The sequence below is a fragment of the Dipodomys merriami genome, unplaced genomic scaffold (assembly GCF_024711535.1).
Source record: "Dipodomys merriami isolate MVZ:Mamm:240054 unplaced genomic scaffold, mDipMer1.0.p SCAF_18, whole genome shotgun sequence".
Taxonomy (NCBI): domain Eukaryota; kingdom Metazoa; phylum Chordata; class Mammalia; order Rodentia; family Heteromyidae; genus Dipodomys; species Dipodomys merriami.
In genome coordinates this window covers 12,902,251-13,046,429 of record NW_027203159.1, presented here as the reverse complement: position 1 = coordinate 13,046,429, position 144,179 = coordinate 12,902,251, and the positions used below count along the sequence as shown (strand labels likewise).

The window sequence follows — 144,179 nt, the reverse complement described above, 5'->3', positions numbered from 1 at the left end:
GATTGCAACAAATAGTATCTGTCTGTAACAAGCAGAACTGAATCCCAAGATAAGGACTCCCACTCATCATGAGGGGGAGTAGAGATACCTGGACATGCAATTTTTCTTGTGTTTCTCCACAGTATTTTGCCAATTTTTGTATGAGAGCAAAACCAATACTGTGCTAAAACAATCACCAACCTTAGCTCTGTAGTTGCACAGATTGTTTGACACAGTCAAAAAAGTACATATACAATCTAGTCCATTAGATACGATTCAGTTCAACAACAAGCAACTAGGGATCAATAGACTAAGAAAATGAAAGAAGTCAGCAGACCAGAAATTAGTAAGTTTAGGGAGAATTTTGAGGAGAAAATAAGATTAGAGAAATGTGGGGATGGAAAGGGAGAGAGAAAACTTAAACAATACCTAAATGGTGACAGAGGAAGTGGATACACGGAAAGGAGAAAGGAGATACAGAAAAAGGAAAAAGGAAAAAGGAAAAAAAAATAAATGAAACACTGAAAAAGTATGAAGAAATAATACTACAACTAAGGGAGTTAATAATGAGCATTTGTGAATTAAGCAGTCAATAGATGAATTGTATGCCCACAATGAAGAATAAGGTAAAATAATTGAATTTAAATATGTATCTGAGGATGAATTGAACATCTATGAAATAAACCAAAAGAAGACAAAAATTTCCAAAAGATAAAAGAGTAAAAATAATTGAAAAAACTAAAATAAAAATGATGAAAAAATAGAAAACATTTTTTGTAAAAACAATTTTAAAAACAGGTAGACAAAAGTTTTCTTCCATTTTCTATTTCTTTTTTTTTCTTGTTTCTTTCTCTCTCTTTTTTTTTCAGGTGACATTTTTTTTCTCCCCTGAGTCCTTAACCACTCTATTGCTAGAGTCTCTGGTTTGCTTACATTGTTTGGTTTTCCTGTGGCATCATTAGTTTCTTATCAGTTTGTTTCAGCAGGCAGAACAAAACTCTCCCTTACCAGAGATTTTATAACACCCTCGCAGGCTAATTAAATGGGAGTGTGATTTCCTTTGAGTTTCTCAAAAGAGAGAGATGGCTGTTTCTTCTGGCTTGGAGTTGCTTTGATGGGGCTAGGCTCAGAGTTGTGTTGAGGCCTGTTAGAATGTATAGCTTTTCCCTGAGACACTCACATAGCCTAGCGTGGAGCCATTCTTGGGATTTATGTTTACTGAGTTTCCAATTGTTTTTGTTTTACTCTCAGACAGCTAGGACTACTGACTGTGCTACAGTGTGGTGGGGTAGCCTCTTACCCAATGATGAAAGTCAGTCCTCTGCCTGGGAAGTGAAACTTTCTCCTTGCCTGGATGTCAGGTTCCTTTGATCTGTTAAATGGCTCATACTGGTTTCTTCAAAGGCCTTAGTTATGGGGTGTTCTGGCCATGTCTTTGTCAGGTTCAAGGATAGAGTTCTAGTCTTGTGGTTGTGGAGTAGCTACTTTCCCACTGTTGCACTGTGGAAAGGATTGAGGAAGTCTTGGTTGTGTAGTATCACGCCTTTCCCTTGATTTCCAGGCCATCTATGATCAGCAACTGTCTGTGGTGAGCAGGATGAAGATGTTTGCTCCTTTTTAGTTTTTGCTGGTGTTGACTATAATCTGCACACACCACTTCTGGTGAATTTGTTCTGGTCTATATTTGTTGATGAGTTGGCCAAGATAGCAGCTGCTGCAGCTGCTGCTAAGGACAATTTTGAGAGCTCAAGTCGGTCCCCATAACCAAGCTCACTTTACTATTACGACCCATGTCATGTGAGTCTCTAGCCTTGGACTTTTCACTGGAAAAATGTAACTGGTTTCTCTGAGAGAAGTTGATTAAAACAATTATGACCTCTAAGCACTTTTTAAAACCACATGGCCTTTAGACAAAAGTCTCTAGTATACCCAACTATTTTTTGAATTACTGACAATTGAGATTCAACCTATCATTGTAACAAAACCCTTTGTGACATCAACTGTGTGACTTCGCATTGTCCTTATGACAGCATCAGATCATTGTGATATCACAAAACTACAATCACAGTATACCGTATGACATCACATTGAATTGTGACATCATAGACATATTGTGAATGCCTCTTCTGTGATGTCATCCTATTTCAAATGTGGCATGTATGTTATCATTATTAACTAATAACAATTGTGACATCACATTGTCATAATGATATCAGTAACCCACTGTGCCATCACAAACCTGTCTTCACAAATTTTCTGACATGATACCATGTGATACTTTAGGCCCTTTGTGAGGTAATAATTTGTTTTCAAACTGATAATATTTCAGATATGACGTTATACAAGACATCTGTGATATCAAGGCCACTCTGACATCACACTGATGGATGTCATGACTATTCTGTCACATAGTGAAATCAGAAACCTGTTAGGACGTCACGTTTTTCACAATACATACTTTGGAGACATCAAAGTCCTTCAGTGAACTCATATAATTATTTTGAGTTAATGAAAATTGTGATCTTGCATACCATTTTGCTATCCATACTCCTTTGTGACATCTCAAACCTACTGTGATCTCATCACAGTAGGCCTCAACAGCAACTTTGCTTGATCTTCATCTCCTTCTCTCAGTTCTCAGTGGTGCTATTCAGAGGATTTTTTTCATACCTCCACCTATTTCATTGACACATGCTGCTTCTGCATTACATTTATGGTGAAGATCTTTTCATTGTCTTTGGCCTTTTCCTCTATTAGCTCCTCTTTCTTGTTTTAAACTTCCTTGTATTTTTATGACAATTTTTTCAACTGTTTAACTGTTCTGTTTTTGTGCCTAATGATCTTTTTTCCCAGGCAATACCCAATCAAAAAAAAAAACGGTGTCCTTAACTCTTTCTGAAGAGTAACTATGTTTCTTGACCCTTTTATTATTCTGCTCTCTTTTCTTGGCCTTTTCTTCAAGATACAGGAATTTTGTGTCTGTTCTTGTAACTGGCCTTTCAGTCCTTTCTCTGTTGACCTAAATTTTTGCTCACCCTTCAAAGGTAACAGCTTAATGCAGTCACATATCATGACCAGCTCCTTTTTATTGGGCCTTGATTTCACATGCTGTGTCAGGATCTTCTCCTTGCCTCGCTTTTAGTCAGCAAGGATGGAAGTATTGGTGTCCTTGTCCTCCTTCAGCCTCTAGCCAAGACTCACCAATGCTGATATACTTGGATTTCATTTGATTCTGAGATTTTCTCAGCTTCATTTTGCAGATTTTTGTTCTTATTTTTGAATGTCAATATTTATGTCTTCAAATCTTTTCTTCACATTTGATAATTCTTTCTTACTTTTCACCACTGTGCTGTTTAATGCACTTTTAACCTACTTGTGAGTTTTGATTGGCATGTATTTGAGATTTAGGATATTTTTAAGTCTGTGTTTTCAAACATAAGTGTGTGAAATTTTTCATCACTACATCTTTTCTTAAGTTCAGAGGGCTGATATTTAAGTTGAACACAGCTGGATTTCAGAGCCCCAAGCTCATTTGCATTTTTCCCAGGAGATATAATCACAGTTTCCCAGTGGCAACCAGCTTACTTAACATGTCATTTTTAATCCTTCTGTTCCTTGGAAATTCCTTTTTCCAAGTCTGTTTCCAATAAACATACAGATCTAGCCCTAGAGGTTCCCTATTGATATTTACAAATGAATTATACTATCTTCACCTTGAGTGTCTTGAGCTCTGTCCTGCTGCTGCAACTAAATCTCGAAGCCCCTTCTTAGCCTGTTTTTCTTCCAATGTATACCTGTTATCAGACACCTGCTAGGCAACTACTACCAACTCAGATGACACCTTTTCTTAAATCCTTCTAAATTTCCCACTGGAATCAGTCCCAGATGTCCTACCAAGAAAACCCCAGATGACTGGAGGAAGACCTAGATGAGGACCTCGAGGAGGGCTAAGATGACCTCTAGATTAGGTCACAGATGGCTTCTAAAGAAGCCCCAGATCAACTCTCAAGGAGGTCACAGATGGCCTGTCAAGGATGGCCTCTTGAGATTACATAAGATGTCCTCTAGAAGAGGTTCAAATGTCCCCTTGAGGATGCCACAGATGAGCTCCAGATGAGGTTTCAAAATCAGTCTGACAAGCTTGCCGAGTCTCACCCCTACATGGTTCTGAAATGACTCTTTTTTTTTTTCATTTTGGCTGGTCGTGGGGCCTGAACTCTTGACCCAGACCCTGTCCCTCAGCTCTCAGCTCAAGGCTGATGCTCTACCACTTGTGCCACAGCGCCACTTCCAGCTTTTTCTACTTATGTGGTTTTTGAGGAATGAAACCCGGGCCTCATGCATGCAAGGCAAGCACTCTACCACTGAGCTACCTTCACAGCGCTGAAATGATTCTTATTTCTGTTGGTCCACAGGAAACAACAAATCTAGAGAGGCTCTCACCCCTGAGGGATGAGACACATACAAGGAGGTTTTCCCAGGGGCCAAGGCCCAGTTTATCCATACAGATTATCTCAATGTGGCCTCCAAAATTTAAGTCAACAATGAAATAATCCATCAAGGCACGATTAAGATGATAAACAAAATTTTTTATACTAGAAAGTGGCTTGTGTTTATCTTGTCTTGGGCTGGATAATCAGTCCAAGAGTAGCATCGAACACCAAACCTCAGTCATCCAATGGGCAGCAATGCCCTTTGTTAATTTGTCTGCAAACCACCAATACCAGATGAACATTGATGCAAAATTTCTCAACAAAATTTTGGCCAATTGACTTCAACAATTCATCCAAAACGTCATACACCACGATCAAACAGGATTCATTTCAGGGATGCAAAGCTGGTTCAATATACGCAAATCAATTAATATTCTTCATCACATCAACAGCAGTAAGAATAAGAACCACACGATTGGGCTGGGATGTAGCTCAGTGGCAAAGCGCTTGGCTAGCAAGCGCAACATCCTGGGTTCAATCCCCAGTACCAAAAAAAAAAGATAAAAAAAAGAACCACATGTTATCTCAATAGATGCAGAAAAAGCATTCGACAAGATCCAACACCCCTTTATGATGAATGTTTTGGAAAAATTAGGAATCCATGGAACACTCCTCAGTACAATAAAGGCTGCATATGACAAACCTACAGCCAGCATTATACTTAATGGTGAAAAACTAAAGCCGTTGCCTCTTAACTCAGGAACAAGACAAGGATGTCCACTATCTCCACTTCTCTTCAATCTAGTATTAGAATGCCTAGCTACAGCAATAAGACAAGTTGCAGACATAAAGGGGATCCAAATAGGGAAAGGAGAAATAAAACTCTCCCTCTTTGCAGAAGACATGATCTTGTATTTAAAGAATCCCATAGGCTCCATTTCCAAATTACTCAAGCTGATTCAAAACTTTGGCAAAGTAGCAGGGTATAAAATTAACCCCCCAAATCAATGGCTTTTCTGTATGCCAACAATGAGAAAAGTGTGGCTGAAATTAGGAAAGCAACTCCATTTTTAATAGCCCCACAAAAAAAATAGCTAGGAATTAACTTAACCAAAGAAGTGAAGGACCTCTATGATGAAAACTTTAAAATCTTGAAAGAGGAAATAAAAACATAACTTAGAAAATGACAGGACCTCCCATGCTCCTCGATTGGATAGATTAACATCGTGAAAATGGCAATACTTCCCAAGGCTATCTACAAATTCAATGCGATACCTATCAAAATTCCAAACTCATTCTTCAAGAAAATAGAAGAGGTACTCCAAAAATTCATATGGAACAATAAAAGACCCCAATAGCAAAAACGCTCAATGGAAAGAACATTGTTGGAGGAATATCAATACCAAATTATGATCTCTAAAGCTCCAAACTTCAAAAGACAATGCTTTTTTCTTTTCCATTACTCACTCCTCTACAGACCTGTCCTTCCTTACAGGTCTTTCATTCTTCCCCTTCCACCAGTTCCTTCCTCTTTCCAGGCCTCCCTACTTTCCACAGGACTGTGCTACTCTGCCCTATTGGTGAGATGCCATCCTTACCCTCCTGCTCTCATTCAACTTCCTCTCTTCTCAGGTCTCCCTTCCTGCTGTCTCACCACTTGCTTTCCTCCAGGTCTTTCCCTCTTTCTCTCCCCTTCCTTTGATATGAACAAAACCTATAAAAGGGCTGTACACCTCCAACACTCCAACAGATCTCTTGCCTAACAGTTTTCAATTGTCACTTCTTAAACTGCAGAATTCCCAATCACTTCTTGACATATCTCCATGTGGACCATGACAGCTCAACTCCTATAAAAACATGAACCACCCTCTAACATAGATCAGGCCATAGAGGCACGGTTATGCTTAGGTCCCACAAATGATTGGGACCCAGGTGCTTATTACAGTATCCTCTTTGATAACAAGTACCAATTGAAATTGAACATGCTGTGATATTACAAACTCATTATCACATCACCAACAAATTGTGATCTCATCACTATATGATATCACTCACACATTGTATCATCACATTGCTAATGTGAGCCATGATCACATTGTGAAATCACAAAACTTCATGACATCTTACAACCATTGAAATAACATGGAATTTGTGAAATCACAGTCCCTTTGTGTACCCATATCCTCATTGTGTACTGTGGCAATTTAGATCAGACCTGCTATTGTATCATCATAAAGCCTTTCTGAGATCATCACCATAGCACCATAACATTGTCTACATAATGACACTATCAGCTCATTGTGACATCACCAACCTACAAGGTCACCATAACATTATAACTTCACATTGTCATTGTGATGTCATAGGCAGATTGTGAATGCCTACTCTCTGATTTCATTCTATTTCAAATGTGCATTGTGGGTTGATAGCAGAAACCCTTATGATGTAGTAACCATTTGACAGCATATCGTGTTTAATATATAACTGTCCCATTGTGTTTTCAATAAAACTATGACTTTATTACATTTTTCAAAAGCATGGCCTTTGTGACTTCAAGCTCCTTCTGTGAACCTATATCCTCATTTCTAATTAGGAACAATTGAAATAGGATATATAATAGTGATATTACTAACTCACTGTGAAATCACCTCTGTGAAATCATTACATCTGTGACAGCACAATCCTATTGTGTCATCACATTGCTGTTGTGACATCACAATCACATTGTGATATCCCAAACCTATTATGGCCTCTTAGCACCTTTGAAAAAACACATCATCACAGTCCCATTTTTATCCATATTTTCATTGTGAACTAATGACTACTGTGACAGATATGCCATTGTAATACCACAAACCATTTATGACACCATAAATGTGAAATCACATTACATTATGACACCATCAGCTTATTGTTATATCACCAAACAACAATGACATCAAGTATTACAACATCATATCACAGCCAATGTGACTTAGACACATAGTGAATGCCAATGTTGTGATTTTATTTTATTTCAAATGTGGCATGTGTTTGATATAAGAATCCAATTTGACTCCATAACCATTGTGAAATGACAATCCCTTTGTGACATCACATTGCCATTATGATATCATTAACCAATAATGACATCACAAATTGGTCCTATCCTCATAACTATTGTGACATGTTGCCATTTTGACATCTTAAGCTCTATGTAAGTTCATAATCTGTTTTTCACATGATAATATTTCAGGGATGTATGGTATCATATCCACTCTGACATCATGACCACTGTGACATCACACAGCAAGATATCATTGAAGATTGTGTTATATTGTGACATCACTAGCCTGTCACCTATTGTAACACTACACCTTTGGAGATATCACACTACCTTTGAGAACTCATAATCATTGTAAGTTAATGACAATTGAGATCCTCCATGCCATTGTGACATCAACAACCCATACTGATATTACAAATCTATCGTGAGCTCATCAACAGTATGGCATAACCAACTAATTTTGACCTCAAACATTATTATGGAAGGGGGGAACAAGATGGTGATGCAACAGTAGGGAAACACCACAGCTCTCTCCAAATAAAAAGGGAGAGTTCCAAAGCTCAGTTTCCCCATGACAGTGAAAAGATGACCAATCAGATAAAAAGAGGTGCAATAAAAACTAAAGGAAAAATTTAGAATGGGAAAAGCATGAAGACCCTTCCCCAACCATGGATGTCCTTGTAACTCTGTCAAACCAGAGAGCCCAGAGCCCCCAGAAGCACAGTAGGTCATCTGCAGAATGCCTGCAAAGAATATACCCAAAGTGCATGTGTCAGACACAGTGACTCTTTAAAAAGAAACCTCGGAGCTTGGAACCTCCACAAAGACCCTTCACCAATCCCTCATTGGTGGAGCAAATTTTCAGAATCCCACCAAATTCTTCAGGCCTCAGCACTGTGGGGGTAACCCCAGAACTACAGGGGTCCGTCCACAGAAGGCCAGGGCAGGAGACTTCCAGGGGCCTGTGCTGACAAATAGAGACAGAAACTAATAGAGACAGAAACATTGGAGCTCAGAACATGCAGAAAGATCCTATTGGACCGCTCATTGGCAAAGTGGTTTGATGCCATCCCGCCAAAGACCTTTTGCCCCCCCCCCAGAAAAACAGTGGCCCATAGGAAGCCAGTGCAAAAACGCCCATGGTGCTTACCAGGACAGCATAAACAGAGTAAGCATGGGTGTAAAACTCAGGCCCGGAGCCACCACTATCACCCAGCCCAGCCCACAGTCATCTCAATAGAATGCTAACGCTGGTAGCAACCAGCAATCTACAGTGCAGAGACAATGATCTGTGGAAGCACCACTGGACAGCTCTCAACCAGTTCTAGGTAAGTACCCCACCAGGGACAGCCTCACCCACTCCAAGAGAGACCAGTGCTGGCAGTAACCTCCAGAGCTTGACCAGATCCTTCCCCCTACCACCTGGACTACAAGTTCCACTAAAACTGTGCAAGCACCCCAACAGCCTGTGGCGCACACCCAACCCACAAGGCTTGAGAAAAAGCATACTAGTAAGGGAGCTTAAATGCTCAAGCTGGGAAAAACACCAGTGTGCCCCAGGAGCCAGGGGAAGAAGAAATCCAAACTGCATACCCTGGATGGGAAACCCAGCAGCACAGGTCCCATATGAGCCAAACAGTGTGTCCCAGTATGGGGACAGAAAGACAGGACCAGGCATGGTGACAGGGTGACTGAGCTGCATAAACCACCTCTCCTGATTGAAGTCAGAGGCTAAGTGCAGGCTTCAGAAGAGGCTGAAAACAAGGCAGAGCAGCCCTTAGGAACCAAACCCATGACAGCAAAAGATCTGTGTGTGTGAAGGGAGCCCAATACCAGAACCTAACCTGTGTATTCCAGACTGGGTATTGAACGGCTCAGGCTAACTGCACCTAATTATAGTTAGGAATGGGCAGGGAAGATGGTTCAGTGGTAAAGTGATTGCCTTGCAAGCATGAGGACCTGGCTCAATTCTTCAGCACCAATTAAGCAGAAAAAGCCAGATGAGGAAATGTGGCTAAAGTGGTAGAATGTTATCCTTGAGCTGAAGATCTGAGGGACACCACCCAGGCCCACAGTTCAGGCCCTACAACAGACAAAAAAAGTACCACAGAAAAGTGGAATTGATGCTGTGGCTCAAGTGGTAGAGCACTCTCTTTGATGTGGAAAAGGCTTGTGATAAAATACAAATTCATTCATGTTAAAGGCTCTGAATAAGATAGGAGTAGAGGAACATTCCTTAAAACTATGTAAGCCATGTATGAGAGAGCAATATCCAATATTTTACATAATGGGGAGAAACTACAACAAATTCTCCTAAGATTAAGAACAAGGCAAATATGCCCACTGTAACTATGCCTCTTCAATATAGTCCTGGAATCCTTGGCCAGAACAATAAGGCAAGAAAAAAAAAAACATTAAAGGGATCTTCATAGAGAGAGAAGAAGTTAAACTATCCTTTTTTGCAGATGACATGATATTATATCCCAATTTTCCTAAAAACTCCAACCCCAAACTGAGTTTTTAAACCACTTTGGCAAAGTAGCTGGATACAAAATTAACCCACAAAAATCAGTTGTCTGTATGTACACCAACAACAAACAAGGAGAAAAGAAAATCAAGGAAACAAATCCATTCACAATCACAAGTCCATTCACAATGGCCAATGGAAGTAATAACTTCCCAGAAGAGATAAAAATTGCAAAGAAGTACATGAGGAAATGTTCGTCAGCCATAGGTGCAAATGAAATGCAAATAAAAACAACCCTGAGATATCACCTTATCTCATTCAGAATGGTCTGCATCCTAAAATCAGACAAAGGAAAAGGCTGGAGGGAGCCAATGACAAATGCAGAGAAAGAGGAACTCTTGCATTGCTGCTGGGAATGGACAATAAGACAACCACATTGGAAAGCAGTCTGGAAGTACCTCAAAAAATTAAATATAGACCTAGACATACCACTCCAAGGCATCTATGCTGAACAACAGGAACCAAGATATAAAGACACATGCCCCTCCCTGTTTATTGCAGCACTGCTCAAAATAGTCAAGATATGCAGATGCCCTACTGGATGATCCTACTGGGTGAATGGATCCAAAAATCATGATACCAATAAACAATGGAATATTATGCAGCCATTAGAAAGGACAAAATAATGGCATTTGCAGGGATATGGATGGAAATTGAAAAATAATTTTGAATGAGGTAAGCCAAAAGAGACAAAGGGCAAATAATCTCCCCGATATGTGGATGTTGAATACAACCTGTAAGGAGATACAACAAAATAAACAGGACTTGAGAAACAAAGTACTTCCACTCATCTTGCTGTATCTCTACAAAATGAGCCCATGCTACTGACCACATTTATAGTATATATGCACACATCTGAGGGAAACTAAGAGGAGGAACACAGAATCAGAGGTAGACAGAGCAAAACACACCTAAATTTGTGAAATTTAGGTCATTTAATCACAATAAAATTTTAAAGAAAATTGTATGACATGATATGGTGATATCACATGGCCATTGTGATATCACTGTCCCATTGTGTTTTCACAAATGTGGCATTACCTCATAATATTTTAGAAAATTCATGGTCTTTGGGATTTCAAGCTCTTTCTATGAACTTGTATCCTCATGGTAAACTAGTAGCAATAGAACTTGGACATGTTATTATGATATAGTAAACTTGTACTGACATTACAACCTATTGTGGCCTCATCACCATTGTGACATCACAAATCCATTTTGCTATCATAATCATATTGTGTCATCCCAAACCTGCTGTGACCTATTAGATAGCACCTTTGAAAATACACGTGGCCTTTCTGACATCACAGAAATTTTGTTTACTCATATTTTTTTGGTCATGAGGTTTGAACCCTGGGCCTGGGCACTGTCCCTGAGCTCTTCAACTCAAGGCAAGTTCTCTACCACTTGATCCACAGCATCCATTCCACTTTTCTGGTGGCTTATTCGAGATAAGTGTCTCACAGATTTGCTGACCAGGCTGGCTTTGAGCCACTACCTCCAGATCTCAGCCTACTGAGTAGCTAGTATTACAGGTGTAAATCAATAGCACAGAGCTCCTACCCATATCCTTATTGTGACCAAATGACACTGCAGATAAGATATACAATTGTAACATCACATACCCATTTTGACACCATCCAAAGTGTGATATCCCATTGTCTTTATGGCACCATCAGCTCATTGTGATATCACAAATCTACAATGGCATCATAGCATTATGACATCACATTGTCATTGTGAAGTCATAGACACTTTCTGAATACCTATTCTGTGATTTCATTCTATTTCAAATATGGCATGTAGGTTGATATTAGAAACCCATTGCAACCTCATAACAATTGTGATATTACATTGCCATTTTGAGATCATAAACTAACTGTGCTAACACAAACCTGTCCTGTCCTAACTTTTGTGATATGCTGCCATTATGATATATTAGGACCTTTGTGAGCTCCAACCTGTATTTGATCTCATCATATTTCACATATAATATCTGACATAAGAAATACTCTGCGACCTCATTACCACTGTGACATCACCTTGTAAAATACCATGACCATATTTTCACATTGTTACATCAGAAACCTGTTTGGAATCTTCATGCTTGTTATAACTCATGCCTTCGGAGACAACCCAGTCTCTTTGTGAACTCTACTCATTATGGATTAATGAAAATTGAAATCTAAAATGCCATTGTGATATTTTCAATCCATTGCGATATTGCAAACTTATTATGACCCCCTTCAGCAGAATGGCATCAACAACTAAATGTGACATCAAAATATTATTATGATATGATATTGTGACATCACATTGCCATTATGATATCATTGACTCATTGTGTTTTCACAAACCTAATATGACCAGAAATCATTTGAGAGAATTCATGGACTTTGGGACTTCAAACTACTGTGAACTCGTATACTCATTGTGAACTAGTAGGACTTCACATTGGATATGTCATTGTGATATTACAAACTCGTGACATCACTAATTAGTTTTGACCTCATCACAACTGTGACATCACAAAACCATTGTGACATCACTATCACATTTTGACCTCTCAAACTGATTATGATCTCTTTAGCACCTTTAAAAAATATGACCTCTGTGACATCACAGTTACTGTGTACCAATATCCTTATTATGAACTAAGGATAGGATGTTTGTGATGTCAGAGTGTGTTAGTGATATTACAATGGCAATATTGGGTCACAAATGCATTGTGGTGTCACAATGGTTTTGTGATGTCACAGTTGTGATGAGGACAGAGGCCACATTTGAAATAGGATGAAATGACAGAATTCACATTCACAATGTCTCTATGATGTCACAATGGCATGACATTGTGATGTCACACTGGTGTTGATGTCACAGAGACTTTGTGATACTGAATGGCAATTCTCATCTTAATTGTCATTAGTTCACAATGAGGATAAGGGTACACAAAGGGACTGACAGTCAAAAGGGCCATGTGTTTTTTTCAAGTGTTATGATATCATAATAGCTTTGGAATGTCATGATGTGATCATGATGTCTCAATGGCAATGTGATAACACAATGTATATTTTATGTCACAGTGGTGATGAGATCACAATGAGTTTCTGATGTCACATTGATTATGTAATATCACAATCACATGTCCAATTTCAATTAATATTCATTCATAGTGATTTACAATTTCACAGAAGGACCTTCAAGTCCCATAGGCCATGAATTATTCAAGGTTTGTGAAAACACAGTGGTACAGTGAAACCATGTTAAAGTATCATGTCATAATAATGTTTTGATGTCACAATTTGTTGGTGATCCATAATGGTGTTGTAGTCACAAAAGGATTGTAATATGTCACAATGGCATGCTGGAACTCAATTATCATTAACTCAGAATGTTTTCTGTTCACAATGGGATTATGATGTCTTCAAAGCCATGTGTTGTCATAAGTTTCTGTATTCCTAACAGGTTTGTGATGTTAATATGTGACACAATAGTCATAATATCTGCCAGTATGATGTTACCATGGTCCTGATATTCGACTGAATATCTTATACAGTAAGTTGTATTTGAAAAGTTATGAGGTTGAAAGGAGAATCTGAGCTCACACAGGACCTTATATATCACAAAAACAGCATGTCACAAACGTTATGAGTACAGGATAGGTTTGTAATGTTACAGTGTGGTAGCAATGTGAAATATTGTGATTGTAATGTAATAATGATTATGAAGTCGTAATGTGTTTCTGATATCAAATTTGAAATAGAATGCCATCCCATAAAAGAATTCACAATATGTCTATGATGTCACAATGACAATGTGATATCATAATGCTATGATGTTAATGACATTTTCTGATATCACAGTGAACTGTGGTATTATAAAAACAAATGTGATGTCACACACTGCTGCTGATGTCCCAAAGGGTTCAATGTTACAATGGTTATGAACACACATGGTTTTCTTATATCAAAACACATGGCACTGGGCTGGGAATGTGGCTCAGCGCTTGCCTTGCATGCATGAGGCCCTGGGTTTGATTCCTCAGCACCACATAAGCAAAATAAAAAGCTAGAAGTGGTGCTGTGGCTCAACTGGTGGAACACTAGCCTTGAGCTGAGCTGAAGGACAGCCCTCAGGCCCAGAGTTCAAGCCCCACAACCGGACCACTCCCCCCCCCAAAAAAAAAACAAAAGACCTGCCACATTTTAAATAGAATAAAATCACAGAATATGCACTCACAATGAATCTATAATGCCACAATTACAATGTTATGCCATAAGAGTAAGTTGTCATTGTAGTTTTGTGATGTCACAATGAGCTGATGTCATAAAAAAATGTAATATCACACTGGTGAAATTGGCACAAAAATGTTGTGATATTCAATGACAAGTCTAATCTCAATTATCAGTTCAAAATTATATGGGCACACAAAGTGATTGTGATGTCACAAAGGCCATGTGATGTTTCAACGGTGCTAAGAGTATTTAGTACGTTTTATATATCACAATGTGGTCATGATGCGTCCATGGAAATATGATATCACAATGGGCTTGGGATGTCATAGTGGTACTGAAGTCATAATGGGTGTGTGATGTTACAAGGAGCTTGCAATAGCACAGCCATATGTTCAATTTCAATTGCTCATATTTCACATTGAGGATATAAGTTCACAAAAGGAACTTGATTCCCCAGTCCATGAATTATCTAAAATGTTATGAGGTTGTAATAGGTTTATGAAAACATAAAATAACACTGATATTACTAAGGCAACATAATGTCACAATATCATATCCAAATAATGTTTTGATGTCAAAGTTAGTTGGTGATACCATACTGGTGATGAGATCACAATAAGGTTGTGATGTGATTATAGATTAGTGATGTCACAGTTGCATGCCATATTTCAAATATCATTTATTCACAATGAGTAGATAAGTTCACAAAGGGGGTGTGATGGTTCCAAATGCATGTATTGTCACAGATGTGAAGTTCAACAAGATTGTGATGCCACATGAGTGCAAATTTTCATATTCATAATATCTGGAAGTGTGATGTCACAGTGGTCTTGATGTCACATGGTATTTTTGAAACCATATGTTTCATTGGAAATATATGGTTGAAAACAGATTATGAGCTCAGAAGGGACCTAAGATATCAGAATGCATCACATCATAAAATTTATGACAGGACAGATTTGGGATATCTCAGTGGGTTACAAATAGCACAATAACAATGTGATATCTGATATGAATCCACATGGCATATTTGAAATATATTGAACTCACAGAATACGCATTTCACAATGTGTCAATGATGTCACAATAATAATTTGATGTCATAATATTTTCATGTGATTGCAGATTTGTGATATCACAATGATCTGATGGTGTCATCATGACAATGTGTTGTCATACTGGTGACAAAGTCACAATGTCATGTCTGATGTCAATTGTCATTAGTTACAGTGAGGATATGGTCTACAAAGGGACTGTGATGTCACAAAGGCCATAATTTTTACAAATAGGTCTGGGATGTTACAATGTGATCATGATGTCAAAACAGCAATGTGATGTCACATCATGTTTGTGATATCACAGGGTGATGAGGATACAATAGGTTAGCGATGTGACAATGAGTTTTTCTTGTCATGGTAACATGTCCAATTTCAATTGCTATTAATTCACAATGAGGATAGGAGTTCACAGACAGAGCTTTAAACCCGAAAGGCAAGGAATTTTCTTAAACTTTATGAGGTCATACTAGGTTCATGAAAACACAATGGAACAGTGCTATCACAATGTCAAAGTGATCACAATATCTTGTCATAGTAATGTAAAGGTGTCACAAATATTTGATTATGCCATCATGGTGAGGAAGTTACAATAGGTTTATTATGTCCAAATGGGTTGTTGATGTAACAAGGTGACACAATGGTCATATCTGGCAGTGTGATATCACCATCTTGCTATCCCAATGATTTTTCTCGTATCACAAGAAATATCTGAAATACTATGAGGTTGAAAATAAATTTTGAGCTCACAAAGGGCCTAAAGTATTACAATGGATGCATTTCACACAATTTATGAGGACAGGAGAGGTTTGTGATGTCACTGAGTTATTGTTATCTCAATGGCAATGTGATGTCACAAAGAAATTGTAATGTCAGAGTGAGCTGATGGTATCATAAAAGAAATGTGATGTCACACTTGAGATTAGATAACAAATAGTCTGTGATATTCCAGTGGCATGTCTGACCTCAATTGTGATTAGGATGAGGATTGTGTACACAAAGGGACTGTGATACCACATTTGTTTGAGGTCAGAATGGGTTTCTTAAATCAACCCACATGCAACATGTGAAACAATAAAATCACAGAATAGGCATTCTGTGAAGAAGCTTGGAATTACAAAAGTGAGCATGAGAATAGAGGAGGATAATAAATAGAAAAAGTCTCCAAGCTCCAGACTGAGGTTCAGAGTACTAAACAGGAGTTAAAGGAAGTAGGTACACTGATGTTCCAAAAAAAAAAAAAACTGATCAACTAGCATGGGAAAGTACTTTAAAGCAGTGGGGTCTCTAAAGCTGCTAGTCGTTAAGGTTAAAGGAAGAAGCCAAAACAGTGCTAACAAGTGTGCAAATGTGGAGACTAAACTTGTGGAAAATGGATACAGGCTTAAGCCTTCTGTCTGTTTATACCTTGTTATTTGGAACTCTTGTAAATGTACCCTGGACCTGCCTAAACTGGTGTTTAAAACCAGTGGGGCCTCAGCCTGACAAGCCTATGTAATGTATGTAAAAAGTTGCCAATAGGTAAATACTGGAAAGCTGGAACAGGTGGAGAAGGCTCTTATGCAAGGGTCCTCTATTGATGAATTTTGGGAAGTGGACGTCAGAGTTAAAGAGTGGAGAGTATAGGTATGTTTCTGTTAGTATTAGTATTAGTATTAGTGGACACTTTTTCAGGCGGGGCTGAGGCATTCCACACAAAAACCGAAACAACTCAGGGAACAGCTATAAAATTACTCCATGAAATAAATCCTTGATTTGGTTTAGGCTAAACAATGGCCCACATTTCATGGCCCAATTATTCAATTATTAGCTAAGGTACTAGGAATCAATTGGAAGTTCCATTGTATGTATAGTCCTCAGAGTTCATGGCAAATAGAAAGATTGAATAGGACCTTAAGGAAACTTTAACTAAACTAATTACGGAGACTGGCCATGACTGGCTAAGCCTCCACCATATTGCTCTCTTTCAAGCAAGATACACACCTTATGTTAAAGGATTCACTCCTTTCAAAGAAATTTATTATAGAATACCCTCTTTGGTTTATAAACTTAATAAACTATATTAACCAAAATGTTTAACCTCAAACGTATACAGTCCCTGAAGTCTTTACAACATGTTCTTATAGGTGTCTATCCTTTCGTAGCCAAGGCCCACTGGCCTCCTGAGAGAAAATCCAACTCATTCTTGTCTGGACAGCTGGTTGAGTGCCAACTACACCGTTGGCTATCAATGTTGCAGGGAAACAACTTTGAGTCCATCAGTCTCAGGTGGAAGCAACAATGGAACAATATCTAGGGAAGGCTGCAAGATGGAATGTTGAGACACACTCAGAGGATCTGTTAAATATAAGAATTGCAAGTGTTCATTGGTGTTAACAAGTGTTTTTCTATGGTTTCCTCCTTGTGATATGTAAAATTTACATTTCAGGCCTGTCCAATATAGGGAGAGAAGGGAACATTTAAGGTTTGGTCAAGAAGGGATTTGATTGGTTATGAAAATCAGTGGTGAATGTAAAACAAGCAGGGCCCCAATAATTAGCATGACCCCATGGCCCTGGAGAGCAGGGGGAATGCCACTGAAGGGAGGTGGACATGCCACTGGAGGGGTTGAGGTGTCGTGCCCCAGATGTGAGCTTTCAAGAAGTAATTGAACAGTGGGATATTTGGGACATGATGGTTGAAAAGTGTAAGACAGGTGAGTCTATAGGCTGCATATTCAGAGTAGGGGAAAAAAAGAGGAAAAACACCTAGAAGGAAGGAGGTACAGAGGCAGCATAAGGGGAAAAACTTAGGAAGAGAGGAATTTAAGGGAGAGCAGGAGGGCAAGGATGGCAACTGGCCATCGGGTAAAACAGGAAAGGCCTGTGAATAGTGGAGAGGCCTGAAGAGAAGAACGAAATGGTGGAAGGGAAAAAGGGAAAGACGTGGAAAGAAGGACAGGTCTGTAGAGAAGGAAGAAGGAAGGGAAAAGGACAAAGCCTTGCCCTTGGAAGTTCATAAATTTTGGGTTGGTGGTTTGCAGACAAATTAACAAAGGTTGAGGCCACCCATGGAAGTTCTGAATTTTGGTGATCAGTACTTCTCTTGGCTCTGAGTATCCAGCCCAGGACAAGTTATTTACAGTACCCTTTCTAGTGTAAATAAATTTGTTTATTGTCTTAAATATGCCTCAATGATTGCCTTCTGCTTCAAAAGTCATAAGTATTCATGTCCACAGAAGAAACTAGAAGTCCTAAAGGCCAGGGATTATCTAAAATGTTATGAGCTCATGATGGGTTTGTGAAAAACCAATGGGACAGTGATATCACAATATGACACCACAATATCATGTAATAATCATGCTTGGAGGTCATAATTATTTGGTGATGTCATAATGGTGCTGAGGTCTCAATCTTATGTGATGTCACAATGGGTTGGTGATGTCAGAGTGGTATGCCAGACTTCAATTTTTAACTCCTCATGACTATGAGTTCAGAAAAGGATTTTGAGGTCTCCAAAATCATGTGTTTTCACATATGTGATGAAGTCGTAAAAGTTTTGTGATGTCAGAATGTGACACAATGGTCATGATGTCTTGAGTGTTATTATAAGGTTACAGTGTATTTCCATACCACATGCCATACCTAAGTTATGAGGTCTAAAATAGATATGCTCCTAAAAGTCCTATGATATGACAATGGAAGTATGTCACAATTTTTTTGAGACAGGAAAGGTTTTCAATGTCAAAGCGGGTTAATGATATCACAATGGCAATGTGATGTCACAATATCATGTCATAATGATAAGGCCATACTGGTGATGAGGTCACACTAGGTTTGTGATGTCACAATACATTGGAGATGTCACAATGGCATGCCAGATCTCAATTTTCATTGACTCACAATGTCACAATTGTGACATTTCAATACCTTTTTGACATAACATTGCTATTGAGATAGCATCTACATACTGTGACATCACAATCCTGTCTTTTCTTCATAACATTTTTAACATGCTGCCATAGTGGTAACTTAGGGTTTTTTTAAACTCATAATCTGTTTTTGACCCTATAAGATTCCAGATATGTGATATCAGAAATCACTGTGACATCATGACCACTGTAACATCACACTGCCAGACATCATGACCATTGTGTTTCATTGTGACATCACAAATATTTTAAAACTTCATCACATTTGTGAGAACACATGCCTTTGGATATATTAGAGTCCATATTGGAACATATACTCACAGTGAATTAATGACATTTGAGGGCTGGCATGCCTTGTGCCATCACCAAACCATCTCAAACCTATTACCTCCCCAGAAGGCATCTCCAATTGTGACACCAAAACACTATTATGATCTATTATTTTGACATCACATTGCCATTGTGCTATCACTATTCCATTGTACTAATTTTCACAAACCTATTATGATCTCATAACTTTTAGAAAATTCGTGGCCTTTGGGATTTCAATTTCCATCTAAGAATTGCTATCCTCAATATGAACTAGAATTAAGTGAAATTTTACATGTAATTGTGATATTGCAAACTCATTGTAAAGTCACAAATCATTTGGGACCTCAGCACCATTGTGAAATCACTAACCCATTTTGACATCACATTGCCTTTGTGACATCACAACCATATTGTGACATCTGAAACATTAGATAACCACTTAACACCTATGAAAAAACACGTCCCTTGTGATGTCACACTCCCATTGTCTAACCATAACCATGTCATCATTGTGAACTAAGGACATGAGATCAGACATGCCATTTGACAATCACATACCCTTTGTGACATCATCACTATGTGACATCACATTGTCATTATGACAAACAGCTAATTATTACACCACCAAATTATAATAACTTCATAGAATTATGACATCACATTGTCTGTGGTGTCATAGACACTAATATCACAACAGAAATCTGATGTGAAAGCCTTTGTGATTGCATTCTATTCCAAATGTAGCATGTGTGGCTATCAGAACCCATTTTCACCTCATAGTCTTCACAACATCATATACACTTCATGACATCCTCACCAGTGTGACATCATATAATGATAATGACACCATAATCTCATTGTGACATCACTGAATTACATCATAACATGACATCAAATTTTCAGGGTGACATCATAGTCACATTGTAACTGTCTATTCCATGATTTAATTCTATTTAAAAACTGGCATGTGTGAATATCAGAAACCTAAAGATACTTCAGAACCATTGAGATATCACATTGCCATTTTGCTATCACTAAAACATTGTGATATCACAAACTTGTCCTTCCACATAACCTTAGTTACATGCTGCCATTGTGATAGCTTAGGGCATTTAGAGCTCATACTCTGGATATGTGATTGTGATATTACAATCGTGTGGCAAAACACAATGTGACCTCATCACATGACAACACAAATCCATTTTGACATCACATTGTCATTGCAACTTCACCATCACATTGTCTCATCCCAAACCTCTGATTACCTCTCCGCACATTTGATAAAACATGTTGTCTTTGTAACATCACAATTTGTATATCTATGACCTTTTTGTGAAGTAATGACAATTGGGATCAGAAATGTCATTGTAACATCAAAAGCCCTTTGTGATATCATCACCAATGTGACATCTCATTGTCATTTTGACATTATCAGTTTATTGTTACATTATAAAACTCCACTGACACAAGAGCATTATGGCATCGCATTTTTAATTTGACATCAAAGTCCCATTTAGAATGTGTATGCTGTGATTTAATTCTATTTTAATGTGGCCTGTGTGTTGATATCAGAAACACATTGTGATATATAACCATTCTTACATCACAATTCATATGGGACATCATATTTCTGTTGTGATATAAGTAATCCAGTGTGACATCACAAACCATTCCTGTCCTCATAAACTTTTGTGACATACTGCCATTGAGATATCTTACTCTCTTTGTTTTTGAACTCATAATATTCTAGGTATGATTGTGACATCAGAAATCTGATGTGGCATCATGATCACACTGCCAGATATTGTGACAATTGTATTACATTTGACATCACAAACCTGATAGGACTTAATCACATTTGGTACAACACATACTGTTGGAAAAAAAATCCTTTTGAGACCTCAAATACTCATTATGAGTTATTGACAATTGAGATCTGGCATGCTATTGTGACCTCATTAACTAATCATGACATCAAAATATTATTAATGACACGAGGTTGTGACATCACAATGCCATAGTAATACCACTGTCTCTGTGTTTTCAAAAACCTGTTATGACCTCATAACATTTTAGAAAATTCATGGCATTTAGGAATTCAAGTTCCTTTTGTGAACTGGTATCTTCGTTGTGAAGTACCAGCAATTGATATTGGACTTGTTCTTGTGATATTACAACACATTGTGACAACACAAACTCATTGTGACCTCCTCAACGCTATTACATAAAAAACCCATTGTGACATCACATTGCCATTATGACATCATGAAACCATAAGATATACCAAATCTATTATAACCTCTTAGAAACTTTGAAAAAATGCATGGCCTTTGTGACATCACAGTCCTTTTTTGCACCCATATCATTGTGAACTGACAACTGAGATCAGACCTACTATTGTAACATCATATGCCATTTGTGACATCATTTCCAGTGTTGCATCAGATTGTTGTCATGACACAATCAGAGCATTGTGATATCACAAAACTAAAATAACACAATTGCATTATGACATCACATTGTCATTGTGACATTGTAGAAAAAATGTGAAAGCCTATTTGCTGTTTCATTCTATTTCACATGTGGTATGTGAGTTCATATGAGGAACCCATTGGGATCTAATTACCATAATGACATCACAATACCTTTGTGACATCATATTGCCATTGCAATATAACTAAACCCACTCTGCTATCACAAACCTGTCCTATCCTCATATCTTTTGTGATATCCTGCCATTGTGATATGTTAGTCCCTTTGTGAGTTCATAATCTTTTTCTGACTCCATATTTCAGGTATGACATATAATATAAAAAATCCACTGTAACATCATGACCATTGTAACATCACATTGGCCTAGTGACACCACGTCACAAAATGACATCCAAAACCTATTATGGCCTCTTAACCCTTTTGAAACAAACATGGCCTTTGTGACATGACAATCCCTTTGTGTATACATACTCTCTTGTGAGCTAATGACAACTGAGATTGGATATTTCCATTTTAACCTCACAAACCTTTGTGACATCATCACCAGTGTTACATCCCATTGGTGTTAAGCTCATTATGACATCAGAAAACTACAATGACATCATAGCATTATGAAATCACATTGCCATAGACACATCATAGACAGCTTGTGAGTGCCTATTCTGTGATTTCATTCTATTTACATTGTATCATTTGGGTTGATATCAGAAATCCATTGTGAGCCTGTAACTATTGTGACATTATAAAGCCTTTGTGACATCACACTGACATAGTGATATCACTAACCCACTGTGTCATCATAAACCTCTCCTGTCTTGATAATTTTGTTACATAATACTACTGTGATATCTTGGACCCCTTGTGGGCTCATAATCTGTTTTTGACTTCATAATATTCCAGGTATGACATGTAATAAGAGAAATCCATTTTCAATTTGTAAACATTGTAGTATCACACTGCCTGTGGAGACATCACAGTCCCTTTGTGAATGCATATATTCAGAAAGCGTTAATGACAATTGATATCAACCATGCCATTGTTATATCCCTAAGCCATTGTGACATCACAAACCTATTGTCACCTCATCACCAGTATAATATCACTAAGTAAACGTCACATCATTAATATTATTCTGACATGATATTGTGACATCACATTGCAATTGTGATACCACTGTTCCATTTGTTTTACACAAACCTAATATGACCTCATAACAATTTGGAAAATATATAGCCTTTGGGACATCAAGCTCTTTGTTGGACTTGTAAACTTATGACCCATAAAATACAAGATATTCCATTGAGGTATATTTGTGGTAATAAACAAATTTATTTACACTAGGTGCCGACACCTTCCTTGTCCAAGGCTGGATACCAAGAGCAAACAGCAGTTTTGATCACCAAACCTCAGACCATCAATGGGCAGCCCAGCAATTTGTTAATTGGACTACAAATCACCAACCCCAGAATTATGTTCTCCAGAATCCCAAAGTTTAAAGAGCAAGGCTTTGTCCTTTTCCCTTCCTCTCTACTTCTCTACAACCTGCTGTTTCTTCCAAGTCTTTCTCTTTTTCCCTTCCACCACATCCTCTTTCTCTTAGGCCTCTTCATTCTCCACAGTCCTGCTCTGGTCTACCCCAGTGGCCAGTTGCTCACCTTCCCCTCTTGCTCTCCCTGTAGTTCCTCTCGTCCCAGGTTTACCCTCCTGCTATCTCACCACTTCTTTCCTCTAGGAATTTCTCCTTTCTCTCCTCTTCCTTGGCTCTGAATAGACAGCATATATATCCTCTGTACCCCTCCCCAACTCCAAAGGGTCTACTGCCTCATAGTTTGCAACCATCACTTCCAAACTGTCCATTGTCCAGTCCCTTCTTGATAGCCCTTCCAACAGCATGACACACCCCATTCAGTTCCATCCATCCTATCCTCCTATCCACTCCAGCAGGAAGGGCCATGGGAACACATTGATTAGCAGGCCTGCTGATTATTGGAAGCCCCCCTGGTTATTATATTCCTCACTGGTTTACCTGTGTAATAAAATCCTTGATTTTTTTTCTGGAATAAATTCTAAACATTGCTTCTCTCCTCCCACTATACAGAATTAATACAAACATTTATTAGAAAATGAGAAAACTATAGAAGTATATTACTTAACACAAATTAACACTTGGTAAGTCATATCCTCCACAGATCTGTGTCTCTGAACAGTCCATCTTGCAGCGATCTCTGGAGATTGGTCCATTGCTTGTGTCACTTGAGAGTGATGGATCTAATGCTGCTTTCTTGAAAACATAATCGTTGATTGTTTGGTTACAATTCAGGAGTGTGATGGTTTATATGCACACAAGCTGTCCAGGCAAGAAAGAGTTTGTGGAGTTTTACTCATGACGCTATTTGGCATTAGCTCCTAAAGTAGAGGTACATAAAAGAACATGTTGCAAAGCATGCAGTCTGTGGTTAGACATTTGGGTTAAAATAGCCTCTCCAAGTGTAGGAACCGAAAGGAATTGCTACCATAACTTATTTTGAATGAATTGAATCCTTTCATATAAGGGATGCATCTTGCTTGAAGAAGAGCAATGTGGAGAAGACTTACCCAGTTATGGCCAGTCTGAATTTAATTTAGTAAAAATTTCCTTTAAGATCCTATTCATTCATTTTACTTGCTCTGAACTCTGAGTTCTATAAATACATTGTAACTTCCCATTAAATTCTAGGGCCTTAGCTAATAATTGAGTAAGTTGGAGCATGATATGTAGGCCACTGTTGGACTCCAATGTGAAGGGTAAGCCAAATCGAGGAATTATATCATGGAGTAATTTTTTAGCTGATGCCTAAGTGATTTTGGTTCTTGTTCAGAATGCCTCAACCCCACATGAAAAAGTGTCCACTATTACTAAAAGTAATATTAACAGTATACTAACAGTTATACCCATAATTTCACTCATTGAAGTCCATTTCCAAAATTTCAGAGTGAGGTTTCTCAAATAAGTGCCCTCTCCATATGTTTCAGCATTCCAGCATTTACTTATTGGACACTTTCTACATACCTTATATAGGCTAGTAAGACCAAGGACCTAAGGGTTTTCAAGACAGATTTAGAGAGTGGCCCAGGAAAATTTATAAAGACCCCAAATAACCAGATATATATACAGACAGAAGGCTTGAGCCTGTAAACAATTTTCTAAAGGTCAGTGTCCACATTTACACACTTGTTACCACCATTTTTGCTTCTTCCTTCAATCTTAATGACTAGTAGCTCTAGACACCCCACTGGATTTAGAGTACTCTCCTGAACTACCTGATGAGCTTGATTGTTCTCATGAACCTCAGGGCCTCAAGTTTCTTTAACTCCTGTTTAGTAAACTAAAGCTAAGTCTGCAGCTTGGAGAGTTCTTCCATTTTTATCCTCCTCTTTTTCCCTCAAGCTCACTTTCAAGATCCAAATCACTTTCTCAAAGTCGTCCTCAAACTGCAAGTGTTCTGCCAGGGTCATAGGAGAGCTCCTTTGACTATCCAACTGACCAGATGATTCCCCCACTGATGACCTAGTCCATTTGGAATAAATTCCACTTGGAATAAGTCTTTCCCTTGACTAACCCAAGCTGGGAATACAACAGCAATCGAGGTAAGGAAGTTTTTACCAATGAGCACCAGATTCTGTTAGGATATAGGCTGTGACTAGGAAGCCAATTCATTAATCTAAGTTGAGAGAGACTGTACAGCTCCCCAGTCAGTCCCCTAATTCTTTTCTCGAACAGCTGGTAGAGGCCTGTAGGAGTTATATGTCTATAGATCCTGAGGCCCAGGAAATTAGAAGAATCCTAATTATCGCCTTTGTTACCCAGTTAGCCCCAGAATTAGAAGAAAGATTCAAAAGTTAAAAGATTTTCAGGGAATGTTAGTAGAGGTTACCCAGTGGGTGTTTGATAAAAGAGATAACCTAGAAGCAGAACGAACTATGAAGGGAGTTTGAGTTTCAGAAGGGGCAGCAAGAAACCCTTGGTGATGAGAGGAGAATTCATTTGCAAATGGCAGGAGGGAACCTCTAGGACTAGATCAGTGTATCCCTGATAACAAAGTGTGTTGTTAATTCGTACATGCCTTTTATGTCCATTGCATTTGGGCAAGATTGAGAAAATACTTGCTCCAAATGTACTGGGTCATCATTGGAGCAACCGGCTGGTTCAAGGACTGCCTACAAGGCATTAAGCCAGATTTGCTCCCCTTCCTCCTAGGTGAAAAGCAGCTGTAAAAGTTACTAATAAGTTGCTAGTTGATGATGGCTCACTCTTGTAATCCTAGCTACTCAGAAGGCTGAGATCTGCGGATCATGATTCAAAGCCATCAGGAAAGTCCAAGAGACTCTTATCTCCAATAAACCACTAGAAAAACATAAAGTGGCATTGTAGCTCATGCAGTAGAGCACTAGCCAATTGCTGTAGTGTGCTGGGACAGCATCCAAGTCCAGAGTTCAAGCCCCATGACCAAAAAAAAAAATTGCTGACAAATCATTACAGATGGGCTGATTTGTGAAAAATACTATCTCTAATAAGGAGATGAGTCCCTTGGGTTTTTCAGAAAAGGACACATTTTGCTGTTTCTAGTTATACAGGTCACTAGTTATATAGAGAACACACATTAGAAAGGGGGCCTGCCCACCATCTCCCCCATGTGCCTGTCTCAAGGTTAATAATGGGACTGTACCACCATGTAGCACCTAAGGCTGATGCAAGGAAGGATTTCTGCTATGGGGATGACTTAACATCAGAGGTGCTCATGGCACAGAATAGGTAAGATAATACAGCAGTGGGTCTTCCTCTGGGGGAACACAAGGAAAAAATGCATTTTTAGTTACTAGAACTTGAGGACATTTTTCTCCCATCCTGGAACAAAGGAGTAAACAGACATTTTGATAAGACCTAAATAGAAAACTCATCGTTAGTAAACACACAGAGATAAATAGCCACAGACACTTAACCCACATTTCCCAAATCTCTTCAGTGCCCATTCGAGGAGATTGCAGATGACCTACTGAGGAGGCCCAACATGACCTGTGATGGCCCTGATGGCCGCTTGAGGAGACCTGAGATGACCCCTTGAAGAAGTCCCAGATGACCTATGGAGGAAGACCCACATGATCTCTGGAAGAAGTCCCAGATGGCCTCATGAGGAGGCCCCTTATGACCTGCAGAAAATGTCCTAAATGACCTCCAGAGGCAGTATCAAATGACCTTTCAAATCGGTCCCAGAGGCCTTCACAAAGAATCTAGATCACCTCCGGAGGAGGTGGCTTCTCAAGGAAGCACCAGATAACCTCAGAAATATGTCCCAGATGGCTTCCCAAGGAAACCCCAGAAGACCTCCAGGGAGGTTCCCCAAAACGATCTGGCAAGCTTGGCCTAGACACATGCGAAGAATCCTACATGATTCATGTCCACATTCATCCTCAAAAAACAAAGATATGAAGGAGGCTGTGAACCCTGAGAGTGAAGACACTCACCTACGTGAGATATTTCCCAGGGCCAAGTCCCGTTGACATTCAGATGGATTATCTTGCTGGGGCATCCCAAAATTATTCCCTCTAAAGCACGAGATAATCCATGGTGGCATACTTAGGATAAGAAAATTATTTACACTAGAAAGGAGCCTGCAAATACCTTGTCCAGGGCTGGATACCCAGAGCCAAGAGCAGCCTGGACCACCAAACCTCAGACCTCCAATGGGAAGCCTCTCTCTTTGTTAATTGGTCGGCAAACCACTCACCCCCAAAATTATGGTATCTAAAGCTGCAAGCATTCTTGCTTCTTCCTTTGTTTTCCCTTCCCATCCCTTCCCTCCCATCCTCCCACCGCTCCCAAACCCACACCTTCCACTCCCTGCCAAAGTTGTAAAGGGCGTTTTTTGACATAAGGACTTGTAAATCTCATTGTTGCAAGGATCTCCCTGTATCCCTATTTAAACCATGTGGTTTTTACCTTCCGCTCAACAAATTTTAACAACAACAAATCGTTTCTAACATATTTATAAGATGATTTCTATGTTGCTTTGTATGTCCCTCCCCCACGGTATAACTCCTACTTTCATTGTATTTGATGTTGGTATAACTTGTGGAGGGGAAGAGCAAAAAAAAAAAAACCCGTTTAAATAGGGATACAGATGGACCCATTGTTACAATGAGCTGTATAAGTCGTTATGTCGAAAAACAAACTTTACAACTTTGGCTGGGGGTGAAAGGTGGGGGTGAGGGAGTGGGAGGGTGGGAGATGGGAAGGGATGGGAAGGGACAACAAAGGAGGAGGCAACAATGCTTGATCAGAAACGTACTCATTACCTTGCCATGTAATTGTAACCCCTCTCCATGGCATTTTCACAATAAAAAAATTAAAAATACAGTGAAAGCAGGGGTTATACCGTGGGGGAGTGACATAAAAGGAACAAGAAAATCATCTTATAATTATATTAGAAACTATCACAAGGAAGAAAAACCATTTGAATCCTTATGTTGGGGTTCATTTCACCTAACATCAACTTATCTGAAATTTTCTGCTTGTCTCAGAGATATATTAGTTAGTGAAAATAAGAGAAACCATGGGATCTATGTTTTTGGGGCCTGGCTTACTTCAATTCATATAATGTTTTCCAAATCTTTCCATTTCCTAACAAATAGGGCAATGCTATTCTTTCTGATGGAGGCATAGAATTCCATTGTGTATATATATACCACATTTTCTTGACCCATTCATGTACTGAGGGGCATCTGTGTTGAGATATCATGGTCCCTTTGTGTACCTATATGGCCATTGTGAAATAAGGACAATTTAGATCAGACATGGCATGATAATGCTTGATAAGGAATGTATTCATTACCTTGCTCATTTAATTGTACCAGTTATGTGCAGCATTTTCACAATCAAAAAATCTAAATAGAAAAAATATCAACACTTAGTGATATCATCTTCACGGTGTCATCACATTTTCAATATTACACCATCAGTTCATTGTGACATAACCAAATTTCAATGACATCATAACTTTAAGTCATCACCTTGTCTTTAGGATGTCATAGAAACAGTATACACGACTTTTCTATGATTTTATTATATTTGAAATGTGGCTTGTAGGTTTGTAGCCAAAACCATGGTGATTGCATAGCCATTGTGACATAACAATCCCTTTGTGACATCACATTGACATTGTGATATCACTTACCCACTGTGACATCACTAGCCTGTCCTCTCCTCATAAATTGTGACATGCTGCTATTGTGATATCTTATGGACCTTGTGAGATGATTATGTTTTAGACCTCAATATATAACAGGTATGGAATGTGATATCTGAAATCGATGACTTCAAGATCCCTGTGGCATCGCCTTGCTAGACTTCATGATTATTGTGTCACATTGTGACGTCAAAAACCTGTTAGGGGGGCTGAGAAGGTGGCTCAGTGGTAGAGCACTTGCCTTGCATGCCTGAGGCCCTAGGTTCGATTCATCAGCACCACAAAAGAAAAAAGAAAAAAATGGAAGTGGTGCTGTGGCTAAAGTAGTAGAGCTCTAGCCTTGAGCTGAAGAGCTGACAGCGCCCAAGCCCAGAGTTCATGCCTCAAGACCGGACCGCCCCAAAAAACAAAAACCTATTAGAACTTCATCACATTTGTGACCACACATACCTTTTGAGACATCACAGACTCTTGTGAGTTCATATACTCTTTGTGTGTCAATGAGAATTGAGATCTGGAATGCTATTGTGACATCATCAACCCATGGTTATATCACAAAACTATAATGTTCTCATCACCAGTATGGCATAACCAACTGTGGCTTCAAAATTGTATCATGAGGTGATATTGTGACATCAAATTGACATTGTGATATCACTGTCCCGTTGGTTTTTCATAAACTTATAATACATAACATTTTATTTTTTTACATTTCTTTTTTTATTTTTTATTTTATTTGTGAACATATTGTACAGAGGGGTTACAATTACATGGGCAGGATAATGCAGCAAGGATTGCAGCCTCGTCCTTTGTTTACCCTTCACATCCCTTCCCAGCCTCCCCAATCTCCCCCAATCTGCGCCCCCCCCCTGCACACCGACGTTGTAAAGCTCGTTTTCGACATGACAATTGTACTTCCCATTGTGGCAACAGGTCCATCTGTATCCTTAAACGACTTGTTTTTCCCCATCTCCTCCACAAGTTATACTGACATCAAATATAGTGAAAGCAGGGGTTATACTGTGGGGGGAGGGACATACAAAGCAACAAAGAAATAATCTTATAAATGTGTTAGAAACTCATGCATGAAAGAAAAAAACGTTAAAATACATATCTAAGGGTTCATTTTTCTAACATCACAATATCTCCTTTTCCGCTTGACTCATACATATATTAGATATTGCAAATAAGGGAAACCATGGGACCTATGTCTCTTTGGTCCTGACTTACTTCACTTATTATAATTTTTTCCAAGTTTTTCCATTTCCTAACAAATGGGCAATGTCATTCTTTCTGATGGAGGCATAGAATTCCATTCTGTATATATACCACATTTTCTGGATCCATTCATCTACTGAGGGGAATCTGGGTTGGTTCCATATCTTAGCTATGGTAAATAGTGCTGTTTGGAAAGAACACTGCTGGAGGAATATCAATACCAAATTTCAAACTCTACTATAAAGCCATAATAATCAAAACAGCTTGGTATTTGCATAAGAGCAGACCTCAGGACCAATGGAATAGAATTGACAACCCAGAAATGAACCTACAGACCTATAGCCATCTAATCTTCGATAAGGGAGCTAAAACAATAGAATGGAAGAAAGACAGCCTCTTCAGTAAATGGTGCTGGCAAAATTGGTCAACTACTTGTAGAAAACTAAAGCTAGATCCTTATATATCACCCTGCACCAGAATCAACTCCAAATGGATCAAAGACCTTGGAGTCAAAGAAGACACTCTGAAAACATTACAGGATGGAATAGGAGAAACCCTAGGTCTCTTTGGCTCAGGCCGAAATTTTCTGAATAGAGACCCAGAAACACAACAAATCAAAGAAAGGTTGGACAAATGGGATTGCATGAAGTTGCAGAGCTTCTGCATGGCAAAGGACATAGCTAGCAAGATCAATAGAAAGCCCACGGATCGGGAGAAGATCTTCACTAGCCATACAATGGACAAGGGTCTCATATCTAAAATATACTTGGAATTCAAAGAATTAAATCCCCCAACAACAAATCCTCAAAGAAACAACTGTCCAATAAATAAGTGTGCTAAAGACTTAAAGAGAAACTTCTCTGAAGAAGAGAGAAGGATGGCCAATAAACACATGAAGAAATGCTCAACATCCCTAGCCATAAAAGAAATGCAAATGAAAACAACATTGAGATATCACCTCACTCCACTTAGAATGGCTATAATCAAGAACTCGAACAACAACAGGTGCTGGAGGGGATGTGGACAGAAGGGAACCTTACTTCATTGTTGGTGGGAATGTAAACTTGTTCAACCACTTTGGAAAGCAGTATGGAGGTTCCTGAAAAGACGTCACATAGAGCTCCCCTATGACCCAGCAATCCCACTTTTGGGCATTTACTCAAATATTTACAAACAAGACCACACATAACAACATTTTAGAAAAGTCATGACTTTGGGATTTACACTACTTCTCTGAACTCCTGTCCTCATTTTGAACTAGAAGCCATTGCAATTGTACCCGTGATTGTTATATTACAAAATTTTTGTGACATCACAAACCCAAAGAGACAACATTACTATTGTGTTATCACAAACCCATTGTTTTCACATTGCTGTTGTGATATCATGATCACATTGAGATATCACCAAACTATTATGAACTTTTAGCTTCTTTCAAAAAAACAAATGGCCTTTCTAACATCACAGTCTCTTTGTTTCCCATATCCTCATTGTGACCTCATGAAAATTGAGATCAGATATGTCATTGTAACATCACAAATTCTTTTTGACATCATCACCCATATGACACCACATTGTGGCTAAGACACTATCAACTCATTTGTGACATCACAAAACTACCTTTGCATCTTAGGAGTGTGACATCTCATTGACACTGTGACTACATAGACACAGTGTGGGTGCCTATTCTGTGATTTTATTCTATCAAATGTCATGGGAGTTGATATCAAATTCCATTGTGGCATTTGGTTTGATGTCAGAAGCCCATTTTGATCTCATTATCATTCTGAAATCACAATCGCTTTGTGACATCACATTGCCATGGTGATATCACTAACCTGAGACATCACAAACCTGTCTCAACTTTTGTAACATGGAACCATTGGGATATCTTAGGCCCTTTGTGACCTCATCATGTTTTTGATCTCATAATATTTCAGGTATGATATGTAACATTAGAAGTACAGTGACATAATGAAAACTGTGTCATCAGACTGCCAGAGATGATGACCCTTGTGTCATATTGTGACTTCACAAAACTGTTAGGACGTCATCACATTTGTGACAACACATGACTGGAGATATCACAGTCTTTTAGTGAATTCACATAGTCATTGTAAGTAAATGAAAACCCGTTTTGACATCACAAAACTATTGTGACCTCTTCTCCATTATGGCATAACAAACTAATTGTGGCATCAAAACAAGATTATGATGTGATTCGGTGACATGACATTGCTGTTATAACACTATCACATTGTCACTTCCCAAACCTATTATGACCCTTTAGCACCTTTGAAAAAACACATGGCCTTTGTGACATCACAGTCTCTTTGTGTATTCATATCTTCATTGTGACCTAATAATGACAATTGTGATCAAATATGCAATTGTAATATCACAACACTTTGTGGCATCATCACATGTGATGACCATCCATTCATGGGATATCAGCAAAGTACAATGACATGAAAGCACTAGGTTTTCACATTGTCTTTGTGATATCATACATACATTATAAATGCCTCTCTATTGGTTTTATTTTATATCAAATTTGGCATGTGGGTTGACATCAGAAGTCCATGTGACATAATCACCATTATGACCTTAAAATCACTCTGTGAAATCACATGGACATTGCAATATCAGTAACTCACTGTGACATCACAAATCTGTCCCGTTCTCATATGCTGCCATAGTTATGTCTAAATCTATTTGTGACTAATAATCTGTTTTGACCTCATAATATAACAGATACGACATGTGATATCAGAAATCCACTGTCATATCATGACCAATATGACATCACACTGCCAGCCATCATGAATCTTGTGTCTCACTGTGACATCAGCACATTGTTAGGAATTCATTGCATTTGTGACAACACATGTCCAAGGAAACATCTCGGTCTCTGTGAATTAATATGCTGATGGTGAATTAATGAACTTCGATATCAGTAATTCCATCCTGACAAACCCAACTGAATGTGACTTCAGAAATTTATTTTCACCTTATCACAAACATGTCATCATCACATAATTGTAACATAAATACCTTATTATGATGTGATATAATGACATTGTGATATCTTTGTACCATTGTATTTTCACAAACCTATTATGACTTTCTAATAACTTAGAATATTAATTGACTTTGAGAACTGGAGCTTCTGCTGAGAACTCACATTCTCATTGTGAACTAGTAAAATTGAAAGTGAACATGTAATTGCTACATTACAAACTTGTGACATCACAAGCCCCTTGTGATATCACATTTCCATTGTGAAATCACAAGCCCACTGTGACATAACCCTGTCCTGTCCTTATAACTTTAGTGGCATGCTGCCATTGTGATATCTTAGGACGTTTGTGAGCTCATAATCTGTTCTGGACCTCTTAATATTTCAGATATGACATTTGATATCATAAATGAACTGTGATATTATGACCTCTATGACAGCCCACTGCCAGATTTCATGACCATTGTGTCATACTGTAATATTATATCAGAGATTTGTAACATCACAAAACAGCTAGGACTTCTTTACATTTGTTACAACACTTATCTCTGTAGACATCACAGTCTCTTTGTGAACTGATGTGCTCATTGTGAGTTAACGATTTTTATGTTTCAGAATACCATTGAGACACCACCAACTTACTGTGACATCACAAACCTATTGTGACCTCTTCACCATTACAGCATCACAAACAAGTTGTGACATTAAAACAGTATTATCATGATGTTGTTAATTAATATTGCCATTGTGATATTTTTGTCTCGTATTTTCACAAGCATAGTGTGGTTCCATAACATTTTAAGAAATTCATTGCCTTGGGACTTCAAGCTCCCTCTGTGAATTTATATCCTCATTGTTAAATAGTAGCCATTGAATTTGGAGATATCATTGTGATATAATAACTCATAATGACACCACTGCAAGATCACAAACTCATTGTGACATCAGATTTCTGTTGTGACATCATGATTACATGTGAACTCAAACATATGACCTCTTAGCAGCTCTTAAAAAACACAAGTCCTTTGTGGCTTAGTGATATCACAATCATCCATATCCTCATTGTGAACTGACAACTGAGAACACACATGCCATTGTAACATCACAAGCCCTTTGTGACATCATGTTAACTATGACAATTCATTGTCATGATGACACAATCAACTCATTGTGACATCATAAAAGAGCAATGGCACCATAACATTATGACATCACATAGTCATTTTGATATCATAGATACATTGAGAATGCCCATTATGTTATTTCATTCTATTTCAAATACGGCATATGTGATGATATCAGAACCTCCATTGTGACCTCATAACCACCGTGATATCACAGTCCATTTGTGACTTAACATTGCCAGGTGATATCACTACCACAGTGTAACATCATAAATCTGCCCTGTTCTCATAACATTGTGGCCTACTGTAATCATGATATCTTAGGCATTTTGTGAGTTCGTACTTTTCAAGCTCATGATTAAGGTATGGTATGTTGTATCAGAAATCTACCGTGACATCATGACTCCTGTGCCATCACAATTCCAGATATCATGACCATTGTGTAAGATTGGGATATCGCAAAACTTTTAGGACATCAGAACATTTGTGTTTGGAAACATCCTATTCCCTTTGTGAACTCATATACTGTTGGGTCTTCGTCCATCCCACAAAAGATGAATGGGTCTGAGGAAAGGTAAGTGCTCACCCGTTCCCCAGCCTCCCTCAGCCTGGAAGACAATCAGACACAGCTGGGAGCCAAGTCAGGCAGGAAGAAAACTCATTTATTAACACAGAGAAGCCCTTTTTAAAGCAGAAAAGAAGCGGTGGCATGGCAGGGGAGGAAGAGGAACCAATCACTGTCAAGGTCACACCTTATCCTGCACCTAAGCTTTCACAAGCTGGTTACTCACTGAACATAAGCTAAATTGGGCTCAGCACACTCTACTCTCTTTCAGCGCCATCTTTGCTGCCCATGTGCCCTGCAGATTCACCCCTCCCCCCCTTTTTTAACAGGATTACATTGGTAAGAATAGCATTGGCCATGCAGGGAGTTTGAGGCAAGTCTGGGGTTGAGATTAGCCAGCCAAGGATAGGGAGGGCCCTTGTGCATGATCCAAGAGCCCATCTCAGTTACCTCACATCCCCATCTACCACAATAATAAACATCAGTCTCACCACAGTTAGAAATGTCTGAAGCAGTTCAATTAATTCCTGGGCATATGTAAAAGTCAGTATCAGTATCTTGTAAGGTCGTCCTCTTCAGAACATCGGAGGAGCCTGGGTATTGGGAGTTCCACACATGCAGCATGGTGCATCCTCGCAGGCCCTGACACTCAGGCCATTCTACTATATTCCAGAAATACAAGGGAAATTTAAAACAAACTGCGGACATAGCAAAGCAATACCTGGTACTTGGAGCCTTTTAAGTAAGCCAGTTCCTTGTACGTGCCTCTAAGCTACACAGAGGTCAAGATGAGCTTTACTTTCAGCTCCCAAAGGCTCCCAACATCTCACATCTCCCCCGTCTTTGTTTAAAGAAGTGAACCCACCTGTCTTAGGTTGGGTGGATCACCTTGTCTGCCTTACCAATCATCGGAAACTTCTTAATAGCAAAGCTGAAGGCCCTGTCTTGGGTTGTTCAGACTGACACCCCCTTCTTACCTGTCTCTGGCTGGGATTCCTCTCAGGGGGAAATTCATTCATTTGGAGATTGATCTTATGTAACTGGCTGGCTAAGCTCATAAGTGTTTTGCAGTGCACATATAATGCAAGGAAGGCATAGAAAAACCATCAGCAAAAGCATTACTAGGCCAGGAAATGTCATTACCAGTCCTTTAACATTAGTCAAGGATCTGATAGCAGTCATTCAGAGTCCAGAGGTGGAGCTTGTTCTAATCCAGCTATTTGCCTATGGGGTTGAAAAAGATCTAAACTGGAAGCATGACAAAAGGTGGTTGTTTAACAATAAGTATAGATTGATTGCCACAATTAGTAATACAAGCAATTAGTAATGACATAGGGTGGTTATCAAAATGAAGGTCAGGCCACCAGGTCGAAGGGACAGCTTCTCTTGTGGTGCTATTGATGATTTCTGCATTGCCAGCGTTGATCACTGCCCAGGTCACCCGTTGAGGTTGATGTAGATTCCGTAGAGCCATTGCCAGGATTGGGAGGGTAGGACAGCCAACAGCTGGAGTATCGCCATCTGCAATTTTTAGAGAACACAGAGCATCTCAAGGGCTGGTTGCCCTTGGGGATGGTTAATACTTATCTTTCTAGCTTTTCTCTTTAAACACAAGCCTCCACCACCATAACCGTTTTTCTTTCCTTGTTGGTTAGTTTATCATTGGGCATCCTCCTGTATAGAGGAGATGAGTAAATCTTAAGGTTCCTGGCAGGGCTCCAAATGGGAGCTCTCTCTCCATTGTTGTGTCAGGGCATCCTTCCACCTGACTTTCACTTGAGGTTTAGGGTTTAGTTGTCCCCAGTGCTTCTGAAATCTGGATTCAGTTGCCCTTTTGGAAAATTTAAAATGTTGAAAAAATCTTTAATATCAATCACAACCAAGGTATCTTGAAGGCATGCCTCTGAGTGGTGTTCCTACTAGCTCCATCTTTTCATTTACCTTACATAGGTCTTGGAGCATACACCAAGCCCTGGAGGTTTTTTGAATAACAAATACGGTTGTGTTCCAAGGACTTATAGAAGAGCACATATGCCCAAAGTTTATCTGTTCCTCCACCAGAAGTTGGAGGGCTACCAGTTTAGGTTTGGTCAATGACCACTGCTCCACCCAGATTGGGCTTCCCGGCTTCCACCTAATGGGAGGTACTCGGGGGACAGTGGCCTATAGGATTGGGGGTGCACCTGAGCGGTCCCCTATGTTCTTCTCTGTAATTATGAAAGTTAAAATTTTTTTCCTTAACTTCTTTTGCATCCACTTTAAGCTTGTGTGCTTCTTCCCCATCCAGGATATCATCATAGGATGCTCAATGGTCTGTAGTAACCATGGCATCCATTTGTCTTATCATGTTGCCCTAGTAAATTGGCAGTGAGGTTCTTTGCCACTAAAGGGCATATCTTTCCCTGTTCTCCATCTGGACTAGTCCATGTCATAAGGGCAACCGTCTCTTTGGACTGAGAGTTGCCCCCTACACGCAATATCGGAGGTCCAGATTCAAGCTTCCTGTCCAAGGGCACTTCCTCCTCCCTGAGTATGATTTGATCTGCCCCAGTGTCAATTAAGCAGTGAAACCTCTTTCCACCTATGAGAATATTTATTTTAGGGTGGAGTCCTTCCACCAGGGGGATGGTCCAATGGGCCTGGGTTGCCCTGCCATGAGGCTGGCTGGGCCTCACAGCAGAGGGGGTTTCTCCTTCAGTTAGGGGGGCTGGAGTATGTCCCTCCCCTAGTTTAAAGACAACTCCGCATCTAAATCAAACTTGTATCCCTCCCTGCCCCTGGGTCAGGGTATAGGGAGCTGTTTGCTCTGAGGCCAGTTGACTGGGGATTGTTGTAAACAGTCCCTCTTAAAGTGCTCCTCCTGCCTGCATTTAAAACAAGTCCCTCTTGCCAATGGTTTCGGGTTCCTTGGCCCTGGGCTGCCAGAGCCTGAGTAATAGCCTCAGTCACTGCAGACTTCTGAGCCTGTAAAGCTAAAGCTAGTGATTGGGATTGATACTGTTGCATACCCACATCCTGCCAGGCCGCCACCCATCTGCCCAAGGAACTCTCTCTCAATCCTGAGCAGGCCATGCGGTGATCTGCATTCATCCCTTCCCAGACCAGCAGTTTTACAAATTGATCTTGGAGGTTCCATGCCAGCAGCTTGCGATGAACGCTCTGTTGGACTCGGTCTATGAAATCAGGTAGAGGCTCACCCGGTTTTTGTCTCACTCCTGCTATGGGGGACTCAGTATGCTCATCATCCTGTTTCTACAATGCGGCAAGTCCTGCCTGCCTCACCTGGTCATGGTGTGGGCCAGCTATTTCGGCCTGTTGGACACCAGTAGAGTACCCTTTCCCCATCAGTGTTAACATGGCATAAGTAATAGGTATCATGGGTTGAGCCTGTGGGTTATTCTCCGCTCACACTCTGCATTCCTCCTTAAAGAAAGCACACCATTTAATAAACGGAGAACTAGTAAGGATGGCCTTGGTCACATTCAACCAGTCCTTAGGGACACACAGGTGATAAGCAATGTCCTGAAATAGGGTCTGGGCCCAAGGTGAGTTTGGGACATCCTCTGCCACCGCTTTGTGGAGCTCTTCAAGATCCTTAGCTTCCCATGGATACAATTCCAAGGGCCTGATAGCCCCTGGTGCCAGATTGAATGGATACACTTGGGGAAGTGAATCCTATGGCCTAGAGTCTGGGCTCTCAGGGGCCCTTCCTTTCCAAGGTAGGTCTCCAAGTAGGTTACTTCCCCAGCCCTCTGCCCCTTCATGGAAGATTGGTAGGGGTCTGGGTCTTGCAAGTCCCTCTCCCCAGTCTCATAGGGCATTGTATCTCCCCTCCAATTAGGGGAATAGGGAGGGTGCCTATGACTGTCAGGGGCATCTGAGTCAAAGAGAGTAACTTTCATCCTCATTTTGACTTCCACTGTGCATGTTTCAGTGTGTTCTTGGTCAAATTTGACCCGATCCTTTTGCTTCTCACATCCCAAGTCCTCCTGTACTCCTTCTAGGCCTAATGTTGCCTCCTCCTCCTTCTTCTGTGATATAGCATTACCCATACTAAGGGTTTCACTTACCCCGAGAGACCACTTAGCCTTGGCCAGTATCTTTTCCTTTCGAGCCCCACGTTGGGTGCCAGATGTTGGGTCTTTGTCTGTCCCACGAAAAATGGATGGGGTCTGAGGAAAGGTAAGTTTGGTGCTCGCCCATTCCCCAACCTCCATCAGCCCGGGAGACAATCAGACACAGAAGGGAGCCAAGTCAAGCAGGAAGAAAACTCATTTATTAACACAGAGCTGCCCTTTTTAAAGCAAAAAAGGAGCGGGTGGAATGCCAGGGGAGGAAGAGGACCAATCACTGTCAAGGTCACATCTTATCATTCACCTAAGCTTTCCCAGCTGGTTACACATGGAACGTAAGGTAAATTGGGCTCAGTCCACTCTACACTCTCTCAGTGCCATCTTTGCTGCCCGTGTGCCCTGCAATATACTAATTTTGAGTTAATGATAATTGAGATTTGGCATGTCTTTGTGACATCATAAATCTATGGAAACATCACAAACCTACTGTGACCTCATCATGGATTTTGCATCACCAACTAATTGTGACATCAAAATATTATTATGGAAGGAGGCCCCAGATAGCAACAGAACAGTCATGAATCACCACATGTCTCTCCAACAAAATAGAATTCAAGTTCCAACTCTTTACACAAAAAACCAACCACAGCAAAATGATGAACACCCAGAGAAAAACAGGAGGAGTAAAAAACGAATTATATTTCAGAACAGAAATTAACCAAATATATGGAAAATTAGCACGCACTTCTCAGCAACCCCTGTATAACAGGAGAAATTAAAGAAGAAATTAAAAGTTTCTAAAAGTCAATGAAAATGAATACAAATCACAAAAGAACTTGTGGGACACAGCAAAAGAAGGGTAGAGGGGCAAAATCTTTCTCTCAGTGCATACATCAAAAAATTAGAGACAGATCAAGTAAATAATGTCATGTTGCAACTAAAACGATCAAAGCATGAACAAATTGAACATAAAATTACCAATTGGTATGAGATAACCAGAATAAGAGCTGAAATTAGCAAAATAGAAACTGACAAAACTATAAATAAAATTAGAAAACAAAAAGATGTCCACATGAAAAACGCTGGCAAGATTAAAAAGAAGAGAGGAAATCAAAATCAAGATCACATATGCCAAAGGGAAAATATAACAAATACCCTCCATTCAATTATAAAGAATTATTTCCAGAATCTAAATTCAGTAAGAGAAGAAAACTTATCAGAAATGGATGAAATTTTACAGAAATACAAATTGCCTATATTGAACATAGAAGAAATATAGCAATTAAAATAAGTAAATAACTTACCATGAAATAGACGACACAATCAGAAGTCTTCCAACAAGAAAAACAAAGGAAAACAATAAGACCTTTAAAGAAGAACTAATACCCACACTCCTCAAATTCTTCAGAAAAATAGAAACAGAGGGAGATATACCAAATTCATTCTATGAAGGCAATATCACATTCATCCCCAAACCAGGCAAAGACACAACAAAAAAGAGAAGTTCAGAAAAATCTCCTTGATGAACACAGATGTAAAGATCCTCAAAAAATTTAGCCAAAAGAATTCAGAAACATATGAAAAACTCATACATAATGATCAACTAGGCTTCATCCCAGAAATGATAGTAAGATTTAATATATATAAATCAATAAATGTAATTCATCACACCAAAGATTCAAGCTCAAGTACGACATAATTATCTCCAGTGACATGGAAAGGGCTTTGGATAAAATACAATATCCATTCATATTAAAAGACCTTGAGAATATAGGTATAGAAGAAACATTCTTTAAAATAATAAAATCTATATGACAGACCAATAGGAATATTATAATGTATCCAAAAATTTTAGCACTTGTATACAATAGAATATTACAGTAATTAGAAAGGAGAAAATAATGGAATTTGCAGGAAAATGCATGGAATTAGAAAAAAATATTTTGATGGAGGTAAGCAAGGAAAAAGAGAGAAATGGTATGGTGTCCCTGATATGTGAATGTAATATATAAAATATAAGGAGACATGACAAGGTAAACAGGTCTCAAGAACTAAGGACTTCCACTCATCTTGTTATATCGTTACAAAATGACCCAATTCTGCTGACCGAATATATGGCATATATGTGGACTTCTGAGGGAAACTAGGAGGAATACACCAAATCAGAATTAAACTGGGAAAATCATACAACAGAGGGGCCCATCAGCTTCAGTGGAACACTGATGAAAATGAACTCAGCAACTCAAGGTCAGAAATGGGTGTGAGGGAATGAGAGGGATAGAGGGAATCCTTAAAACCCATCAAAAGGAAAGAAATGTACATATCACTCGAAATGGAAGAAATAGCTCAGAGAAATCACAAACTTTGTAAACCATGATTATGACAATTACAAATTGTCATGAAGGTAAAAATTATTTTGGATTTTAGGTGGCATTAACTCACAATATCATAAAAAATGTGAAATGTAGCTAAGTACTTTATCACAATAAAAAATTAAACAAAACATTAAGATGTTATGATATTGTGACATCACATTCTCATTGTGAGATAACTGTCCCATTGTGTTGTTACAAACATGGTATTACCTCATAATATTTTTGAAAATTCTTGGTATTTGGGATTTCAAGCTCTTTCAGTGGAGTTGTATCCTCATTGTATAAAATCAGCAATAGAACCTGGACATGTCATTTTGATATTACAAACGTGTAGTGACATTATAAACCCATTATAACTTCATCACCACTGTGAAATCACAAAATCACTGTGAAATTGCAGTGGGGTTCTGACATCATGATCACGTTATGACATCCCAATCCTATTATGATCTCTTAGGAACTTTTAAAGCCACATGTGTATCAATGTCCTCATTGTTAACAAAAGACAATTGAGATGGTAATCTATTATAACATCACAAATCCCTTGACATTATTACTAGTGTATAAATACATTGTCATTTTGACACAATCAGTTCATTGTGATATCACAAAAATACAAAGACGTCATAGAATTAGGATATCGCAATGTCATTGTGAGGTCATAGACACATTATGAATGCCTATTCTGCAATTACATTCTATTTCCAATGTGCCATGTTTGTTGATATGTGATATGTTTATGAGATCTCTTAAACACTGTGACATCACGATCCCTTTTGACATCACATTTCCATTATGACGCCATTAACTCACTGAGACATCACAAATCTGTCCTGTCCTCAAAACGTCTCTGATATACTGCCATTGAGATATCTTAGGATCTTGCTGAGCACATAATCTATTCTGGACCTCATATTTCAGGTATGACAAGTGACATCAGAAATACACTGTGACATCATGACCATTGTGATATCACACTGCCAGACGTGACCATTTTGCAATTTTGTTAGAATTTGACATTAGTTAAAACATATGTGTCTCCACATTTATACCCTTGTTACCATTTTTTTGCTTCTTCTTTCAATGTTTACTAGTTTTAATGTGGTCTACTGACCTACATAATCAACTCAGTGGTTTACCTCAACATAAGGGGACTCTAGTTCCTTTAAATCCTGCTTAGTATACTTAACCTCAGTCTGGAACCTGTAGACTTCTCCCCATTTATCCTCCTCCTTTTCTTGCATGAAAGCTCCCTTTCATGATCCCAATCTCCTTCTCAAAGTCCTCCTTAGTTTGTAAGTGTGCTTCTAGAATCACAGGAGATTTCCTTTGGCTGTCCAACTGCTACTCTCTCATACCTCCTTTGCTTTCAGCTCCTCCTTGAATTTCTCAATGGTGCTATTGAGAATTTTTTCACATAGTCACATTTTGCACTGTGACATGCTACTTCTGCATTACATTTCAGGTGAGAATCTCAATAGTCTGTTAATACTTTTCCTTTACTAGAATTTTCTTGTTATTCACTTCAGTGTAATTTTCTGACAGATTTTCAACTGTGTGTAACTGCAGAGTTTTGTTGTTTAATGCCCTTTCCGTTTCCCAGGTATTAACCATCAGAGTATGTGTGTCCTTTAACTATTTCTGAAGAGTAACAATCTTTTTTTATTTTATATATATATGTATATATATATATATATAATTTATATTACTCTAATCCTATTTTTCCCCACGATTACCCCTAAACCGATTAATATCTGGTCTGCTGAATACGTCTTTGCTGTTCTTAGCCCAATAATCCATAGTAGTTTGATGTTGAATTAAATTATATATGTTGAAATAGATTGTATCTGCAGCCATTTTGACTGCATCAATCAATCTGTACAACTACAGGGTTCGGTTGGTGTTTGCCTTAAAATAGATCTAGCGCTAAATTACTGTTATGTTCATAAAAAATGGGTAGAACAAGCCAGAGGGGGGGGAGGCAAGTACAGGTGTCTCAACTCCCACTCATGATACCTGGTGACAGAACAGTTAATGAATAATCCAGAGGAAAATTGCCCAGAAGCTCTAGAAACACTACTGGGAAACATGGTGAATATTAAGATGGAAAGCCTGAAAAGAACTCAGTGTGAGCATGATAGGGAGCAAGAAGAGGCTAACCAAAGAATAAAACGATAACTTCGAGAACATAATGAGGCTGACAAAAAGTAATATAGAAATCTCCTGACCTTCAAGAAGTTAATCGAAGATTAATACAGGAATTGCCTGAGTAGGAAGAGAATAGCCAAAGGCAAAGACAAGAATCGCATGGGGAAGCAAATCAAAGAGCAATACAGGAATTGTGCAAGCTGGATGAGAATAGACAAAGATCAATGTAGGCATTAATGAAATCCAAATTAAGAAAGTAATGAAGTCCATTCAAAATCCAAAATAAAGCTCCAACAAAGAATTTGAAGTCCTCAAAGCATACCAATTACAAGGAAAAGAAATAAAACACAAAATAGAAAGTCTAGACAATATGTTAAACAAGGAGAAGACTGCATCTCTAGGATTGGTAACAGAGAAAAAACATACAACTATAAAACACAAATCCAGGACATATGATAAGTCTATCCCATATTTCGAAAACACCTTCAGAAGGACGAATTTGAGGAAAATACATATAGAAGAGCACATAGAGACAGTAGTTAATGGTCTACGAAATTTATTTAACAGGATCCTACCAGAGAACTAAACAAACATGCAAAAACCTAGGCCTATTTATCTACAAGAAGCTTTTAGAACCCCAAATAGATCAGACAAGAACAGGACCTCCCACCCACACATTGTAATACACATAGGATCAATTCAAACAAAGCAAAGAATCCTTAAAGCTGTCAAGGAGTAAGATCAATCATTTATAAAGGAAAACCAATTAGAATAACCTCGGATTTCTCAGCAAAGTCAATCAAAGCAAAAAGAGCCTGGAATGATGTATGGAATGCTCTAAAGACAAACAACTATCAACAAAGAATGCTGTACCCACTTAAACTCTCCTTTATAGTGGGGAAAAAACCTTCCATAGCAAAGAAAAACTCAAACAATATATTGCAACCAAACCAGTGCTACAAATGATAATTAAGATGTCCTACATATAGAAAAACAACAAGAGCATAATGAAAGCCCGAAACCACATCCAAACTGAGAATGAAAGAACCACAGGAAGAACCCAGCTGTCATATCCAAGATGGTGAGTTACATGGCAGAAACTACCAAACATCTTTGAGTTCCAACTGTCAATATTAATGGACTTAACTCTCCAAATAAATGACGTAGCGTGTCTAGATGTATTTAAAAGGAAGATTCTTCTATCTCCTAGTTTCAAAAATCAAAACTTGTCCATAAAAACAAACATATTCTGAACTTGAAAGGCTGGAATAAAATCTAGCAAGTAAACAGTAACCATAAACCTGTAGGAGTTGCAATCCGAATATCAGATAAAATAGACTTCAAATTAAAATTAGTGAGAAGATCTAAAGAAGGTCCCTAAATACTAATTATGGGATCTCTCCTTCAGGAACATAATAAAATTCTAAATATCTATTATCCAAACAACAGAGCACCCAAATTTATCTTTGGATAAATCCTACTTTCTTTCAAATCTTACATTAATTGTTGGGGAATTTAACACATCACTATCCTCACTAAATAGATAAACTCGGCAAAAACTGAACAGAAAAACTGCAGATCTAAACAACTACATTTAACAGACTAGATTTAACAGAATATTTCACCCTGCAGAATTAGAATACACACTGTTCTTGGCAGGATATTGAACATTTTCCAAAAGAGAACACAGTTTAGTTCACAAAGCAAACGTGTCCAAATTTACAAACGTTGAAATTATGCCTGGCATTCTCTCAAAACAAGGAGGAAAAAAAATAGAATTCAATACCAAAAACCAACAAAGAAAGTTTCTTGTCACACATGGAGGCTGAACAACACACTGGTGAATCCCCAGTGGCCCATGTAAGACATTAGCAAGGAAATTCAAATGTTCATGATATTCAACAAAATTGCACACACAAACTACCAGCGGCTCTAGGACACAGCAAAGGCATTACTCAGAAGCAAGTTTATAGCTCTGAGTTCCTACATCAAAAATTGGAGAGATCTGAAACCAACATTTTAATGAGACATCTCAACCTCCATGAAAAAGAACAGCAAAGTAAACTCCAGTCCAGTAGACGGAAACAAATAATTCAAATTATATCAAAATTGGATTAATTAGAATAAAAAATCATAGAAATAATTAACAACACAAAGAGTTGGTTCTTAGACAAAATTAACAAAATTGATAGATTCAGCAAATCTTATCACAAAAAGAAGAGAACACTGCCAAATAAATTCACAGCTGATAATGAAAATATCAACACAGAAACAACCAAGATTCAGAACATTATAAGGGAATACTTCTCAAACCTTTATGCTACTAAACTTGAGAACTTGGAAGAACTGGAACATTTCCTAGCAAATATCGACATGCCAAAAATACACCAAGATGAGTTAAACCAAATTAACAGACCCATATCAAGGATTGAAAGAGGAATAGCACTAAGAGACCTGTCATCTAAGAAAAGTCCAGGACTAGATGGCTTTACAGCGGGATATTACAAGGCCTTCAAACAAGAGCTCAAACCAATACTCCCCCAACTCTTCAATGAAATTGAAAGAGATAGTTCACTACTGAACTCTTTCAATGAAGCGATCGTGGCCCTAATCCCCAAACCAGGCAGGCAATCATTAAAGAAAGAGAAATATACAATTATTTCTTTGATGAACATTGACACAAACTTCTCAACACAATTTGGGCTAATCGATCTCAACAGCCCATCAAACAAATCACGACCAAACAGGCTTATCTTCGTGGATGCAAAGCTGGTTAAATATATGCAAATCAACTAATATAATTAATCAAATCAACAAGATCAAGAATAAGAACCATATGGTTATCTCAATAAATGCACAAAAAGCATTTGACAAGATCCATCACCCGTTTATGATGAAGGCTTTAGAAAAATGAGAAATCCATTGCAACATTCCTCAATACAATAAAGGCTGTATATAACAAGCCTACAGCCAACGTTATTCTTATTGGTGTAAAACTAAAGTCATTTCCTCTAAAATCAGGATTGAGTCAAGGATGTCCACTCTTTCCACTTTTCTTTAATTTAGTATTAGATTGCATTGCTACAACAATAAAACAAGATGTACATATAAATGGGAACCAAACAGAGAAAGGTGAAGTAAAACTTTCCGATTTTGTGGATAACCTGATTTTGTATTTAAAAATCCCACAGACTCTATTCACAGGTTATTTAAGGTGATGTGAAACTTTGGCAAAGTAGCAATGCATAAAATTAACCCTCAAAAATCAATGACTTTTCTGTATGTCATCAATGAGAAGAGTGCAGCTGAAATCAGTAAAGCAACTTCTTTTGTAAAACCGTCACAAAAATAAGATATTTAGGAGTTAACTTAAGTAAACTAGTGAAGTATCTCTACGATGAAAACTTAAATTATCTGAAAAAGTATATCAAAGGAGAACTTAGGAAGTGTAACACCTACTACGCTCCTGGATTTGAAGGCTCACCATCATGAAAATGACAATATTTTCCATGACTATCTATAAATTCATTGTGATACTTATCAATATTCCAACTTCATTCTTCAATGAAATAGAAGAAGCAATTCAAAAATTTTTATGGAACAATAAAAAACCCTGAATAGCAAAAACAATCCTTAAGAGAAAGAACTGTGCTGGAAATTTCAAACTCTACTACAAACTCATAGTAATCAAAATAGCTTATTACTGGCACAAGAACAGACATCAAGATCAATGGAATAAAATTGAAATCCCAGAAATGAACCCAAAAACCTATAGCAGCTAATTCTCAATAAGGGATCTAAAAGAATAGAATATAAGAAAGGCAGTCTCGTCAGTAAATGTCTCCCAAAATTGGTTAATCACCTGAATCACCTCCAAGTGGATCAACGACTTCAAAGTCAAAGCAGACACCCTGAAAACATTAAAGCAAGCAATTGGAGAAACGCTAGGTCTCCTTGAACCAGACTGACATTTTAATAGAAACCCAGAAAAACAACAAATCAAAGAGTAGATGGACAAATGGAATTGCATGAAGCTGCAGAGCTTGTGTATGACAAAGGACATAGTTAGCAAGATCAGAAGAAAGCCAACGAATTGGGAGAAAATCTTCACTAGCTATACAATGGACAAAGTCCTCATATATAAAATATATTTGGAACTGGAAAATGTCAATACTATAAGAACAAATCTTCAAAGAAACAACTGCCTAGGAGGGAGAGGAAGATGGCAGAGGAGAAGCTGGAGGCTTAACCAGCTCTCGCATAGAAAGCAGTTTTAGTGTTCCAGTGAAAAGTCCTAGGCTAGAGAATCACACCAAGTGTGCCAACACAGTACAGAGTTTGGCCAGAGAGGGAAAATCCAGGCAAGGAGACAGATCGGAGCACTTGCTGGTTGCCCTGGATATGGCAGCAGCATTGGCAGCAGCTGGGGCTGTAGCCTCCATACCAACAAAAGAGTTTGGGACAAAGGTGCTAGACACAGCAGGGGAGTGGATCCTACTCAACACCAGCAAGAACTGACAAGAGTAGCAGATATTTTCATCCTATAGATCACAGACCAGAGATGTCCCAGGAACCAAGAATCTGGAGTGTGTAGAAACCTGACATCCTAACTGCTTCTCAGGGAGCACAGGAGGGAAAGGGCACCCTTTCCCCCATCACCAGAGAACTCCATCATTGATATTGACAAAGTCCTAGCTGAGATAAAAGTCATTTAGCAGGTCACAAGAACCTGACCTGACCTGCAGGCTAATCTCCACCCAGGGGAAAGTTACCCCGCCCAAGCATAGGTAGCTCGGCCCCTGGAGGAATGAGTTTCTTCACTGGGTATACATAGCCAAAGGCTGTCCTTCTCTACAGCAGCCTAGACAAAAAATTGAAACTCAGTAAACATAAACCCTGAGATTTACTCCAGTCTGGGCTCTGTGAGTGTCTCAGGACCTAGTCCCTCAGGAAAAAGCAGTTTACTGAAAGGCCTCAACCCTACCCACAACCTAGCCTCTTCACAGCATCTCCAAACTAGAGGAAACAGCCTATAACTATGTTGTGATACTCAAAGCAAATCTCCCTCTCACTTAAGTAACCTGGGAGGAGGATCACAAAATCCTGGATAAAGCTGAACATTTTTCTGCCTGCTCAAATAAACTGACTTAAGAAACCAATCAAGCCACAGGAAAACCAAACACCACAAACTGACCAGAGACTCTACAAAGCAACTGGTTATGGACCCAGGGGAGCTACACGATCTTCACATCCCCTCACCCCCCAAAAATCAAAGAATTATCTTTTGTATATTTTTAAAATTTAAATTAAAAAAAAACTTTTTTAGTAATCTTTATCTCATAACTTCTATTTTAGGTGTATATGGGTGTGTGCATACTTCTTTTTTTTAATCTTTTTTGATGGTTGGGTTCTTCTTTTCATTCTTTTCTCTTTCTTTCTTTTTTGGGTGACTTAATTACTGTTTTGCTCATTGCCAGATGCATACCCATCATAGAACATCAGACCCAATCACCCATTGTGTTCATATTTAATCCAGAAGTTTATTACTCGATACACAAGCTCTTAGGCTTCACTACTTTAATAGCAGTATTTATTATCTCTTTATACCTATATAATTAATAATAATAATTAATATAATTAATAACTAATTTTAAGAAATTTTATTTTTTAGTTTTTCATTTCTCTTTAATCTCCCTCCCCTTCTCTCATCCTATCCTTTTCTTCTCTCAATATAATTAATTTAGTCTTACACAATTTTTGTGTTTCACTTTTTAAATTTCAATTTTTGTTTTTCCATTTTTTCTTCTTTTAAAAAATATCTATCTCTTATCATTCTGTCCAATCCATTTCCCTCTCTGACGTTAGGACTTGGTTAAATTCACTGTCCTTTACTTCTCCCCATCCTTCTAATCCTATATTTCCCCACAGTGCTCCCTAAACCGAATAATTTCTGGTTTGCCAAATCATTCTTTGCTCTTCTTAGTCGATTAATCCATAGTTGTTTGATGTTAAATAGATTTTATCTGTTGAAATAGATTTTATCTGCAGCCATTTTTACAATGTAACTAGATGAGTCTGCTTGATGCTTGCCTTAAAATAGTGCTCTAATACAAAATTGGTGTTATTTTCATACAAATGGGTAGAAAAAGCTGGAGAAACACAATAAAAATTGCAAGTCCAGGTATATCAACTCCTATTCTTGATAATCAGGTGGCAGATCAGTTAATAAATAATCCAGAGGAGAGTTCCCAAAAAGTTCTACAAACACTAATGTAAACATGATGTATGAAAAGATTGAAAACCTGCAATGTGCTCATGTAAGCATGATAGGAAGTGACAGGAGACAACCCAAAAATGAACACAGGAATCTCATGCTTTTAAAAAACTACTCAAAGATTAATACTGGAATGGCGTGATCAGGTTGAGAACAGTCAAAGAATAATAGAAGAAATGCATGAGCAGACTGAGAACAGTGAAAGAGAAACAGGAATTGTGTGAGCAGGCTGAGGACAGTAGAAGAGAAAAGCAGGAATTGCATGAACATGAGAAATCGAATCCAAGAGTAATACAGGAATTGAGAGAGTGGAATGAGAATAGACAACAATCAATAGAGGCATTAATGGAATCCATAAACAGACAGCTGAAAAGAATACAGGGAGACCAAATTCGAATACGGAATGGAGTCCAGCAGAAGGAATGGGAGTCCAAAAAATCTATAACCAATCAACTAAGTGATTTGAGAATAAACACTGAACACCAAATTAAGGAGGTAAAGGAGTTCACACAAGATCTAAAACAAAGATCCAGAAAAGAATTTGATGTCATCAAAGCTGAACAATTAGAAGGGGAAAAATTTTTTTTAAAAATGTAGGAAGTCTTGACAGTAGGCTAAATCAAGCAGAAGATCGAATCTTGGGGACTGAAGACAGCCTAGCTATTATAGTGAAAGAACATACAAATACCCAAGACAAATCCAAGAAATATGATAGATCCAATCAATATTAGAAAGACACCTAGTCAATGGATAATGGTTGTAGAGGAGCACGTACAGACAGAAGTTAATGGTTTGGGAAATTTATTTAAAAGGAGTGTAGCAGAGAATTTCCCAAACATGCAAAAATATAGGTCTATTCAGATTCAAGAAGCTTTTAGAACCCCACATGGACCAGACAAGAACCGGACCTCCCACCATTACAGTATAATCTTCACAGGATCAATTCAGACCAAGGAAATGATCCTTAATCTGTCTAAGAGAAAAGATCAATCAACTATAAAGGGAAACCAATTAGAATTACTTCAGATTTTTCAGCAGAGACAATTAAAGCAAGTAGAGACTGGAATGATATACGCCATTCCTTAAACACAAACAACTATCAACCAATAATACTGTACCCCGGTAAACGCTCCTTCATAACCAAAGATCAAATAAAAAGCTTACAAAGCAAAGAAAAATTGAAACATTATATCTCCACCAAACAAGCCCTATAAAACTTACCTAAAGATGTCTTACACATAGAAAATCAGCAAGATCACAAAAAAGGCCAAGAAACTGCATCCAAACTGAGAATTCAAGAATCATAAGAAGATCCCACTAGTGGAAGCCCCAAGAAGTTGATAACATGGCAGGTACTACCAAACACCTCTCATTGCTAACTCTCAACATTAACAGATTTAACTCTCCAATTAAACGACATAGACAGTCTATTTGGATTAGAAAGCAAGATACGTCTATCTGCTGCTTTCAGGAGTCACACATTGCCAATAAAAACAAACATATTTTGAAAGAGAAAGGCTGGAACAAAATCTACCAAGCAAACAGCCCCCATCAACAGGCAGGAGCTGCAATCCTAATATCAGATAAAATAGACTTCATATTAAAATTATTGAGAGGAGATAAAGAAAGTCGCTACATACTAATTAAGGGATGTCTCTTTCAGGAGGATATTACAATTCCAAATAGCTATTCGCCAAAAATCAGAGCACACAAATTTATCAAGTAACACTACTTTACTTCAAATCTCACATAGATACAAAGATATTAATTGTTGGGGATATTAACACACCATTAGCCCCAATAGATAGATCAACTCAGCAAAAACTAAACAGAGAAAATGTAGATCCAAACAACTGCATAGATCAACTAGATTTAACAGACATGTATAGAATATTTCACCAGTAGCATCATAATAGACGTTTTTTTTTTCTAAGAATATACTTTTTTTTTATTTTCCAAAATAGGGCACATTTTAGGTTATAAAGCAAATTTGTCCAAATTAAGAAAAATTGAAGTTATACCTTGTATTCTCTCAGACCACAAGGGAATAAAATTAGAACTCAACACCAAAATCAATCAAGGAAATTTCTGTAACACATGGAGACTGAACAACACACTGCTGAAGTAACAGTGGGTCATGGAAGAGATTAGAAAGGAAATTCAAATGTTCATGATATTCAACAAAAATGAGCACACAAATTACCAGCTGCTCTAGGACACAGCAAAGACGGTTCTCAGAAGCAAGTTTATAGCTCTGAGTTCCTACACTAACAAATAGGAGAGATCTGAAACCAAAAATTTAATGAGACATGTGAACTACCTTGAAAAAGAGCAGCAAGATATACCCCAATCCAGTAAATGTAAATAAATAACTAAAATTAAATCAGAATCGAGTGAATTAGAAGCTAAAAAATAGAAAGTATCAACAAAATCACGAGTTGGTTTTTCAAAAAAAAATTAACATGACAGACCCTTAGTAAATCTTATTAGAAAAAGAAGAGAACATACCCAAATAAATAAACTCAGAGATGAGAATGGAAACATCATCAAAGAAACAACCATGATTCAGAACATTAGAAGGGAATAGTGCTCAAACCTTTATGCTAATAAATTTTGAGAACTTGGCAAAATGGACCTTTCCCTAGCAAATATCGACATATCAAAACTAAACTAAGATGAGTTAAACCATCTTAACTGGCCTCATCAAGCACTGATAGACAAACATCAATAAGAGACATCCAATCTAAAAAACACCCAGGACCTGGTAGATTTACAGCGGAATTCTCCAAGGCCTTTAAACCAGAGCTCACACCAACACTGCTCCAACTCTTCAATGAATTTGAAAGAGAATGTTTACTAGCAAACTCATTTTATGAAGCCATCATACCCCTCATCCCAAAACCTGGCAGAGACTCTTCAAAGAAACAATACTATAGACCTATTTCTTTGATGAATTTGATGCAAAACTTATCAACAAAATTTTGGCTAGTCGACTTCAACAATTCATCCAAAATATCATACACCACAATGAAACTATTCAAGAATGCAAAGCTGGTTAAATATATGAAAATCAATTAATATATTGTGTCACATCAAAAAGAGTAAGGTTAAGAACCACATGGTTCTGCCAATTGATACAGAAAAGCATTTAATACAACCAACACACCTTTTCGAAGAAAGTTCTGGAAAATCTAGGAATCCAGGGAACAATCCTCAATATCATAAAGGCTGTATAATACAAAGCTACAGATAGCATTATAAGTAATGGTCAATACTAAAGCCATTTCCTCTTAACTCAGGAACGAGACAAGGATGTCCCCTCTCTCCACTTCTCTTCAATTTAGTACTAGAATGCCTAGCTACAGCAGTAAGAGAAGATGCAAACATAAAAGGGATCCAAAGAGGGAAAGATGAACCAAACTCTCCCTCTTTGTAGATAGACATGATTTTGTATTTAAAGAATCCCATGGATTCCACTCCCAAATTACTCAAGCTGATTCAAAACTTTGACAAAGTTGCAGGGCATAAAGTTAACCCTCAAAAATCAATGGCTTTTCTGTACGACAAAAATGAGAAAAGCATGCCTGCAATCAGGAAATCAACTCCATTCATAATAGCACCACAAAAAATAAAATAACTAGGAATAAAATTAAACAAATAAGTAAAAGACCTCAATGATGAAAACTTTAAAAACTTTGAAAACAATTTAGAAAGTTGAAAACCTCCCATTCTACTGGATTGGAAGGATCAACATTGTGAAAATGACAATACTTCCCAAGGCTATCTACAAATTCAATGAGATACCTATCAATATTATAACCTTTTTCTTCAAGAAAATGGAAGAGGCAATACAAAAATTCATATGGAAGAATAAAAGAGCTCGAAGAGCAAAAACGATTCTCAACAGAAAAAACACTGCTGGAGGAATATCGATACCAAATTTCAAACTCTACTAAAAAGCCATAGTAATCAAAACACGTTGGTACTGGCACTGGAACAGACCTCAGGACCAATGGAACAGAATCGAAAATCCAGAAATGAACCCACAAACCTATAGGCATCAATTCTTTGAGAAGGGAGCTAAAACAAATAGAATGGAAGAAAGACAACTTCTTAAGTAAATGGAGCTGTCAAAATTGTAATCACATGTAGAAAACTAACATTGGAACCTTATATTTCACCTGCACCAGAATCAACTCCAAATGGATCAAAGACCTCAGAGTCAAAGCAGACAAGCTGAAAACATTACAGGATGGAACAAGAGAAACCGTAGGTCTCCTTGACACAGGCCTAAATTTTCTTAATGCAGACCAAGAAACACTACATACCCAAGAAATGTTGGACAAATGGGATTGCATGAAATTGCAGAGCTTCTGCATGGCAAAGGACATAGCAAGCAAGAGCAATAGAAAGTCCAAGGATTGGAAGATCTTCACTATCCATACAATGGACAAGTGTCACATATCTAAAATCTACCTAGAAATCAAAAAAATAAATCCCCAACAACAAATCCTCAAAGAAAGAACTGTTCAGTTAATAGGTGGGCTAAAGAATTACAGAGAAACTTCTCTGAAAAGCGAAGCAAAAAAGATGGCCAATAGGTACATGAAGAATTGCTCAACCTCCCTAGCCATAAAAGAAATGCAAGTCAAAAAAACATTGAGATAACACCTCACCCAGTTAGAATGGCTATAATCAAGAACTCTAATAACAATAGATTCTTGAGAGGATTGGACAGAAGGGAAACTTATGGCATTGTTGGTGGGAATATAAACTTGTTCAACAACTTTGGAAAGTAGTATGGAGCTTCCTCAAAAGACTCCACATAGAGCTCCCCTAGGATTCAGTAATCCTACTCTTGGGCATTTACCCAAATGATCACAAACAAGACCATACTAAAGCTACCAGCACAACTATGTTTATTGCAGCATTATTTATCATAGCTAAGATATGGACCCAACTCAGATGTCCCTCAGTAGATGAATGGATCACGAAAATGTTGCATGGAAATGGAAAGACTTGGAAAAAAATATATTAAGTGATGTAAGCCAGGCCCAAAGAAACATAGATCCCATGGTTTCCCTTATTTGCATTAACTAGTATATGAGACAAGCAGAAACAGTCAGATAAGTTGATGTTAGTCGAAATGACAACAAGATAAGGACTCAAATGTTTTTTTTTTGCTTGCTACTGTTTCTAACATATTCATAAGATGAGTTCTTTTTTGCTTTGTATGTCCCCTTTTGCTTTACATATCCCTTGTTTTCACTGTGCTTGATGTTGGTATAATTTGTGGCAGTGATGGGAAAAAACAAGTTGTTTAAATAGGGATACAGGTGGACCCATTGCAACAATGAGATGAACGAGACATTAAGTCTAAAACCGAACTTTACAACTTTGCCACACGCGGGGTGCAGGAGTGTAGGTGCAGAGGAGCTGGATGGGAAGGAATGGGAAAGGGTAACAAAGGAGCAGGCAACAATGATTGATAAGAAATGTACTCATTACCTTTCTCATGGAAATGTAACCTGTCCATATGGTATTTTCACAATAAAAAAATAGAATCAGTAGTTCATGAACATCCATTTGACATCCATTCACATAATTCCTTTACTGAATACTCACACATTTCTATTCTCCTGACTTATTTTCCACAATGATTACTAAACTGAAGTGCTTCTTTGTTTTCCGGGTTTAGTCCAGAAGTGAGCACTTCCTTTGTCATATTGTGTCTGTTTCTTCTGTTCGCAAGATGGAAGTCAGACTTATGGGATACATCATAATAATAACAGTGGCCAGACACAGGGAAGCCACTATACAGAAGTAACTGTTGCTGTGAAAAACCTACACAGGTGTTGCTGTAGGGAGGAAGAGATCCTGAATTGTTTGAAGAGTACAGTTAACTGAAGGAAATAGGTAACAGTCCTTTACCGTCTTTTACTTCTTCTGTCTTATACATTTAAATTCTTTCTTTGGCTCTTGTATGTGACTGGAACATTTCTCGCTTTCTACTTGAAATCCCAAGATGTAGGTCTTATAATTTTCTCCAACTACTCTGTATTGTTCCATGGGTAAAAGAATGCAAATTTTTTCCTCAGACTTCCAAATAATAACTATTTTCATTCTGGCTAACTTGAAACTAACTCCTATTCCAATCAGTTTTAAGTCGGTCAAAACAATCATATGCTTAATGCCTTCTGGCTCTGCTTCATGGCCACTATACACTGGACTACTGAAATTTACTACCTATTGAACCACAGCCCCAATCTCGATGTTTGATTCTCAAAAGTCTCAGTGATTCCTTTCCTCTGCAATGCACAACTTCTCTAAGAATCAGTTTCCTGAATAATAATCCCTACTCACCTTATAATCTGAAGAAACATAAAGACATATATGTAAAGTGGCAAATTCGCCTTAAGATCACTATATATTTTCAATCTGTATTGCATATTTGTAAAAAAGGATTTGAAGTTTGTTAATTCAGACAGCCATAAAAAAAAAAAAACTTTTCCAAATTCGCTCAAATTTGTCAGGACGTGTCATCCTCTAATTATTTGGTAAGATGGAGAAATTAATGCCTGAAAAATATGCAATTTATTGAGTTCAAAACTTATACATTTCTATAAGTGACCCTGATCTGTGAAGTAGACAAAGATATCAATGTGTTTCATTTCACTTGTTTCTAGCATCAAAATGTATTATAGACGATTCCGTTCTACCAGCTTGTTCATCATATAATGGAGGAAATCACAATATTTAAGACATGTGATTTTGAGGTATTTAGTTATGTTTTCCCTCAGAGAATTTTTTTATCTTGTTGATATTTTTTATCTTGTTGATATTTACCTGCCTGTCACAACGGAGGAAGGGAAATTATATGAAATGGTCTAGTGCACGTTATTTTTGGGAATCACTGAAGGTATAGTCACAGGAACAAAGAGAAAAGGATAGTAGGATATGTCCTGATTGTGTCTCAAGTTTTAGACATGCTGGTAATTAGAACTAGAACTTTTGTTATGGTAGATTGAAAGGTTAAAAAGTATGTAAATTTTAGGCACTTACATTCAAATGTAAGCATGCAAATAAATCAGCTCCCCTCAATGGAAGTGTGTTCTCAGAAGATAACACAAGCTAACAGTTCCATTTGACTCAAAGCAATAATTATTTAACTAGAGGGAATATTTTTCATAATACTAAAGAGTAAGTACCACCTAATAGGAACATCAGAAGTGAATTCTAGAGGAATACTCTGTCATATTTTGAATCTACACTCTCCAAATAGGGATTCCTGAGTTATGATATATTTTATAAGAGATTAGCAGTGAAATTTGTATTTGCCCCAACATATTGATGTTTCCTGGGTATTTTTCATTTTCAGAAGAATCTGTGAATCGAGAGAGGTTATTGCAGTGTCCCTATGATACAAATTTTAAAAAAATCAGATCACGCAGTTTCCCATACGATCTGGTGAAATGTAATAAGGTAATGTTTCATTAGCACATGTAGATATTAGGTATCTTCTTTAGTTCATAGATAAATTTGATTATTTTTAAGATAAATTGTTAGAAATATGTGTGAAACAGGTGAGAGAATGTGTGTGGCAGAAATGTCATGGTGAGATATTTGTATTCGGTCTGAAATCTCTGCAGCATGTAATTGAAAGGAAACAATGGAAGTCCAACTTCTGTACTTCTCCAGTTGTATTTCCAGATCTCCATTAATAACAAAACATAGGCAAAATGTTTTGTGTGGGCAATTATGTTAAACTGTTTATGCCATGTTTCACAAATATTAGAGGTGGTTTCCTTTTTCTTCCCATTGCCTAATGGCCAAAATATAAAGTAATGTCATTCTTAAACACTAAATATTTTGTTAAGACACACCCTGTATTGTCATATGGCCTAGAATTCAGTTTGGATACTTTAGTTTTCAGACCGTGTTCAACAGGTATTAACATGGTAGATGTTTCTCTTTTCTATATTTAGGATATTGAGTACAAAATTGCTCTTTTATTTTGATCAAAAATTTCACAATTCTTGAAGTTGACAGAATAGTGTTTTTTTTTTTCTGAATGTAACACTGCTACAGCAATTTCCAGAGCTTCAGGGAAAACACAGGTTCTGCGTTTAGTTTGTAAAGAAGACATGTGATGACAATCCATTTTGTATATTTTCAAATATACTTTCAATCATCCTTTCTATGATTTTATAAATTGTGCATAAGTAATCCATATTTGAGAAAATGAAGGCCAAAATTAAGTAAATGTACATTTCTAAAGTTCCTAAGAAAATTTTATGATGCCTGGCACTGCTTCCTCCTAATGAAATCATATCAATCTGAGAGTTTGAGATTTCTGTATTATTTTTTGATGTCATCCCAGGCAGGGAAGTCATAGAGAATCTTATCTCCACCATCAAATGACAACAGAGAGAAGAGGTGCTATGGCTAACATTGCAGAAATCTAGCCCTCTGCAGAATGATGAACTAGCACAGATACCAAATCGTGGTGTTAAGCCCCATTAGGCATCATGCCCAAAAAATCTAAAAAGAGAAAATTTGAATATTTTTTTCACAAATGAAGATTTTTGAATATTTCAATATTTTTCACAACTTCTGTTAGAAAGAATCATGCTGATATTGCTGTCAACTTTACTACTTTTCACTTCAATGCTCGCCACCTGGTTCTGCGAGATCAACTCATTAAACATATCCCAGCTTGTATGGACAAAACTTCCCTTGAAGATGATACAGGCAAGCCTGATATCTAAAACACAATCCAAATCAATGTAGGCCAATTGCACCAGGATCCTACTCTGATGATAGATTTCTCTTTGCTTGTAATCAACATAACTTGGAACCAGAAATAAGGAAAGAGTTCTGAAAATACATGGCAGTACGTTTCCTTAGAGGAAGTCTGGAATAAAGATAAACAGTTCGTTGTTGTTTTTCTGAATTTTCCGTGATAGAATTTCTACTTACGTGTTGCATATGTATGATTTGTTTCTTTAGGCGTGAAATTAAAATTCTTTGTTCAACTTTGTTTGTCTCATATACTAATATCAATAATGCATATGAAGACATGCAGTCCTAAGTGTTCAAAAACCATGTCAAACACATTTTTTTCTTTCTTGCTATTGCTTCTAACATATTTCTAAAATAATTTGTTCTTTTCAATGGTTATTATCCACCTAAATGTTTCTTGAAAGACTCTTAAGGCTGTCAACTTTGTTATTGTTCTTTATATTGATAAGGTTAAAGGAAATTTAGTCTAGTTCCTCAAGTAAGTATGTATTCCTATCGTTGAAAGAATTGTTAGAAGATCCTATCCCAAGTTTTGTTTGGGGCACAATCAAATCCTCTGGCAACAACAGGTAAAGAAAATTCTGTTTTCTTATGGTGCACTACTTTCTGTCAAAACTGAAGTTGAAGAAATAGGATGAATGAATAACAAACTTTCTGTTCTTCATGAACATATCTTTTGCTCACTACAAACGAAGTTTTGTATTACTCTCCGACCTGGTTTCCTGATGGTAAAACTCAAGTATAGTTTCATTAAGACCTGTCACAAATTCAATCACTAGTGCAGATTAGAATTACCTTATCTGAAAATTTTTCTCATTCTCTTACAATCAATTTCAATCAGGGAATGCATCGATAACACTGGTATTTTTTGACCAAACCTTTCCCTCCATTTTCATGGTTTCAGGATTCACTCATCTCATCAATTATGAAAGTGTAAAAGGGAGAACTTTCAACTGGAAATTCATCAATGTATACAATTGCATGTGGGTTTCATGCCTTCATTCTGAAATTGAGTATTATTTCAAAATAACTACCTTGTTTGAATTGTCTTCCTGCATTATTTGAGGAGATTCTTGAGATGACTTAGAATTTGCACTTTGCAAATATATATATATATATATATATATATATATATATATATATATATATATATATATATATAAATGAAATGTATTTAGAGCTATTTTTAATCAGCAGTACATACACGGATTTCACATTGAACATTACTGAATAAAGTATGAAAACACATTGGATAGGGTATGGATAGGATAATCAAAATAAGATGTGTAACTAGAAAAGTTATTGTATCTTATTGAGTATTTATGAGATTGTTTAAAGAATTGTAATTTTTAGAATGAACTTGTCCTTCCAGGGTCACAAAATAAATTGTATTTTTGATTTTATAGGTTGTCAGAACAATTCTCTCTTCCTGAAATGATAAGGTGACAAATAAAGTATCAAATGAACAGTAATTGGCCTTGCATGGAATTGTTCCTAAGCATTTATTACATATGGAATCAGGTAATTTGTGTTGCTTGCCAACAGGAGATATCATCCTTCTTATAAGTAAGACAATGGATTCTAGATGTACTGATATTGTCAACAATTCTCTTCCCTGATCAGTCCTGTTTAAAAAAAGTGTATTTCACTTAAGACCAAAGTTGTATTTACATGAGCCTCTCATCACGGTCAGGCCTCATATATTATTTCTGTGAAAAGGTAATAAGCATACTAGGAATTTGTATTCAATTGTCTGCTGTATGTCAGACATATTACAATGTTATGTGCAGGATAAATTGGCAGTTTATATAGGGAAGAAAGTGCTAACTGAGGCAGACTAATGGGAATAGACAAAGTTCAACCTTGCATCAGATGACAATTTTCTAACTCATGAATATTATAGAGAGGACTAAAACTCATACTGCTTTCACACTGGATGGATCAATTCAATATTTGATCAATAGAATATGTTTCTTCTTGTGGTTAGGGAGTTTCTCATCCTCTGTCATGCAGACGAACAGAATATGTCATGGGAAATGATTTTTGGGGTTGAAAACCACATTTGAGCCAAGCCAGGTGATAAAGTTATTAATTCTAGCATCTATTGTGTTTGACACATGAGGTTCTTATTACAGATTAATAAAGTCAAGGAGTATTCTCAGATTAATTCCTGGAATTAATCCCCTCACAATGCAATACTGGAGAGCATTATACCTAAAGAAAATCACCGTTACTCCTGGACCTGCAGTATGCATGAATGAAGGGAAAAAGAAACAGAAAAGTCATCAACACTCTCCGCATAACAGAGAAGAAAAGCCTGGTACAAATTGCTTAGGGACATGTAGGACGCTGAGATCTGAGAATAGTTTTCAAGGCAGTCCAACAAGAACCTTTGTCACACCTCATAACTGGAAGTGGCATTGTGGATCAACTGGTAGAGAATTAGAACTATAAAGAGCTCAGGGACTTTGCCCAACCCCAGAATTCAAGCCCAACGACGAACAACAAGAACCAAAGACAGGACTTTAATGCAATATTCATCACTGGTATTTCTGGTTTACTCACTGGTATTTCCAAAATCTTGTAAAAACTTTCATCCAGATAAGAGCCAGTTAGTTTTTATTCACTCCCTAGTTGTACTAAATTACATTTTCTCTCTGCAATTCAGAGTAGTGTGTAATGCAGTGATATTTCCTTAACTTCTTTTGTTATTACCATTTATTATGACTGGATGTATTATTAATCCTGTTCCCTTATGATAATATGTCTTACTTATGGAATAATAATTTTTCTGGCTTCTAAAAAGTATACGATACTAGAGAGCCTGTGAATTGATTGGGAGAATGTGTGAATATGTAGGAGACCATGTTACTTCCTCATTTGTCTTTTCAAGTTTATCTAATCCTATTTTTATCATTATATACATGTGAGGAGATTTGTGGGTGTGATATGATATTTCTGTTACCTGTCCTGTCCATTTGCAGATGCAAATCTTTGTGTATGTGTGTGTGTTTGTGTACAAACTAAAATGGTGCTACAATTTTTCACTAATCTGTTTCAACTCCTGTAAGGTGAAGTAGAGCACATCAGTATAATTTTTGGAATTGAAAACTGAGGATATTTTTGCCTGCCTTCAATTCTTGATTTTACTCAACCATGATAAACATTAATCACAGGTTGTCCAGGAATATTTTCCTTATATGACTTTTTTGGTAATGAGAAGTGAATCTATAATTAGGCTATTGATAATCAAGCATCTGACCCTGGGCTCGAACCTAGCCATGCATTCCAAAACTTGGTGTGCTTCTGGCATGGAATTCTCATAACCATATATATTTGAGAAGCTAATTTTAATGAAGAAATATTAACCTAGTTAATGGAAATTTTATATTCATTTCAAAGTCCAATATTTAACTCTTCAAACTGAGAGGTGACGTGTATGTTTCTTAAAAGTTAGTTATTTTTCTGGACTGATGTATATATTTACCTCATCACAATGTGATTGTCACTTTAAAGGAAATGAAATTTGTTTTCTCCACAATAACGGGAAAGCATTTTATTTTTTTGATTCCATTTCTTGTAATTGTAACTGAAGGTATTTGCATGGTATCCCTGTATATTGTACTTTCCTAACATACAGCATGTATTCTTTGTTAGGAATATGTTATGAAATAATCACTCTTTGTGCTTTGATTTTATGCATCCCTCTACAAATATTGAAATGGAGATCAAAATATAATGTTGGTTTCAATTCATTGCAATAACATTATATAGAAAATCCACTGTGGGTTTTCTATTCTATTCAACCATGTGAACGCATTCTTCTTATTTTCCTGGATGTATGATACATTCATGAATATTTTATTTATTTATTTATTTATTTATATATTTTATTTTATTTTATTTTATTTTATTTTATTTTTTGTCTGTCGTGGGGCTTGAACTCTGGCCCTGGGCGCTCTCCCTCAACTCTTCAGCTCAAGGCGAGCACTCTACCACTTGAGCTACAGCGCCACTTCCACATTCATGAATATTTTAAAAGAGACATATTTCAGAACTTCTTACAAGGCATAGCTGAGTGTGAATGGGGGACATTAGGGAAAGATTTGAAAAACTGAACCATAATAATTATAGTAATAGATTGACTAGAGTCACACTACAAATGTTCAACTTATTTTGAATGTGTTGAGACAGAGTGTCTATGCATAATTTGTGAAAATGTTTGTATACAATGAACGTTTGAATGGATATGGAAGTAGAAGCGCAGGCATTTAAATAACTGATGGTGTGCTCTTATTAGTTTTTGAATATCTCTTGAACTACTAATGACATTCTTGTTCATATGCAGAATACAAATATATATTGGGGTCTTTTTCACAGAAAGTAAATAATAACTTTCTCTTATTTCTTTGCAGGAATCATTGTTATCAAATCATGAATTCAAACCATTTCTTATTGTTTTCGCTATATCTTACTTATATCATAAACATATTTGTCTGTATATAGTGACGTTCACTCAAGCAAATGAATTCATTTTGATTTCTTCTACCTATTCACCCTTACATTGAATCCATAAATAAACCCAGGTGTTATGTATTTATTGGAATTCACCGTGTCAGTTTCCACATAGACATAGTAAGGTGGGAGTATGGAAACGTCAATCATCAAATCTACATTTGTTTCCCGACATAGAACAAGTCATACTTCATTTTTCACTGTCCTTAAGTTTACTTATGAGTATCATCTTCCATTACATATATTGTTATAATTGTAGAGCCTAATAAATACATACCAATACTTTAATGATATTAGACTTCTTATACAAATTTACAATTATCTATTCTGTACTGAAAGACCATGAAAACTTCTTACTATACAAGTGTCTCATTCATCTAAATAATTTCCATGTGTAATTTCATCTGAACAAGGATTATAGTGGTTCTTTCTAAAACCTGTGGCAAGGAAATCCAGGTTCTTGTGTGTACACAAAGTATCATTCAAAACGTATTCTTTTGAAGAGGGAAAAGGCAATTTGTGAAGATGATATGAATTTATGAAGAAACTATATTTTTCAGGAAAGAGGATATGCATCTTTTGGAAATATGTCAATGAATTTCTAAAATGTTTCAAGAAGAGTGGACTGTAAGTGTCAAATATAACAACAAAAAAAAAAAACACTTTCATGAAACCGTTATTTGATGACTGTTCATTTTCAACTTGTGTGTAATTTGCCCCTGTTATATTTGCCCTCAAATATATATATAGATGATTTAGCACTTTGGTCTATAACATTCTTGATGCAAAATGGAATAGTCTGAAGCATAGTGTAGGAAGATCCACCTTGTCAATAATTCTTGCTTAGATTCCTATCCAATATAGTTTCAATACAGTCGAAAGACGAGTATAGATGAGGAAGTTAGAGGTTTTTATTATTGGTGGAGAAATGGAAGAGTTTCTGTTTATGGGCATACTTGTGCATAGTGTGTAATTTCAAATATTTCTTGGTGTTCTTGAAGAACTAGTGAGCAACAATGAATTCAATATTAATTTGTGAGTGATCGCTTGAAACCTGGAGACTCAGGAAAACTTGTGATTTTCTAGACTGGTCAGGATGTTAAGAGAACAGATCTGTTAACACATGTCTGTATATACACTGCAAACAAACCTACAAATATATCCAAGTGTAAACTTAAGAAAATTAAAATAAGTGTATCAGTACTCTACTCTTCAGGTCAACTTGTCCAGTTGATGTAAAGAACAATTATAATTATGTCTGCAAGGCAATGAATCACTTTTTTAATTTATTTTTTATTATGAAAATACCATAAAAAAGGATTACAATTGCATGGCAAGACAATGAGTATATTTCTTTTCAAGCATTATTGCCTCCTCCATTGTTTCTTCTTCCTATATCCTCCCATCTCTCCCCCATCTACCCTCTGCCTCCCCCCGAGCCTTGTAAATTCCTTTTTTTCAACATAACAACTTGTGCATCTCATTGTTGCAATGGGTCCCGTTGTATCCATATTTAAACGATTGGTTATTTCCCTTCCCCTCCAAAAATTATACCAACATCAAATATAGTGAATGAAGGGGTTATATTGTGGGGGAAGGATATAAAAAGCAACAAAGAAATCATCTTACAAATATGTTAGAAACATTCACATGAAAGAAAAAAATTGAATAATTATCTTGGGGTTCATTTCACCTAACATCAACTTATCTGACCTTTTCTGATTGTCTCAGACGTATACTAGTTAATGCAAATAAGGGAAACCATGGGGCCTATGTTTCTTTGGGCGTGACTCACTTCACTTAATATAATTTTTTCCAAGACTTTCCATTTCCTAACAAAAGGAGCAATGTCATTCTTTCTGATGGAGGCATAGGATTCCATTGTGTATATATACCACATTTTCTTGATCCATTCATCTGGGTTGGTTTCATACCTTAACTATGGTAAACCATGCTGCAATAAACATAGTTGGGCTGGTAGCTTTAGTATGGTGTTGTTTGTGATCCTTTGGATAAATGCCCAAAACTGGGATTGCTGGGTTATAAGGAAGCTCTATGTGGAGTCCTTTGAGGAACCTTCATGCTACTTTCCAAAGTGGTTGAAAAAGTTTACACTCTCACCAACAATGCAGTAGTGTTCCGTTCTGTCCACATCCCCTCCAGCATCTGTTGTTATTACATTCCCAATTATAGCCATTCTACGTGGGGTGAGTTAGTATCTCAGTGTTATTTTGATTTGCATTTCTTTTGTGGCTACGGAGGTTAAGTATTTCTTCATCTGTCTATTGACCATCCTTCTTTCCTCTTCAGAGAAATTCCTCTTTAAGTATTTAGCCACTTATTTATTGGGCAGTTGTTTCATTGAGGATTTGTTGTTGGGAATTTAAATTTTTGAGTTCCATCTATATTTTAGATATGATACCTTTGTCCTTTTTATGGCTAGTGAAGATCTTCTCTCAATCCTAGGGTTTTCTCTTGATCTTGCTAGCTATGTCCTTTGCCATGCAGAAGCTCTGCAAGTTCATGCAATCCCATTTCCCAAACATTTGCAAGAAAGAGGTCCAATTCTGCCAGGTTTTCCAACTTATTAGCATAAAGGTTTGAGAAGAATCCCTTATAATGTTCTGAATCTTGATTGTTTCTGTGATGTTGTTTCAATTCTCATCTCTGAGTTTATTTGGGTTTTTCTCTTCTTTTTCTGGTAAGATTTACTAAGAGCCTGTCAATTTTGTTATTTTTTTTCGAAGAATCAACTCCGTTTTGTTGATTCTTTCTATTTTTTGTTTTGGATTATAATTCACTCAATTCTAATTTAATTTTAATTAGTTATTTCCATTTACTGGATTGGGGTTTATCTTGTTTCTCTTTTTCAAGGAGATTCAGATGTCTCATTAAATTATTGGTTTCATGCATTTCTTGTATCAGTTTTTGAGTAGCTTCCTCATGCTCATGATATTTCTGTATTAATCTTCAGTTTTCCTCCTCTCTCTCCCTATCACACTCATACAGAGTCCTTTGTAGGTTTTCAATCTGTATTGTAGGTTTTCCTGTATTGATCGTTGGTTTGCCTCTGTTATTTGTAATATCTAGTATGTCTGAGTCAAGCAGAAAAGGTCAGATAAGGTGATGTTGGGGAAAAGAACCCTAAGATATATATTTTTTTTCTTTCATACTATTGTTTCTAACGCATTTATAAGATTATTTCTTTGTTGCTTTGTATGTCCCTCCCTGCTTTCACTGCATTTGATGTCGGTATAATTTGTGGAGGGGAAGGGGTAAAACAAATCGTTTAAATAGGGATATAGGTGGACCCATTGCATCAATGAGTCTTCCAAATGTTGAATAGATCTATCATATTTCTTGGATTTGTCTTGGCTGGTTGTATGTTCTTTCTCTATAATATCTAGGATGTCTTGAGTCCCTGAGTTTCGATATTCTGTATGGTGTAACGTACTGTCATGTCACGACTTTCTATTTTTTTTTTCTTCTATTTGGTCAGCTTCGATGGCTTCAAATTCTTTTTTGGTGCTTTGCTTTAGATCTCGTATGAACATCTTTTCTTCCTTAATTTGGTGTTCAGTGTTTATTTTCAAATCACTTAGTTCATTATTTATGATTTCCTTGGACTCCCATTTCTTCTGTCAGGCTCGATTCAGCATTCCCTTTGTGGTCTCCCTGAATCATTTTGGCTGTCCGTTTATGGATCCCATGAATGCCTCTATTGATCTTTGTCTATTCTCATCCTGCTCTCACAAATCCTATATTACTCTTTGATTAGCTTCCTCACGATAACCCATTTCCTGTAGTCGTCTTTGACTGTTCTCCTGCTCCCACAATTCCTGACTTTCTCTTTGACTGTTCTCACCCTGCTCACACAGTTCCTTTAGTTCTCTTTGAGTGTTCTGAACCTGCTCACACAATTTCTGTATCAATCTTTGAGTAGTTTCCTCATGCTCATGAGATTCCTGTTTTGATTTTTCGTTTGCATCCTCTCTCTCCCATTCATACTCACACTGAGTCCTTTGCAGGTTTTCAATGTTTTCATTCACCATGTTTACCAGTAGTGTTTGTAAAACTTTTTGGGAACTCTCCTCTGGATTATTCACTATCTGTTCTGTTACTTGATTATCATGAATGGGAGTTGACATTCCAGGACTTGCCATCTTTCTTGTGTTTTTCCAGCTTTTTCTGCCCGTCTGGCAGAAACATGTTTTGTGCTAGAACAGTATTTTAAGGCAAGCATCAACCAAGGGTCTGTAGTTCCATAATCAAAAGTCTGCAGATACAATCTAGTTCAATAGATACACTCTATTCAATATCAAACAACTATGTATTAATTGGCTAAGAACAGGAAAGAAGAATTTGGCACACCAGAAATTATTAGGTTTAGGGGAAATATGGGGAAAATAGGGTTAGAGGTATGTGGAAAGGTAAAAGGAGAGTGAAATTAACCAAGTACTTATCTCAAAGAGGGAAATAGATTGGACAGAATGATGGGAGAGAGAGAAGAAAAAAAGAGACAAGAAAAAATTGAATAACAAAAATTAAATTTGAAAAGAGAAACACTTAAAAGTTATACAAGTATAAAGAAGTAATTTTGAGAGAAGAACAGGTATAGGATGAGAGGAGGGAAGGGATAGAAAGGAGACCTCAAAACTAAAAAGTAAAATTACTTAAAATATTGAATATGTGTAAAGAGATAATACTGCTATTAGTGAATTTAAGTCTAAAAGGTTTGAATTGAGTAATAAAATTTCTGGAGTGTCTACACTTAATTGGGGATAAGATTTAATAATCGATGATGGGTATATCTGAGGATGAGCAGAACAGCAAATAATTCACGCAAAAAAGGAGGGAAAAGAAGAAAAAGCAAAAAGAATGAGAAAGATAAGAAAAAAAGGATCAAAAGGTCAGTAGAGATTAAAAAGAAAAAAGACACACACATAACATATACACCTAAAATAAAAGTTATAAGAGAAATAAAAATATTAAAAGAAAACAATTTTGATTGAAAATTAAAAATTAAAAAAAGATACAAAAAAGAGTTCTTTGATTTCTTTGCAGGGTGGGGGAGGGTGGATGGGAAGATCCTGTATCTCCCGTGTGTCCTAACCAGTCTCTTGGAGTCTCTGGTCTGCATGTGTTGTTTGGTTTTCCTGTGGCTTGAATATTTTCTTAAGTCAGTTTGTTTGGGTAGGCAGAAAAAATGCTCTGCTTTACCCAGGAATTTGTGATCCTCCTCCCAGTTCAGCGGGAGGGAGATATGCTTTAAGTATAACAAAAGAGGGAGATGGCTGTTTCCTCTAGTTTGGAGATGCTGTGATGAGACAAGGGTTTTGGTAGATTTGAGGACTTTCAGCAAACAGTAGCTTTTCCCTGAGGGGCTAGCTTCTGAGACACTCACTGTGCCCAGCCTGGAACCATTCTCAAGATTTATGTTTACTGAATTTTCACTGATTGTCTAGGCTGCTGTAGGAAGGGGCAGCCTCTGGCTCTGTTTACCCAGTGAAGAAACCACTCCTCTGGGTATGGTGCTAACTCTGCCTGGGCTGGAGTTAAGGCTGGCAGGTCAAGGCAGGTTCCTGTGACCTGCTAAATGTCTCTTTTGATTTCTTCCAGGCACTGAGTTGGAGATAGCAGCTCAGCTGGGCCTTTGTCAGTATTAAAGATGGAGATCTCTGTTAGTGTGGGGGAGGGGGTGGTCTTCCCTCCTCTGCTCTTTGAGGAGGAGTCAGGATGTCAGGGTTCTACTCATGCCAGAGTGTTGGTTCCTGGGTCTTCTTTGGTATGGGATTTGAAGGATGAAGGTATCTTCTCCTGTGTGTTCTTGCTGAGGTTGAGTAGAATCCTCTCACCCACAGCATATGGCACTTTTGTCCTGGACTCTCTGTGTTGTAGGTCTGACAGCTATGGCTGCTGCTGCATCCACCGCAGCCGCAGCTGCCAGCAAGTGCTCAGATCTGTCTTCTTGCCTGTATTTTTCCTCTCTGGCCAAACTCTGTACTGTGATGGCACACTTGGTGTAGTTTTCTGATTTATGACTGTTCACTGGAACACTAAAACTGCTTTCTATATGAAAGTTCATTTAGCCTTCAGCTTCTCTTCTGCCATCTTCCTGAAACCCACTGTCTTCTCTTATTTTACCCTATCTCTCATTTTTCTTACATTTTATTCTGCTTCGAATCTCCTTGGACCCAGATGTTAATGACATTTCCAATATGTTGTCTTGTGAGGAATGTTTTGGAATTTGTCCTCCATCTCTATATGTTGTTGTTTCCTTTCTTTGTCCTATTCAGATTAAAATTTACACAACCAAAGTCTACCAAAATCAAATATATTGACAAGGGAGAATCGATATAAAAATGAAGAATAAAATGCAAGAAATAGAAATCGTTTTTCATAGTATATTAAAACAAAAACATCCAAAATGATAAACTTCCTGTTTTGGTAGGTTGGTGTTCATTTTGCTTACCCTAATCTTCTTGTTCATATGTTATAGCAATTAAGCTGTTTTAATTCTCTTCTAGGGTGAAACAGGACATATAACAATGAATACACAAAGAGAAACCAGGGCACTTATAGTTTAAGTGTCACTTCTAAAGAAAAAAAAATTTGGCCCTTCACAAGGTAAGTTGAAATGGAAGCAGGATAAATGCAGAAAAATGACAAAGAAACATTGAATAATTACTTTTGTAAAACTGGTTAAATGTCTATAAAAACTTAAAAGTTATATCACTTTCCATCAGAACAAGTTAAATATGAATCAAAGACCTCGAGGTAATGAAAAATATTGTGAATGGCAGGGATACAGAAATACTAGGGCTCATTAGAACAGGCTGCAAATTTCTGATTGCAGACACATAATTACATTGTCAAAGAAAAGTTAGACAAAATTCTTTGAAACTGCAGAGTTTCCTCATGACCAAGGACACAGCTAAAAAGGTAAATACAAAGCTAGAAGACTTGGACAATATCTTCAGAAGCCAAGAAATAGAAAATGGTCTTAGAGCTGAAGTATAATGAGAATTCAACCAGCCAAATCTCCCTGCCCCCCCGCCAAAATCTGATCGATATTGACACTATATGGCAAGAAGTCTAAATATTTAAAGAGAGACTTGTGATGGGGAATTGAGAATGACCAAAGGACCTATGGAGAAATGCTCAACAGATCTGACAATAAAATCAATACAAATCAAGTCAACATTGAGTTTGCAATGCATTCTATTAGAATGGCAAAGTCATGTTCATCGCAACATTATTTGCAATAGGGAAAATAAGGAATCACCCCAGATGCCTGAGAGTAGATCAATGGATCAAGAAAATGTATATACACAATGGAATTCGATTTTCCACAAGAAAAAATGGGATAGTCCCATTTGTAATGAAAAGGAAAGACAAAAAAAAAAAAACAACTAGGAATTGAATGAGTCCAGACCCAAGCAACCTATGGTCCATGTTTTCTCTTACTTGTAAAATCTGGTATATGTCCATTTTAATCCAAAAGGAGAAACAGAATAGCTTAATAATAATATACATAAGGCCCATAGAAGCTTATGCTAAGAAAAGTGAATTCTAGATACAAAATAAATTGGTTTTTCTTTCTTGATTTTTTAAAGGAATCTGTGGAGCTGTTTCTTTTTAGTAGCGTTTTTCCTTTACTTTCCTGTGTTTTGTACAATGCTGTCATTGTATTTAGTTTTGGAACACTGTGTGTTACTTTAAGTTAATCAGAATTAGGCATGGGAAAGGGAATGTAAAAATTTGAGACCAAGGAGAGAGGCAAAACAAAATAAGAACAATCCCAACAAAATAATACCTTGGAAATACACATTACACCTAGTGGGAAGAAGTGGAGCTTTTATGCTGAAGAACGGTATGGGAAAAATAAAGTACTCATTCACTGTCTTACATATGTAAATCTAATCCCTCTGTACATCACCTTGACACGATTCTATTTAAAAAACAGTATTGATATATACATCACGATTCTCATAAATTTACACATAGAAACATGAGTCGATGGGTTTTTGTTGCATACACGCAAATATGGAAATAGTTTTCTTCTCCTTCATTCCTAAAAACATAGAAAAGACACAGGTTTTCCTGTCACTAGGTTGCAAGCCAAAATTGACAAATGAATGTTGAAATCTTTTTTGTTCAAATATTTCTATACGAATCCCAATGCTCATTTGAAAATGCAAACCAGGAGAAATCTGATGCTAAATTATGCTCAAATCAGAAACCCTCATATTTTCACACCTATCGTAAATGTGAGCAAGATTCTCACATGTGAAATTTCACCTTCTGCCATCAAATATTTCAACTCTTCCTAACCACTAATAAATATTTTTTGGCAAGGGATATCTTCCTAAAATATGCTTCAAAGGTGATTCCATTTATCTGTAGGAATTCTGTTGATCAGGAATGCCAAATGAACCATAAAATGGTGGTGGGTCCATAAATGAGGGACAAATTACACACAAGTTGAAAACAAACATTCATTGGATGTGGTTTTGTAAACTGGTCTTAAATTATAATCCAAAGTTTCAGATTAATCTTTTTTCAACACATTAGAAATATACTATATAATTCTCAGATGATGCACATATTGTTGTCTGATAAATCTCAGATTATCTGTACAAAATATGGTATCTTCAAAAAGTGCACATTGTCCTCCCAACCAAAAAAATATGGTTGATATTGTATGTACTCCTGCAAGAATCTACTTTTTCTCTGCCACAAGCAATGGGAAGAATTCTGCAGATTAGATAACACATTAAAAATCTTGAGAAGACTTAGAATATTGTGACGAGAAAAACGTTGTAAATTTAGGTGATTTAACAAATCCATAAACTTTTCCTACCCATTTTTTTTGTTTGGAATAGAGAAGTTGATCTGAAATTTTAATAAGGGACCAAATATAAGGATACTTTTCTTGTAATTTTATTATATTCTACAGCAATAAGAAGACAAACAATTCCAAGACAAACATAAACATAATGATGGGTTCACTTACATTTAGAATTTAGGAAACTACATTCCTCAGTTATCTTTCTTCGCCCAACAACCTGGGGATGCTAATAATGGCACTAGGCTATGTCCAAGTTCCCTGAAAGATGTGCTTTGGCTTCCTTGCCCTTCAACCCAGATTTTGTTTCATTGAGTGTTCTCGAATTAGGCACAATTATTCATTATGTAAAATAGTTAAGATTCTTGACTCCCCCTAATATCAGAAGATAAAGCCGATTCTTTTCTATTTATTTTGAAATTTCCCTGTAACTCTTGTATCTCTCGTTGCAGGACAAAACAGTCATATAACTTTTACATTCTCAGGAGAGACAAAATTCCAAATCCCATGTTGGTGTCTCAATATTATCAAAGATTCCTTTGTTCATTGGTTCATATCTGCTGTCAGTAAGTCGTTCATGGAAAACTCTTGATAGTACATAGCACACTGGTAAGAATTATAGTATATGTAGGAAATGAGTATTAATATCACACCTTCTCCTTCATATGGAAACCCCTTTGTTAAGTGTGTGATTCAAATTGAAGGAAAATTTTGAATAGAATGATTCTGAACTTTGTAATTTTGCAAAGCTCTATACAATTCCTTCAAAAAATGCTATCTCATCATAAGGCAGTGAGCATTTTGAAGCACTTCTGCCAAACATTAAACTTTGTAGACCTTCAGTGTTACAGAAGAATATTGTGAATGCTTCTTCCTTTTTTTTTTTTGTCTGTCGTGGAGTTTGTACTCTGAGTTTGGGAGTTTTCCCTGAGCACTGTAGCTAAAGGCTTGAGCTCTGCAACTTGAGAGAGACTGCCAGTTTTGGTTTTCTGGTGGTTATTTGGAGACAAAATTCTCATTGATATGCCTATGCTGGTTTTAAACCTCGATCCTCATATCTCAGTTTCTTGAGTACCTTAGGAACTTAGGCCTGGCTACCGATGCTCAGCTGTACTTACACTTCTCTATTAAAATATCACAGTAGTATTTTTTTTTTAAAAAATACATTTTTATTGCAAAAATACAGAGAAGTTACAGTTGCATGAGCAAGGTCATGTGTACATTTCAAATCAAGCATTGTTACCCTTCCTTTGATTTCCCCTAGTTTCCTTTCCCTCCCATCTCCACAACTACACTCCCTCTTCCTCTCACACCCCTCCCTATCAAAATTATAAAGTTGGTTTTTCAACATAGTGTCTTCTTTATCTAATTGTTACAATGGGTCAATTTTACTTCTATTTAAGCAATTTATATTTTTCCTTCCCCTCTCTAAGCTAGAGAAGTGTATATACAAGATACAGGGCACCAACATCAAATACTGTGAAAACAGGGGTTATACCATGGAGGAGGAAATTACAAAGAAACAAAATTCACATGATTTATTATAAAAAACGTTAGGAACAATAAGCAGAAAGAAAAACAAAACATTATGTCCCTATTTTGGGGTTTGTTTCACTTATACTCATCTCATCTGACCTTTTCTGCTTCTCACAGACATATATGAGTTATGTCAAATAACAAAACCATAGGACTTATGTTTCAATGGCCCTGAGTTAACTTCACTTAAATGTTTTTTCCAAGTCTTTCTATTTCCTGAAAAGTGGGGCTATTTCATTCTTTGTGATGAAGGCATAAAATTAAGAAAATATGGTACTCACAGTAATAACTTTCAAATCATGTGCGGGTATTATATACTGAAGATTATTGCATTATCTTTGAAGAGAAGAATTCCATTTAAATGTTCCATTCCACTGCATGTTGCTTCCTTTGGAGGAGGAAACCCAGGTATCAATGAAGAAGGAAAATGAAAAATTTCAGAGATACAACCAACAACCATGACCATAAAATTTTTGAAGACTTAAGAAAATTTTATTTTGAGTTGCACTGGATTCATTCATTTAAGTAAGACTACATTAATAGCCCGTGTTTTTCATTGTTATCCTTTAAATTTAAGAACAGAAAGACCTCTGAAAGTATGCTAACAGTTACTTCTTTGTTATAAGATTAGACACAGTTTCTACAGACTATTTCATATCTATACAGTGAAACATATATCTCATCTAATATTCCTTTATTGAATACAATAAGTGTAAACTATTACTCTTATTCAAGGCTGGAGAAAACTTACTAGTTCACAACATTCACTATTCCTCACTCTTCCCACATTTATCATTCTAATCTTCATTAAGAAATGCTGAAGTATGGGCTGGGAAGTTGGCTCAGTGGTAGAGCGCTTGCCTTGCATGCCTGAGGTCCTGGGTTCGATTCCTCAGCACCACATAAGCAAAAAGAAAAAAGCCGGAAGTGGTGCTTTGGCTCAAGTGGTAGGGCACTAGCCTTGAGCTGAAGAGCTGAGGGACAGTGCTCAGTCGCAGAGTTCAGGCCCCACAACTGGACCAAAAGAAAAAAGAAAAAAAGAAAGGCTGAAGTAGTCCAGTTGGAAGAGCATGTTAAGTTTTGAATGAATGGTATGATAGTGATAAAAGTTTATTAATATGAGTACATGTCTTCAATAGGTGACCAAGAATTTTGTGGAGTCATTAATGAAGAACGGTCTTCTACTCTTCTATATTCACCAACTTTAGGCCTAATTTATAATATATGAATTTCTGATTTCTTGTTCTTAGGTAAAGTGCCATGAAAAAGAATAAACACTGTACTGACAATTAGTACACCAATCAAACCAGAGGAGGGTAGGCACAGGCATTAGATATGAGCAGTAGGATATTTTTATATGTGAGTTAGTAAGGGTAGAAAAACCACTAAGTGTTCAATTTTACCATATCACAGTTCTCAGGAAATTTAAAAGCAAAAATATAGAGGATGCTGTGAGATCTTGCTTTTAACATTTCCACTTTCAGGGAACCATTGACTTATAGGGTGGGATGATGTTCAATAAACTGAGTAAACATGACAAAGAAATTATGGTTCTATCAATGATACAATACCTGTAGCCCCATCCCTAAGGCACATTAGAAGCAAATGACCACTGCTGTTGACATACCTACTTGATGATAGCCCTTCTCTCTCCAGACGGTAAGGTTTTCTGTTGTTTGGTGGCTTACTTTACTTTGACACACATGAAAAACAAAGCTCAATTTATTTTCAGTCTTCTAGCATGTACTAGTTTATGTTCTTCACCTATTATATATAAAAAAAACACTTTCTTTTGAAAACAAGGAGATATTCACATTTCTTTTGCCATTCAGAGTCATTTCACATTCATATCAGGAAGTTTTCTACCATTTAAAAGAGCATCAAAACAATAGTTTCTTGGTGTCAATATTACCGCTTTTTACTTTTCCATCATTTCAAAATCTACATTAAGATATTCTTGTGTAAAATTTTGTAGCTGAGTCCTGGTATTTCACACTTCCAATGGTAGCTACTCAGGAGGCTGAGAATTTGGATGGGCAATGCTATCAGAAAAAGGAAAGTATATTACAATCTTATTTCCAATGAATCACAAGACACAGGAAGCATCAAAGTAATAGAGTGTGGGACTTGAACAAGAATGTTAGAGATATGGGAAGAACCCTCAGGTTAAGCACTTGTACAAAATCCTAACTGGTAAGTATCAGAAGATACCAGTTGCAAAAAGAAATTTTAAAAGATATTATTACTAATTACTATTATACATTTCACAAAAAAATCACACATTTGAACTATGGTTGTGCATTGTTTTTGTCCATTTGTTGTCAAAAACATTCCACAAAGTATGAGCAATACATTCTAGGCCTGGAAAGTTAAAAGGACTAACTGCCACTTCGTGTCTTAATTTGGCACCTATACAAGGGTACTTCATTCTGTCTTGCTCTTACTCACCAATGGCTTTGTAAAAATCCCAGGGAGGTTAGCGTTATATCAGAACTTGTCTTCATTTTCCCCTAAATATTTCATAGTAGTTTTACATCAAAAGTTGTTATCACATAAAACCATGTCATATTCTTTTTTATTTATTTTTATTCAGTAGTGGAGCTTGAACTCTGGTATTGGGTGCTGTTCCTGTGCTCTTTAACTGAAGGCAAATGTTCTATCACTTGTACCACAGTGCCACTTGTGTTTTTCTTGTGGTTTATTAGAGATAAGATTATCCTGGACTTTCCTGCTAGCGCTTGCTTTGAAGCTCATTTCTCAGAACTCAGTCTCCTGAGTAGCTAGGATTGCAGGCCTGAGCTACAGGTGCCTGGCTCCGTCATATTTTAAGGCACATGGTTTACATAATTTTTATATATTACAAGGTGTAAAGTATTTCCTAAGATACCTTTATCAACACATTTATATTTCCAAACAATTACTACATTTCATTAAGGAGAAAAGTATACAAAGCACCAGTCACCCTCTTTCAGGGGCTGAAGAATAACAATCCAATGATCATTTTTCTAGGATTATTTTAGGGAAGAGAATAATTACTTCTCCAGAACAAACAGACTATCCAAACGTGAGTGTTGTAAAAGCACTCCTATGTAGGTATAAACAGTATGATCATAGTTCAGATGAGTTAGAGATTTAAAAACTCCAGCAGCACCGTTCTATTAAGGCCTATTAGAATTCCAGTGAATTTTATGCTGAAAATCATAGCACTGAAATGAAATCTTCCCTTCCGTGTTTGGGCCAGAAGGGATCATTTCACTTGACATATGCTCCATTGCTGATGAAGGACCTGAGATCTTGAACGGGAACATTATTATGTCAGTAGAACAATAATTAAGATGCCACACACAGAGGAGACATTGGAAATTACCACTGCAAATGAAATATTTATTTGATGGAAGGGCTCCCTGCTGGTCTTTGGTCAGTCTACTTATCTTTAGGTATGTAGCAGAAACCTGAATGTACCCACATCAGTTATCATTCTCCCATGTTAACCATTTACGATTTTTCCTTTTACTCTCAGTTCTAAACATTACTCATATTCAGAGATTTTCTGGATATCAGTTGTTGTCTTCCTACAAATTCATTCTCTTGTCATATTCAGTAGATTTGATTGAAATGCCAGGACACTGCACACTGAATTACAATAAAGTTTTCATCACAAATTCGTAGAACTGATCTCTAAATTTCTGACCAATATTCCATTAACTCCCCAAATTTAAACCTATTTCTTCATTAGGAAACTTAGCATTGTTTCCTAGCAGTTATTAATACCATGCAGATAAGTATCAAAGTATATTTTCAAAATTAACATTATCTATGCACAGAAACATTTATATGTATACACATACTCCAATAACTTCCTGAGAATTTTTCCTCATAATTCAACCTGTGATCCACAATGTAGAAATGCTCAACAAAATTCACTAAACAAAATATACATTTTAAAATAAAACTTTATTAAAAATTGTTTATTAAAGTTATTTGAATAATTCTGTGAATTTGGCTATTTATCCTCCATATGCTATGTACCAGGATGTACAGGATTAATTCCAGACATTACTAACATTTAAGTTCAAAATGTATATTGAATAAATATTGAGAAATCTTCATATTTAAAAGAGGACTTCAAGGATTTAATAGTTATTCAGATGTTTCATACTCTGAGATAACATTTCTAATTTTTCACATCAACATAGTTTCTAAACATGGACCGAGGGGAGACATTGCAATCCTTGTGATTTGAGGAAAACAGGAAAGTATTTGAACATCTTCTGCAATAATCAGTTCTACTAAGCTTGTAGCGACTCCGGAGAGAGAAATTCAGAAAGCAAGCACATTTCCTGAAAGTCATGTGGGAAATAAAGTGGAAAATAAAAGAAGTAGCTCACCAGAAAGAGTAATGAAAAATAATCAATCAGTGTTGATACTAAGGATTCATAATCACTAATTTATGAAAAAAGCACCTCACCATCATTAACCAAATAGTCATTGATTATTCTGAGAAAGCGAACACATTTCATGAATAAACACCATTTGAGAAACAACTGCCAAAAAATCTTGTTTAAACTAACTTGGAAAATGAGTGACATTTTACATTACCTGTACTATGCTTTGAATTGAGTTATTTATTCATTTAATTAATTTTCTGCCTGGATGGGTATAGTGATTGACTGGATGTCTTCCAATGTAGGTGGCCTGTGAGAGCATACACGCTGTTCAAATGACATTCCATAGGATTTACATTTTATGCAGTTAATTGTAATTATACTCACATATTCTACTTTAATTGTATGTCAGGTGCACAGCTGACCTTAAAAGAACAACACTGTATGTGTGGCTATAATATCACTAGCTCTGTTTCTTTTCAGATGAAGATTGATTTACTTATGAAAATTTATTCAAACTTCTAACAGTTGGTCAATTTGAGATAGCACTGCATCTGCTGAATCTGAAACCCTCTCCATTTTCTCTTTGAATTTCCTAGAGAGAAAATCCCCAAATGCAGTTTTTTAGGGAAATATGATTTCCCAAATATAAATTGGGAAATTTATAACTTAATATGATCTAAAGATGATTCAAATATTTTAAGATCATTTTTAAAATAATTGTCAGCTAAAATTATAATTAATTTAAGAGTGAAGTATAACAATATTCTAGATATTTATGTTCAGAGACCGTGTGAAAATATAGTGGCCAAATGAATACTTTCCATTTCCCCCCCCCGAAGTATTGATTTGCTTCTTTGTGACAAAATGTGTTAATGTGTGCATACTCCACACTTGCTATGTTCTTGTCAGTTTCTTCCTGTAATTTTCTCTTCTGCATGTTTCTGAAGTATTTGTTGTGATCTGTTGCAATCTTGTTTCAACTTATGCCTCCTCAGTTGCAACAGCAAATTTTTCCTGATATTATTTACGGAAGCAGAGATATTCCCATGCTTGTAATAGGATTAACTCAAGCATAAATATGTACAATTCGGCACCTTGAAATAATATTTAAAATTAATCAATTTGTATGTTTCCTGCCTAAAATACTCTCATCACTCAATTTTGATAACCACTAAGTTCTCTAACATTTACAAGGTTTAAAAATATAGATGTTCCCTTTCAGTACAGGTCTGAAGATACAGATATGTGGAAACTAATTTTAAACAGATTCAGTCTTTAGAAACTCCTCACATTGTGCTGTTGATTGCAATATTCACGTTTGACATTCATATATTTATGAAAATATAATTAGTTCTACAGAATTCTATAGCTTTCCCTATTATTGCTACATACTGTGACTGTTATTACTTTCCAAACTTTGCACAATTCTTAAGTGAAACAAAGCAATTCTCTGTTTAAACATAGGGTGAAATTATTCATGGCAAGCCTTTTGTAAACATATTGAAATTTTTTAAAATCATATCACTTCATAATTTTTGTAAATTGATATAATACTAGAATCAATTCGTCTTAGTTTTCTCTTCACAGAATGTACATCACTTCACATTGTGATATGCAAGAGGTTTTTTATTTTTTTTTCCCGTCATGGGGCCTGAACTAGGGGTCTGAGCACTGTCCTTCAAATCTTCAGCTCAAGACTAATTCTCTAGAACTTCAGCAACAAGACCACTTCTGACTTTTTTGCTTTTTTGATGCTGAGCAATCATACTCACGGCCTCAGACATGCAAGACAAGCACTCTACCACTGAGCCAACTTCCCAGCCCCCGACAAGTGCTATTATCAGAAGTTTGGATATATAGCAATCCCTGTGAATATTCGTGCCAGTTATCCTGATTACAGAAAGTATATTAAGGTCTTTTGCACAGAAAATATATAAGTATTGTGTTGTTATCAGTAAATAGTATTCTCCAATTCAGGAATTACTTATTAGCACCAAATAATCGTTACAAAATTTTATATTTTACAGAAATTTCAAATGAATTTGTATGCCTCCAACACAGGAATGCCCATTGACTTTTGAACTAGAAGCTTCAAGAAAACTTTTAGACAAGAATAGACTACGGCCGTAGTTTTTACAGAATCATTCTATTACAGGTGATCACTGAGTAAAGTGGTTAATGTAGTGTGAGGCTTTAGACTGCAGTAGTTACTCATATTGCAGAAGGAGCTTCAAAGAGAAAAGACCTGCTCAATATTTTAAGAATGTGACATGTCAAAAACCCTATTGAACCCAGGAACATGTAAAATATATATTAAGTGTTGATATGGTGAGATTCATTAATTTTAGGAAAATTATAGTTATAACTGTTGGAAAGTTACACCTCCACCCCCACAAACCACCAAAAATACGGTATACAAAGTTCATTTAGCCAAGTACAACTCCCACTTTTAACACTAATTCTAAGTTATTTCATTTTCTTGTTACTTAATGAATTACTACTTATAATTATATTGAAAAATTGTACCTTCTTTTGGCTGGACATTGCACTATAAAAAAGGGTGGTATTTTTATTGTTGTTATTATTTAGGGTTTTTTTTTAAATTTTTCTTTTGGATGCTTTCATTTCCAAACCACAATGTATGCTTCTAATTTCATGATACTTGTCTACTTATTTCAACTCAGAATATATTTGACAAGAATTTTTTTGGGATTTTAAGTCATTCTGATTATCAATAATATGAGGTAAACATTATGATTCATTTCAGTTCAATTGCTTTTGAATTTTCTGCCTAAATTATTTGAATTCCATCCTTGAGAATAGAAAAAAAAGATGATCATTCCTTAATACAGTTTGTTCAACTTAGCATTTAGGGGATAATGCAGTCTAATATCAACTGGTACATTCTCTTTAATCCTGGTCATATTTATCGTACCTTTCAGGAAAGGCTATTTTCCTTTGAGAACTCAAAAAGTAATAAAATCTCACAATGCAGAAATTATCATATGTGATAAAACTACCTCTACGAAACAGAACAATAGGGTATTTAAATGCCATAATTAGTTCATTTTTGTTTTGTTGTGTTTTTTTTTATCCTTTTAAAAATATTGTCTTGAAAAGATGCTGTATAGATGAATTACATTTATGTCAGTAATGGGTCTATTTCTTGTGGAGCATTGTTACAACCTTCTCTGGGTTTTTTTTTTCTTCCAACTAACATTTGCCTCCTCCATCTCCAATATTCTTTCTCCATCCAACTGTGTTAAAGTTCATTTCCAATAGAGTGTCCTGGAGTATCATTATTTAAATGGGTCATATTCTGTTCTTGTTTCAGGATTTTATTTTTTCCTTCTCCTCACAAATTAGACCAATTTATATAGAAAATAGGTACCAAAATCAAAATGAAAGAAAAATATCTTCTGACTATATCTTTTGTTTCATTTCATGTAACATCATTTTATATAGAAATCCATTAATTTTATCTATCTATCTATCTAATCTATCTATCTATCTATCTATCTATCTATCTATCTATCTATCTATCTATGCATCTATCTATATCTATCTATAATCTATCACTCTGTATCACTTTTGCGCTTTTCTGCTCATCTTATAAAATTACCATATACATATGCCAATTATTGCAAATGATCTATTTGTGTTGGTCATTTGGAAGGGACAATCCTAATAAGTCTGAACACAAGGGACTCTAACGGGATTTCATAACTTCCTATAGCAATCATATCAAGGTCTTGAGAAATATTGAATAGATATTGCTCAGGTATAGTGAGATAAAATTACCTGTCCAGTTACAACTAAAGTAAAATTAGGTTGATAATTGCAAAATCATACATTTCAATATATTTTCATTCATTTTGCTATACATTTTCCTATCCTTTTGGGATGATTAAAATTGGAGACCTGGACTTGGTGTTCAAAAGCTAAAGGGACACAAACATTATTTGGAAAGTGGATTGTAGTGTCTTCTAAAGTGTGGACTATATAATTACTGGATAGGAATTCAAATCCAATGATCTATATTAAAAGTTAAATGTCTCATTTCAAATACACTTTGTTTTGCTTAATTTCAGGAGCTAGTCATCAGGGCCATACTTCGAAAATTCCAGTACCCTAGTAATAAATGCATAAAGAAGGAATGGAACTTCCTTATTGAATATTAACATAACATGCCAACAAACAAAATTCATGAAATATGAAGAAGGAAGTTAGTCAAGGAAAAATGTCTTTCTATGTCTTGCATAGAGCAAATTGAGAAATAAATATTAGATATCATTTGCTTGAGTCAATGCAATCTTTGTTTGTCAAAATGTTTCTTCATGAGAATTTTAGAAAAAATGCTATTGATCATTTTTTCTTACTTGTCACTGAAAAAAATTACAGCCTTCAAATATACAATTAGGAAGAACACTAAAAACTCTATTACCTGCACATTTTGAATGTACTGATGTGCCAGAAGCACATGCTTCTTAAGGTCATACCAATTTTAACAATGTTGCACATGAGTTGAAGCACTGATTACTACTTTTTTCCCACATAAATTATTTCATTGTTCATACAAACTGGTGTTATGCTTATCTTTTTCTGAAATTATGATTTGTTTTCAAATAATATTGACCATGAATAAATAATACTGTAGAACTATCCCTGTTGCTTATTAGACTGGTTCTTCAAAGCCTATTTTAAGAAGTTCTACCTTTTGATAGAAACATAAACACTTTAGTGCGGGTATACAATAGATATGTGAATACAGACGATAATCACCACAAATGCTGATTTTGAAAACAGTATGTTTCTGGTAATGTGCATATATAGTCATTAGTAATTTTGCTATTGAATAATATAAAATGTTGGCTGCAATCTTTGCAGAAAAATTTAACATGAGTACAATTCCTGAGCTTGATTTAAAATTAATACATATTTGAAATCCTGGAAAAGAGAGTGTATGGATTACCCTAAACAACTTCTTTTCCTATTGGATTGTGTAGAGATTGTAGAAAGACCAAGGAATCAATATAAGGAGAAATGTATCACAATGCATATTAAAATGGAAATATGGGAGAATATATACATAGTTTGAATATGTTTGCCCTGGCCAACATAAATCAAGAAACATCCATTTTTATACATTTCCACACATTTTCATAAGTGTTCATGTCAGGAAAATGGAAGCCTGTTTGTGGTGAGCAAAGCTTTTAACACTATTCACATTTTCTGATTCTGTCTTCGGCTGTTGTACTCATGCAAAACACCTCGAGAAAGTTAATAAAGCTAGTCATTGAAACTTGTATGAACTCCTCAATTTCAGAGGTACCATAAATTCTCTGTCATCCAGAAATTCATAGATGTTTAACTCAGAAGACTTATTTGTGTCAAACCATTTTGGAATAGTTTTTCAGATTGGTCTGTGACATTCCAACTCCCATATTGCCATGAAGAAAAAGGTTCATTGAATCATTTTCTTTGTTACTTATCCTGTGTGCACCTATTGCTTGATGATTGTTAGAACAAGTCCCAAACATTCATGAATCCTTGAATGACATTCACTAGAAAATAACTTCAGTGATTTTTGTGTTATTCATGAGACACTGTCCTATCAAATATTTTCCCAACATATATAAGGTGCATGAATTATTAGTAATTGTAGCTATCAGTAGGCTACTTTAATGAAGAAAACAAGATGAAGCCTACTCCATCTGTAAAATGTGCTTAGTGATTTCAAATGTAGTGTCTAAATTTATCTCTATTACTTCCATTGAAAATGGTGTTAACAAAAGTATCTTGTATATAGTAGCTTACAATGAAGTAACCTATATAACAGAGACTGGCTAGAAGAAATTGGAATGAAGATCAAATTGAGGACTGGCCGATGACAGGAAGAAATCCATCTACTAATCAAATTACTTAATTTTAATACAGTTAAAATGAATTCTAGTTCATTGAAGAATATAAGAATTTGGGTGTTGTCCTAGACTTTGACCTGATTGTTGGGAACACGTGTTGGACTGGAAGTTCCAAGAGCCTGAATCATTTTTTTAATTTAATTTAATTTTATTTGTGAACATGCTGTACAGAGGAGTTACATTTACATGGGCAGGATAATGCGTACATTTCTTACCAAGCATTTCAGCCTCCTCCTTTGGTTACCCTTCACATCCCTTCCCAGCTTCCCCCCTCTCCCCCAATCCAAATCCTTCTCCTTCCCCCCATCTCCCCCCCCCCCGCACCGACATTGTAAAGCTCGTTTTGGACATGACAACTTGTACTTCTCATTGTTGCAACAGGTCCACCTGTATACTTAAACAACTGGTTTTTCTCCATCTCCTCCTCAAGTTATACTGACATAAAATATAGTGAAAGCAGCGGTTGTACTGTGGGGGAGGGAAATACAAAGCTACAAAAGGATCATCTTATAAATGCATTAGAAACACATGCATGAAAGAAAAAAACATTAAAATACATATCTAAGGGTTCATTTTCTTAACATCACATTATCTGACCTTTTGTGATTGACTCATACATATACTAGATATTGCAAATAAGGGAAACCATGGGACCTATGTTTCTTTGGGCCTGGCTTACTTCGCTTAATATAATTTTCTCCAAGTCTTTCCATTTCCTAACAAATGGGGCAATGTCATTCTTTCTGATGGAGGCATAGAATTCCATTGTGTATATATACCACATTTTCTTGATCCATTCATCTACTGAGGGGCATCTGGGTTGGTTCCATATCTTAATTCTGGTAAATAATGCTGCAATAAACATAGTTGTGCTGGTAGATTTAGTGTGGTCTAGTTTGTAAACATTTGGGTAAATGCCCAAAAGTGCAATTTCTGGATCATAGGGGAGCTCTATGTGAAGTCTTTTGGGGAACCTCTATACTGCTTTCCAAAGTGGTTGAAAAAGTTTACATTCCCACTAACAATGAAGTAAGGTTCCCTTCTGTCCACATCCCCTCCAGCATCTGTTGTTGTTAGAGTTCTTGAGTTTTGCCATTCTAACTGGAGTGAGGTGGTATCTCAATGTTGTTTTGATTTGCATTCCTTTTATGGCTAGGGATGTTGAGCATTTCTTCATGTGTTTATTGGCCATCCTTCTTTCTTCTTCAGAGAAGTTTCTCTTTAAGTCTTTCACCCACTTATTTATTGGGCAGTTGTTTCTTTGAGAATTTGTTGTTGGGGGATTTAATTTTTTGAGTTCCAAGTATATTTTAGATATGAGACCCTTTTCTGTTGTATGGCTAGTAAAGATCTTCTCCCAATCCGTGGGCTTTCTATTGATCTTGCTAGCTATGTCCTTTGCCATGCAGAAGCTCTGCAACTTTATGCAATCCCATTTGTCCAACCTCACTTTGATTTGTTGTGTTTCTGGGTCTCTATTCAGAAAATTTCGGCCTGAGCCAAAGAGACCTAGGGTTTCTCCTTTTCCTTCCTGTAATGTTTTCAGAGTGTCTGCTTTGACTTCGAGGTCATTGATCCATTTGTAGTTGATCCTGGTTAAGGTTCTAGATTTAGTTTTCTACAAGTAGCTAACCATTTTTGCCAGCACCATTTACTGAAGAGGCTGACTTTGTTCCATTCTATTGTTTTAGCTCCCTTATGGAAGATTAGATGGCTATAGGTCTGTATGTTCATTTCTGGGTTTTCAATTCTATTCCATTGGTCCTGAGGTCTGTTCTTATGCCAATAACAAGCTGTTTTGATTACTATGCAAGAGCCTGATTCTTACATGAACTTGATTTATCCTATCACAAGAATGATGAATACATCCACAATAGACACAAACCTCATCTTTACTCCTGAGAAGCCTTTTGAAGTGAATCGTGTCTATCTACTTCAGAGAAGGCTCCTGTGCTGCTTCATCATATATCAAGCACTCTTATACCATCCCTTATCAGTTCAGAAGTTTCCATGTTTTTGTTTTTGCCTGATTCTCCATTTAAAGACAAATCATGGCTTTTAATAGTTTTCTCCCTTCGTGGTTTTGTTAGAATTGTCTCAAACCATGTTCTATTGTTTGACACATAACAATATTGAAATTCATCAGTTCCTCAGGTTCACAAAAGAGCAATTCCAAACAGGGAGATTTGACAATCCACATTATCCATTCCTTATTATTTTAATAGCAATTACTTATATTTGCAGTACTTTGTTCAAATACACTAGATATTTAATGAAGAACTTGCCACTGAGTAATACATACTACCAATATCCTTAAGTCTCTTTACTCCCCAAATTCCCTGAATATGACTCCAAAATATTGGGTAGGAGATTTTTAAATAAAATTGCTTGGTATTTGTGAAAACTGTGGTTAGCTAATCTACCTAATACTAGAAGAGTGGCAAATACAACGGACCATCTTCTATATGTCATTACACATACTGATTTCCCTTTTTAGAACTTTGATTTTAACTATTTTTCATAATACATAATTTAATTTCATGTTTTCTGGATAAATCTGTCAACCAAGGCTTTAAGTGAAAATTCTACAAACAAATTATATTCCAGGAAATTTGCAAAATTCTTCCTATTATGTGGAACAAAAATGTGTAAGCCTATATGTACATACATAAACCCACTCATTCACTAATATTTCTTTATAGAGTAAATGCTTTTGCTTTTGTTGTATACTAATGTTAACATCTATATCTATCCACATATATATGTAATATTTATATATAGAGATATGTATCTATCTATATATGTAGATATATATATCTATATATAGATAGATATAGATATAGATATAGATAGATAGATAGATAGATCTATATGTATATATGTATATCGATATATATCTATAGATATATAGATATCTTCATATATAGATACATATACAGATAGATACATATCTATCTATATATATATATAAATATGAGACAACCATTCTGGGATCTTGTCTTTTTCTTGCTCTGTTTAAAGCAAGTAATTGCTTTGAGAAATCTTAGCCCATTTTACTAGTACTTTACATGAATATGTATCTAAGGTATGAACTAAAAAGACATACAGAAATATGAAGCACATGAAATAAGCAGAGGAATATCATTGACATAAGTTGAATACATTCTGAAAATGGCTTTTGAAACTACTTTTTAAATAAACATCTTGCTAATTGTCATTCCTGTATATAAAAACGAACACTGTCATTCTGAGACAAATTCTACCCCTCCAATAATATCGTCAACTTTGTGTAAGAATGGAGTCAGAGTGAACATGAAATTTTTATTTATAAACAGCATTCAAACTTAACCCGAGTCAATTTGCTTTAGTAAATTGACACCAGTAAGACTTATTTTTGTGATGTGTCATTATCATTGTTCAGCAGGCACCATTATAAAAAATGAGAATTTTCCTAATGTTCAAATGATGCAGCCTTTTTGTTTACTAAATATAGCATTTTCAACTTTTTACTAGCTATCAGTAGGAAAATAAAGAAACGAAGAAGGGAAGAAAATAGTAACAACTAAAGATTGATTTATTGTGGCTTATGAACCATAGAAAGTATATTGCTGTCTAGACAGAACTAACACATTGGTCTTGAATATGAGGTCTGGGCATGTAACTTGTGGACTGCTCTTTGAATTGCAGTCCTAGGACTTTAATACATGGCGTGGGACCTGTACTCAGGTCTTGGGAGTAGAACGTGCTTCCTGGGGCTTGAACCAATGGCCTGCCCTTGATCTCAGGATGGGGCTTTACAATATTGCTTGGGCCTTGAATTTTACTCCTGGAAGTTGAAACTACTGCAGCAGACTTAATCTTGGCTTGGGCCTTAAAGTCAGGGTCTAGGAATTGAACTGGGGCACTGCACCTTGAAAACAGTACCTGGAATTTGAACTGGTGTTATGGGACTTGAATTCATATTTGGGCTTGAAACTTTGGCCTTGAACTTATAGCTTTGGACTTGAACACATGGCCTGGAATTTGTACTGGGCCCCTGGACATTAAACTCTGAGCCTACAATTTTAATTTAGGACCATATATTTTTACTCGTGGCCTGGTACTTGTAATCTTGGCCTGGTATTTGAATTCCTGACCACATCTTAAACCATTGGTTTGGAATTTGAACTCCTGGCCTGGACTCTTAGCTGGGTATTTAACTCAAAGCTTATGACTTGAACTCATACACTGAACTTTTGGCCTGGGCATTGAACTTGAAATCTGGAATTAAACTCAGAGACTGAGCCATGAACTCTAAGTGTGCCATTTGAATTGAGAACATGGACATTGAAGTTGGGGCCTGTGACTTAAACTCAAGGCTTGGACTTTGAACACAAAACCCAGGCCTCAAACTGGATGCTTGGGGCTTGAACTGTTTACCTGGCACTTGAACACATAGCTGGGCCTGAAACTGGGCCTGGGACCTAAACTCACAACCTGAGCCTTGAACTCAAAGAATGGAACATGAACTCACCACCTGGGCCTAGAACTCAAAGCCTGAGGCATGAGCTCATGGGCTGATAATTTAACTGGGGCCCAGGTCCTTGAAATCTGGGGCAGATGATTGAAATCAGGGCCTGGACCTTGAATTTTGGGCCTTCAACTTGAACTGGGAATTTTACTCCGGATCCCTCAGGTCTGTAAGCTTGGGCTGGCCAGTTCAAGCATATGCGTCATCTGTACTAGGGGCACCTGGCACTGTGAATGCTTATCCTGGGATCTTTCTGTATGTCAGTGCTGGCGATCCTGCTACTGCACATGTGGCAATGGTACTGTTCATGTGTATCTTAGTACTGTTGATGTGTATCATGGAATCCTTGGTCCGTTCATACCAGCGAGCCTGTTGAGGCACAAGGTTCACATGCCTGCTTTATAATAATGGGCTATGACAAAATATCATCGGTCAAAATCTAAAGAAATAGGATAAATGAATAAACTTTCTGATCTCCAAACACATAAATTTTCCTCACTATAATGTAAGATTTGAATTCCTCTATGAACTAGTGACCCTATGATTTGTGACATATTTTAAGTATGATTTCACTGGGACCAGTGAAAAATGTCATCACTCAAACTACTTCAAATCAGAATTATCTATGTTCTTCTCATTTTTGTTCTGTGTTTATATATATTTTTCTTTTTATTCCTTTTTTTCTCATTGTCTTATAATCAATTTCAATCAGGGAAAAGGAGATTATAGTGATATGTCAGACAAATATTTTTGTTCCCATTTTCACGGTTTCAGGATTCACTCATCTAATCAATTTTGAAATTGTGAATGGGAGTATGTTCAAATAGTAATTAATCAGTGTATTCACATTTGTGTGGGTATTATGTCTTCATTCTGAAATTGAGTAAGTAGATTTATGTTACATAAATGTATAGTAAGTAAATGAATTTAGAGTGAACATTAAACCATCTATCCATATATGGATTTAATTTCAAATTCCTGTATGAACTGTTAAAATATTTAATATTTTGAAGATATGAAAATCAAAAAAAAGTTATTGTGATTCAGGGTCTTTTATTGTTCCATATGAATTTTTGGATTGCCTGTACTATTTCCTTGAAGAATGAGGTTGGAATTTTGATAGGTATCGCATTGAATTTTTAGATAGCCTTGGGAAGTATTACCATTTTCATGATGTTGATCTTTCCAATCCAGGAACATGGGAGTTTTTGTCATTTTCTAAGTTCTCTTTTGATTTCCTTTTTCAGGTTTTTAAAGTTTTTAAAGTTTGTATAGTCCTTCACATCTTTGGTTAAGTTAATTGCTAGGTATATTATTTTTTGTGGGGCTATTACATATGGAGTTGCTTTTCTAATTTCAATCACACTTTTCTCATTGTTGGCATACAGACAAGCCATTGATTTTGGGGGGTTAATTTTATACCCTGCTACATTGCCAAAGTTTTGAATCCGCTTGAATAATTTGGGAGTGGAGTCTATGGGATTCTTTAAATACAAGATGATGTCATCTGCAAAGAGGGAGAGTTTTACTTCTTCTTCCCCTATTTGGATGCCCTTTATGCTTGCATCTTATCCTATTGCTGTAGCTAGGCATTCTAATACTAGATTGAAGAGAAGTGGACAGAGTGGACATCCTTGTCTTGTTCCTAAGTTAAGAGGAAATGGCTTTAGTTTTTCACCATTAAGCATAATGCTGGCTGTAGGTTTGTCATATACAGCCTTTATTGTATTGAGGAATGTTCTATGGATTCCTAATTTTTCCCAAACCTTCAACATAAAGGGGTGTTGGATCTTGTCAAATGGCTTTTTGGCATCTATTCAGAAAACCATGTGGTCCTTATGCTTGCTCCTGTTGATATGATGAATAATATTAATAGGTTTGCATATATTGAATCAGTTTTGCATACCTGAAATGAATCCTGTTTGATCGTGGTGTATGATTTTTTGGATGAATTGTTGAAGTCGATTGGCCAAATTTTTGTAAGGAGCTTCATCAAAGGACCCCACATAGAAATAAACCCCATCAACATAGAAAGCAACCCCACTTTTGGGGATTTATCCACATGGTTTTAAACAAGACCACACTAAAGCTACCAGCACAACTATGTTTATTGCAGCATTATTTACTATAGCTAAGAAATGGAACCAACCCAGATGCCCCTCAGTAGATGAAAGGATGAAGAAACTCTGGTATGTATACACAATGGAATTCTATGCCTCCATCAGAAAGAATGACATTTCCCCATTTGTTAGGAAATGGAAAGGCTTGGAAAAAATTATATTAAATGAAGTAAACCAAACCCAAAGAAACATAGGTCCCATGGATTCCCTTATTTGCACTATATAGTATATGTCTGAGTCAAGCAGAAAAGGTCAGATAAGGTGATGTTAGGAAAATGAATCCTAAGTTATGTATTCAAATGTTTTTTTCTTTCATGCGATTGTATTTAATACATTTATAAGATGATATCTTTGTTGCTTTGTATGTCCCTCCCCCACAGTATGATCCTTGCTTTGACAGTATTTGATGTCGGTATAGTTTGTGGAGGGGAAGCGGAAAAACAAGACGTTTAAATAGGGATACAGGTAGACCCATTGCAACAATGAGAAGTACAAGTCGTTACATCGAAAACGAACTTTACAACTTTGGTGGGGGTGGTGGGTAGAATTGGGTGGGGGCAAGGGGAGGATGGGAAGGGATGAGAAGGGGAAACAAAGGAGAAGGATACAATGCATGATAAGAAATGTACTCTTTATCTTGCCCATATAATTGTAAACCCTCTGTACAGTATTTTCACAATAAAAATGAAATTAAAATTTAAAAAAGGTATTGTATCTCTGAGTGAGAGTATTTATGAGATTTCTTAAAGAATTGTAATTGCTAGAATGTACTTGTCCTTACATGGTTCCAGAATAGATTGTATTTTTGAATTTATGGAATGTTAAAATAAGAATTCTCTCTTACTGACATGGCAAGGAGCAAATACAGGAAAAAAAATGAATAGTAATTGTGCTTGTCAAGTACTCTTTGTAAGCATTTATTGCATTTGGAATCCTGTGATTTGTTTTGCTTGCCAATATTGGCCCTCATCTTTAATAAGTGAGACAATGGATTCTAGATACATTGATTTTTCAAGTATTTCTTCTGTGGTCAGTACTGAAAAAAAAAAAGCTTATTCAACTTACTATCAAATTGTTTATACGTAAGCTGTCATCACGGGAGGGCCTCATATATTCTATAGCTGAAAAGGTTATAAGCATTTTAGAGAAATTGTATTCGATTGTCAGCTGTATGTCAAAACTATTACAACGTCTGAAGGATGACTTGGCAGTTTATAGAGCGAAGAAAGTGCTACCTAAGGAGACTAACACTATTGGAAAAGTTCATCCTTAGAAAGGATGACAAGTCTCTAATTCATGAAGATTATTGTTGTGGTTATGGTGATTAGCATCCTTCATACAGAGGAGAATGTACAGGACATAGGAAATGATTTTTGTGGGCAAAAACCACATGAGCCAGGGCAGGTGATAATGCTGTTAATTCTAGCATCTCAAGCATTTTATAAATAAGGCTTTCATTTCAAATCAACAAAGTCAAGGATTTTTCTCAGCTTCATTTAGGGAAGGAAGCCCCTCAAAATGGAATATTATAGAGGATTATCCTTGAGGAAAATCATGGTTACTCGTAGACCTCCAGTGTGTATGAAAGTAGGCAACAAAGAAGCAAAAAATGCCATCAACACAGTATGGATAACAGAGGAAATTACCCTGATATAGGACACTTAGAAACCTCTAGGAGGCTGACATCTGAGGATCAAGGTTCATGGCAGCCCATCAAGAGCCTCGATGAGGCTCTCATCACTAATTCATCACCTCAGAATTGGAGTGGAATTGTTGCTCAATTGGTAGACTTTAGCATTGATGTGAAGAGCCCTAGGCTTTCACCAAAGGCCAGAGTTCAAACCCAATAAAACCTCCAACAAAAATCAGAGACAGAAATGGAATGCAATGTTTAACAATAATGCCCTGTACTTATAGGTATTTTCCAGAATCTGTGACTTATTTGAAATGAAATAAGGGTCATTTAGATTTTATTCACTCTTTATTTGGACCATCTTGCATTTTCTCTTTGAAACTCAGTAATGTTTGATGGGCAGTGATATTTCTCTATCTTCCTCGGTTGTTAGAACATTGCATGTAGCTCCATGGTATTATTAATCCTGTTCACTTACGCTAATATATATTACTTATGAAAGCATAATTATTTTGGCTTTTAAAAGTGGATAAAACCAACAACCTGTGAATTGATAGGAGAATCTATGACAATGTAGGATACCATGTTACTTGCTGATGTCTCTTAAGGTTTTAACCAATTCTATCTTTGTCATTATACAGTTGTGAGAAGATTTCTGTTCATGATCAGATTTTTTTGTTACCTATCCGTTTGTAGATCCTAATCTTTTTGATTCTGTGTGTGGGTGTGGGGTATGTGTACAAAATGAAATGGTGTCAGTTTTTCCCTACTCAGTTTCAACACCCATAAGGTGAAACAGGGCACATTACTATGATTTTTGGAATTTAAAAATCAGGACACTTGCCTGCCTTCAATGCTTGATTTTACTCAATCATGATAAACTTTAATCACAGGTTGTTCCATTTTTTTATTTCTTCTTGATAATGAGGATTGAAATCATGATTGGGACAATGTTTCAAGCCTTTACCTTGGGCTCAGTCCCATGAAAGTGTACCAAACATTGGTGTGCCTCTGGCGTAGAATTCTTAAAGTCATACATATTTGAGAAAATATTCTTAACAATGCAAGTTAACGACAATCAGACAATCGTTTCCATGTTCATATAAAAGTCCAATATTTCCATGTTAATACTGACAGGTGACATTTAAATACTCTTTTGCCTAGAGAAGATATTTACCTGATAACACTGCACAATGTGACTGTCACTTCATAATGGTATTTGTTTTGTCCACATATAAGAATGTAAAAAGAGTTTATTTATTTGAGTGATGTCACATTGCTTGTAATTGTACCTGAAATACTTTCATGCTAACCCTTTATATTTTGCTTGCCTAACTTTAAGCATGTTCCGTTTGTAGTGGACATGTAAGGAAACAATCACTTTTGTGTTTTCTTTTTATGCATTCCTTCACAAATATTGAAATGGAGATCAAATTATCATGTTGATTTATGTTCATTGCAATGAAGTTATACAGTATATCCACTGTAGATTTTCTTTCCTGTACAACCATTGAAGGATCCCTTCTAATTTTCCTGGATGCATAACGTATTCATAAATATTTCATGAGACATATTTCAGAACCTATGGCAATAAATAAATGAACCTGATTGAAAACTTTAGAGTAAGGTTTGAAGAACTGGACCATAATAATTAAAGAAATAGATTGATTAGTGTCATACTTCAAATATGCAACGACCTTTGAATGTGTTAGAAAAGAGTGTCGAAGTATGTGTATTCACTGAGAGTTATATATACACTGATAAAATTTGAATGGAAATGAAAGTAAAAAGAAGCATTAATATTTTTGACAATACAGTGATTATTAGTTTTTGCATTTCTCTCCAACAACTACTCAGTTTCCTTGTTCTTTATAGGCAGAGTACAGAAATACATCTTTGGGTCTTTTTCACAGAAAGAAAAATAATATTGTTTTCTCAGTACTTTGGAGGAATAATTCAGTGAACAAAACGTGAGTTGAAACCATTTGTCATTGCTTTACCTACATTTTAAATTTATAAATACATTGTGAAGCTCCATCAATGAAATAAACTTATTTTGATTTCTAATACCTATTCAAACTATCAAATTTTATTAGAGTACATATTGTTTCCTTGAATCCGGAATTAAACCCAGGTGTTTGTATCTATCTTTATTGCAATTCACCATGTAAGTTTCCACATAGATTTGGTAAGGGAGGAGTATGGAAATTCAGTTATTAAGTAAAAATGTTCATGCTTCCCTAGAGAGAACAAATCTTACTTAATTTTCACTGTCCTCACGTTTTCCTGTCAATATCAATTTCCATTTAGTTTATTGTAATAATTGTAGAGACCAATAAATATTTAACAAAACTGTAATGATAATGATATATTATAACTTATTCTAATTTTGACGGGGTTTTTCAATCAAAATTCTGGTATGTTTACTATAAATATCCTCATCCATTGCAATGATTTCACCTGACAGACACTATGATTTCTTTCCAAAGCCTGTGGCAAGGAAAACTAGGAGCACAAATGCATTTGGTGAAGATAGGATAGGTTTGTGCATAGATTGTGATATTTATAGGGCCAGAGGATATGTGTCTTTAGTAATTTCACAATATATTTCTAAAATGTTCCAAGAAGAGTAGACTTTGACTGTCGAGTACAACACAAGGCACTGTCATGAAACCATATTTGATAAATATATTTTAATGTCAACTAGTTTGTAACATGCTACATGTATATATGGCCCAATATATTTATAGTTGATTTTGCACTGTCGTCCACAAAATTCCTGATGCAAAATGGAATACTCTTTGATGCTTATTTTAGGAAAATCCACCTTGTCAAAAATTATTGGGGGATTTCCATGAAATCAGTGGAGTTGAATTATTTAGGGATAGATGAGGCAGTTAAAAATTTGAGAATTTGGCTTATAATTGATGGTGTTGAAATCAGAGAGTTTCTGATTATAGTCACAATTGTGCACCTATTGGTAATTTGAAGTATCTATTGGTTTTCTCTCGAAATATAGAGCAGGAATGAACATTAATTTGTGAAGGAAAGTTTGGAACCTGTAGACTCAGGGAAACGTGTGCCCTTTCTACTTCAGTAGGGATGTAAAGAGACCCAAACTATCAACGCATGTCTGTATAAGGAATACAATATATATCCATATGTAAACAAGAAAATTAAGAGAAGTGTATATAACAACACCCTTCTTTTTAGTTAAATCTTATTGTCAAGGTGATGTACAGAGTGATTATTATGTATGTAAGGCAATTCCATATATTGACATATCTCTCATTTTTCTCACACTTATTTTGCCTCAGATCTCCCTTACCCTGATTGTAAATGGCATTTCCAACATGGTGCCTTGTAAGGAACATTGTGTCTTTGGTTAATTTTATGCCCTCTCTCTAAAGATTTTGTTGTTCCCCTTCCATGACCTATTTAGATTAATGTGCATACAAGCACAGGCTACCAACAGCAAATAGAGTTTCAGCAAGGAAGAAACCCTATGGAAAATAAAGTTAAAAATACAAGAAAAAGAGAAATAGCTCTTTACAGTTTTTTTTAAGAAAAATACCAAAAATAAAGCACCTCTTGTTTCCATAATTTGGAGTTTATTTTGCTTAACCTAATCTTGTATGTTTATAAGTGCATAGCTGTTAAGGTATTGCAATCTTAGATTAGATTGAAACTATATATATATATATATATATATAGCTATATATATATATAGCTATATATATATATATATATATATATATATATATATATATATATATATATATATATATATATATATATATATATATATATATATATATATATATATATATATATATATATATATATATATATATATATATATATAGCATGGTACCTAGAATTTAAGTGTCACTAGTAAAAGAAAAATGTGTATCTTCATTTGGCAAGTTCAAACTTAAGCAGGAAAAATGCTGAAAAATAAATAAGCAATATTCTAAAATCAATTCTGGCAAAACTGGTTAAACACCTATAAAAATAATGTTACAACCTTATATATCACCCTCTGTCAGCATCAATTCCAAATGAATCGAAGATCTGAAGGTAAAGGAAAATATTCTGAATGGAAGGAATATGAGAAATCCTAGGCCTCCTTAGAAGAGTTTGAAACTTTCTTAATATAGATGTCTAAATTCATTAGTAAAAAAAGGTTAGACAAATGGCAATGCTTGAACCTGCAGGGCTTCTTAATGATAAGGGCCTAGTTAAGTTGGTAAATAGAAAGCCAAAAGACTGGGAGTAGTTCTTTACTAGCCATAAAACACAAAATGTTCTTATCTGAAATATGAAAATTCAAAGAGTTGATTTCCCCAAAAATCTTCCAAACAATAAAGCCTCCATATGATAAGAAGGGTAAGTATTTAGAGAGAAATTTCATTGATAAGGAATTGAGAATGTACAAAAGACATATGTGGAAAGGCTTAAAAGCTCTGACAATAAAATCAATGCAAATCACGTCATAATTGAGATTTCACTTCATCACTAAAAATGGCAAAGTCGTGTTCATTGAAACATTATTTACCATAGGGAAAACAAGGAACCACCCCATATGCCTGAGAATAGATTAATGGAACAAGAAACTATGGTGTATATTCACAATGGATTCCTAGGTTTCTATAATAAAGAATGACATAATCCCAATGTTAAGGACATGGAAAGACTGGGAAACAATCACATGTATTAAAGGGTCCAGAACAAAAGAAATATAGATTCCATGGTTTCTCTTATTTGCAAAAGTTGGTATATGTCCAGTATAATCTCAGAAGAGCATCACAATAACTTAATAGCAATATATATATATATATATATATATATATATATATATATATATATATACACTATAGACGATTAGGCTAAACAAAATGAACTCCAATCTACAGAAACCATAGAGTGATCTTTGTTGCTGTTTTTTTTAATGTACTATGCAAAGCTATTTACTTTTACTTGTGTTTTTCCTATATTTTCCCATTGTTTATGTTTTTATTGTGAAAGAACTGTACAGAAGGGTTACAGTTACATGAGCATGGTAAGTACATTTTTTATCATGTAGTCATGGTATTTGATTTTGGTACACTGTGTACTACATGTAAGTTAATGAGAATTAGAAACGAGAAGGGGAACTTCAAAATCTGAGACAAGGACAAAGACCAAACCGAGCAAAAACAACCCCGACAAAACAGCATGTTGGAAATAAAATTACAACTGGTGGGAGGGCATGGAGATTTGAGTCAGAAGAAAAGTATGGGAGAAATGATTATTGGATAAGAATATCTGCCCGGAAATGTACTCAGTCGCCGAAGCATATATAATTCTAACAACTCTGTCCATCACTTGGACAATAAGATTCCCTTAAAAAGAAGAGTATTGATGCATACACTTTTCAATTCTCATAAACTTCAATTTCTCATAAAATAGATATATTGATGGGTTTGTAGTACATGTGCAGACATATGGAAATGCTTGTGTTCTCTTAACATTTCAAAATGAATGGAATAGACATAGGATTCCCTAAGTCACCAGGTTCCAAGCCAATATTTACAATTAATGCTTAAATCATTTTTGTTCAAATATTTCTTTTTCTTACATACCTATTGATTATTTTTTATTGTGAAAATACCATACAGATGGGTTACAACTACCCATCAAACTCGCCCCACACCCCTCCCATGCCAGTGTTGTAAAGTACATTTTTCGACATAACGTCTTGTTGTAATGGGTCTATATGTTTCCCTATAAGCAAGGCCCAAAGAAATATATGTTTCCCTTATTTTCAATAACTAGTGTATGTCTGAGACATGTAGAAACGGTGAGGTAAGTTGACATTAGGTGTAAGGAACCGAAGATAAGGACTCAAATGTTTTTTTTTCTTTCTTCCATTTTTTCTAACATATTTACAAGATATTTCTTTGTTGCTTTGTATGTCCTTCCCCCACGGTATAACCCCTGTTTTCTCTGTGTTTGATGTTGATATAATTTGGGGAGGGGAGGGGAAAACAAATTGTTCAAGTACTCATGTGAAATTATAGGCCAGGAAAAGTCCTGGTGATGAAATATGCCCCAAATCAGAAACCCTCATATTTTCACACCTTCACATTTTCATAAATGTGAGCAAGATTCTCACATGTGAAACTTCTTTTTCTGTATTGAAATACATTAACTCTATTGAATACATGGAAACCTAACCACTAATAAATATTTTTGGCAATGTACCTCTTCCTAAAATATGCTTCAAAGGCTATTCCATTAAGCAATAGCAATGTTGGGGACCAGAAATGGCAAATCATCTATAAAATTGTGGTGGTGGTTTGCACAAATATGAGTGGCTTGTGATATAAAAGGTGAAAACAAAGTTAGATTCATTGGATATGGTTTCATAATCTAGTCTTCAATTAGATCCAAAGTGACAGATTAATCTTTGAACATTTTAGTAATATATAGAAAAATTCTCAAATGATGCCTGTATTCTTTTCTCATAAATGTCACATTATCTGTACAAAAGTATGGTATCTTCCTAAACTGAACATTGTTGCCCAAAACTAATAAAAATTGGGTGATAGATTATGGACACCTGAAATTATCCATTTTTTAACTGCTACAGGTATTGGGAAGAATTCACGCACTTCTCTTTGTACAACAGAAGTTGATGGGAAATTTTCATGAGGTTTCATTATCATTATACTTGTCTTATATTTTTATTATGTTTTACAGCAATCATAAATGAAATGGAACATATTATTCCCATGGAAATGTAACTATTTTGAGGGGTCTATGTACATGTAAAAGTTAGGAAAATTTTCTTTCTTCAGTTTTCTTTATCCATCCAAAAATTTGGGCATGACCGGTTTTTTGACTCTCATGTCCTTGAATACCATATTTTGTTTGCTTGACTGTTCTCCAGTTAGGCACAATTGATTGGGTTGATTAGGTCAAGATTATTGACTCCCCATAACATCAGAAAAAAGCAGATACTTTTCTATCTAACTTGAAAATTCTCTGTAAGTTCTGTCACTTTCATTTCAGGACAAACCATCATATATCTTCTGCGTTCTGAGGAGAGACAGAATTCCAGATTCCATGTTGGTCTCTCAATAGTCCCAGCCTTTGTACATTGATAAGTATCTCCTATCATTAAGTCATTCATGGAAGACATGATAGTACATACCACACTGATAAGAATTTAGGTATATATAGGAAAGTAACAATCTCACATATACTCCATCAAATGACACACATTTTAATATGTTTTTGAGACTTTTTGAAGACAATTTTTGATTATTGATTCTGAAATTTGTACTTTGGAGAAGCTCTCTATAAAATTTCATCGAAAAATGGCAACTTTTCATGAGGTAACAAGAAGTTTGAAGCACTTCTGACAAACACTTTGCTTTAGAACTTTCAGTATTTCGCAGAAATGTGTTGAATGTTTCTCTTCCTGATTTTTGTCTATCGTGGGGTTTGCACTATGGGAAAGAATGAAGACGTGAAGGACAGAAGAACGAAGGAGGGATGGAAGGGAAGGAGAAGGAAGCAATGAAGGAAGAGAGGGAAGAATGAGGGAATGAAGAAAGGGAGGAAACAAAGAAGGCAGAGAATACCAGAAGAAGGCAGAGTGGGCGGTGGGCTGTCAGGAAGGAAGAAGGTAATAAAAGGAGGGAGGAATAAAGGAAGGAGGAAAGGAAAGGAAGAAGAAGGTATTAAAGTAGAGAGGCAAGTGGGGAGGAAGAAGGGAATGCAAATGAGAACGAGAAAAGAATGAATAAAGAAAGGAAGGGAGGAAAAAAGGTAAAAAGAAGAATAAGTTGGAAATAATGAAGAAGGGAAATAAGGAAGGAGGGAGAAATTGTGTTCTCGGCACACTGTGGAAGAAGCTCTTTGGTTCACAGCTGGGGTGTCTGAACTTACTTGTTTTCCTTCCTGGGTTTCGCTGGCCATGTGGATGTCCATTGAACTTGAATCCGACATTGTGTTTGTGTGTGTCCAGGTGAGGGGATTGGGCACCTATTGCCTGGGTAATGCCTGTAATCCAGCCCTATATATGTGGTGTGAAAGTTAAAAGCTAAAGGGTCACATGTTTGACTCCTGGCTATTCTGCTTTCCCAGTTCACAGTCAGCCAATGCTTCATCCAGCTCCGGACTCTTTCTGTTCCGGAGGGTGGGCAGAAATAATTTCACACAAATGACAAGGAGAAGGAAGGGTAAATAGAGGCTGCTAGTGATTAGCATTATTCAGTGATCTTCTCCACAGTGTGTTCTGGGCTTTGTCTGCTTTACCTCTAGTGCTCCAGGTAGGAGTCTAGGGCGTGTGTGAGGGGAGAAAGAGACAGGAGGCAGCTGCCCCCCTCCTCTTCATCATCCAGTTCCTCCTTCCACTCCTTCACCTCCATCAACCCCAAGATGGTCATGGACTCCCACTGGATTACCATCTGGGAAAGGCATAGGCCATGCTACAGTCAAATTGTCTATAGGAGGCCAGTGACAGCAGGAAGCACTGGGCCAGGATTATGATATTCTGGGTGAGAGCTTATGGAGAAAGGTGGAAGGAAGAGTAGAGAGGGTAAGAGATACATGGCAGTCACAGGAATGGAATAAGTTTTAAGGCTTTAAACCCCATGACTGGAAAGATTCTGTTTGTGATGACCTCTGGTGCAGATCTGACCTCACTCAGAAAAAAAATAGTTGTGTCACTGGTCCGGGCAGTGGGCTATTTGGTTGATTGTTGGATTGTTGGGTGGCTTGGTAGTTTGGTTAATTTGCCAGAACAACTCTTTTTTCATTTGATAGTTCATGTAAGAGTCTCTATGAACCTGGTATCCAGGCTCATATGAAAAAAATGATACTTGGATCTCAAACTACTGCATTGATATGATTTCATACATGAGGAACCAGTGCAAGGCTCCATGAAAATTTTTTATTAAACTTTGGAAACATACATATACTCAGAATTTCTGCCTCTGTTTATGCAAATAATGTTTACTTATATGTACTTGATGAATGTATACAAAGGGAGATAGAAAAGTATATTTGAAAACATCCCAAATGGAGGGTCATTACAGGTGTCTTCTTTACAAAACACAATAGCAGAAACTGTCTCCCCTATAACTCTAGAACTCACTGTAGCAGTGTTAAATTAGGAAAAATACAATTTTCTACCCACAATTGTATCAAATTTAAAATATTGTGAAGTTTTTGATCAAACTAAAAGCAATTTTGCAAACAATATGCTAGATTTAGAAAGAGATACAATGAATCTCTCCATGTTATGAGTTTATAACCATGGCCTGAAATCTAAAGGATTGAAGCTGAATCCAGGTTATAGGATAACAGAGTGGATGTCTAAAAATAATAAGATTTAACTTTTAAGAATCAGGAATTTACATTTTTGTCACTAGGCAATGGTGAATTAAAGGAAACCACCTCCAAAGTTAGTGAAATCTAGCAAACACAGTTTAAAATAATTGTCCAACACAAAACATCATGCCCATGCTCTGCTTTAGAAATACACAAGTTTAACTTCAACTCTAATAGTTTCCATGACATTCTGCAACGTTTTCAGAAGAAATAGAAAATTCTCTCCATGACATTACTTCCAACATACTCTCTCATGTAATTCAAATCATTTTCCAACATTTACCTTAAAAAAGATATCCAAATGTATTCATGAATTGATCACTTTATGTGGTACCAATATTTTCGACTGAAACATTACCTGTCTACATTTCCCCAGATGATATGGGAATCTGCACAATCTAAGATTCTGATTTTTAACATAGGGACACTGCAATAAACATTCAGGACCCACAGATTTCTCTGAAAATGAAAAAAATGTATTGGAGAAAAAGCTATGTATTGTGGAAAATACAAACCTTTGTTGTTATTTCCTGTAAGATCTGTAGTATACCTTAGGAATCCCTATTAGGAGAATGAAGATTCACAATATAACAAAGTATTATGGAAATTACTTTCTGATGTACTCCCATTTCCTGTAGATATTTCTTAATTTTTTCTTTATGAAAATATTCATTCTAGTTAAACAATTATTGTTTGATTCAATTGGTGTTGTTACCCTGTGCTGTCTTCTGAGAGTATACAACCATGGCGGACTCAAGGTTTACCTGCATTTTTACAATTCAATGAAGAAAAAGCCTAAAATTTACTTTCTTTCTTGCATCTCAATCTGGCATATATAATTTCAAAGTTATAATTATCATCATATCTAAAATTTCAGAGTCCATAAAGAGTAATATTATCTATCCTGTTCTGTTGTTCCTGTGAATATAACTCTGTGATTCAATAAAAGAAGAAAACAAGGTGAACTCGACCAGGCAAATAATTTCTAAAAATATGTGTATGTTCTTGTAATGACAGGCAAATAAATGTCAGCAAGTCTGCTGGGAGAAAAATTCACAGAGAAAAATCATGACTAAATTTTTCAAAATCAGATGACACAAATGAAATTATTTCTTTATTGAAATGTAAAGCAAATAGGTAGAACATATTCATTTCTAAATCTTTTTGTAGCTAGATACAAATGAACTGAAATACATTCATTTTCTTTCTATTTCATAAATTAGTATCACTTATAGTAAGCAATAGAAATATATAACTTTGAATGCAACACAATCCATAATTTTCAGGTATTTGTTTTCTCCATCATAGGCAACCAGTAAAGGAAAATATTTCATGACAACTTTTAAGCGAATTTGGAATAAGCTTTCTAAATTATGGATGTCTGAATTAACCAAGTCCATACTCCCTTTTAAAATATAAAAACCTACTAAAATACACACTCATCTGAAGGAAGATTCCCCATTTTTCTACGTTTAAATGGATTCCTGCTAGGATTATATGATCAATAGGAAGAAATACTCAGATAACTGCTTGTTAGAGAACATATGTACCACAAAGCAAAGGAATAATTGTGAATCATGAGAGTCAAAGTTTGAGATAGGGCCTTTTGTTCAATAAGTAGTAAATTTCAGTAGAACAGTGTCTAGTTGACCATGAAGAAGAGCCAGAAGACAATGAAACACAGTAGCCACACAAGTGTGATGGGAATAGAAGTAAATTTCAAGATCACCAGAATGGAAAGTGCTATTTTCTGAAGTGTGGTGAAGAAAAGTATTTTGATTCTTTTATCCATTGAACAAACGTCATCACTTGGAGAAAATTTTGTAAGTACATTTTGCAATGACATTTGTAGAAAGAAAACAAGCAATTAAGAGGAAAATGTCCCAGTGACGTCCATAAGGAAGATATGGAAGAAGGAAATGAGAGCAAGGAACTGTTACCTGTCTCCTAAAGTTAACTGGATTCACCAAACATGTTCACTATCCCTTCCTCTGCATGATAGAAGATATCCCACTCTTACGTTTTCTACAGCAATCAGATAGTTCTGTGTATAGTATTCTTTATGTGGGGCCACGGTTACTGTGATATAGCCAATAATCCTCGCTTTTTTTTGACCAACTGGGGAAATTCAATTCTACTTTCCTGTGTGAAAATAGAAATGCCGCTGCCAGCCTGAAACCAGGAGAAAACATCCCAATTTCTCTTATATGCATTGTTGGATTATAATCCTTTGGAAGAGAAATGCGTGAGCACTCAGTAGTTAAATCCTGTGAATAGATTTCCCACACTTTTCATATGTGTGTGTGTGTCTGTGTGTGAGAGTGTGCGTATGTTTTGCGCGTTTTAAAGATTCTGTAAAGAGAGGTGACAGTTATATGAACAAGATAATGAGTCCATTTCTTATAAAGTATTGTTACCCTCCTTGATTTTTCCCTACCATGACTTTCCTCCCTACATCCCCAACTCATCCCTCCCCCATGCAATGTGTTAAAGTTCATTTACAACAGTGTTTTGTACAATTCATTGTTAGAATGGGTCAGCCTGTATCCTTATTTAAGCATTTTGGGTTTTTTTTCCCTTCTCCTCCCCGAATTAAAGTAGCTTATATGCAAGATTCACGACAGCAACATCAAATACATTGAGAAGAGGGGTTATGCCATGGGCAAGGAACATACAAATGAACTACATTACATGGTACATTTTAAATACCTTAGGAACAATAGCAAGAAAGATATTTTTTTTCCCTATCATGGGGTTCATTTCGCTTAACATCATCTTATATGGTCATATGTACAAAGCTTTTGGCCTTTTCTTCTTGTCCTAAACATGTACTACTTATTGCAAATAAGGGAAACCATGGGACCTATGTTTGTTTGGGACTGGCTTACTTCATTTAATAAATTTTTTTCCAAGACTGTATTCTCTAACAAATGGGGCAATACCATTCTTTCTGATGGAGGCATAGAATTCTATTCTTTATATATGTACCACATTTTCCTGATCCATGCATCTACTTGGGGGCATCTGTATTGGTACCATATCTTACCTATTGGAAATAATGCTGCAATAAACATAGTTGTGCTGCTGATCTCGATATGGCCTTGTTTGGATCATTTTCAGAAATGACCAAAAGTGGGATTGTGGTTCATTTGGGAGCTCTATGTAGAGTCTTTTCAGGAAACTCCATACTGCTTTCCAAAGTGGTTGAACAAATTTTCACTCCCACCAACAATGCAATAGAGTTTGCTTCTGGCCAGATCCCTTTCAGCATCTATTTTATGAGATTTCTTGATTGTAGCCACTTTAATGGGGTTAGATGGAATCTCAATGTTTTTTGGATCAGCATTTCTTGAATGGCTATAAAGGTTGAGCTTTTCTTCATGTGTCTATTGGGCAGTCTTATTACCTCATGAGAGAATTTTCTTTTTAAGGGTTTAGCTCACTTATTTACTCGGCAGTGTTTTCTCTGAAGATTGGCTGGAAATTTAATTTTTTGCATTCCAAGTATATTTTAGATATGAGGCCTTTATCTGTTTTATGGGTAGTAAAGGTCTTCTCCCAATCCGCTGGCTTTATATTGACCTTGCTAGCTATGTGTTCTGCCATAGAGAAGCCCCACAGATTCATGCCATCACATTTGTCCAATCTTTATTTGTTATTTGTGTTTCTGTGTCTCTATTAATAAAATTTCGGCCTGTGTCAAGGAGACCTAACATTTCTCCTATTATTTCCAGTAAGGTTTTCAGTGTGTCTGCTTCGACTCTGAGGACTTTGAGCAATTTAGAGTTGATTCTAGTGCAAGGTGATATACAAGGAGCTAGCTTTCGTTTTTTATGGATGATTAGTCAATTTTGCCAGCACCATTAACTGAAGAGGTTGCTGCCACTACCACGTTTTTTTCATTACTATGACTTTGTAGTGGAGTTTGAAATTTGGTATTACTATTCCTCCAGCACTGTTCTTTCTGATTAGGATCGTTTTTGCTATTTAGGGTGTCTTATTGTTCCATAGGAATTTTTGGATAGCTTCTTCTATGCCATTAAAGAATGAGATTGGAATATTGATAGTTATCGCACTGAATTTGTAGATAGATTTTGGAAGTACTGCCATTTTAATGATTTTGATCATTCCAATCAGGAGCATGGGAGGTTTGTCCACTTCCTACGTTTTGCTTTGATTTCCTTTTTCAGGTTTTTAAAGTTTTCATCATAGCGTTCCTTCATTTCTTTAATTAAGAAATCACCTACAGCTATTTCAATAGTGTTGTTTTCCTGGTTTCAGCTCTGCTCTTTTCATTGTTGACATATTGAAAAGCCATTGATTTTTTTGAAGGTTAATTTTATAACCTGCTACATTGCCAAAGTTTTGAATTAGCTTGTGTAATTTGGGAGTAGAGTACATGAGATTCTTTAAATATGAGATCATGTCATTTGCAAAGAGAGAGTTTTACTTCAACTTTTCCTTTTTGGATCCTCTTTATTTTTGCATTGAATTTCCAATACATGCATGAAGATATATACATCATCTCTGGCAAAATATAAATGTCAAGAACTCCAGTGTATACTCAACGATTTCTTCTTAGCATCAGAATGAATTTTTATAAATAAAAGAAACAGCAAAGAAATGTGGGATTGTTTTAAGAGTTTAAGACACTTCAGTAGAGTGAGAAATCTAGATTGTCATGATAACTCTGAATTTTGGTAAGATATTTATTTAAACCAACATTCCACTGCAGTTATATGTATATAATGTGTGATTGTAATTCTACCCTCACAGTGAATTTTTTAGTAAGTACAAATGCATTTGTCCAATTTGATGCATATTTTCAATTTTATATAATTGATATTGATAGTTTCTATTAAAGTTACAGTCTATTGGCCTCTCTGTTGATATATTTTGTTATCCTTGAATGTGACTATGAAATATTGAAATACATCATATGTAAAAAAGTTCAATTTACCTAATAATCAGAGTTCAATATTGGATTGGTGATGTAGCAAATGCATCATGCTTAAACTACAAGATTAATAACAAAAAATGGAATTCCTTGCATTGTCTACAAATTTCAAATCATTTCCATCAAAAATTAATGTAAGTTAAACTCCAGTTTCAGTGGGACATATTAAGAAAAGAAATCGTATCACAGCTGGAAATAGTAGTAGCCTGTTGTATGAATGTGAAAAAGATTCAAACACCTTGGAAAGCTCTATGTGATTTCTTCAAATTTTAAAAAGAGAGCTCCTCCTTCATCCAGAATTCCATTCACCTGCATTTACCCAAAAGTTCACAATTAAGGATACAATTCACATACCAACATGAGTATGAGCATTTTATCATTTCTTACCAGAACCAGGATATGAAACCAACCCTGTTGGATAAACACATTTTGGCATACTACCTATAACCACATCACAAAATGTTCATATCTTGTATTTTGAATAAAACTCTTTGAGATTAAATCCAAATCTATTGAGCAAGTTGTTAATACTGTAGTTTTTCAGCTTTTTCTTCCTTAAAAAATCTATTCTTACTGGTCGCTGTTTTACTAACTTTGTAATCCCAATTACTCAGGAGGCTGAGCTCTGAGAATCATGGATGAAGTCCAGACTGTTATCTCCAATAATCCACTCGAAAACCAGTTAGTGCTGTATCTCAATCAGTAGATTCTCCTTCAGCTGAAGAGTGTAGGGACAGCAGCCAAGAACTGAAGCCCCACAACTGAATATATATATACATATACATACATATGTATACTTATATATAGCATAAATATAATATATAGTCAGTTATAAATGTATTCTTCAAGTCAACATATAAAAAGAATTATATCAATATTCACATAATTCAGTAAGATTTCACAACCTAAATTTGGAAGAGAACATGATAGTCATAGACACACACACATGCACACACACGCACACACACACACACACACACAAACACACACAAACACTGAGTTAACACCCCGAAAATACACATTAAAGAATGAATGATGATGTGGCTTGTCACTAAACCAAGTAGCTTAACCAGGACAGAATCCCACTTTGAAGAGTTTTTTATTCACTCACTCACATTTTCTTGTGCCTTGAATTAGTTACCCAAAACTCATTCAACTCTAAATAAACAGTGTTATTTTGGATGAAAATTGAAAAAAAAAAATAAGACAAAACACCACACATGTTAATTCTATTTGACGTGCTGGAAAATTTAGGTGTAGTACAATTGGGCATTCACTTTATTCCAAAAGCAATGTATTTTGCTGCTAAATTTATAACTTTTCCCTTTGAAAGTACTTGGATTTTGGTCGTGGCCTACTTTCAGAGTACGTCCTAGTGAAATTTGTCATTGCAGATTAGAATTACAAACAACATTTACCTTCTCTTACCATTTTGTACATTAGAATATTAATGTACACAATAGTTCGGTTTGAAAATTACCATAGAACTGCTACACTTCATCTTTCAGTGAGAGAAATATATATCCATAGAAAATTTCAATCAGTTATCAAATATCCTAATTCTTTATTTCATACTATATGCAGTACACACAAAATGAACCATCCTCATCATGGACAAAACTAAACAAAATGAAAACACTGAAATTGAATTACCATATAGCAAAATATGTTTACATTTCAATGATTTGGCAATTTCATACCATTAAAATATGCATTCAAATCTGAAATGGATGATTTTGATAAATCAGAAATATCTGCAGGTCTTGTTTGTGACTTCAACATGTAATTAAGAATCATTATTTGTACAATTACATATTAATTCATATACATTAATAAATTGTCTAGAGTTAATCAAGAAAATGAAAACAGATTCACAGATTGCATTCACCATACACTAATTCATTTCAATTGGAGTTCAGGCAATGAGAAACACTTAAATCATGGGTGTATTTCCAATGGAATAGCATGTGATTCCAATTACATTTATTTGTAATATAATATTAAATGCATTTTTCTAGTTTGGAAATGAGTAACAACAATATTCATGGGAAGATTGAAAGATACCTGAAAATTGAAAATGACACTGATGAATACCCTCAAGTAATGATGTGCTCTGAAGTCCTTATAGATCGAAGAAAAGTTGCTAATTGACAAGCAAGAAAATGAAGAGTAATCATGATATGCTGTCCTTCCCAACAAGTAGTGATCGTAATGCTTACATTGTTTCTATGATATAGTTCTATTTAGTATCTGTATGTTACATAAAAAAACTGAAATAGTATGTTTCTTTTTTTATTATTCATGTCTTTTTATTGTGAAAATACCACACGAGGGGTTACGAATACATGAGCAATGTAATGATTACATTTCTTATCAAGCACTGTTTCCCCCTCCTTTTTAGACCATTACCACACCTGCCTTCCCATAACCACCCACCCCTGCCCGGCCAAAGTTGTAAAGTTCATTTTTCAACATAGCATCTTGTACATTTCGTTGTTGCAATGGGTCCACCTGTATTCCTATTTAAACATTTGTTTTTTCCCTTCCCCTCCACAAATTATATTAACATCAAATACAGTGAAAACAGGAGTTATACCGTAGGGGAGGACATAAAATAAAACAAAAAATCACCTTATAAACATGTTAGAAACAATAGAAAAAAACATTTGAGTCTTTGTCTTGGGGTTCATTTCGCCAAGAATTAGCTTATCTGAACTTTTCTGCTGGTCTCAGACATGTACTAGTAATTGAAAATAAAGGAAACTATGGAACCTCTGTTTCTTTGGGCCTGGCTAACTTCACTTAATATAAATCCCCCAACAACAAATCCTAAAAGCAACGACTGCCCAATTAATATGTGGGCTAATGACTTACATAGAAATTTATCTGAGGAGACAAGAAGGATGGCCGATAGACACATGAAGAAATGCTCAAACTCTTCTTGCCATAAAAGAAATGCAAATCAAAACAACACTGATATACTACCTTTCCCCAGTAAGAATGGCTATAATCAAGAATTTCAAAAAGAGATGCTTCAGGGAATGTGGACAGAAGGGAACCCTAGTACATTGTTGATGGAAATTAGTATGGAGGTTCTTCAAAAGACTCCACATAGAGCTTCCCTATGACACAGCAATCCCCCTTTTGGGCATTTACACGAATGATCACAAAAGAGACCATACTAAAGTTTCCAGCACAACTATGTTTATTACAGCATTATTTATCATAGCTAAGACATGGAACCAACCCAGATGCCCCTCAGTAGATCAATGGATCAAGAAAATGTAGTATATATATACAATGGAATTCTATGCCTCCATCAGAAAGAATGGAAAGACTTGGAAAAAAATCATATTTCCTTAAGTTGATCATGTTCATGTGCATATTTTGTCATTCAATGCAATTATTTTATCATTTACATAGAAAAGCTGTGAATTATATAATTTGAAATACACATTAATTCTTTTTAAACGTTGTTTTTGTTTTTACGGAAAATATAGTGTACAGAGGAGTTATAGTTAAATTAGTAAAGTATGAGTATATTTCCTGGAGTATTGTTACCTCCTCCTTTGGTTTCCCCCAAGATGGTGTTTATATCTTTCCCTTGGTTTCTGGGCCCTCCACAGTCTGTGATGATCTGTGATCAGCAGGAAGAAGATTATAACTCCTTGCCAATTCATGCTGGTGGTGAAGGGAATCCACTTGCACATTGTCTTTTGATCTTTGTCCCAAGCTCTGTCTGTTGATATGGCAGCTGTGGCGGTGGACACCTGCATGTTATTGAATCTGTCTCATTCACCAAGCTTCCTGATTTTTTTCCTCTCTGACTAAACTCTTTGTTCTATGATGGCACCCCTAAATATGTTTGTCTAGCCTTGGACCTTTCACAGGTTTCAATTCTGATCTGAGCCACCAGTTTCTCCTCCCTCATCTTCTCTGAAATTTGTTGCTGTTTTTCTATACGTAGTATGTGAAGCAATTTTTTCACTTGCTTTATACATTACTTTCCTATGTTTTATCCAATGTTGTCAATGTATTTGAAAACTAATACAACAACAAGCCTCAGGAAAGAACATGTTGGAAGTAAATTTTATACCAGGTGGGAGAGGATACATTGAAATACAAGAAAAATGTGAGAAAAAATGAGGAGTGGGTATGAACATACAACCAGAAAATTACTGCCTTACATATGAAAATCTAATCCCTCTGTACATCACCATGACAATAAGACTGATTTAAAAATAAGAGTATTCATACATACAGTCTTCTCAACTCTCATAAATGTCCATGTAGATACTAGTGTCGATAGGTTTGCAGTCCATATACAGACATGTGGAAATAGTTCTTTATTCTTTACAGCCCAACATGAATAGAAATGGCACAGTTTACACTATGTCTCCAGATTTCAAGCCATCATTTACAAATTAATGTTGAAATCCTTTTTTTCAAATATTTCTGTATCAATCCAAATAACATTTGGAATTGCAAATGAGGAGAAATCATGTTCAAATATTCCCATAATCAGAAACACTCATATTTTAACACCTATCAGAAAGCTGAGCAAGATTCTCACTGTCAATCATCCTCTTCTGTAGTCAAATACTTCAACTCTACTGATTACATAAGAATCCTAACCTCTATTAAATACTTTGGCAAGGAATATCTTCCTAAAATGAGCTTTTTGATCCAACTAAACAATGAATGTCACATATTTGGAGATTTAAATCCACTAATATTGAGACTTATGACTGAGAGGTGTTTGGTTGTTCCTGTCATGTAACTCATCATCTTGGGGCCAGTGCCAGCAGGGTTCTTCCTATGCTTCTAGGATTCTCTGTTTGGGGATGTTTCTTGCCCTTTATTGTGCTATTGTGTTTTCTGTTTTTAGGATATCTTTAATTAAGTTTTGGAGGGATGGTTTGGTGTAGATACATTGTTTAAATTTTTGAACCTTCCTTGTGGAAGGTTATTATTTGACCCACTGTTAGGAAAAAGAGTTTTTCTAGGTACAGTATAATTGGTGGATAGTTGTTTGTCTCTATGGCGTGGCATAAGTCCAGGCTCTTCTTGCTTTAATGGGGTCTGCTGAGAAATTTGAAGTTATTATGATTGTTTTTCTGTTATAGGTGATTGATCATTTCTCCTTGACAACTTTACGGATCCTTTTCTTGCTCTGAATTGATCCAGTGCAGAATATTATGTGACAGGAGGAAGGATGCAAAACTGCATCACCATATAGACCTCAATCAATGTAGTACATCACATAAACAAGAACAAAGATAAGAACCATATGATTATTTCAATAGCTGCAGAAAAAAACATTTGAAATGGTCCAATCCCCTTTATGGAGAAAGCTATGTAGAAACTATACAGGGAACATTTCTCAATTCAATAAAGTCTGTTTATGACAAAACTAAAGCAAGCATTATACTTAATCATGTAAAGTGAATGTCATTTACTCTAAACTCTGGAAGAAGAAAGGGAGGACCACTCTCTCCATTCCTATTCTCTATCACATTACAAGGCCTTGTTAGAGCAATTAGACAAGATGCAAACATAAAGGGAAAGATGAAGTAAAATTCTCCCTCTTTGCTGATGACATGATCTTGTATTTAAAGCACCCATTAACTCCACTCCCAAGTTACTCTAGCTGAGTAGAATCTTTGCAAAAGTAGAAAATTAACTCCCAAAAATCAATGGCTTTCTTTAATGCCAACAATGAAAACAGCAGAGCTGAAATAAGCAAACAACTCTGTAATAGCCACAGAAAAAGTGAAATATCTAGGAATTAAAGAGGTGAAGATCCCTTCTGATGAAAAGTTTCAAACCTGGGGCTTGAAAGGTGGCTCAGTGGTAGAGCTCTTACCTTGCGTGTATGAGGCCCTGGGTTCAATTCCTCAGCACCACATAAGCAAAAAGAAAAAAGCCAGAAGTGGTGCTGTGGTTCAAGTGGTAGAGTGCTAGCCTTGAGCTGAAGAGCTGAGGGACAGCGCCCAATCCCAGAATTCAGGCCCCATGACCATACCCCCCCAAAAAAAAGGAAAAAGGAAACCTTAAACCCCAAAACCTGAAAAAGTAAATTAAAGGAGAACTAAGCAAATGGAAAGATTTGGAAGATTAACATGGTGAAAATGGCAATAATGCCAAGACTATCTACAATTTCAATGCCCTATGCATTCTAATTTCATTCTTCAATGGAATAGAAGCCATACAAAAATGCATATAGAACAATAAAGATCACAAATACCAAAAATAACCTTTACTAGAAAAAAACAGCACTAGAGGGATTACAATACCAGACTCCAAACTCCATGACAAGCCCATAGAAACAAAAGAGCTTAATACTGCCACAAGAACAGACTTGAAGACCAGTGGAATGGAACCTAAGAAATAGAAATGAAACCACAGAACTATAGCCACCTAATCTTCGATAAGAGAGCCAAAACAATCAAATGGAAGATAGACATCCTCTTCAGTAAATATTGATGAAAAATTGTATAAACATTGTAGAAAATTAAAATTAGATCCTTATTTATTACCCTGCACCAGAATCAACTACAAATGGAACTTTGACCTCCAAGGTAAAGCAGACACATGAAAACACTACAGGAAAGAACGAAAGAAACACCAGCTCCTTGGCACAGGCCAAAATGTTCTTAATATAGCCCCAGAAACAGAACAAATAAAAGAGAAGGTGGACAAATGATACTGCACCTAACTCTAGAGCTTCTTCATGACAAAAGACATAGCTATCAAGGTCAACAGAAAATCCAAAAATTGGGAGAATAACTTTAGTAATAGGTACAAATCAAACAAGGGTCTTATATCTAAATTATACTTACAAAACAAAAAAAATAATTCCTCCCAAACAAATCCTCAAAGAAACAATTGGCCCACCAACAAGTGTGCTAAGACTTAAGTAAGAACTTCTCTGGAGACGAAGTAAGAATGTCCAATAGATACAAGAAGAAATACTGAACTTTGCTCCCATAAACAAAAAACCTGGTAAATCAAAACAATATTGAGATTCCACCTAAACCCATTAGAGTGCCTTGACCAAGAAAATTAATAACATTCGCGGGAGAATATGTTGCCAAAAGGGAACCCTACTGCATCATTGGTGATAGTGTAAACTGATTAAACCCCTGTGGAAAGCAATATGCAAATTTGTCAAAAGACTACACATAGAGATCCCCTATGATGCAGCAATCCCATTTAGGCGCATTTATCCAATTGAAAACAAACAAGGCTATACTACAGCTACCAGTATATCTATATTTCTCACAGAACTATTCCTAAGATATGATAGCAAACATAATACCTTCAGTAGACAAGTGGATCAAGAAAATTTTATATATATACATATATATGTATATGTCATATATATACATATGTATATATGCATTCTATGCTTCCAACAGGAAGAACGACATGGCCCATTTGTTAAGAAATTGAAAGATCTGAGGAAAAAATCATATTAAGTAAAGTAAATTATTCCCAAGTAAATATAGGTGCCCTGGTTTCCCTTATTTGCAGTAATTAGTACCCATATAGGATACTCATATCAGATGAGATGAAAAGATCAAATATTATGAATGTATGTATGCATACAATGTTGATTAGTGAAAGGAGTCCAAGATATGTACTCAACAGTTCTGTGTTGTTATTGTTTTTAATTTATTATGTGATTTTTTCTTTCCCTTATTTGTTTTTCAGCCTATAATATATGACCCTTTGTCACCTTAATGGATTTTTGTAATCTGCATCTTGCATATACTTTTATCTAATATATGAAGGTGAAGGGGAATAACAAAGCACTGAAAACACTGAAAAAGGATATAGGATGACCCATTGCAACAATGATACCAAAAGGAGAGTATATTGGAGAAGAATTTCACCACTTCGAATGCAAGAACTGGTGCATGGGAAGAGTGTGGAAGTTGGGGTGTGGGGGACTGTGAGACAACCATAAAGGAAGAGGTAACAATGATTAATTAATAATGTACACATTGCATTACTCATGTATCTGTAATACCTGTATACAGTATCGTTACAAGAAAATTACATTTACAAAAAGAAAATATTCTTAGAGCCAGTCCCATTAGCAAAAGGAAGGTTTTCAGTACATTATTTATTCATGTGCAATATTGTTGAAAAATAAATAGATTCAGAAAAAAAGATGTCCATGACAGCAGTTTCATGAACAATGAAAGACTTTATGGAAAAAGCAAGTAGCAATTAATTAACCCAGTTCTAAAACTGATTCCTAAATATTTTATGGAAGCTATGCTACCATAATATTTGGGTAGCATATGCTTATGACACACCAATATTTTCAAAATATGTAGGTAAGAGAGTTCTTAGCATTTCCCCTAAATATATATTAGAAGAATTGTTATTTATCTTTGACTCAAGGTACAAAAAGTAACCAAAACAATTCTCAAGGACACCAACTTTGAAAACTAATTATTAAATTGATTCCAAGCAAAATGATATCTTATATTTATGTTGTGGATCACACTCTGAAAGAGATAGAAAGGTAGAGAGCTTTCCTTGACTCCTTTCTTCTTAATAGTTCATGCCTTTTGTTTGTTGGCATATTTTGTTAATATTACAGACGTAATAAACATCCCTTCTTCAAGGAAATACTTTGTGGAAATCACAACATATTGACCCTGATGACTATCACTGGAAATTAAGCATAGAGAAGTACATTGGGAAGGAGTATTTGAACTTTCAATATCGATATTTATGTTTGAATTCATGTCTTTTATTACATTGTCCCATTCATCACCTCATACTACAATCAATCAAACAAACAATAATTGTGTTCTGTTAGTCAAATGATTTTGATCCCAACTGATTTAAACAAAAGTTCAGGTCTTCCAATTTTTAATCATCCCAAAATACAGGAAAGAAATGATATCAAAATACGTGACAATATGTTACATGAATCATCTTGCAATCTTCAACCACATTACATGATGGTTGTATTTGGGCAGGTAATAATATTATGTAAGGTAACTATGCCTGAGCAGTAGCTCCTGAATGTTTTTCTGTAGGCAAGTTTTTACTATCATTAGTTTGATTACTGTAGTTAATTTCAAAATCCTCTTCTTGTCTTCTGTGTTCATACTTATTTGTTTTGTTCCTTCCAAAGGATCATCATAAAACTGATTGGTTCTTCCAAATGTCTGATTATTTTGTATGTGGTAGAGGTAGATTTATCACATACAACAATTTTGCACTGTGAATTATTTGCTCTCTTTAAGTTCTTAATAACGTTTACTGAAAAAATACTGAAAATATGAGCATGATGTACCAGTCCATATATACAATATTCTTCTGGACGTTAGATTTTACTAGTTCCTCAATGCTAAAACAAACACATTGTGTTAAAGCACTATTAACATTTTTTCTGTTCTCAAATATGGAATTCGATTGAGTTATGTAGAAAAGTGAAATCAAATCTTAATTTTGCCCTCATATACATTGATACCCAGAATGACTCAATCACCTCCTGAAAACGTTGTCAAATACATTCTGATTTGAAATAAGAAGACAAACCTTAGGAAATAATAAGCATACAAGGGGATTTTAAATTGAAATCACCATAAGGCAAAAAGAAAAAAAACAAAAGCCCCAAACCAAAATCAAAATCAAAATTAAATACTTTTCTTCTATTACATTGCAATTTCCAGCCAAGTGAAAGTAGAGTTTATCAACACTAATATTGGTGGTATTTCATTCAAGGGACAAGAAAATGAAAGCAAGTAAGTTAGAGATATAGAGTTGAGAGTGTGATTCGTAATTAAGTAAACAAACTTGTCAGCAATTTTGCTCTTACAACATTTATTTGAGAGGGTGGGGATGCGTGTTGGATGGGGCAACTTTCCAAGATCTGAAACAGGCTGTGAAATATTTCTTAAAATATGTGATTTCAGAAATTTCACCAGGTAGTATAGTTTTATGTACTTCTAGGTCCAACAGGGAAAAAAATCACTCATTTTTTAAAAATTTTATTGTAAAGGTGCTGTACAGAGGTATTCCAGTTACAAGAATAAGGCAACGAGAAAAGTACTTTTTGGTCAATTTTACACTTTCACTTGTGGATGGCCCACTATCCTTTCCCACCTCAACTTCTTCACTCTTCTGCATACCCTTTCTGCAGTTGTAATGTTCATTTCTTATATACTGTCTTGTGCTTATCCTACTTGCAATGTGTCATCCTGTTCCCTATTTCAGGGATTTATTACATCCCTTCCTTTCCCCAGATCATACAAATACATATACAAGATGCATGGTACCAAAATTGAGTACAGTGTCAACAGGGGATATGCCATAGGAAACAACAATAAAATAAAATCACAGAGTATATTTAAAACAATAACTATAAAGATAGATCTCTTGTCTTCATATTTTGGAGTTCATTTCAGTTAGCATTATTTACATGATCATATGTGCATCACTTTTGAGCTTTACAGCTCATCTAACAAGATTATCTTATATGTCTATTATTATTGAAAATAAGGGAAACCATGGGACCTAAATTTCTTTGGGACTGGGTTACACAATTTAATATAATTTTTCCAAGACTTTCCATTTACTAATCAGAGGGACAGTGCCATTCATCCTGTTGGAAACATAGAATCGCTATCTCTATACATATTTAAATACAAATATTTATATTTGCCATATTTTTTGATCCACTCATCTAACTCATCTATTGAGGGTGATTGAGGTTGGTTCTATATCTTAGTTATTGTGAATAATGCTGCAATAAATATAGTTGTGCTGTTAGCTTTAAGAAGGCCCATTAGTGATCTTGTAGTTAAATGTCCAAAAGTAGTATTGCTGAATCATAGGAGAGCTCTATGCATAATCTTTTGAGGAACCTGTATGCTCTTTTCCGAATGTTTGAACAAGTTTACTCACCCACCAAGAGTGCGATAGGGTTCCTTTGGAACCACATCTCCAACCCAAGCAGCTGTCATTATTAGACAATTTATTAGAGCCATTCTATTTGGGAAAAGGTGGAGTCTTAATATTGTTTTGATTTACATTTCCTTTATGTCCAGAGAAGTTCAGCATTTCCTCAAGTGTCTATTGACTATTCTCATTTCCTCATCAGAGAAGTAATTTCTTTTTGGCGTTAAAGAAATTATGAAGACCAAGTGTGTGACTTCCTGAAAATAAGAAGTGTACCCATTCAGAGAACTGTTCAGATGTATTGGATAAGAAAAATAAAAGTTTTCTGATCTTAGTCATCATCTATTTATATATTAAAACTTAGTTTTGCAAAGGAGAAATGTTTCAAATCAAGAGTACCTTTTGGAATGGATCAGTTTTTCCAAAGGAATATGACAAAACAACATTTATATACTTTCAGTGAAAAAGAACTTTACACACATTCTGTTTCCTAGAAATTACTAACAAGGTTAATCATAGGGGTTGCTATGGATACCAGAATTTGTAACTAGCAATTGCCTAATTACACTAAAACTGTTCTGAGAGATTGTCATTTTGCGGTCTACTCATTCAATTTAAAATATTCTGATTAATAAGAAGAGATTATCACCTCATGTATAATTTTTCAGCAATTATTTAGTCACAGTTAAATCCAAATTATTGAATATGTTTAGGAAGGAAGAAGTTTGGTTTTTAGTTATTGTATATTTTCTTTTTCATTTCAAATAAATAAATGAGTTCCAAATGAAAACTGTATTGCTGTTGCCTGTTGAGACAGTTCTTGACTATGTCTCCAATATATTCTCAAACACAATTTCTAGGAGAGATACAGATACTCATTTTAGGTGCAAGAATTCAGACCCTAGGATAGCATAGTTTACTTTGAGCAAGTATCAGAAAGTATATTGAAGACACTAATCTTTTTCCATAAAACAATTAATGAATTAGAAAAAAATATAGCAATGGTTGTGGAGCCTCAAGAAGAAAATAATTATGCCACTTTTTTAAAAAATTTAATTTAATTTTATTTGTGAACATACTGTACAGAGGAGTTACAATTACATGGGCAGGATAATGCGTATATTTCTTACCAAGCATTGCAGCCTCCTCCTTTGTTTACCCTTCACATCCCTTCACAGCCTCCCCCCTCGCCCCCCAATCCCAATCCTTCTCCTTCCCCCCCTACACCCCCCCCCAAACCGACGTTGTAAAGCTCGTTTTGTACATGACAACTTGTACTTCTCATTGTTGCAACAGGTCCACCTGTATCCTTAAACAGGTGCTTTTTCCCCATCTCCTCCTCAAGTTATACTGACATGAAATATAGTGAAAGCAGGGGTTATAGTGTGGGGGAGGGACATACAAAGCAAAAAAGAGATAATCTTATAAATGCGTTAGAAACACATGCATGAAAGAAAAAAACATTAAAATACATATCTAAGGGTTCATTTTCCTGACATCACATTATCTGACCTTCTGTGGTTGACTCATACATATACTAGATATTGCGAATAAGGGAAACCATGGGACCTATGTTTCTTTGGGCCTGGCTTACTTCACTTAATATAATTTTTCCAAGTTTTTCCATTTCCTAACAAATGGGGAAATGTCATTCTTTCTGATGGAGGCATAGAATTCCATTGTGTATATATACCACATTTTCTCGATCCATTCATCTACTAAGGGACATCTGGGTTGGTTCCATATCTTAGCTATGGTAAATAATGCTGCAATAAACATTGTTGTGCTGGTAGCTTTAGTGTGTTCTAGTTTGTAAACATTTGGGTAAATGCCCAAAAGTGGGATTGCTGGGTCATAGGGGAGTTCTATGTGAAGTCTTTTGAGGAACCTCCATACTGCTTTCCAAAGTGGTTGAACAAGTTTACATTCCCACCAACAATGAAGTAAGGTTCCTTTCTGTCCACATCCCCTCCAGCATCTGTTGTTGTTAGAGTTCTTATTTTTGCCATTCTAACAGGAGTGAGGTGATATCTCAATGTTGTTTTGATTTGCATTTCTTTTATGGCTAGGGATGTTGAGCATTTTTTCATGTGTCTATTGGCCATACTTCCTTCTTCTTCAGAGAAGTTTCTCTTTAACTCTTTCGCCCACTTATTTATTGGGCAGTTGTTTCTTTGAGGATTTGTTGTTGGGTGGTTTAATTTTTTGAGTTCCAAGTATATTTTAGATATGAAACCCTTGTCGGTTGTATGGCTAGTAAAGATCTCCCAATCCGTGGGCTTTCTATTGATCTTGCTAGCTATGTCATTTCCCATGCAGAAAATCTGCAACATCATGCAATCCCATTTGTCCAAACTTCCTTTGATTTGTTGTGTTTACGGGTCTCTATTCAGAAAATTTCGGCCTGAGCCAAAGAGACCTAGGGTTCCTCCCATTCCATCCTGTAGTGTTTTCAGAGTGTCACCTTTGATTTCAAGGTCTTTGATCCATTTGGATTTGATTCTGGTGCAGGGTGATATATAAGGATCTAGCTTTAGTTTTCTACATGTAGTTAACCAATTTTGCCAGCACCATTTAGTGAAGAGGCTGTCTTTCTTCCATTCTATTGTTTTAGCTCCCTTATGGAAGATTAGATGGTGATAGGTCTGTAGGTTCATTTCTGGGTTTTCAATTCTATTGCGTTGGTTCTAAGGTCTGTTCTTATGCCAGTACGAAGCTGTTTTGATTACTATGACTTTTTAGTAGAGTTTGAAATTTGGTATTGATATTCCTCCAGCAGTGTTCTTTCCGTTGAGGACCGTTTTTGCTATTCGGGGTCTTTTATTGTTCCATATGAATTTTTGGATTTTCTCTTCTATTTCCTTGAAGAATGAGGTTGGAATTTTGATAGGTATCGCGTTGAATTTGTAGATAGCCTTGGGAAGTATTGCCATTTCCACGATGTTAATCTTGCCAATCCAGGAGCATGGAGTTTTTGCCATTTTTTAAGTTCTGTGTTGATTTCCTTTTTCAAGATTTTAAAGTTTTCATCATAGAGGTCCTTCACTTCTTTCGTTAATTCCTTGGTATTTTACTTTTGGGGGGCTATTACAAATGGAGTTGCTTTCCTAATTTCAACCACACTTTCTCATTGTTGGCATACAGAAAAGCCATTGATTTTGCGGGGTTAATTTTATACCCTGCTACTTTGCCAAAGTTTTGATTCAGCTTGAGTAATTTGGAAGTGGAGTCTATGAGATTCTTTAAATAAAAGATCTTGTCGTCTGTAAAGAGGGAGAGTTTTATTTCTTCTTTCCCTATTTGGATCCCCTTCAGGTCTGCACCTTGTCTTATTGCTGTAGCTAGGCATTCTAATACTAGATTGAAAAGAAGTGGAGAGAGTGGACACCCGTGTCTTATTCCTGAGTTAAGAGGAATTGGCTTTAGTTTTTCACCTTTGAGTATACTGCTGGCTGTAGGTTTTTCATATTCTGCCTTTATTGTATTGAGGAATGTTCCATGGATTCCTAATTTTTCCAAAACCTTCATCATAAACTGGAGTTGGATCTTGTCAAATGCTTTTTCTGCATGTATTGAGATAACCATGTGGTTCTTATTCTTGCTCCTGTTGATCTGATGAATAATATTAATTGATTTGCATATATTGAACCAGCTTTGCATCCCAGAAATGAGTCCTGTTTGATCATGGTGTATGGTTTTTTGGATGAATTGTTGAAGTCAATTGGCCAAAATTTTGTTGAGAAGTTTTGCATCAATGTTCATCAAAGAAATGGGTCTATAGTTCTCTTTCTTTGATGAGTCCCTTCCTGGTTTTGGGATGAGGCTTATGATGGCTTCATAGAATGTGTTCAGTAGTGAACTTTCTCTTTCAATTTCATTGAAGAGTTGGAGGAGTATTGGTGTGAGCTCTGCTTTGAAGGCCTTTTAAAATTCCGCTGTAAAAACATCTGGTCCTGGACTTTTCTTAGCTGGAAGGTCTCATATTGCTATTTCTATTTCAATGCTTGATTAGGGCCTGTTAAGCTGGTTTAACTCATCTTGGTTTAGTTTTGGCATGTCAATATTTGTTAGGAAAAGGTCCATTTCTGTCAAGTTCTCAAACTCATTAGCATAACGTTTTGAGACTTATTCCCTTATACTCTTTTGAATCTTGGTTGTTTCCGTGGTGATGTTTCCATTCTCAGCTCTGAGTTTATTTATTTGGGTGTGTTCTCTTCTTTTTCTGATAAGATTTGCTAAGGGTCTGTCAATTTTGTTAATTTTTTTGAAGAACCAACTGTTTTGTTGATTCTTTCTATAGTTTTTTTGGATTCTAATTCATTTAATTCTGATTTAATTTTAATTATTTCTTTCTGTCTACTGGATTGGGGTTTATCTTGCTCCTCTTTCTCAAGGAGGTTTAGATGTGTCATTAAAATGTTGGTTTCAGATCTCTCCAATTAGTTGATGTAGGAGCTCAGAGCTATAAACTTGCCTCTGAGTACTGCTTTTGCTATGTCCCAGAGGAGCTGGTAATTTCTGTGTTCATTTTTGTTGAATAGCATGACCATTTGAATTTCCTTTCTAATCTCTTCCATGACCATTCGTGATTCAGCAGTGTGTTGTGCAGCTTTCATGTGATACCAGAATTTCTTGGTGCTTTTGGTGTTGAGTTCTAATTTTATTCCCTTTTGGTCAGAGAGAATTCAAGGTATAAGTTCAATGTTTCTGAATTTAGACAAGATTGCTTTGTGGCCTAAAATGTGGTCTATTTTAGAAAATGTTCCATGTGTTGCTGAGAAAAACATGTATTCTGATGCTGCTGGGTTAAATGTTCGGTAGATTTCTGTTAAATCTATTTGATCTATGCAGCTGTTTAGATCTGCAGTTTCTCTGTTAAGTTTTTGCGGAGTTGATCTATCTAGTGGGGAGAGTGGTGTGTTAAAATCCCCAACAATTAATGTCTTTGGATTTATATGGGATTCGAGGGAAAGTTGTGTTTCTTGGATCGATTTTGGTGCTCCATTGTTTGGCGAGTGGACATTTAGAATTGTAATATGCTCCTGAAGGGGAGATCACTAAATTAGTATGTAGTGACTTTCTTTATCTCTTCTCACGAATTTTAATTTGAAGACTATTTTATCTGATATTAGGATTGCAACTCCCACCTGTTTATGGGGGCCGTTTGCTTGGTAGATTTTGTTCCAGCCTTTAACTTTGAAAATGTGTTTGTTTTTATTAGCAAGATGTGACTCCTGAAGGCAGCAGATAAAAGGGTCTTGTTTTTAATCCAATTAGACAGTCTATGTCGATTAATTGGAGAATTTAGTCAGTTAACATTGAGAGAAAGGACTGAGAGGTATTTGGGAGTTCCTACCATGTTATCCCCCTTCTTGGGGGCTGAGAAAACTGGGTTTTTCTTATGGTTCTTGGATTATCAGTTTGAGTGCAGTTTCTTGGCCTTCATCGTGGTCTTGTTGGTTTTCTATTTGTAGGACATCTTTAAGAATCTTTTGTAGGGCTGGTTTGGTGGAGATGTACTGTTTCAATTCTTCTTTGCTATGGAAGGTTTTTATTTGTCCTTCAGTTATGAAGGAGAGTTTAGCTGGGAACAGTATTCTTGGTTGATAGTTGTTTGTTTTTAGGGCATGGCATACATCATTCCAGGCTCTTCTTGCTTTGATTATCTCTGCTGAGAAATCTGAGGTGATTCTAATTGGTTTCCCTTTATAGGTGATTAATTTTTTGTCCTTGACAGCTTCAAGGATCTTTTCCTTGGTCTGAGTTGATCCTGTGTGTATTATAATGTGATGGTGGATGTCCTATTCTGGTCTGGTCTGTTTGGGGTTCTAAAAGCTTCTTGTATCTGAATAGGCCTATTTTTTTGCATGTTTGGGAAGTTCTCTGCTAGAATACTGTTAAACAAATTTCCTAGGCCATTAACTTCTGTTTCTGGGTGTTCCTCTACACCCATTATCCTTAGATTAGGCCTTCTGATGGTGTCTTCCAGGTGTTGGATAGATCTATCCTATTTCTTGGACTTGTCTTGGATGGTTGTATGTTCTTTCTCTATAATATCTAGGGTGCCTTCAATCCCTGAGATTCGATCTTCTGCATGGTCTAACCTGCTGTCAAGACTTTCAACTTTGTTTTTTATATCTTTTCCTTCTAATTGGTCAGCTTTGATGGCTTCAAATTCTTGGTTGAAGCTTTGTTTTAGATCTTGTATGAACTTCTTTACTTCCTTAATTTGATGTTCAGTGTTTATTCTCAGATCACTTAGTTGATTGGTTATGGTTTCCTTGGACTCCCACTCCTTCTGTTGGGTTCCATTCAGCATTCCCTTTGTGGTCTCCCTGACTTCCTTCAGCTCTTTGTTAATGGATTCCATGAATGCCATTAGTGATCTTTTTGTATTCTCTTCCTGCTCTCTCAATTCCTGTATTACTCTTTGATTAGCTTCCTCCCGTTTGTGGGATTCCTGTAGTTCTCTTTGAGTGTTCTCAGCCTGTTCATGCCATTCCTGCCTTTCTCTTTGAGTATTCTCAACTGGTCATGCAAACCCTGTAGCAGTTTTTGAGTAGCTTCCTCATGTTTCTGATATTCCTGTATAAACTTTTAGATTGCCTCCTCTTTCTCCCTATCATGCCCAAACAGAGTCCTTTGTGTGCTTTCAATCTTTTGATTTATCATGTTTGCCAGCAGTATTTGTAGAGCTATTTGGGAATTCTCCTCTGGATTATTCATTACATGTTCTGTCCCCTGATTATCAAGATTGGGAATTGAGATACCCGGATTTGCCATTTTTCTTGTGTTTTTCCGGCTTACTCTGCCCATTTGAGATGAAAATAGCACCAGTTTTGTGCTAGAACACTATCTTAAGGCAAGCATCAACCCAAGTCTGAATTTGCACAGTCAATAGTCTACAGATACAATCTAGTTCAACAGATATATCTATTCAACTTCAAACAACTATATGTTAATGGGCTACGAACTGCAAGGGAGAATTTGGAACACCAGAAATTATTAGGGTTAGGGAGAGATGTGGGTAAAAATATAGGAATAGATTGATGTGGGGAGGCTAAGGGAGAGTTAACTAAGTCCTAATCTCAAAGCTGGAAATAGGTTGGGTAGGATGAAAGTAGAGAGAGAGATAAAAAGAAGAAAGGGAACGGAAAAAAAAGAGACCAGAAAAAATAGCAAAGTAAAAATTAATAAAATTATGTTGATTCCATAACAATCTATTTTGATAAGAACGTGAATTTATTGAGAGAAGGGAAGGCATATAAAGGAGATGTGAAAAACTTAAAAATAAAAATGCTTAAAATATTATATAGGTATAAAGTGGTGGTATTGCTATTAAGGAATTTAAGTCAGATGTTTTGAATTGAGTAATAAATCTGTGGATTAAGTTTGTACACAATGGGGGATAGGGTCTAATAGTCAACTACGGGTTTATCTGAGGATTTGCAGGACACGAAGTAAGTTACCTAAAGAAGAACAAAAGAGAGGAGAAGGTGAAAACAGTAAGAAAGGAAGAAGAAAATGGTGAGAAGTTCAGTAGAGCTAAACAAAAAACAAAAGATAATTTAAAAAGAAAAAAAGAGAAAGAAGACCAAAAAAAAGAAAAAAAGAAAAATGCACATTCACGTATCCCTAAAATAAAAATTATAAGAGGAAAAAAAAGTTTCTGGAAAACAATTTTTTTTCAAAAAAGGCAAAAATTAAAGGTTAAAAAAAGTTTTAGAAAAGAAAAAAATTAATATAAGGTACCAAAAATTAAAAAAAAAAAGACGAAGAAGAAGAAGAGAAAAAAAAACTTCTTTGATTTTTTGGGAGGAGTGGGAATAATTCTGTATCTCCCCAAAGTCCGTAACCAGCCTCTTGTTGTAGTCTCTGGTCTGTTTGTGGTCCTGCGGCTTGGTTCCTTTCTTAAGTCAGTTTGTTCAAATAGGCAGAAAAATGCTCTGCTTTAGGCAGGATTTGGCGATCCTCCTCCCAGGCTAGTTCATTGGGAGGAAGATCTGCTTTGATTATCACAAAAGAGGGGGATGCAGTGATGAGGCTAGATTCTGGGTAGAGTTGAGGCCTTTCAACAAACAGTAGCTTTTCTGTGGCTAGTTTGTGAAAAACTCACAGAGCCGAGCCTGGAGCCATTCTCAGGGTTTCTGCTTACTGATTTTCAATTGATTGTCGAGGCTGCTAGAGAGAGGTGCAGCCTTTGGCTGTGATTACCCAGTGAAGAAACCCACTCCTATGGCTGGCGCCTGAGCTGGGTGACTTTTCCCTGGGTGGAGCTGAGTCTGGCATGTCAGCTTAGGTTCTTGTGACCTGCTAATTGACTCGTTTTATTCCAAGGCCTGAGTTGGAGCTAGCAGCTCCTCTGAGGTTTGTTGGTATCCAAGATGGAGATCTCTGGTTCGGGGAGGGGGGTGGCCTTCCCTCCTCTACTCCCTGAGAAGGAGTGAGGATATCAGGCTTCTACTCATGCCGAGTCTTGGTTTCTGGGTCATCTCTGGTCTGCGAACTGCAAGATGAAGATGTCTGCTCCTTGTCGGTTCTTGCGGTGTTGAGTAGAATCCGCTTGCCTGCAGCTTCTGGCTCCTTCGTCCCAGACTCTCTGTTGCTCAGGTATGGCTCCTGTGCTTGCCCACTGCCGCCATAGCTGCCACCTTTGCGGTGGCTGCAGGCAAGCGCTCAGATCTGTCTCCTTGCCTGGGTTTCCCTCTCTGGCCTGACTCTCTGGCCTGTGATGGCACACTTGGTGCAATTCTCTGGCTTAGGACTGTTCACTGGAACTCTAAAACTGCTTTCTATGCGAGAGCTTACTTAGACTCCAGCTTCTCCTCCTCCATCTTCCTGGACTCCCTGGGAAAGCATTATTTTTTTGCCCTCAGCACTGTTCTTGAGCCTTTTTTGCTCAATGCTGAGGCTCTAAGACTTGAGCCAAAACACCACTTCTGGTTTTTGAATGGTTCATAGTAAGAGTCTCACAGGCAGGCTTCGAACTGTCATCTTCAGAATTCAAACTCCTGAGTAGCTATGATTACACGTGTGAGTCACCAAGCATCAGGATTAAGAGGATTATTTTCATTTGCTTAGAAGGTTTCATGTAAATTTCATTTCAAGCTTAACTCAGTTTGATTGTAGTTTGTCCTTTACACATACCAATGGGTATCTGCTAGTTAGAACCCTGAAGGGAAAACAAAATTTCACAGTTTGTGAAATGGGACTATTATTCAACAGAATGGGGTAGTTTATCATTGAGAATACTCTCCATTGACTTCTGATTGGATAGGTGTTTGGTATTTGTTGATCATTTGTCCTTCAAGGTGTGCAGTGTCATGAGCTTTGCTGGGTACACTGAAGATATGAGATTCTGTCTGGGAATCCTGAAGTAATGAATGGAAAATGATTCATGAGGAACAGAGTCTGTCCTGCTAGTGAGAAGATAGCGGTTTTTTTTTTTTATTAATTCCCATTGTTAGTAATGGATATGGATACATATCAAAAGGACAAAAATGAAACATCAAAAGGAAAAAAGGAAACAATTCCACTTCTAGATTATGAAAATAATATCCAAAGTTATCTTCTGTATCATTTTTTAGTGTTTATATTTAAATATGCTATGTGGTGTAACGGATTGTCCTTTACCCTGTAAGGTAGGGACAAAAATTCATTTTTCCACATTGGTAACAATTTTCTATGATTTCCCCTACTGCTCTGAAGTACTGACTTTGTTATCAAGAGTTGCATAATTGTCAGACAAGTGTGGCTCATGCTTGGACTCATAGTTACTCAGGAGGCTGAGATCTGAAGATCACAGTTCAAAGCAAGCCTGGGCAGGAAAGACCATGAGACTCTTATCTCCAATTAACCACCAAAACCTGCAAATGGTACTATGGCTCAAGTGATAAAGTACTTGCCTTGAGCTGAATTGCTCAGGGACAGTGGCCAGGCCTAGAGTTCAAGTCCCATTATCGAGCGAAAAAAAAGAAGAGTTTGCATAATCATGACTGTTTCAAAGGTTTATTTTTTCTTTCATGTGATTGTTTCTAACACACTTATAAGGTTATTTCTTTGTTGCTTTGTAGGTCCCTCCCCCACAGTTTAACCCCTGCTTTCACTGTATTTGATGTCTGTATAGTTGTGGAGGGGAAGGGGAAAAACAAATCGTTTAAATAGGGATAAATGTGGACTCATTGCAACAATGAGAAGTATGTTATGTCGAAAATGAACTTTACAACTTTGGTGCGGGGGGTAGGGGGACAGGGAGGGTTTGGTGAGGGGGGCAGCGGGAGGATGGGAAGGGGAAACAAAGGAGGAGGTTACAGTGCTTGATAAGAACTGTACTCATCTTGCCCATGTAATTTTAACCCCTCTGTACAGTATTTTCACAATACAAAAAGACTGTTTCTAAACTCTCTAATTTATTCCATTATTGTGTTTGCCTCAAACAAATACTTTCCTGGTGTAGAGCATTGGTACTCTGCTTTCTAACAATACTTTTTTAAAATTTTATTTTATTGTAAAAATGCTCTACAGAGGGACTACAATTACATAAGTAAGGCAATAAGTACTTTTCTTGTCGCGCACCAGTTAGAATGGCTATAATCAAGAATTCTAATTAACAGATGCTAGAGGGGATGCACTGTTGGTAGGAGAATGAACTTGCTCAACTAATCTGGAAAGAAGTATGAAGGCTCCTCCTAAGACTACAGATAGAGCTCCTCTCCGACTTAGCAGTACTGCTTCTGGGCATTTACCCAAACTATCACAAGAAAGGCCATACTAAAACTACCAGCACTGTTTATCCCAGCATTATTCGCCATACATAAGATGTGGAGCCAATCCAGATGCACTTCAGTAGAAGTGGATCAAGAAAATGTGATATATATGTGTGTGTATATGTATATATTCATATACATATATATGTATATATACACACATATACATATACATATATGTATATATATATATGTATATATATATACATATATATAAAGAAATTCTGTGCTTGCATCAGAAAGAATGACAGAGCCCCATTTGTTAAGTAACGTAAGCAAGACCCAAAGGAATATAGGTTCCATGGTTTCCCTCATTTGCAATAATTCGTATACATACAGGATAATTTTATCAGATGGACAGTAGAGCTCAAAAGCTATGTACACATGACCATGTAAGATGATGGTAAGTGAAATCAACTCCAAGATATGGACACAAGAAGTCTTTCTTTGATGTTGTTTTTAATGTACTATGTGTGGGTGGGGGTTGTTTCCTTTTTTCTTTTCCCTATGGTATATCCCCTGTTTTCACTGCATTTGATTTTGGTACCCTGCACCTTGTATATACATTTGTCTAATTTGGGGAGGGGAAGGAGCATAACAAAACACTGAAATAATGACACAAGATGACGCATTGCCACAATGATAGCCAAAGACAGTATATTGGAAGTGAACTTTACAATTTCATGTGGGAGGAGTGAGGGAGAACAATACATTCTTAATGTTATAGTTCTACAAGAACCATTGTTATCTGGTACGGTAAGTCTTTTGTTTTTCAAAGGCATAAATTTCATAAATGAAATGTCACTTTTACAAATATGTTTGTGAAAAACATATTTTTACAACATAAAGACTTTAAAGCCATAGACATGACATATTTCTATTTTTTGAAGTCTTCAATTTCCCTCAATTATATTTTATATTTTTCTAAACAAAGTTACTATATATTTGTAAGATTTTTTCTAGTTTTGAAGCCTTTTGAATAGCGTGACTTTTATATTTTATTTTCTATTTCATCTCTTAACCAAATCAAAGTTTATTACATTTTGTTCTCATAAAGTTAAATGTAAATGTCCTATACTGGGCAGTTCTCCATGACAGCTGCAATTTATTTACTTTTATTACTTACCACAGTAAGACTACTAAGTATGAAACCTTTTCTCAGCAAAATTTTAAGCACACACTCTCTGTGTACGAGGTTTTAAAACAGATAACTGAAATTTATTCATCTTCACCGGGCACTGGTGGCTCACACCTGTAATCTTAGCTACTCAGGAGGCTGAGATCTGAGGATCACAGTTCAAGGGCAGGCCGGGCAGGAAAGTCCATGAGACTCTTATCTTCAATAAGCTACTCAGAGAACCAGAAGTGGTACTGTGGCTCAAAAGGTAGAGTGAGCTGAAAATCTCAGGGGTAGTGCTCAGGGCCAGAGTTCAAGCCCTGTGACTGACAAAAAATTATACATCTTATATAAATATAGAATCATACCTTTTGAACAACTTTCTATTTTTCTTCAGTGTATTCCTTAGCAACAAATGTAATACTTCTAGTTTCTGTAATGTTGGCTAATTTTAGATATATCATACATGTGAGATTATGTAGTGTGACTGGTTTAGTTCACTTAACACAATACCATCTAGCTTCATATATGATGTTACATATAGCAGGATTCCATTTGTAAGCATGGATATTCCAATATATGTATGTAGTACATTTTCTTTCCTCATTCACTGATTAATAGATTGTTCTGTTATTTCAATCTTTGTCTCTCATGAACAATGCTGCAATGAATATAGACATTCAGGTATCTCTTCAAGACCTTGATATTGATTCTCTTGGAAAATGAGATTACTGCAGTTTGTGTTTAGTCCATGTTTTATGTGTTGTAAAACCACTTTGTTTTTTTCTATACTGGCTCTACCTTTTTACATTTTTATCAACAGTGCCCAAGGAATCAACTTTCCTCATGTCTTTGCTAATTATGTATATATATGCCACTCTAGAATTTTATGAAGTAGCATTTCATTATGGTTTTAATTTGCTTGATTATTGGCAAAGCTGAACATTTTTTATATGATCACTCATTTTCTTTGGAGAACGGTCTACTTGGGTCTCTTGCTTTTCTAAAAAAATCAGATGTTGGTTTCAATGGAAATTTTGTTGCAGTTTATTCTGTACTTTTTCTATTTATACCTCATCAGCTATATGGTTTGCAAATATTGACTGTTATCTTTTCATTCTGTTGATTGTTTGCTTTTTGTAGTGCAGAAACTTTGTAGTTTAATGCATTATAGTCCCACTTGTCTAGGCTTTTTTTGATTATTCATGTGACATACTTATAAATATCTGTTCTTTCAAGGTTGATTCTAAATGGGATAAACACATTTCAAAATAGTTTGATTATATTTGAAAGTAGTCAGCATTTTAATATAGAAGGCTACCATTTACACTGAACTATTAAATATATTTATTAGTCATGTTTCCTTCAATACTTTTCTTAATTAGCATACCAGAGAAAATGTTATCAGTTAAACAAGTATCTCATTAAATAACATAATGGATACTAGAAATGGACTTAAAGGTTCAATCGTAAGTATTCAGGGAATATGAATTAATTCAAAGAGTTTGGAAGGTTTATTTCTTCGAACTTTCAGAAATAGTGACTTTAAATCCACCCAAATAAATTTTTAACTCCTAGATAAAGTGGTTTAATTGGTCGACGGGCAAGTATTTTGTTTAACACAATTTCAGATTCTTGTTTTAGGAGTGGGGCTCTGTAGCTCACATCTCATGACAGATTACTGAACTGAATTCACTCACTGAGGAATTTAGAAACAGCTTCTGAAAAAACAGTAAATGTTGAAATTATCCTTGATATCATAATGAATTACTTGCCACAATAATTATAAATGAAGTTGGAAGCTGGGCGCCGGTGGCTCGTGTGTGTAATCCTAGCTACTCAGGAGGCTGAGATCTGAGGATCATGGTTCAAAGCCAGCCCAGGCAGGAAAGTCTTTGAGACTCTTACCTCCCGTAAACCACTGGAAAACCAGAAGTGGCGCTGTTGCTCAAGCCGTAGAATGAAAAACTTGAGCAGAATAGTGCTGGGACAGTGCCCAAGCCCAGAGTTCATGTCCCATGGCCTACCAAAAAAAAAAAAGTTGGAAGCACCCTGATTTGTCATGATATATTAACAACCTTCCTAAATACAAATTAGAATTTGATTACCAAAAACAATTTTGTCATTTATGGGGCTTGAACTCTGGGCCTGGGTGTTGTTCTTGAGCTCTTCATCTCAAGATTAGCACTCTACCACATGAGCCATAGCACCACACCACTTCCGGTTTTCTTATGGTTAAATGGAGATAACAGTCTCACAGACTTTCCTGGCCCAGATTGGCTTTTATTGCACACATAAGCCACCAGCACCCGGCTTAGTTTGTTTTTTGTTGCTGGTATTTTGAAGTCATGCCCAAAAAAAATCACTGCCAAGCACAATGTCACCAAGCTTTTCTCCTGTATTTTCTTCTATGAGTTTTAATAGTTCCTGCTTGCTTTCTATACTCATCTCCATTTTGATTTGCTATGTGTATGATTTAAGATCCAATGTAAATCTTCTGCATTTGGCTATTCGTTATTTCTAGCACCATTTATTGAAATGATTGCCATTTCATCATAGTGTTTTCTTGGTATCTTTCCCAAACATCAATTGACAAAATACACTTTGGAGGCTGTCTATTAGTTTGCAGTGGTCTATATATCCATTTTCAAGTCAGTGTCATATTGTTTTAACTTCTATAGCTTTGCAATATATGGTGAAATCAAATCATTTGATGCCTCTAGGTTTGTTCCTCTGTCTCAAGATTTCTTTTGCTATTTGGGGTAAAAATATTCCTTTGTCTCAATATTTCTTTTACTATTTATGGTCAAAATTTTAGGATTTTTTTTTTCTTTTTCTTTCTTTGTTTTTCTTTTTTGGCCGGTCATGGGGCCTGAACTCTGGGCCTGGGCATTGTCCCTCACCTCTTCAGGTCAAGGCTAGTGCTCTATCACTTGAGCCATAGTGCCACTTCTGGCTTTTTCTGTTTATGTGATGCTGAGGAATCAAACCCAGGACCTCATGCGTGCAAGGCAAGCACTCTACCACTGAGCCACCTTCCCAGCCTTTAGGATATTTTTGTGCCTGTCCAAGGGCTTGAACCCACTTTGTACTTGGCTGCCTTTGAACTCTATCCTCAGCTCTCAGACTCATGAGTAGCTTGGATTACAGGCATGAGCAACCAACTCTCACCAAACATTAGGATAAAAAATATTTGTAAAAAATTTCACTTTGGGAGAAGAGGCTGAAGAGCAGTCCTTCAACATGCCAGGGGCAGCTCTGGGTAGGCGCAGCCGCCCAAGTGGTTGACTGGTAACCAACCACCCAAGGAAGGATTCCGTTGACCCAGCAGGGGTGGGAGGGGCGGCAAAGGCATTACCTATGCGGCTCTGGGTTTGATCCTCAGTGACCACCCACAGAGACTACAGAGAAGAACCATGTGCTCCGCCCCTTTCCTGTCATCCTGGGCCATCTCAGAGACCGCCTGAAGGGGGCGCATCACAATAGCGCAGTTTATTAAACTTGCTGGACGTTTCTACAAGAGAAGGAAATGGAATACCTACAGTTATAACTGGGTTATGGGTGCTACATGTGTGCTTTCAGAGCAGTAGTGTGAGGAAACTTGAAAGTGGGATGGCAGGACGGCCTCATCCCTATGACAGTAACTCCAGTGACACAGGGAATTGGGATCAGAATGCATAGTAGACCTGGTAAACTTTATAACCATTCAAGTATTCCCTCACGTGTTGCTAAAGGAGGAATCAATGACACCAAAATGAGTCTACATGGTGCTAGTGGGGGACATGAGAGACCAAGAGATAGACGAAAATCAAGTGACGGATCACGAGATTCATCTCATGAAAGAACAGAGTCTCAACTCACTCCTTGTATTAGAAATATTACTTCTTCAACCCGACAGCACCATGCTGAGGTAGAAAAAGATCATAGTTCTTTATGTCCAAGTAGTCCTCGCCCTCAAAAAGCTTCCCCAAATGGTCCATGAGCAGTGCTGGCAACAATAGCAGACGCAATAGTCAATCAAGTTCAGATGGCAGCTGTAAGAAATCTGGAGAGATGGTATTTGTGTATGAAAATGCAAAAGAAGGAGCCTGGAGTATAAGAACATCAGAACATGTGACATTAATAGTGAATAACACTAGATTTGTTGCAGACCCATCCATTTACACTGCACAGCTTAATACAATGTTGGGCAGGATTTTGGGTCTGGCCGAGAACATAACTTCACATGTCCCAGTGAGAAGGGAGAGTATGAAGTGGGTGAGGAAATTGGTTCCACAGTGTTTCGAGCTATCCTGGATTACTATAAGACAGTAATTACCAATTGTTCTGATGGCATATCTATTCCTGAAATGAGAGAAGCATGCGATTATCTTTGTATTTCTTTTGAATATAGTACTATTAAATGTACAGATCTCAGTGCCCCAATGCATGAGTTATCAAATGATGGTGCTCGTCGACAATTTGAATTTTATCTGGAAGAAATGATTCTCCCTGTTGGCTAGTGCCCAGAGTGGGGAAAGAGAATGCTATATAGTGGTGCTTACAGATGAGGAAGTGGTTGATTGGGATGAGGAGTATCAAATACAAATGGGAGAAAACATTCACAAATTATTTATAGCACAAAATTATATAGATTTTTCCAGTACATTGAAAACAGAGATGTGGCCAAATCAGTTTTGAAGGAAAAAGGTCTTAAGAAGATTAGGTTAGGAATAGAAGGTTATCCTACATACAAAGAAAAAGTAAAGAAAAGGCCTGGAGGCTGCTCAGAAATCATTTACAACTATGTCCAAATACCCTTTATTTGAATGTCCTGGGAGAAGGAAGAAGGAAAGAGCCGGCATGTAGACATGTAAAAAGTATATCCTTCACCAACCTGGCAGCAGCTATTGCAGACATTCCCCCGGACCAGCTGGTAGTCATGCACCCAACTCCACAAATGGATGAGCGGTCAGCCTTCCCATTCAACACACTTCTAGCAACAGTGACCTTGATCCTGAAGCCCATAATCCAATGCTATGATGCTGATGATCCTTGAAAGCATAGCATGCTACAGTTCACAATGAGGGTGTATTCCTCATTCTGCACTGCAAGGCCACTTTTCTTTATTGTGAGCTGCACATATTTAGGATGTTGCAGTGTAGGTTTTTTAAAGACAAAACATAGCCAATTTTTTTAATGATAACAAGTTTAGCATACTGAGGTTCTAATTACAAAAACTGTTTACCAGTAGGTTTGTGAAATTGGTTCTTTTTATGGGGGACAGTCCATTTTCACACACACCTAGGTCTTTTCAGAAATGGTGGAAATTGGCACCTGGGTATTTTCAGTATAGATTGATATTCATCTCACCTCAGATAAAATGCAGAATATTATGTAGTTGCACTTTATAAATGGTGGTTAAATGGAACTGTTCAAGCCACTTTATAGTTGTGATGCACAATATAACTTAAATAAGTGCTTGTATCAAATTATTCCTTTAGTAAAATGTGCATAGTTTGCTTGTGATAAGCAAAAAAGTGAGTATTTATCTTGGGCTAATTTGAATGATGAGGGTGAAATTTGATGCTCATATCTTATCAGTTCAAGTGAGTCAAGTTCAGAGAGTGAACTTTAGAGGTAGGTGGTTCATTATCCAGTCTGCCTTACACTTAATGTGTTCACGTATTTTATTAATGCTTTTTCTTAAAGAGTTATGAGATAGGCAAATGAAGTGTTTGCTCTTCATTTAATAAATGTTTGTAAACTCAAGTTTTTCATCAAAAGAAAATTCTATTGTTTTCATGTTAAAAATAATTCACTTTGCATATTATGTAGGATTTCACTGAATCTGTAATTTTCTTTGGGTAGCCTGGAGTTTTTTAAACAATATTATTATTCTAATCCATGGTCATATATTTTTATTTTTATGTGTATCATTTTTGTTTTTATAAATATCAAATCATTTGTTTTATTTAATCACAGATCATTTATCAATGATTTATAAATTTCAGTATATTTATCTTTTCCCTTCTTTGCATATTTTTGCATATTTTATTGGTTTTGATGTTAGTATGCATTGGACTGTTTTCTTAGTTTCCTTTTTAGGAAGTTTGTACTCATCATGCTGACGTGTTTGTGTGCGTGTGTGTGTGTGTGCGTGTGTGTGTGCGTGTGTGTGTGTGTGTGTGTGTGTGTGTGTGTGTGTTTGTGTGTGTGTGTGTGTGTGTGTGTTTGCCAGTCCTGGAGCTTGAAATCAGGGTCTGGGCATTTTTGCTGAGGTTTTATTTATGCTCAAGGCTAGTGCTTTACCACTGTAGCTACAGTTCCACTTCCAGATTTTAGTGGTTAATTGGAGATAATAGCCCCATGTATTCTTCTGTATATATATGAACTCGATACCTATATCAGAAAGAATGCCATTGTTCCATTTGATAGGAAATGGGAAACCTTGGAAAAAATTATATTAAGTGAAGTAAGCCAGACCCAAAGAAACATAGGTCCCATGTTTTTCCTTATTTGTAAGAACTAGTATATATATATATGTATATATATATAGTTATTATACTTATATATATAACTATATATATAAAACTATATATATATATGACCATATACGATAATAAGTGAAATGAACCCTAAGATAAGGACACAGTGTTTTTTTTTTCTTTCTTGCTATTGTTTGTTTTTTAACATATTTATAATGTACTATGTGAATTGTATGTTTTTGCCCATGGTATAACCCCCATTTTCACTGTATTTGATGACATTCTAATTTTGGTAGACGAAGGGAAAAAACAAAAAGTTTAAATAGGGATACAGGTTGACTCATTGTAACAATGAGATGTACAAGACACTACGTTGAAAAACGAACTTTACAATTTAGGTGGGGGGTGGGGCATAGTTGAGGTGGGAGGGAAGGGATGGTAGAGGAAAAACAAAGGATGAGGCAACAATTCTTGGAAATGTACTAATGATCTTACTCATATAACTGTAACTCGTCTGTACAATATTTTTACAATAAAATCTTATTTCAAAAAGTCAGGTATTGAGTATATTTCTTCTTAAAGACTGTCATTCCCTTCCTAATTTTATTCCAATTGTCTCCTTTCCCCAAAGTTGTATAGTTTATTTCCAACATAGTGTCTAGTGAGTATCAATTCTGAACTGGTTTACCCTTTGTCACATCATTTGTGTGTTTCCCCTTCCTCTTCTCAAATCAGATAAACTTATATACTATACAAAGGGTAAAGAAATAAAAAAAAAAGATAATGGTAATAAACTGAAGAAAAGTACTGTATGCAGTACAATTTAAAAAAAAACTGTCCATTTTTTGGAATTCATTCTATGAGCACCATTTTATATGATAATAGGCACATAGCTATTGAACACTTGTGATCCACTCCTAAGCATATCCTCCTTTGTTCTCACTGTGTGAATGTTTAGAGTGCTGTTTAATTAATCATGTCCAAGTATAATTATTTGTTTTTTACTATCCATTGGTTTTACTTGTAGATTTATAGGGAAATTCTAATGATTACAAGTGAGGAAAATGATACAATTTATGTTTTTTTTGGGTCGGGCTTAGTTTCCTTAATATAATTTTTCCAAGTTATTCCATTTCCTTATACATAGTACAATGTCATTGTCTGGGTTGGTTATGCATCTTGGTAGTAGTAAATAATGCTGCAACAAACATGGCTGTGTTGCTCGTTTTGGTGTGGTCTAATTTATGTTCATTTGAATAAATGCCCTGGAGTGGGATTGCTGTGTCATGGGAGCTCTATGTTTAGTCCTTTGAGGAACTTCCAGATTTCTTTCTAAAGTGATTGAACAAGTTTATGCTCCCACCAACAGTGTGATAGCATTCCCTTTTGGCCAAATCTCCACCTACCATCTGCTATTGTTAATTTTCTCAATAATGGCCATTCTATCTGTAGTGAGTTGGAATCTCAATGTTGTTTTGACTTGCCTTTCTTTTATGGCTAGAGATGTTTAACATCTCTTCATGTGTCTATTGGCCATTCTTATTTCCTACAGAGAAGTATCTCTTTAAGTCTTTGGCCCACTTATTAATGGGGTGGTTGTTTCTTTGAGGATTTGCTTTTTGGGGGGGTTAATTTTTTAGCTCTTAGTATATTTTATGTATGAGTCCCTTTAATCATGCATAGCTGGTAAAGATCTTCTCCCATCTTTGGGCTTTCTATTTATCTTGCTAGCTATATCCTTTGCCATGCAAAAATTCTTCAGTTTGACTCAATCCCATTGATCCAGTCTTTCTTTGATTTGTTGTTATTCTGGATCTTTACATATGAAGTTTTGACCCATAACTTGGAGTGTTTGCCCTATTCCTTCCTGTAATATTTTCAAGTTATGTGGTCTTACATTGAGGTCTTTGATCCATTTGGAATTTATTCTGATGCAGAGTGATGTATGAGGATCTAGATTCAGTTTTCTGCAGGTGCATAAAAGCTAATTCTTTTTTTTTTTTTAATTGTATTTTATTTTATTTGAGAACATACTGTACAGGGGGGCTACAATTACATGGGCAGGATAATGCATACATTTCTTACCAAGCATTGCAGCCTCCTCCTTTGTTTACCCTTCACTTCCCTTCCCGGCCTCCCCCCTCCCCCCACCCAATTATACCCCCCTCCCCCCACCCAATTATACCCCCCTCCCCCCCCCCCACACCGACATTGCAAAGCTGGTTTTGACATGACATTTTGTTCTTCTCATTGTTGCAACAGGTCCACCTGAATCCTTAAACGACTTGTTTGTCCCCATCTCCTCCACATGTTATACTGACATCAAATATAGTGAAAGCGGGGGTTACACTGTGGGGGAGGGACATACAAAGCAACAAAGAAATACTCTTATAAATGCGTTAGAAACACATGCATGAAAGAAACGAAAACATTAAAATACATATTTAAGGGTTCATTTTCCTAACATCACATTATCTGACCTTTTCCGCTTGACTCATACCTATACTAGATATTGCAAATAAGGGAAACCATGGGACCTATGCTTCTTTGGGCCTGGCTTACTTCACTTAATATAATTTTTTCCAAACCTTTCCATTTCCTAACAAATGGGGAAATGTCATTCTTTCTGATGGAGGCATAGAATTCCATTGTGTATATATACCACATTTTCTTGATCCATTCATCTACTGAGGGGCATCTGGGTTGGTTCCATATCTTAGCTATGGTAAATAATGCTGCAATAAACATAGTTGTGCTGGTAGCTTTAGTGTGTTCTTTCTTCTTTCATGTATTTTTGGCTCCCTTATCAAATATTAGAGAGCCATAGGTCTGTGGGTTCATTTCTGTGTCTTCTATTATATTGCATTGATCCTCAGGCCTATTCTTGTGCCAGTACTAAGCTGTTTTTATTACTATGGCTTTGTTTATCTGTATTTTCTAGAAGATCACTGGAATTAACTTTTTGAGACAGGATCACACTATGTGACCTTGGCTGACCTTGAACTTGAATCCTTTGCTTTAGGTTTCTAAATGCTAGAATGGTGTTGTGCCCCGTTCTTCAATAAGCTTTTTGAAGACAATTAGTTTGAAATGCTAGCAAGTTCATAACCTTCAGTTTTATAGCTAGTTAGTGATGCTGTATGTTCTTCCCTTATTGATGTTATATTTCCTTGATATTCATTACTCATGTCCCTATACATTTGGGCCTGTACATTAGAAAATTTAAGCTTATGTTCCCATGTTTACATACTGGTTGTGTCATAAAAGCCATTCACCATTTAACTAGGCTAGGTTTTTTTTTGTATACCATGCTACTGAGTCCATATGCTGGCTTTCTGTCAAAGTTCATGAATATTTTCCTTATCCCTGGATCACCAATATTATTGAGCATGGTACCTGGGCTTACATGGTTATGCCTTTGGACTGCATCCATTGGGATGATCCTGGTGCTAGGATCTATTGAGAAAAGTCTAATTTATGAGCGCTTGGGGACTAGCCACAAGCCACAAGCCTAGGTTTCCACATAGACTTGATGTGTATCCTACTCAGTTCCTTGAGTATGCAAAGGAAGGCTTATGTTTTGGGTCAACTGTGGCTATTTTGAAATCTGAAGGGGAAGTCTTGGAACCTGGGTATGCAGGAGTCTACCTGGCATCAAGCTATGGCTTCTGTGTCTATTAGGTCTGATAGCCAGGAAAACCATAATAGAGACTGTGTCATATTTTTCCAGTGAGGAAAACCTGGATTTGTGGTCTTCAGGGTCAGTTTTGGAGTATGGTTCATAGATGTCAATCTGTTGTTTAGAACCACAGGGGCTGGCTTGGAGTTTGATTTTATCGGGACCACCTAAAGTTTATGCCTATTGGTGCTGGCATCAGGATAGTCCAAGCATCATCCTGTAGCCTTGGTACATGATATAAGCCTAGCATGTGCCCTGGATTAATGAGGTAGGCTTGGCACTTAAGTTTACTAGAGTCTCAACTAGTTTACTAGGGTCTCAACTATGGATCCACTGACATGTATTACTATGGGGGCTACTTTGAAGCTTTCAGTCACAGGGGATAACATAATTCTGAGAAAATCAGGAAATTACATTTGAAGATGTTGATTTGGAGTTTGGTATTGGAGAGATCAACCTGGAGTGGAATTGCACAGATGGTAGCCTTGTTCTGGGTCAAACATAGAAGTTAGGTGTGCTGGTGGTAGCCTAGAATTCAGGACTTCATTGTCTGTCTTGATGATTGATTGAACCAGATGTTTGATAACAGAAGAGATATTCTTGTGCTGGGATAGTATTGAAACACTGGGCCTATGAGATACCGTTTGGGACCTGGAACAATGGGAAATGACATAGTTTCTGAGGCAATATAGGGTAGCCTTACTCTAGGCTGGGTCTGAAGCCTTGAGCTATGGAATATCCTATAGTCCATGGTTACATGAAATGATTTGAAGAATGGTTTTTTGAGGCTATCCCAGATATAGATTTATAGTGCTGGTCTGACATTAGGGCCTTGAGTAGAGACTGGGCTCTCTATTTCATTGGTTGTTATTACTATCTTTGTGCCAATACTACATGTGGAAATGTCAAAATAAAACTTTCTGTGTACAAAATAATGTATTTTAATACATATAAGAAATAAATTAAAAACATTTAAAAAGTTTAGAAATTTGATAACATGAATTCTAACAGGAATTTTGGGATTTTTCGATTTCTGAATAAAAAGAGCATTGGGATTTCCATAAGAATTGTACTACTTGGTCAATCATACTCCAGGTATTTGTTACCATATGCCCATCCCTAATTATTTTATTATTTTGGATTGTATTATAAAATTATATTTTAGTTCATTATCAAAAACTTCTCGTTAGTGTAAAGAAAATGTGCTGATTTTGTATTCTGTAAGTTCACTAAATTCATTGGAATTAATCAGCACAGGATTTCATAACAACAACAAAAACACAGAGAGAGTGGATTACACAACAAATTTATTTTATCATAGTCTCAAAATCTAAGATCAAGATTCCAGATTAATTTCTTTCTGGTAAGGTTCTCTTTCTGGCTTGAGGATAGTTTTCTTCTTGTGTGTCCTTACACGGCCTTTCCCCAATGACTGTTCAGGAGTGGGGACTTGTGGAAAAAGGAGAGGGAGAAATATACAGAGAGAGAGAGAGAGAGGGTGAGAGAGAGAGAGAGAGAACACCATCAGGTGTATCTCATTTTTAAATAAGAACATTAATCTTATCAGATCAACGATCTACCATTAAGAACTCAAATTTTTTCTCTTCCTATTTGCTGATATTATTTGTACAGAAGGGATTATTGTGATATTTCTATACATATACACAATGTACTTATTATTCTTTCCTGTTCCCTTCTTCTAAAACACCCATTTTTAACAATTTTAATGAGTCTCATTATGTTGTTTTTGTGCATGCATATAATGTACTTCAATCTTTAAGTGCAGCCACACATCTTCAACATAAGAATGGGAAGGAATAGGCACATGATTCAGTCACATCATTCATTAGTTCTAACAGTTTTCATGTTCAGATAGAGATAATTTTACTACTTCCTTTACAAATCTGATGCCTTGTTACCCCTTGCCTAATTACACTGCCTAGGACTTACATTACTATGTTGAAAAGAAGTGATGAAAGCAGGAATCCTTGACTTATTCTTTATGTTAGAAGGAGAAACTTCACTTTTTGCCCATTTAACATATTAGCTGTGTTGTTTTTCACATATGCAGTTTATCACATTACGAGAGTGCCCTTTGGTTCCTGCTCCTTTAGTTTTTTTTTTTCTCCTTAGCAGTTGTGGGGCTTGAACTCTGGGCCTGGGCTCTCTCCCTCAGCTCATCAGCTCAAGGCTGGTGCTCTACCACTTGAGCTACAGCACCACTTTCTGGTGATTTATTGGAGATTGGAATCTCACAGACTTTCCTGCCCAAGCTGGCTTTGAACCATGATCCTCAGATCTCATTCGCCTGAGTACCTATGATTACAGGTATGAGCCACTAGCACCCGGCTCCTTTAATACTTTTACCATGAAAGGCTATTGAATTTTATTCTGTACTGTGCTTATTGAAATGCTAAAGTATTTTCCCTCTTCATTATTTTACTCTACTGTTTTACATTGGTTGCTTTCAAATTATCATTATTAATGCATGTTAATTGCATAAATCAATGGGCTTCACTCTAACATTATTGTACATGTATATTTCATGTTTTTGATCATGTCCTCCCTCCTTTCTACCCTCTCTTACCCTCCCATATTTCCAGCCTCTACCAGTTTTTCTTACATTATAGTAACTCTTTTATTTTCAAATAATCTTTTTTATGAGTTCCTACATTATATAGAATATATGCAATAATAATCTTTTTATATCTAGCTTGTTCCATTAAACTTTTTCCTCTACTTCCATTAATTTTCCTTTGAATGACATAATTTCATTCATCTTTATGGCTACTATTCTATTGCACATATGTGCTATATTATATATTCACCAATACTCTGTTGGTAGTCACTTGGACTTATTCTGTAGTTTGACTATTGTGTCCAGTACAAGACTAACATGTATGCAGGTATCTTATAATATCTTGACATTGATTCCTTTAGAATATATACAGGAATGAAATATTATAATCATAATATAGCACCTTTTTAACTTTCGGAGGACTCTTTATTCTAGTTTCCTTAATGGCTAGACTAATTTATAAGAATACTTCCTGCTTCACATCCTTGGCAATACTAGTGGGTCTTTTTTGTACTTTTTTTATTGTAAAAGTACTGTGTAGAGGGATTAGTTACATGAGTAAGGTAATGAGTACATTTCCTATTGAGCATTGCTGCCTACTCCTTTGATTTCCCCATACCATCCTTTCTCTCCCACCTCCACAATGATCCTCCCTCCCCACTGAAGTTGTAAAGTTTGTTTTCAACATAGTTTTGTATTGCCAGTGCTTTTTTATTTCATTGAATCATTCATTATTTGAGTATTTGATTTATGAAAATCTAAATATATTTTGTAGATGAATCCAAACACATGAATAACTATCCCTGTGGAAGATGACATGATAATATACAGAAAACTGTTGAGATAGGAAGCAAATTTTATAACATTTCAAGATAGGCCAGGCACCAATGGTTCACATGTGTAATTCAAGCAAATCAGGAGGATAAGCTCTGAGGATTGTGGTTAGAAGTCAGCCTGGGCTGGAAAGTCTGTGAGACTATTATCTCCAATTATTTACCAAAAAAGTGGGAAGTGGGATTGTGTCTCAAGTGGTAGAGAGTTAGCCTTGAGCAAAAAAACTCAGGGATAGCACCCAGGCCTGGAGTTTAAACCCCAGGACTATTACAAAATAAGAAAAAAGACATTTCAGGCTACATGATCAATATACACTAACAATGAACAAAAATAATAAATCAAGAAAGTTATTGAATTTGTCTTAGCTATAAAAAATAGAATGAGTTTAAGCAAGTAGGTAAGGGACCGCTACAATGAAAACTATAACATATGAAGGAAAAAATTGATTTGGAATCTCTTGAACATCATTCAGTGTCTTTACTTGTAGATTTGTAGGCACACTCTAGCTACGACAAATAAGAGAAATCATGCAACTTTGTTTCTCTGTTTAGCTTACTCAAATTAATATAATTTTTCTAAGTTTTTCTATTCCCATATGAATGTTACAATATCATTCTTTCTAATAGTTGAGTAAAATCGCGCTGTAAAATCCCATTTACCACATTTTCTTGGTCCATTTGTTAATTTAGGGGCATCTAGGCTGATTCCACGTTTTCACAATGGTAAATGGTGCTGTAGTGAATATGGTTTTGCTAGTAGCTTTAGTGTGTCTTTGTTTGTGTTCTGTTGTATTAATGCCCAGGAGTGGAATTGCTGGGTCATAGGGTAGTTTTAGGTTTATTTTCTGAGGAACGTCCATAATGCATTCCAGAGTGATTAAACAAGCTTACATTCCCACTAACAGTACATAAGAGTACTCTCTTGGCCACATCTTCACCAGCATTTGTTGTTTGTTTTCTTGATGATGGAAATTCTAATTGGGTAATGTGAAATCTTAGTGTTTTGATTTACATTTCCTCTATGGCCACAGATGTTAAGCCTTTTTTATGTGACTATTGGCCATTTTTAGTTCTTTTTCTGAAATGTCTCTAACTCATTAGCTCATTTATTAATTGGGATGTGGTTTCTTTGAGGATTTGATTTTTGTGTTCTAAGTATATTCTTGATACTAGCCCCCTATCCAATG

The 144,179-nt window shown here is 36.3% G+C and overlaps 1 pseudogene; it reads left to right on the top strand.

Moving 5' to 3' along the window:
• Window positions 1–133,047: 133,047 nt before the first annotated feature.
• LOC138829960 (BTB/POZ domain-containing protein 10 pseudogene) lies at window positions 133,048–134,457 on the top strand (annotated as a pseudogene).
• The last annotated feature ends 9,722 nt before the right edge of the window (window positions 134,458–144,179 follow it).